General features: G+C 50.8%; 1 protein-coding gene and 1 long non-coding RNA gene across 8 annotated transcripts; one reads left to right on the top strand and one right to left on the bottom strand.

The window, feature by feature from the left end:
* Positions 1-5,190: 5,190 nt before the first annotated feature.
* Positions 5,191-93,874, top strand: PTPRU (protein tyrosine phosphatase receptor type U). Of its 7 annotated transcripts, none has more exons than XM_037990367.2 (31): positions 5,191-5,403; positions 23,543-23,674; positions 26,844-27,115; positions 27,603-27,684; positions 27,790-27,905; positions 28,206-28,380; positions 28,955-29,248; positions 43,150-43,458; positions 46,191-46,300; positions 46,635-46,836; positions 47,220-47,322; positions 49,853-50,126; positions 51,101-51,137; positions 51,893-52,031; positions 56,868-56,897; positions 59,052-59,209; positions 70,918-71,108; positions 71,842-71,917; positions 72,418-72,494; positions 77,791-77,827; positions 78,500-78,597; positions 78,687-78,803; positions 79,586-79,740; positions 82,306-82,495; positions 82,990-83,139; positions 84,719-84,892; positions 87,657-87,797; positions 90,379-90,504; positions 90,638-90,795; positions 92,258-92,393; positions 92,670-93,874. In XM_037990367.2, the coding sequence occupies exons 1-31, from the start codon at positions 5,331-5,333 to the stop codon at positions 92,730-92,732; spliced, it is 4,395 nt and encodes a 1,464-aa protein (XP_037846295.2). In that variant the 5' UTR covers positions 5,191-5,330; the 3' UTR covers positions 92,733-93,874. The 7 variants fall into 7 exon arrangements, with proteins under 7 accessions (XP_037846295.2, XP_007977900.2, XP_007977903.2 ...); XM_007979709.3 differs by having other exon boundaries at positions 5,208-5,403; positions 82,360-82,495; XM_073007583.1 differs by having other exon boundaries at positions 5,216-5,403; positions 78,500-78,588.
* A 2,796-nt stretch (positions 93,875-96,670) lies between these two features.
* On the bottom strand, positions 96,671-117,236 carry LOC140709387 (uncharacterized). Its single transcript, XR_012089892.1, has 3 exons — positions 116,169-117,236; positions 100,239-100,381; positions 96,671-98,270 (listed from the first exon to the last, which is right to left on the bottom strand). It is a non-coding gene; the product is annotated as an uncharacterized lncRNA (long non-coding RNA).
* Positions 117,237-121,147: the final 3,911 nt, after the last annotated feature.

The raw sequence follows: 121,147 nt of genomic DNA, 5'->3' as shown, positions 1-121,147 counted from the left end.
TTACTCTCCCTGGCCTCAGTTTACCCTTCTCCACATAATATATTGAGTGCTCACCGAGCCAGGCTCTTTAAGGTATTATCTAATTTAGTCTCCACTACCATGTAACGGCATAGGGAGGCAAAGCTTACTTCCCTACACTGAGGAGAGTACAGGAAAGCTGCTGTAGAGGCAGGAGTACGGGGCTTGGAGTTAGAAAACTTAGGATCAAATCCTAGCCCTGCCACTTCCTAGCTTGGCCACCATGGGCAAGTGAAACTCTGAACGCATTGTAAAAAACTCTGTTCAGATATAAGACAAGAATCACAAGGAGAAGGGCCGCCTCTCAGAATGCTCACAGTGTAGAAAGGGACTAAGTGGAACACTGGAAATGCTTGTAAAAAGGTGTAGCTCCATGAAGGATCTAGTCTTATTTTTGGTTTAGGGAAGACATGAACATTACTAAAACCCCAGATGAGCTGTGGCTCGTGCCAGAGTGCAATGCTGTAGTCTGAAGAGAGGTGCTCTGGGATGGAGTGGGGTGAGGTGGGGGCTCTTGGAGGAGGTGCTGTTGGAGCCAGCCCTGTGATTCAAAATCTTCTGTGTGCATAAAAATAATCCGAGGTCCCATCTTAGACCTACTGAATTAGAATCTGGCGGATGGGGGTTCCAGGAATCTACATCCTTACAAGCTCCCAAGAATATTCTGATGCAGGTGTCCCAGGAAACAGGTTTTAAGATACTGAGCCAGGGCTTTGAAGGATAAGGAAGAGTTCCTTTCTCTGGATTTTATTGACTTGAAGCTTGCCATCTCCAAGCCTTTCCTCTGAGGAAGAGAGCACAGCAAAGTGCTGTGAGCTAGATTCGGACAAACCTGGCTTTGTGTCCTAGCTCTGTCATTTTCCAGTCATTTGATTTCGGACAAGTCACCAGGCCTCTCTGTGTCTTCATTTTCTTATTCTTAAAATGGAAGGAATACTAGTTATCTGTTTCAAGATAGTTGTGAGGGTCAAGTGAGATATTATCCACTTGAAGCATTTCGTACAATGCTTGGCACATGGAAGCATTTGATAAATATTATCGGGGGTTATTGTGATTAAATGAGAAATATCACACATAAAACTCTCAGACTAGGGTCTGGCTCATAATTTGTGCTCACTAAATGTCTGTACTTGTTTTGATTATTAGAGAAAGTTGGTGTCCCATTGTGGGGGAAAGGCTTGGCCCCACGTTTATGGGAACACACACGATGACCAGTCCTGCTTATCCTTTTCCCCAGTGACACATAGGCCTATTTGAGCTGGGAAGTACAACATAACTTTCTGTTGCAAGACTCCCTAGGTGACATTGAGATGTTGACATTCTCTTCTTCACCAAACTGGCTCCTCTGAATTTCTGGGGAGCCCAGTCAGGAAGCCTGAAGAGTCATCCAGCAAGTCCTCCTCCTTGGGGCTGGACTGTAGCCTCCTATGCATCCCGATAGCCCTCACTTTTAGTCTAGGCCATCTGGGTTCTTGCAGGGGCATAGTTTGAGGACTATTGACTGAGGGGTTCAAGTCCAATTTCCTGGCCTTGCATTCAAGATTCTTTGCACTGTGACTCCCACGCTGTGTTTCCAGCTTCATCTTCTCCTGCTGGACCGTTCATAGCCTGTGATCCAGCTGTATTTGATACCCATCTTCCCCAGTGTGTCTTGTGCCTTTTTTCAGGCCACTCCTTCTGCCTGAAATGCTCTTCGCTGCCTCGAAAACTCCAGGTTCAGATGTCATTTCTTTGATGTTTCACAACTCCCTAGGTCATCTGCTGCTGCCTTTGTGTTTTCTCTGGAGCTGTGTTATGGCCTTTAGTACATCGTCTCTTATTTATTCCCTGCTCCAGGCAAGAGTGGAGCCATGTTTGGTTTATCTCTATGATACCAGCACCCGATATGAGCCTGGCACAGGGTAGGTGTCATAAATATTCCATGAATTGCAGGTAATAGAATTTCCTCATGGCCTAGAACTGTCTGTAGTGCCATCTCCTTTTCCTTAGATTTGGGCTGGTCACTCTGGGCCAGGAATTTCCTTCTTTCAAGGATTATAGAAGTTTGTGGGTTTTTATTTTTTATTTTTGAGACAAGAGTTTCACTCTTGTCGCCCAGGCTGGAGTATGGTGGGATGATCTTGGCTCACCGCAACCTCCGCCTCCCAGGTTCAAGCAGTTCTCCTGCCTCAGCCTCCGGAGTAGCTGGGATTACAGGTGCCCGCAAGTACGTCCAGTTAATTTTTGTATTTATTTATTTATTTTTTAGTAGAGACAGGGTTTCACCATGTTAGTCAGGCTGGTCTCAAACTCCTGACCTCGCCTCTGCCTCCCAAAATGCTGGGATTACAGGCATGAGCCACTGTGCCTGGCCGAAGTTTGTGGTCTTTTAAAAGTAAAGCAGAGTGTCCTTTTCTCATCTGTCTACCTGTTGCTTGTGTTCTCTTTCTCCCTCCATTATAGTCTCTGCCGTTTTCCCCTGCGCAAAGAGCAAAGGAATGTGGAATCAGTCAGCTCTGGGTTCAAACCTGGGGCCCACCCTCCTTTTACTAGCTGTGTGATCTTGGGCAAGTGTCATATGCTCTCTGAACCTCAGTTTCCACACCTGTAAAATGGGATCACTGGTAAAACTCCTGTTATGAGGCTCCCTCCAGAGTCCTCTGCAAACAGCACCCTTGGTTGTTTCTTCTGTTCACTGGTTTTCTCTCCTTGAGTTTCCTTTTCTGGATGGGCCCCTCTGGCTCCTCTCTGCTCCAGCATCTTTATATCTTAGTTTCTTCCCTAAGGTTTCCCCTTGATTTCTTCTTGCTTCTGCCTCCCTCTCCCTATTTAATTATCTGTGTCCGATTCTTGCCTGCTCTGTGTCTTTTGGTCCCTTTCCTAATTCAGCGTGGAGCTCATCAGCTCTCACAAGAGAGGAGACTAAGAGCCCAGGAACTCTCAGCTCAACTCTACCTCCTCCAGCCCCAGGGCAGCTTCAAGGTGTGCCCATCTCAGCATGAAGCCAGCTAGGAGAGGGGGCAGGGCACAGGGAGGGCATACATATACCTTGAACTCCTACGCTCTGTTCAGTGTCACTGCCCAGGGGTCAGACCCATCTGCCCATGACTTTCCCTACTTCAGCAGTCTTTCTAGCTGAAGCTGTTAAAACAAAACAAAGCAAAACAAAACAAAACAAAACCCAGAGATCAGAACTTATTACTCCTTATTACTCTTCTGCTTAATTACTCCACTTCAGTGGCCACTCATTGCTCTTAGGGTTGAACCTCAAGCCCCTTCCTTGCTCATAGTTTCTTGCCTGACCTACAGACCCTGCTGACTTATTCAGCTGCACCTGGCTCCCTTCTGCCACCGACTCACTCCATGCCAGCTGCCTGGCTTCCTTGCAGCTGCTTGTACCCACCAGCTCCTGCCTTTGCACAGGCCCCTCTGACTGCAATGTTCCTCCCCACTGATTTGCATGAGGTTATCTCCTTCTCATACTTCAGGTCTCAGTTCAAATGGCACCATGTCACTTCTACAGCAAAGCTCTCTTGGACCACTTATTTAAAGGAGATGCCCCTTCCCTATCTCTTTATCAGTATACTCCCTCGTTTCCTTTAGCATGCATATATTAGATGGTAATGATATATTTATGTACATGTTTGCTGTTGGGCTTTCCCACTAGAATGTAAGCTTCATGAAGGCTAGGACCGTTTGCTTTTCATTCATTCCATCCATTCAGTATTTACTGAGCATCAGTTACATGCCAGAGGCTGGGCGCAGTGGCACATGCCTGTAATCCTAGCACTTTGGGAGGCGGAGGCAGGTGGATCACCTGAGGTCAGGAGTTCCAGACCAGCCTGGCCAACATGGTGAAACCCTGTCGCTACTAAAAATACAAAAATTAGCCAGGCGTGGTGGTGGCTGCCTGTAATCCCAGTTACTTGCGAGGCTGAGGCAGGAGAATCATTTGAGTCTGGGAGACGGAGGTTGCAGTGAGCCAAGACCGCGCCATTGCACTCCAGCCTGGGCAACAAGAGTGAAACTCCACCTCGAAATAAAATAAAATAAAATAAAATTAAGAAAATGCCAGATACTGGGCACTGAAGTACAAGATGAGTCTTTTTCCAAGGGAGCTTATTTCTAGAGGTGGAGACAGAAAATGTATTCATCATATAGCCCATGCTCTGTTTGAGATTGCAACCATTCCCCTTCCCTTCCCTGTCCCCCCACCACCCTCAAATTTCCTGGTATGAGACCGCGATAAGGGACATACACCAGAGGGTTTGCTTTTTTTTTTTTTTTTTAGTTGTTTACTCCTCTTGTTTTCCCACTGGAATGTAAGATCCATGAGAGTAGGGAATTTTTGTCTCTTTTATATCTCTACCGTAGCCTATAGTAATTGTAGAATAAATGAATAGACCCCAGTAAATATTCGTTGAATGAATAGGTGTCTGGATGGGAGGCAGGTCTCAGCCCCTATTTAATTCAAACCAAACAACCTTGATTCAAATCTTGGTGCTGTCAAATACTGTTGCATAACAGTATCTATGCAATATAATTGTTGCATACCTAATATATGATGATTAAATGAGTCCACGTGGGTAAAACACATAGAAGGTACCTGGTCTTACATAGTAACGAGCAACGAGTTTGCAGATCATAGTGCAAGGGCTTGTTCTGGGTAGAGGCCCAAATATATTTAACCTGTGTAGCCTGAGGATAGAGTAGGACCAGTGAGGGTTAGTGAGGGTGGTAGACTTGCACGTCTTGAAACGATAAACTTTCTAAAAGCCGGCGTTTCCAAAGCCCCAACCACCGCTCTTGGCAGGTGATGAGCGCCCTGTTCCTGGAGGTATGTAGAACACGCATTTGAAGGCGCCAAGGTAGAAGGGATTCAGGCATCGGATGAGACAGAGGCCGGGTGTCCCTGGGTCACTGTCCCTGAGAGCGCTGTACGGGAGCTAGGCGTGGGCCATGAGCGTGCTCGCCTGGCAGTGTTGGTGCCCGGTCCGTGGAGAGGTCCGTGGGCATCCAGGCCCAGCCGCGGGGCCTCATGGCGGGGAGGATGCCGGAGCGGGGGAGGGGCGCGCCGGGGCTAGCGGGCGGCCGGACCCGCCTGCAGCACCCGCCGCGGCCAGCAGGGAGCGCCGCGAGACCGCCGAACCCGCGGCCGGGCCTGACGTCAGCGCCCCGCTTGCTCCGGCTCCCGCTCTGGACTCGGCGCCAGTCCCGCTCCGCGCCGCGCCGCTCCGCTCCAGCTAGGGCTCCGGCTCGCCTCTGGCTGGGCTCGGGCTCCGGCGGCGGCGTTCCCCGCGCCGGGCCCCGGGACGGGCGGCGGCGCTCCAACCATGGCCAGTGCCCAGGCGCTCGTGCTGGCGCTCACCTTCCAGCTCTGCGCGCCGGAGACCGAGACTCCGGCAGGTAAGCGCGCGGCGGCCGGACCGAGCCTGCCCCGCCGAGCCTCGGGGCCCGTGGCGTAGCTCAGAAGAAAGTGTGAGTGTTGAGTGACCGGGCGTTACAAGCGTGCTCCCTGTGTGTGTCTGAGCGTAGGATGGGCGATTGTGTGCCCGGGGTGTTGCGTGACTGCGAATGTTGTGTGTCCGTGAGTTCTGTGCGCAAGAAAAGGTGATGTGTGTCTGCGAGTATGTTGGGGGTGAATGTTGTGTGACATCGAGGCATTGGGTGTGCGCTGAGTGTCTTGTGGGTCTGCCAGTGTGTAGTGTTTGTGTGGCCAAGTGGGTTGTGTGTGTATCTGAGTTTGGTTGTGTTGCGGGAGTTGTATCTGCTAATGTGTTGCATTTGTTTGTATTTTGCATGCAGTGGCTGGGAGTGCTGTTTGTTTTGTGTCTGAGAATAGGTTTGTGTGTTTGTGTTATGCCTGTGGCTGGGGTTGCTCTCTGGATCCCGCCTGAGTGTGGATCCGGGAACCCGTGTGTGGCGTGTGTGCTTTTGAGATCCGTGTACATGTGTGAAGGCGTGGGAACGGGTCCGGAACGTGTGTGTCCGTGCGCTGTGTACGTGCGGGGAGTGCCTGGGGTATGTGGTGTGTGCCGCCGGGGGCCGCGTGGGTCCGAGTGAATGCCAAGTGTGCCGGGAATGCGTGTGTGGGAGCGAGTCTGGAGCGGATGTGAGTGTGTGCGAATGTGTTCGTGTGTGCTGGCTGCGCGTCCAGGAATGTTGCGAGTGTGGAGCGCGCCTGGGCCGCGGCTGCGAGTGTGCCCTGGGCCCGGGGCCGCCCGAGGGGGCGGTGGCAGGACGTGTGTGCGCGCGTGTGCGTGTGCGCGTGTGTGGCGCGCTGGGCCGGAACAAGTTGTCGCGGCGGCGCCCCCTGGGCAGCCCGGGTCGGGCAGGGCCCGAGGCTCAGGGGAGGACCGGGCCCCGCAGCCGCCGCCTCGGGCATGTCGGACTGTTTGTTGTTTCGCAAGTTCCGAGCGGCGCTGGCGGGCTGCTGATCCGAGGCGGCGCCTGGGCTGCGGGGCGCCCGGGCTAGCGGGGGCCCGGCGAGGGGCCGGCGGGCGGAGAGGGGAGGGCCGGGCCGGCGGGCGCTCCTGCGGTGGCCGGGCCGCGGCTGCGCCCCAGGCGGCCGGGCAGGGGCTGTCCCCGGGCTGGGCTGCGACGTCGGGGCGCGGGCAGGGCCTGGCTCGCTGCCGGGGGACGGCGCCCCCTCCCTTGGCGCGCAGGACGCGCGGGGGACGCCCGGGCCTCCCAGGACACTCCCTCGGTGGAGCCCGCAACTTTGGGCGGCCTCCCGGCCGGCCGGGACCGCCAGGTGTGTGCGTGAGTGAGTGTGAGTGTGAGCGTGTGGCTCCGCGCTTGTCTGCTGTGTGGTCGCGTTCTCCGGGTGTGTTTCGGAGTCTGGTGTCTTTTGGTGTGCGTGCGCGTGTGTTATCGCAGCTGAATGTCCGTGTGCTCGTCGGACGTGGACGGTGTGTCGGGTGTGTGTGCGTGCGCGTGTCCCACATCCCACCCTGAGGCCTGGGATCCTAGACCACGGCCCTTTCCCGCGGAGTTTCGGGGCCCTGCTCCCGGTGACCTCCCCAACCCTCGCCACCGGCGGGGCTGCTCCGCGGGCTGCGGGTAGCCGGGAGACGCCCGGGGCGGGATCCGAGCCGAGACACGTGCCGGAGCGGAGCCGCCTCCTCGCGGTCGCCAGCCGCAGACAACTGACCTCCCCGGGATCGCGTTCGCGGCCCTACTGCCGCCTCCGGTGTCTTGGGCCGGAACTCCAGTGGCTGCCGCGTAGTGGCCAGCGCTTGGGCCTCGCCCTGCAGCTCTCCGGGGCCATAGGGCAAAGCTATAGCTTTGACCTCCCCCGTGCCAGAAAGGACGCCCAAGGCGACCTCCCTCCCCATCCTCCCCAACTTCTCTCCCTGTCCTGCAGCAACTTTGCCTCCCCCTCCCACCGTGAGATCAAACCCAAAGGGTACTGTATGCGCCCCACCCCCGCTCCTACCACCATCGCTTTGGTTTCAAGAACACTCACAAGCCCCAAGCCCTGCCAACAGGAGGACTGTCAGGAACTGAAGTTTGGGAGTGAGGCCTAGAGCAGGTTACTCCCATTCTTGATGCCTCAGTTTCCTTCTCTGCTTCATAGCCATCATGATAATGGTGTATGGCACTTTTGGTAGATAGCAAGTACCTTGTAAAGTAAGGCTATGTCTGTGAGTGCCAGGGAACAAAAAATGGATTTGAGAGTTGTTATAAAGCCCCAGAGGCTGTGATTTAAAGCTGGGGGATCTGGGGTTCAAATTCTGCCTCTGCTGCTTGCTGTCCATGTGACCTCTGGCAAATCACTTCATTTCTAAAGTTCCTGGCCCCCTTTGTTACTCTTAGAGATGAACTCAGAAGCCCAAGTAGAATAGATGTGATATCCCCTTGTCTCCAGTCTGGACAGAGTCAGCCCAGCTCCCTGAATACCGGAGGAGCTTCCGGGTAGGGGTGGTGTGTCATGCCTTCTCAGCCTTGCAAACCTGGTAGTTATTTATTCTGCTGTGTTCTTGCTATTTTGTCCTTTTGGTCGCAGGAGTTGTGGACGGCAGGAATGAGGGAGCGGCTGCCCAGTGGTTTCAGGTTAGGCAATAAAGGCTTGTCTGGGCATTCCTCCATTTTACCTGGGGCTGGGGGAGGGGACTTAGCAGGAAGCAGTGACAGTGGCCAGGGTGGGGACGCTGAGCTCCTGGACAGCCTGCTGCCCAGCTCTGGTGTCAGAAAAAACCCTAGGACAAGCATCATGCTTGATGGAGACAGGCCACCATCCTTCCATGATTTTCATCAGCTAAGCTGGGGGTGTGGGGTGGCCTTCCCCATGCAGGGCTGGGTTAGCCAGAGTTGCAGGGGGTGCCTTATGCTCCTCTTTCCTCCCGCTGCCCCCTTTTCTCCTCCTTGTCGCCCTCCTGCATACTGGAACGTCCTGTTTGCCCTCTCAGAGACTCTTTAATCTGTCTCCTCCTGTCCATCCTCAGCTATCTTTCACCTGCAGGAAGGCTCCAGCCTCCTCCTTCCCTCCTTCCCTCATGGTGCCAGGGATCTTCGTACAACACATTTTAACTCAAAGGGTTTAAAACCCTTTGAAGGCTCCCCATTGCCTTCAGGGTGAAGTCCTTATCCCTTGGCCCTGTTGCTGACTCTAGCACCTGCCCGCCTGTCCAGCTGCATCTTGTTTTGTGTCACTTCCCCTTGCATCCTATGATCTGGCCAGCCTGACCTTCTTCCCAAAGACTCAAATGCCCACAGCCTGCCGTCTCCTCTCTGGGCCTTTGGGCAAGCTGTGCTTTCTCTGCAGAGCTTTCTAACTCCAGCTCTTCACTGGTGAACTCCTGCAACCTGATCGACTCTCAGCTCTAATCATCATCCACTCCCTGAAGCCTTCCTTGGTGATGCCCTGTCCTAGCCTAGGAAGTGGGGGGTGGGGGTCAGTAGGATTTTTACATAGCATTGTAATTATTGTAATTACAGTTTATTAGTGCTGTCTCCCTTACCAGACCGAGAGCTGAGGACAGAGACTAGGTTTTTAGTTTACTTCTGAATCCTCAGTGCCAGGTACAAGGCCTGGCCCACCGGGTCTGAATAAATATATATGGCCTGAAAGAATAGTTTAAGGGAGTCAAGTTCAGAGGTGGAGATGCCAGATGGGGGCGCACTGATTCCACTGAAGGTAGAGATTGAAGAACGAGGTTTTCCCTCCAGGAATCTGGAAAATTCCTGGAGGGTGGGGGATGGTGTTATGTTGTGAAAAGGCCATGTTGAGAGTGTCATCTGGGAGCTTTGAGTTGGGGAGGTTAAGTCCCTGGCAAGAGACTGAAGGGAATGGGCCTCTTGCCTGCCAGCCCCTCCCCCAGGCTCTAGCCCCACCCCTGGCAGCTGGCAGGGCCCTTCCAGCCCCCAGTCTCAGCCTTTTGTGAGGGGACCTGGCAGTTGGTGAGGCATTGAGTCTCAACGGTCTGTGTGAGTGGCTGGAGAGGAGGGAGGGACCCCGCAGGGCCCTGTGTTAGGAGTGGGAGGGAAGCTTCCTGGAAGACCCTCCCTCAGTCCTCAGTCCTCAGTCCTAGATCTTAGGGTGGGCAGGTGGTGTCACAGCCTCTGTTCTGACCGCTTGTGCACTGGAGGGAAGGGAGAACTGGGTCCTGTGGTGGCCCTGGCAGATGGGGTTGGGGAGGCTGGCTGAGGTGTGTGCAGATGTGATTCAGCATCTGGGCAGTCAGCGTAGGTAGTGTGTAGGGATTGTAGCTAGGGGCATGGACACATGTGACCTGTTAGGGTGTCTAGCCGTCTGGTTATCGTGGTGTGGCAGGATCTGAGTTTGGAGGAGGGAGGTAACCAGCTGCTTTGACCCCTGGGGAGCCTGGTGCTAAGGGTGTTTGGCTATTCAAGTATCACATTCCTGGAGTTGGGTGCAGAGCCATTTGGATGGGTGGTGTCTTGGTATCTAGGTGTGGACATCCCAGTACCCTGGTGTGGGAGGATCAGGGTGTGCAGACAGAGGCTATCCCAGCATCCCTGGGTCTGGAGGTGGGTGTATCCATGTGTCTGGGAGTCCTCAGGTTAGTGGGTATTTAAGTGGGGAGTGTCTCTGTGTTGTGTCCAGCTATGGGGCTGGCCAAGTGCCTGAGTGTCCAGTTTTAGGGCTCCCCAAGTATCCGGGTATCTGAGGGTGGGGGTGTCTGTGTATGAAACAACAGGGATCCAGTCATTGAAGTATCAAGGTGTTAGTCTGGGTGTGGGGTGCCATGTGTCTATTTTTTTTTTTTCTTCTTCTTCTTTTTTCTTTTTTTTTGTGATGGAGTCTCGCTTTGTCACCCAGGCTGGAGTGCAATGGCACGATCTTGGCTCACTGCAACCTTTGCCTCCTGGATTCAAGGGATTCTCCTGCCTCAGCCTCCGGAGTAGCTGGGATTACAGGCACCTGCCACCATGCCTGGCTAAATTTTGTATTTTTAGTAGACATGGGGTTTCACCATGTTGGCCAGGCTGGTCTCGAACTCCTGACTTCAGGTGATCCACCTCCTTCGGCTTCCCAAAGTGCTGGGATTACAGGTGTGAGCCACTGCGCCTGGCCTCATGCATCTATTTGTATGTTTAGTTGTGGAGGTGCCCTTGTGACCTGTGGTGGTGTCTGTGTATCCAGGATGTGTCCATGAGGGGTGTGGATGTGTTGGGTGGGGATGTCCTGGTGGCTGTACCCAGCTCAACCTCTGGTGGCCCCTTCCCTGGGACTTGCGCTCTGATCGCTCTTCAGACTCCAAAGCCACAAGCCTCAGAAGGGGCCCCGATAGTTCTGTTTTTCAGCAGTCAGCCTAGAGCTGCATTATCCAATAGAACTTTCTGTGGTGATGGAAATTGTCCTCTACCTGTATTCTCCAATACAGTGGCTCCTGAGTCATGTATGGCTATTATATTTAAATTAATTAAAACAAAAATTCAGTCCCTCAGTTGCACTAGTCAGATTTCAAGTCCTCAGGAGTCACATGTTGCTAGTGGCTCTCATTGTACTGGTTAATGCAGGCAGAGGACATTTGCGTTCTCTCAGAAAGTTCTGCAGACAGCGCTGGTCTAGAGGCGTGAGGCGGCCTGCAGCACCTTTAGTGAGGCCTGGGCATCTCTGGGAAGGGAATTGGTCTGGATGGACCATGATTCAGTGGCTGTTGACGAAGGTTTTGTTCAATCCAGGCTCCTTCTCTGTAGCCTTATTAGATCTTGCCTGGACTATTGCAGTAGCCTGGTAGCCTTCTTGGCCTCTACTCTGCCTGCCATCACGCTCTCGGTTTCTTTTTTTTTTTGAGATGGAGTCTCACTCTGTCACCCAGGCTGGAGTGCAGTGGCACCATCTTGGCGCACTGCAACCTCCGCCTCCTGGGTTCAAGCAAGTCTCCAGACTCAGCCTCCCAAGTAGCTGGGACTACAGGCACGTGCCACCATGCCAGGCTAATTTTTTGTATTTTTAGTAGAGACAGGGTTTCACTGTGTTAGCCAGGATGGTCTCGATCTCCTGACCTCGTGGCCCACCTGCCTCAGCCTCCCAAAGTGCTGGGATTATAGGCATGAGCCACCACGCCCGGCCCAGCCTTTCGGTTTCTAATGCTTCCACCACCCTGTGGCCAGAATAAGCTTCTAAGGCAGACATAGGATGCTGTCACTCCTTTGTCTCAAGCTGAAGGCTCCCCAGAACTCGGGACAAAACCCAAACGCTAGCATAGCAGATGATGCCCTGCGTGACCAGCCGTTTCTTTCTGAAGCAGCTTCACATGATGCCTTTCTTCCCTGACCCCACTCCTGCCTATCCGCTGTCTGCTCCAAATCACCAGGTGAATTGCTGATCCAGGAGCCTGCCATGCCAGTTCATACCTCTTTACCTTTGCACACACTGTGCTCTTCCCCACTTCTCACCTCGTGGTGGGGGTGGGGGATCTACCAACTTGTTCAGCCTTCACAGTCCAGCTCCATTGCCACTGATGCAGTGAAGCCTTCCCAGCCCTCTCCCGGTGCAGTTGGTCTAATTTCTCCCATACTGGACGTCTGACAATGTGCTGCCGTTTTCCATCTCCTTTTTCCCCCTAGGCTGGGATGCCCTGGGGGCTGAGCTGTGTCTTGGTCATCTGTGGTCCCCAGGGCCTATACATGGCAGATGCACACTAAGTGACTGCATCTCGATGCCTCTGAGTGCACAGGGAAGACTTGGAGGGGTGAAGGCAGGAGCTGGGGTTCTGCAGCACAGCCTCCTCCTCTGGCTCTGGGTTGGGGGCTGCCATTGCCTGCAGAATGACTGTGGGAGGACCCCTGAGTGGGACAGCTCAGAAGATGCTGCTTCCAGATAACGCAGGAGGTCTTGGGCAGATTCCCAGGATGCAAACCACAGGACCTTGTGATGACTCAGAAGGGACAAGGAGAAAGGGGGCTTGGAGGACCGCTGAGGTTTGGGAGTTTGAGGGCAGGAGCTGGGGAGGAAGATTGAGATGGGGCTGTTAGGAAGGGGCGGTGCTGAGGATATTTAACAAGGCAAGATTAAAGCTGGGGCTGGGTGACAGCTGGGGCCTGGGGGACCACTGGGGGATAGAAGATAACTGGTGGGCAAGATATACCTGGGGGATGGGACAGCTGACAGTGAAGGGACAGGCAGTATTGGGGGAACAAGTGAGGGTTGGGGGACAGGTGGATGATAGAACAGGGAGATGTGGGACAGCTGGGATAAGAGGTGACACCTGGGAGGTATCAGAAACCTAGTGGATAGGACAGGTGAGTCTCAGCTGAGAGTGGGAAATGCGTTGCTCAGAATGTGTATGTATGTGTGTTTACATGAGCGTACGTGTGGGCTTGCAGCTGTACATGTGCGGCTGTGCATGTGGCGTGTCAATATGTGTTTGTCTAGCGTGTGGTGGTTAAGAGCATAGGTTCAGGGCCCAGACCATCTGGGTTCTAATCCTGGGCCCACCACCTCTAGCTGTGTGATACTTTGGCAAGTTACTGACCTCTCTGGGCCCTTAGTGTTCTCATTTGTGGAATGGGGATAGTAATAGAACACACTGCATGCGTTTGTCATGAGGATATGTTTTATGGTTATGATTATGTGGGTTAGAACAGGTCCTGCACATAGTAAGCACTGTGTGAGTGTTCACTGTTATGATGTATGTATGTGCATGCGTGCGGGCATCCTGTGTGCCCAGAAAAGTCTGTTCTTGGTTTCTGATGAAGTCCAGGCCTGGGAGGGAGTAATAGAGGTGGGGATGGGGGTGGTGATTGGGGAGTGACTAGCCGGGTTGATTGATTCTGGCTCTTCTCTGACATCCTAACCTCTTGTTGGTCCTACTTCCTGCCCACCCTGTCCCAGGGCCTAATCCCATAGGTCTTTCTTTCTATTTCTCCTCTGTGGTGCCCTGGGCTGGGGGCCAGGGGCTGTACTTTAATTGTCCGAAAGCTTTACCAGCAGAATTTGAATTCATTGTTTTCCTGCTAGCATGCTGGGGCTCTGCTTAGTTATAATACCTGGACAATGTGCTTGATTCTAGATGGCCTATCCTGTGGTTGGCAGTGGCTTCATCCTTTACCCTTGGAGAGTCACTGGGGTGGAAGATGTTGGAGGGAGGAGGACAAGCCAGATGAGATTTTGGCCCCCAACTTGTGGGGTGAGCCAGCGTGGCCGGGCAGAGCTGTAGGTAGAGGGTTTTCCAGGGATCTGAGCTCCCCTCTCTGCATCACAACCCTCCCACCAACACTGTTGTGGTGTGTCAGGCTCTGGACTGCTCTGGATATGTGTTATCTGGGGTTCCTGGGTCCAGCCTCCTCGCATTGCCCTGTGTCTCAGCCCTCCACTTCACTGGGATTGCTGCATTGCATCGAGGGTGTGGGTTCTCCTGAGTTTCTGCATGCTCTGCATTGTCCCATTGGATTGTGCCTCCATGTTGCCGTGGTCCTGCCGTGTGTGTGTCTTTCCTGCTCTCTTGCATACTGTGTCACTCTGCTGGATGTCAGTGTTGCATTGGGAAGGTGGATTCTTCTGAGTTTCTGGGTGGAGCCCCTCACACTGCACCACTGTCTGAGATCAACACGTGGTTTTCTGTGGCCAGATTGCATATTTGTATCATAGAGCATTTATATTTTGTACCTCAGTACCTCACTGGTGCTTGGGCATGTGGACTCTTTTGGGGTTTGGGCATAGCTCCTCACATTGCAGCACTGCACCGTGCCAACAGATGGCATGCTACCACAACATTGCTTCTTGGCATCACACGGCATCTCTGTACTGCACTGCACTATTGCATGGATGTCAGTATTGCATCAGGACTGTGAACTTTTCCTGAGTTTCTAGGCACCGCCCCTTTGCATTCCACGGTTGCATTGTACCAACAGTGCACTTCGCCCCACGTAGCACTTCTGTGCATGTGCACTGCTTTGCTGCACTGGATATGTGCTTCAGGGCCCAACCCTTGCACTGCACCACTGCTGCTGAAACGCTGCCCCTGTGTTGTCCCGGCCTTGCACTGTCCTACCACCAAGGTATCTGTAGGCTGGTGTCCTTTTCCGGGTTTTTGTTGTCAGCCCTCGGTGAACAACATCTTTGCATTGAGTGTCCTCACTGCCCCGCGTTGCACATGACTCAGGGAGTCTATACCTATAGTACAGCTTGGGACCGCTTTCTTGGGCTTCAGGACTGGCGTGGGTTTGCACAGGCAGCACCACTGCACAGTATCTGACATTGCATTTGTGCACTGCACAGGATTACTGCCCAGGGCCTCTATCTACCCTGCAATGAACCTGTTCACTGTTGGGTTGTGTGCACTCTACCGGACTGTAGGACCCAGAGCCCTTGCGTTGAATCCATTGGTTCCACACAGCATCTTTTTTTTTTTTTTTTTTTTTTTTTTAAGATGGAGTCTCACTCTGTTGCTCAGGCTGGAGTGCAATGGAGCCATCTGGGCTCACTGCCACCTCCACCCCCGGGGTTCAAGTGATTCTCCTGCCTCCACCTCCCGAGTAGCTGGGATTACAGGCATGCGCCACCACACCCAGCTCATTTTTGTATTTTTACTAGAGACGAAGTTTCACCGTGTCGGCCAGGCTGGTCTCAAACTCCTGACCTCAAGTGATCCACCTGCCTTGGCCTCTCAAAGTGCTGGGATTACAGGCATGAGCCACTGTGCCCAGCTTCACACACTATCTTAATTGTACTCCATTTTGTGCCACTTCCTAACCCTGCCTCGAGTCTGCACCTACTCTGTTCCTCGGGACTGTATTTATTGGGCTTATATTCTAGGCTGGGTTGCCGCACCCAGCAGTTTCTTCTGCACTCACTGCCCCTTTCCCATCCCTGTATCTCTCTGTTGTTCTGTGTGCCTGTGCTGCATGTCTATGCAGGGCACACACCCTTCCCATGAGAATGCATGAAGCTTGAACTAGTAAGGCTTAAACTTACCATGCTGGCATTCCTCCATACACCTGTTGTGTAGCACTGAGTGCCAGCCCAGTGTACCACTAAATGCACTGCAGTGGCACAGTGTGCCTTGTGTAGCTCTGGGTCATACCCATGATGGATGTGGCACCTCTGTGCTGCCTCATGGCCCTGGCCAGTTCTGCCATGCTGTACCAGATGTCTGTAATGAGGCCTGCGCACACTGTATGCTCTGCTCCCTGCATTGTGTAACTGTATTCTGTCTCTACACCACGAAGTTGCTGCACTGCACCCTCAACACCTTGCACTGTGGCACTGCAGAGGCCTCTCTCCATGGACCTTTATCCAGTACAGATCTTCACACTGCTTGGGTTTGTGCACAGCCCCTTGCCCCTCTACTCTGCAGTCTGTCTTCATATGACGCAGGGTGTCTGCAGGACAGATCTGTGAACTCTTTGCCCGCTGTGCCACTGCACAACATAGTCCTCCATTCGGCCCTTTTCCTCTGTCTGTCTGGCATCCAGCCCTGGCCTGTGCCTTCCCCTCATACTGTCAGTGTGGCAGCTCTACTGCTAACTCTGGGATTTGCAGCACATATTGATCAGGGAGATGGGGAGTGGGCCTGGCATAAGATCCCCTGCTGTACTTGGTTTCCTTCCATTCTCAGTGGAGATGGCAAGATGTTGGCATAGTCAGGCTGTGTGTTGGCTCTGTGGGTGGTGCTAGCTCAACTTTCCCTGTGGCCCAGCCCTGGGCAATCTTTCTGGTTGCAGCTATGGTGACTCCTGGGTGATTAGAAAATGGGCATACTGCTCCCAGCCCTGACTACAGTTAATGACCCATCGGTTCATCAGGGCTCTTCGGGCAGCTCTGGGAGCCTCGGCCTAGGTCTAGATGAGTTGACTTGGGCAAGGAGAGTAGCAAGGTGGGCTGGGCCAGGCCTCTGGGCTGGTGCCATGGTTCTAGAGCTGGGTGTGGTTGGTGAAGGTCAGACTAGCTGGGATCATGGGGTCAATAAGTCCAGGCACTGTTGGCTATACACAGGACTTGGGATGGGGTTCAAACGCATGAGAGACGGTCCTTGACCTCAGGCAGGGAGGAGGTAGGGATTAGACAGGCCTGAGATGAAGATGTAGTTGGGGTGGAGAACCCAGAATGGGGCTGGGTTAGGCAAGAAAGTCAGGGGTGAGGCCAGTGTTGGTTCCAGGCTTGGGTTGGGCTGCTGAGAATAAGGGTACAACCTTGGATGATGAAATAGTCCACTGTTGTTGTTGGGGTTGTATTTGAGTTCCCCCACCCACAACTGGGTGTGTACCTGGGCTCGGGTGAAATCCCAGCCCCTAAATTTGCAATCTGTTGGGAGAAGTTTTGCTTCTCCCGGGACCACTCTTGGGAATTGGATGTTCTATGGACAAACCAAAGGGCATAAGAGTCTCTGTTTGCCAGGGGTCTTCAGAAAATACTGGTTGCAGCTGCAGCCGCATTGGGCATGGAGTACTGTTTCCTGTCTGGTGTGAGGCAAGTCTGGTGTGCAGTGCTTGTGGTGTTCACACTCACACACCCACACGTATGCACAACTCCCGTCTACCTTACTGCACACGCCCACCTCCCCCTTAGGTGCAAGCTTACCACTAAATATGCCCTTGTACTTTTGCTTGTAAGTGCACATCTGTATACCCGCGGCTTCACAGCGCCTGCCCGGGAGACCTCCCCTTTCTGACACCCATGCTCACCCTCACGCACCTCTGCCCCCGGATGACTCTTGCTCACGTGCACACTCACGCAACTGCAATCTGTCATCTGACCTTAGCAGTCCTATTCTCATTTTACAGGTGAGGAGGTAAGGATTCAGAGAGGGCAAGTCACCTGCCCAAGGTCACAGAGGGACTTAGAGGCTCAGCAGGAGTAAGATCCAGGTCTCCCGCCTGCCATTTGAATCCTTGAAAGTACCAGGCTGTCCTGTCATCTCACAGCCATGAGTGCATGTGTACACACACATACACACACGCACACCTGCACATGCACACCTGCATGTGGAAACATGCGTGTGGAGATGTAGAGCCCCTCCTACCAGGGAGACCCCTCCCACACTCTTCCAGAGGCCGCTCTGCCCCTTACATCACCCCATCCCGAGCCCAGCCGGATGTGGCTAAACCATCCCCCTGCCTTCCCAAATTGTGGCTGACGGTTGCTCAGGCAACCGCCTGCCAGATTGGGGAGATTAGCTGAGGAATGTAGCTGGGCCAGTTTGAGCTGAGGCTGGGGGAGCCCTTGGGGGTCTTGAGTTGATTCAATTCACCCTCTCAGGGAGGCCTCCGTAGATATGGGGTGCCCGGGGACAGGCTTTCTCCCTGTTCCCAGTCTAACTGAGACCGCATCCCCAGACTTGGCCCAGGCTGCAGAAAGGGAGTGTGTGTGAACACTGAGTGTGGGGCTCTGGGCGTATGTGCGTTGTGTGCTCTGCACCTCTCTGAGTGTGATTGGAGGGTGTGCTGTTTGCATCCTGGAAGGGGACTCAAGGCCCCTGTCCTCACCAGTTTCTGACATCTGACTCTGGACCCCTTGGTGGCTTGTTCCCAAGCTACCTCTGGATCCTGCTGTGCTCTCTGGAGACACCACCTGCCCTACTCATGGCTTATAGGATATATCGTTTATCTCATCTGAATCCAGGCACTTTCCTACTCAGACACCTTCTGTGGCTCCTCAATGCAAAATGAGGCCCAGCTCCTCACCCTGGTGTTTAGGGTCCTCCATGATTTGGCCTCAACCTCCCCTCCCTCCAGTCATAGCTCTCATGGCTTTAGCCAACTTGGGCTCCTCTCTGTGCCCTGGACAAACTGTGTTTATTCACTGCCTTGCTTTGCTCCCCCGGGCCCTTTGCCATAAATGCCTTCCACCCATCTCTACCCATCCTTCCTGGCTCTGCTTAGATGCCGCCTCTTCCAGGAGGCCTTCCCCCTCGACCTGGCTCCCTCCCTGGACCCCCTCTTGTGACCTTGAACCTTCTCTTATTCCCTCATTCCCTCTTCCTCACCCTCAGTGGGACTAGGAGATCCCTGAGGGCAGGGCGGAGTCTTCATCATCCTTGTACCTCTAATAGTGCCAGCCTGGGACCTGCTTTGTACTGGCGGGGAACAAATCCCCTGTGAATGAAGCTGAATTAACACTTCCGGCCAGCAGAAGGGCAGGCCTTGTTTTGTTTTGTTTGTGCCCAGTCTCCTGGAATAAAGATAGAGGGTTTAAGTCTGAGCTTCTGCACGTCGTAGTTGTGTGGTCTTGCACAGCTGTATCACTCTGAGTCTGTTTTAATCTGTAAATTAGGAATAATAATAGTCCCTAATAAACTAACAATAAGACAAAAATAAGACTACCTACCTTCTGAGTTGCTAAGAGGATTCACCGGCACTGGTGGTCGTGGTGGTAATTCACAGCCCCCTCGTAGAGGTATTGATGTGTATATGTGCATGTCTGTGCCCGTGTTTGTGTCAGTGGAGTCCGGAAGGATTCCTTGCTACCATTCTTGCTCTGAACTCAAAGTCAGATTTAGTGGCCTCCAGTAGGGGTTGGGTCTCTAGCAGAACTGGGACTTGGCTTTGGGGCTCTTGGCTCCTAGCTGACCGTTCCCATCTCAGGGGACGAGGGGAAGGGGTAAGGTTGGGATGCTTCTTGGGGAGCCTGGCTCCAGAGATGTTACCCACTATGGGCTGGAGCTAGAACTGGGCCTGGCCCAGAGACACAGGTCTAGAGATGGACACGAGTCAGGGAGACAGAGTCAATCCGGTTAAGGAATTACCCTGAGGCTGGGCGCAGTGGCTCATGCCTGTAATCCCAGCACTTTGGGAGGCCAAGGTGGGGGCATCGTTTGAGGCCAGGAGTTTGAGAGCAGCCTGGCCAGCATGGCAACACCCCGTCTCTACTAAAAATACAAAAATTAGCTGGGTATGGTGGCGCGTGCCTATAATTCCAGCTACTTTGGAGGCTGAGGCACGAGAATAGCTTGAACCTGGGAGCTGGAGGTTGCAGTGAGCTGAGATCACGCTACTGCACTCTAGCCTGGGTGACAGAACGAGACTCTATCTCAAAAAAAAAAAAAAGAATCACTCTGGATGGGGTCAATCAGTCAGCCCATCTAGAGTGACTCCTTGGAGGTCACCCTGGCCGGGGTCAGTTGTAGGGGTCATTTGGCAGAGGTCAGGGGTCATTGTGGCTGGGGTGGGCAGGTCTAGGGTCAGTCAGTCAGTCTGGTGGTGATTCTGGCTGAAGTGAGATAGTCTGGGGTCATCTGTATGAGGCTGAGGCCACTTTCAACAGGGACAGTCAGCTGGGAGCCAGGCTGGCTGAAGTCAGTCTATTTGGGGTCACCAACTTGGGTCAGTCTGTCTGGGGATCACAGGACTGGTGTCAGTCTATCTGGGGGCTCCTCTGACTGAGTTCAGGTGGTCTGGGTGTCATTCTGACCAGGTTAGTCAGTCTGGGAGTCCTGGCAGTTCGTGTGACCTGGCTCAGGATGAATAAGAGGAAGCCAAGGAGCTGGCACTCCCAGGCTCTCCCCAGGGCGGTGGGTGAGACATCGGGGCAGCGGCCTTGTTACTTGTGAAGGAACAGGAAAGGCCTGAACCCCAGCCAGGGCTTTAGATCCTGGGCTTCCTTTTATGGCAACCCCTCTATCTCAAGGAGGCCTTGGCTAAGAGCCTTAGGGCAGGCCCAACTCAAGCTGAAGTTAGCTGGCCTCCTCCTCCAGGAAGTCCTCCCTGACCACTATGCTCTCTCTCTATACTTGCCATGTTCTCTCTCTCTGCTGCACTGTGGGTCTTTTTCTAGACGGGAAGCTGAGGCCCTCCAGGCACAGATGGGGTTAAAACCACCTCCCACAGTCAACAAGGCATGATGCTGACCACGGCTTTTCAAACAAAGAGCCAAAGAGCTCAGCCAAGGTCCTGCCCCAGCTCTGGAAAGAGTATTCTGTTACTTCATCCCATCTGCTTGGTGCCATCCTCACACCTACATCTCACCATTGCAGGAGAAGACAGGGAGCCCCCAGCAGCGAGGAGCCCTTTGTGCCTGGCTCTTCTGGGTGTGTTTTTCTTTTTTCTTTCTTTTTCTTTCTTTTCTTTTTTTTTTTTTTTTTGAGACAGAGTCATGCTGTGTCACCCTGACTGGAGTGCAGTGGCACCATCTCAGCTCACTGCAACCTCTGCCTCCCAGGTTCAAGCGATTCTCCTACCTCTGCCTTCCAAGTAGCTGGGACTGCAGGCAAGCGCCACCACACCCAGCTAATTTTTTTATTTTTAGTAGAGACGGGGTTTCACCATGTTGGCCAGGCTGGTCTCGAACTCCTGACCTCAGGCGATCTGCCCACCTGGGCCTCCCAAAGTGTTGGGATTACAGGCGTGAGCCACTGCGCCTGGCCTGGGTGTGTTTTTCATGTGCTACTTCACATCATCTGCATCGCAACCTAGAGGAGTTGCAGCTGCAGATGAAACAGTAGAGCCTCCTAAGTGAAGTTGCTTGCTGCGTGTGAAGATGCCTGTAGCACTGTGCCTGTGACATGGCACTCACCCCCCAAGTGCTGTTGTTTGGGAAAAGCTTCCTCAAGTGTCATGTGGCACTCACTCCCCAAGTACTGTTGTTAGAGAAAACCTCCCTCAAATGGTGTTTTTCCTCTGCCCTCACACCACCACAGCAGCAGCCATCAACACAGGAGACCTCTGTGACCAAATGTGTGGGGGCTTCTCCCCACTACCAAGCAAGCAATTAATTCTGTAGCAGACACCAGCTGGGTGTCCTCCAATTCAGTTCCAGCATATGGATCAGATTCCATGGGTTGAGGGCTCAGTCCCCATGACTGCCTCCTCCTCCAGACACCAGTTGCAAGTCTGGGCCTCCAGAACTTCAACGACCAGCTGCAAGTTGGGGTTCCCACGACCCCCTCTTTGGGTTTAATTTGCTGGGGCAGCTCACAGAACTCAGAAACATATTAACTGGTTAATCATAAAGGATATTGCAAAGGATACAGATGAAGAGATGCATAGGGTGAGGTATGGGGGAAGGCACATGGAGCTTCCTTGCCCTCTCTGGACCCACCACCCTCCAAGAAGCTCCATGTGTTCCGCTGTCTGGAAGCTCTCCAAACCCTGTCCTTTTGGGTATTTACAGAGGTTTCCTTACGTAAGCATGATTGACAAATGTGATTGCACATAAAGCGCCTGATCTAAACCCAGCAAGGCCTGTCTGCTTAAACTTGTCTTGGCCTTTCCGTGGCATTCCTTCCTCTAGGGTATCGGGCAGGACCCTCTCTGGAATGACCGTGATTGGATTAGAGCCCTGCCTTGGACAGGTGAAAGGAGGACAGGAGCAGGTCAGAGAGAAATTTAGTTTCCTGAGGCCTGTTTCTGAGGCCTAAAGTGTCCCAACGTTATAAGACTGTACAAAGGCTTTTGTATATATAAATAAATATATGTTAGGTTGTGCAAAAGTAATTGCTGTTTTTTCCATTGCCTAAAAAAAAAAAAAAAAAAAAAAATGGCAAAAACTGCAATTACTTTTGCACCAGCTAAATATATGTAAATATCACAACTATCTATACCTCTCCCTCTTCTTCTTGAGATTGGGAAGCAGCTCAGGTCTGCTCCTTCTGGTATCGAAACCCCTTTTTGTGGGAAGCCGGGACTTTGTCATCTGACCCACATGGGTTCAAATCCCACCTCTGTTCCTTATGTAGACTTGCATGGTACATATAAGAGCTGCTATTTCCTAAGTGCTTACGTATGCTAGGCGTTGTGCTAAGTGGCCCACTACATCAAATCCTCAACCAGCCTATGTGCAGATAGGGAAACACAGGCTCAGAAAGAGAAGCCACCTGCTCCTGGTCACAGGGGTTGGCAAATTGCAGTCAAGATCTGATCCCAAGTCTTTGATGCCGAAGCCCACTCATTGATCCACCACGTGGTGCGGTGGACAAATCCCTTCATTCCTCAGAACCTCAGTCACGTCATCTGTCAAATCGGGAGGAGTACCAGTGACTGGCAGGCATCCAGGACAGGGTCTGGCATGGCTTGCGCCTGCTTCCTCGCCACTTGCTTGGGCATTTTCCTGTGTTTCTGGTGCCTCAGGCTCCTGTTGGGACTCCAGAACATTAAGGTTTTGGAGTGAGTGGCAGGGAGAAGCTTTCAGTTCCTTTCTGAACCAATGGTGTTCTCAGGTTTATTAGGCAACCAGCTTAGGCCTTTGATGAACTCACTGAGATATACAGACCTCATTACCAACCAAAGGACTCACATCTATTTCAATCCCCACTTCCTCCCCCTTTTTCATTTAAACTGTTAGTACTGGTTGCAAATCATGGGAAGTTGCTTCATCTAGTCATATATGTGCCTCGTCCACACATGACTATGCTTTTGCATGTCACATTCCCGCAGGCAGAGACCTAACTTGACTGACGCTGGGCAATGTCTGAATCCCATCGACATCTGTCAAGTAGGAAAAATAGTGGTGCCTAACTCAGAATGCGTGGCCTGAATGAGGCTCTGTACGTCCACCATGTAGCATTGTGCCCGGCTTGAGTGGATTGGTAGCAATTGTTATTTTTAAAGGAGATCTCATTGGGCTGGATTATGACACGCATGGTCCTGCCAGGCCCAGGGCCCACTGTCTGTCCTCTATGGGAAGATAGAGGGGCAGGGGACAGAACACTGGGTAACAATCAGGAGATCTCAGTTTAAACCCCATCTCCATCGCCAGTGAGCTGTGTGACCCTAATGAAGTCACTCAGACTTTTGGGGTCTCAGTTTCCTTATCCACAAAGTGGAGGTAATTCTATTCCTGATCTTATGGGTTGTTGTGAAGTTCCAATAATATAGCAATCCTGATAAGTAGTTTTTATTGACGAGGGTCTTTGATGGATGGTGGTGATGGTGGTGCCAGTGGTGGTGGTGGTGGGGTGGGGGGCGGTCCTGGGAAGTACTGGGGGAGTAGGCATGTAGGGACATCTTGGTATTGGGAGGGGACAGTGAGGGGGACCATGGTAGAGGGAGAGGGTGGAGGAGGGAGAATTTTGCTAGAGGGAGGGAGCAGTGTGGGGAAGGGCCTGAAGAAAGGGAGGAGGGTGGGGGCTACCCTCCAGGAACCCTGCTGGCCAGTAGCCCTGCCTTAGCCTGGGCTAACCAGACCCTGCTCTCACAGCTGGCTGCACCTTTGAGGAGGCAAGTGACCCAGCAGTGCCCTGCGAGTACAGCCAGGCCCAGTACGATGACTTCCAGTGGGAGCAAGTGCGAATCCACCCTGGCACCCGGGCCCCTGCGGACCTGCCCCATGGTAAGTCTACTCTCCATCGCCATTACCCCTTCTTCTCCTTCCAGAGGCACTTCTACCCACCTACTGTGTGACCTTGGGTACATTACTTAACCTCTCTGGGTGCCATCTGCATTTGCATCTTTAATGTCATATGTGACACTGAATGTGGCTTTCTCTCGACACTGTCTAATTATGCATGTCAGGTAGTTTCGTGTGTGAAATGAGTGCAGGTTCAAGCCATTAAAGGCCCTCATGGCTGTGAGTTAAAACTCACTTCCAATTACTTCCCTTGCTGCCTAGCTCAGGATCCAGCCCACTCCCACTCTCAGTTCTTCCTAAATCCTCCACCTTTGGGAGGCTGTCTTCAGAGATTCTTTTCTCCCAAAAAGCCCCTGAATCCTGATCTCTCCAGGACTTGGAGATGCTGAAAGAGCAGTAACATTGGGACTAGATGTGTTGAAAACCTTCCTTCCTCTGCCCTCTTCCTCCTGGAAGTCCCAGATCCTTCTCAACTTCTATCTTGCTCTGTTACTGTTTCAAGAGGGGGCAGCTTTGTCATCCTGAGCTCTGGATTGGGAGGTAGGAGACTAATAATATGGATTCTAGTACTGACTTCCTGCTTTCATCATGGCCCCTAGAGCACTCATTCCAGAGTCATGAAGACCTGGGCTCAAACCCTGGCTCCATCACTTTACCAGCAGTGTGACCTTGGGCAAGTCACTTAACGTCTGTGAGCCTCCATTGTCTTCACTGCAAAATGAGGCAAACAGGACTCCATTTCAGAGGTTCATGAGATGACGCATATAAAGTACAGAGCACAAGAGTGGCATGCAGGAGTCAGTTATTTAGTTGCTATTGTTGAGGGTCTTTGGGGAAGACCTTTGGGGAAGAGGAGTTGTACAACTAGTACTCCTCTTCACGGGATGCAGAATCAACTGGGAATTAAAAAAGAATGAGACAAATAAAGGCCAAATTGTCAACTTTATTACTGATAAGGGCTGTGTTAGAGGACATAAATAGTGTGGGTATCAAATGGGCTTTCTGAGTGAATCCCCATATTCCACAGCCTGAAGCCCCCTCCCTTTGCCCCATCACACTAGTGCCCAGGGTCTTTACTGCCCAGCTCACAGCATGGCTGAGATTGCATCTGTTGTCAGGGAGGGGCAGCGAAGATTCTCAGTGGTGGGGCCAGGACTTGAAGCCACTAGGAGAGAAGACCTTCATGACCTGGCACAGGTACCTCCTGCAGACTCTCACAGCTTGCCCTGCCCCTCCCCTTCTGTGCATTCGCTCACACTGTGCCCTTCCTGGGGCACTTATCTCTGCCTCTGCAAGTGTTAGTGGGTATCACAGTTTGACTTCTCTGAAAATAATCTGTAAAGGTACCCACCATGGCAGGGACCTCGTGGGGGCCTCTCCATATTCCCAGGGCCCAGCCTCAGTCTGATACATGGTTGGCACTCAGGTACAAAGCAGCTGATTGGAATTCACCTCTGACAGTCCCGACCACCCTGAGTGTGCTCTACCTCTCTTGTCACGTACGAGCAGAGATATACCCAGTGAGAAAGGGGAGAGGGGAATTTAGCAATTAGTGTGAGCCTTGTGCTCGGTCTTGAGGATGTGGTGGTGAGCCAGATGGACAGTCTTTGTCCTCCTGGTTCTCACATTCTAGGAAATGGAGCTGGGGGTGGAGGGAGAAGAAAGGAGGGAGATTCACACTCAGAGATGGAGAGCAGGAGAGAAGAGAAGCAAGAGCGACAGGGATAAAGGGAGTAAATGAAAGAGAAGGGGAGGGATGCAGTGAGCGGAGGGAGAGGCAGAGGGAGCAGAAGGAGGAGGAAAGAACAAAGTGTCAGATTGAAAGAGAGAGAAAGATGCACACAGCTGCTTGCGGGGAGAGAAGAGAGAAGTAGCATGAGTGGGCCAAGAGGGAGTGTGTTGGGGGTTGGGAAGTGCCCCTTCCTGGATGGGGATGGGAACTTGAGTTTAGTTTACCACTGCCCTGCCGGGACTGATCCAGGAACCGCCTCCATAGGCCTTCTAGCTTACAGAGATGAATGTGATCCCCTCCAGCAGAGTCCCCAGGGAGCCCTCCTGAAGCAGGGATCTGAATGAGCTTGTGTTGGCTGGCAGCCAAGCCCGGGAGGAGGCAGCACTGGGTGGTTTCAGGTGCCCTTTGGGAAGCCCAAATCCTCCAGCCAGGTCCTGAGTCAGCCTAGTCCACTTCTACTCCCCCAATACCCAGGCTGGGTCTCTGGGGAAGGGACAGGCTGCCTTTCTCCAGGTTGGAAGTCAAGGGGATTTGTATCCCAGGAATTTAGACTCAGGGATGGGGTCTGGAAGGGAAATTGGAATCCTTTCATTCAATCTGTATTCTACCTATTGATTCAGCTTGCGTCCTGAGACCTCACAGGCTAGTGGGAGACAGACAGGCACTTTAATAATGACCCAGGGGCCAGGAGAGAAGCCCTTGGTGGGAGGCGGAGGGAGGGCTTTGGAAGGGGTGGCCTTTGAGGGACTGTCGTGTGCCAAGATCTTGACTCCAGGGGTGAATGACCTAGTCCCTGCCTCCAGGGATGGCTCAGAACATGGGGAAAGCTGTGGTGAGGCCAGGCATGGGCTTTGTGACCTGTAGATTGGAAGGAGCCCTTTTTTTTTTTTTTTTTTTTTTTTGAGACTGAGTTTTGCTCTGTCACCCAGGCTGGAGTGTAGTGGCGTGATCTTGGCTCACTGCATCCTCTGCCTCCCAGGTTCAAGCAATTGTCCTGTTTCAGCCTCCTGAGTAGCTGGGACTATAGGCGCATGCCACCACACCCGGCTAATTTTTGTTTTTTTTAGTAGAGACAGGGTTTCACCATATTGGTCAGGCTGGTCTCGAACTCCTGACCTCAGGTGATCCACCCACCTCAGCCTCTCAAAGCATTGGGATTACAGGCGAGAGCCACCTCGCCCAGCCTTTAAATGGTTTTGACAAAGTCAGGTTTGTGTGTTTTTTACTGCTCCAGGTCTCCTATGGGAAACAGATGCTAGGAAGTGAAGGGACTCACCCAGGAAGGTGGAGCTGGGGCCAGAACTCAGAATCCCTGACTCCTGGTGGGTTCCGATGCCTGGAGTCCTTCTCAGTGTCCCCCTGGCCCTGGCCCTCCCCTGAGGTCTCCTCAGCTCCTGCCTCTTCCTCCTCTCTTTCCAGGCTCCTACTTGATGGTCAACACTTCCCAGCATGCCCCAGGCCAGCGAGCCCATGTCATCTTCCAGAGCCTGAGCGAGAATGACACCCACTGTGTGCAGTTCAGCTACTTCCTGTACAGCCGGGACGGGCACAGCCCGGGCACCCTGGGTGTCTACGTGCGCGTTAATGGGGGCCCCCTGGGCAGTGCTGTCTGGAATATGACTGGATCCCATGGCCGTCAGTGGCACCAGGCTGAGCTGGCTGTCAGCACTTTCTGGCCCAATGAATATCAGGTGGGCTGGGCTCAGTCAGCGGTCAGCCTGTGCCTGGAGGTGGGGCAGATGGATGTCAGCTTGACGTCGGAGTGGATGAGTGGCTGAAGTTAGAATGTGTCTGCATTCAGCATCAGAGGCAACCTCTGGTCAAGGCCAGGGGTCAGTCTGGGGCCAGTCTGGGTTTAGCATCTGAGGTCATTGTTCCTAGGAAGAGCCTCTGGGCCCAGGTCAAGGGTGAGTTGGAACAGTGCTGACCTGGAAACCCTGTGTGATTGCTTCAGGGTAACTGTCCAGGATTTGGATGGAAACTCTGGCCTCCACCTTATTCACTATGGGCGCTGGGATCCCACTCCCAACTAGCTGGCTTGGGAGGGAGCGTCAGTGTGAGCGGGTCTGACCTCTGCTAGTTGAGGCAGAGGAAGCTGAGGCCAAGCTGAAAGTGGGCACCTCCCCAGGCAAGGCTGGAGGGAGAACAGTATGACAGGGGCCCTCCCGCCTCCCCCAGGTGCTGTTTGAGGCCCTCATCTCCCCAGACCGCAGGGGCTACATGGGCCTAGACGACATCCTGCTTCTCAGCTACCCCTGCGGTGAGTCCTGGCCCACTGGGGGCGCAGGGGTAAGGGGTGTGGGCGGCCGCGGCTCCTGCCTGCAGGGGGCGCAGGCCCAGCTCACGACGCGCTGTAACCCCGCAGCAAAGGCCCCACACTTCTCCCGCCTGGGCGACGTGGAGGTCAACGCGGGCCAGAACGCGTCGTTCCAGTGCATGGCGGCGGGCAGAGCAGCCGAGGCCGAACGCTTCCTCCTGCAGGTGAGTGGGAGCGGTGACCTTGGCTGGGGGCGGGGTGGGGGGGTTGGTGGCTGCTTCTGGCACTGACTCCCTGCAGGATGCTGAGTCCCTGCTTCGTACTCCAGCACCGCGCACAGCGTCCCAGCCCTCCCCTAGCTCCGCTCTGCACTCTCTTGGGCCCCCATTCCCCAGGTCAGAGTGCGGCTCCAGGAACCTATGTTGCGCTGTGTAGTAGGGACGGCTACATGGGGCCCGGGTCAGAGCGAGATCGGGACACCTCGCTTCAAGGCCCCCTTGACCCTCTCACTCTCTTCCCTGCAGCGGCAGAGCGGGGCGCTGGTGCCGGCGGCGGGCGTGCGGCACATCAGCCACCGGCGCTTCCTGGCCACTTTCCCGCTGGCTGCTGTGAGCCGCGCGGAGCAGGACCTGTACCGCTGTGTGTCCCAGGCCCCGCGCGGAGCGGGCGTCTCCAACTTCGCGGAGCTCATCGTCAAGGGTCAGCTGGCGGACGCCGGGGAGCGCGGGGAGCGCCGGGACCCCCACCCTCGAGGGGCGGGGCCGGCGGCGGGGCGGGGTCTGCCCGGGGGCGTGGTCGTGGGGGGTGGGGCCGGCAGGGTGTCGCTGGGGTGCGATCTGAAGGTGGGCCTGTGTAGATGGCAGTGGTCCAACCGGGATGAGATCTGATCTAGGGGTCGAGGCTGACGTCGAGGGGGACGGATAGGGTCAAGGTAAGAGCCTAGAGGGGGTGGGGGTCTGGCTGTGTGACCACTGTGTTGATCCTAGCTGGCCTGCGGTCAGCTCCAGGAGACGAGGATTTGGGGGATTAGGAGGGGCCTGAGAGAGGAGTTGTGGGCTGATGGGCGAGGGCGGGGCCAGCCTTTGGAACCAGGTGCCCCTTAGGGCCTGGGGATTTAGTAGGGGTAGGAGAGCAGGTCTGGTTGAGGGCTTAGTAGCAGCGTGAGAGGCCCTGGGAGGATGGGGAGGGATTTGGGTGTGGTGGGACGCAGAGTTGGGTGCTGGGGTCTCACAGCAGCATCGGTCCGCCCCGCCTCTCCCCCATCTCCTCGCAGAGCCCCCCACTCCCATCGCGCCCCCACAGCTGCTGCGTGCTGGTCCCACCTACCTCATCATCCAGCTCAACACCAACTCCATTATTGGCGACGGGCCGATCGTGCGCAAGGAGATTGAGTACCGCATGGCGCGCGGGCCCTGGGCCGAAGTGCATGCCGTCAGCCTGCAGACCTACAAGCTGTGGCACCTCGACCCCGACACAGAGTATGAAATCAGCGTGCTGCTCACGCGTCCCGGAGACGGCGGCACTGGCCGCCCGGGGCCACCCCTCATCAGCCGCACCAAATGCGCAGGTGGGTGCAGCCGCTACTCCTGACCTCAGTCCCTGGTGTGGGACACCTGGGTATGGGCCCAGGGCTATGGAGGGGCGCATTCGAGAGGAAGCGTGGCCTGGATCTGTGCTTGTAAACCTTTCTAAAACATTGCGATTTTTCCTTAACCCTTGTTTTGTCAAAGATGATGATAGCTAATACTTTACTTTGTGTCAGGCACTTAAACATATCTGTGTGTAGACACACACACAAACCCATATTTATAGATTTAAAACTTACAACAACACCACGATGAAGGTGCTCTTGTCATACCCATTTTACAGATGTGATTGAGGTACAGAGATGTTAAGTGACTGGCCCAAGAGCACACAACTATTAAGTGGCAGAGATGGGACTGGAACTCTTAACTGGCTGGCTCCAGAATCTATGTTTGTAATTCTACATCTAGATAAAATAAGCAACTAAACACCATCAAATACAAGTGTGTTATATATTCTAGCTGGTTTCTCTTATCTGGGCATTGAGCCTGAGGTCTGCTCTTCCTTGTTAAAAAGGGCAAAGCAGCTGTTGGAGGATGGTACACTTGTGCCAGATGAGGGTCTTTTTTGTTTAATCAGAAGAGGAATTGAGAACACAACAGGTTTTTCTTTTTGTGACTTTAGTGTTGTTGTTGTTGTTATTATTATTTTTCCTTTTGAGACAGAGTTTTGCTCTGTCACTCAGGCTGGAGTGCAGTGACACGATCTTGGTTCACTGCAACCTCCGCCTCCTGGGTTCAAGCGATTCTCCCACCTCAGCCTCCCAAGTAGCTAGGATTACAGGCATGTGCCATGATGCCTGGCTAATTTTTGTATTTTTATTGGAGACAGGGTTTCACCACATTGGCCAGGCTGGTCTCAAACTCCTGACCTCAGGTGATCCACCTGCCTCGGCCTTCCAAAGTGCTAGGATTACAGGCGTGAGCCACCGTGCCTGGCCTAGTGTGTTTTTTTAATGGACTTATTAAGATAAATGTGGATTCACATGCAGTTGTAAAAAAAATACAGAAAGATTCTCTGTGCATTTCACCCTATTTTCTGCCGTGATAACATGCTGCAAAACTATAGTATATCACAATCAAGATATTCATATTGATAAAAACCTCAGATCTTATTCAGACTTTTCTGGTTTTGCTTGTACTTGTTTGTGTGTGTGCATGTGTGTATGTAGTTCTGCACAGTTTATCACATGTGTAGGTTTGTGTATTCACCACTACAGTCAAAATACTGAATAGTTCAATCCCCTTAAGGACTCTTTTATAACCGCATTCACCTCCCTTTCTTCCTCTACTCCCCAACTTTTGGTAGTCACTAATCTGTTCTAAAATTTTGTTGTTTCAAAAATATTATATGAATGAAATCAGAGTATATAACCTCTGGAATTGGCTTTTTTTGGGTAACAGCTTTATTGCAATATAATCCACATCTCATACAATTCAATCCTTAAAATGTACAGTTCAGTGGTTTTCAGTATACAGTAGTCCCCGTGTACCTGAGGTTTCTCCTTCTATGGTTTTAGTTACCTGTGGTCAAGTTGAGGCTTGAAAAGGTGAGTACTGTACAATAAGATATTTTGAGAGAGAGATCACATTTGTATAACTTTTATTATAGTGTGGTGTTGCAATTGTTCTATTTTATTATTATTGTTGTGAATCTCTTACTGTGCCTAATGTAGAAATTAAACTTTATCATAGGTGTGTATGTATAGGAAAAACATAGTTTATCTAGGGTTCGGAACTCTCTGTGGTTTAAGGCATCCACTAGGGTCTTGGAATGTGCCCCCTGCAGATACGGGGGGGACTACTGTATTGACAGAGTTACACAACCATTAACACAATCAATTCTGGAACATTTTCATCACCTCAGAAGGAAATTTTGTACTCTTTAGCAGTCATCCCCATTTCACCTGAACACCTCTAGCCCTAGGCAACCACTAATTTCCTTTCTGTCCCTATGGATTTGCCTCTCTGTGGACATTTCACATAAATGGAATCATACAATATATAGTCTTTTGTGACTGGCTTCTTCCATTTATTTTATTATTTATTTATTTATTATTTTTTAAGATGGAGTCTTGCTCTGTCGCCAGGCTGGAGTGCAGTGGCGTGATCTCGGCTTACTGCAACCTCCACCTCCTGGGTTAAAGGGATTCTCCTGCCTCAGCCTCCCGAGTAGCTGAGACTACAGGCACCTGCCACCACGCCTGGCTAATTTTGGTATTTTTAGTAGAGATGGAGTTTGGCCATGTTGGCCAGGCTGGTCTCGAATTCCTGACCTCAGGTGATCTGCCTGCCTTGGCCTCCCAAAGTGCTGGGATTACAGGCGTGAGCCACCACCACACCTGACCCTTCTTCCATGTAGCATGATGTTTTCAAGGTCTATCCTCATTGTAGCATGTATCAATATTCCATTCTTTTTTATTGTTTAATAATATTCCATTATATGAATATATCACAGTTTTTTTGTCATTCATCAGTTGATGGAAATTGGGGTTGTTTATACTTTTTGGCTCTTATGAACAGTATGACTATATTTGTGTACAGGTGTTTATATTGATATATGTTTTCATTTTTCTTGAATATGTACCATATATATCATAAGATATCTCTGTGTTTGTTCATTGAGGAACTGCTGGACTGTTTTCCAAAGCAGCTGTACCACTTTAAATTCCCACTACTAGTCTATGAGAGTTCTAGTTTCTCTGCATCCTTGTCACCACTTGTTATTATCTGTCTTATTATAAGCACTCTAGTGTATATGAAATGGTATCTCATTGTGATTTTGATTTGCATTACCCTGATGGCTAATGATATCGAGCATTTTTTCATGTGCTTATTGACCATTTTGATATCTTCTTCTTTGTAGAGATGTCTATTCACAGTATTAAAAATGACCAATTTTTATTTTTATTTTATTTTATTTTATTTTTTTTGAGACGGAGTCTCGCTCTGTCGCCCAGGCTGGAGTGCAGTGGTGTGATCTCAGCTCACTGCAAGCTCCGCCTCCCGGGTTTACGCCATTCTCCTGCCTCAGCCACCTGAGTAGCTGGGACTACAGGTGCCCGCCACCTTGCCTGGCTAGTTTTTTGTATTTTTTAGTAGAGACGGGGTTTCACTGTGTTAGCCAGGATGGTCTCGATTTCCTGACCTCGTGATCCTCCCGTCTCGGCCTCCCAAAGTGCTGGGATTACAGGCTTGAGCCACTGCGCCCAGTCATGACCAATTTTTAAATTGGGTTGTCTTTTTATTATTGAGTTGTAATTACTTATATATTCTGAGTAGGCCCGGCACGGTGGTGGCTCAGGCCTGTAATCCCAGCACTTTGGGAGACTGAGGAGGGCAGATCACTTGAGGCCAGGAGTTCGAGACCAGCCTAGTCAACATGGTGAAACGCAGTCTCTACTAAAAATACAAAAATTAGCCAGGTGTGATGGTGGGTGCCTGTTGTCCCAGCTACTCGGGAGGCTGAGGCACAAGAATCACTTGAACCCAGGAGGTGGAGGTTGCAGTGAGCTGAGATGGTGTCACTGCACTCCAGCCTGGGTGACAGAGACTCTGTCTCAAAAAAAAAAAAAAAAAGTTATTTATATATTGTGGACACTAGATGCTTATCAGATGTTAATGTTTGCGAATACTTTCTCCCATTCTGTGGATTATATTTTCTTTTTCTTGATAGTTTTTTTTTAAAGCATGGAAGTTTTTAATTTATCTATCTTTTTCTTTTGTTGTTTGTGCTTTTGATGTCATACCTAAGAAACCATTGCCTAATCCACAGTCATGAAGATTTACTCCTGTGTTTTTTTTCTAATAGTTTTATAGTTTCAGCTATTACATTCAGGTCTTTGATCCACTTTGAGTTAATTTTTCAAACGTGGTGTGAGGTAGGGATCCAACTTCATTCTTTTTTTTTTTTTTTTTGAGATGGAGTTTCACTCTCGTGTTTTTTCTACCAAAAATTTCTACCAAATTTCTCTACCAAAATTGTGAACAGGGTTTCACAATGTTGGCCAGGCTGGTCTCGAACACCTGACCTCAGGTGATCCACCTGTTTCAGCCTCCCAAAGTGCTAAGATTATAGGCGTGCGTGGCCAACTTCATTCTTTTGTATGTAGATCTTTATTACCATTTGTTGAAAAGTCTATTCTTTCCTTATTGAATTATCTTGGCACTGGGATTGATTTCTTTCATTCAGCATAGTTTCCTTCATCCAAGTTGTGTATATCATTAGTTTACTACTTTTTATTGCATGGTGTGGAAATGCCAGATTGTTTAACCATTCACCTGTTGAATGACATCTGGGCTGGTTCCACTTTTTCATTATTACAAGTAAAGCTTCTGTGAGCATTCACACACAGGTTTTTGCATGAACATAACTTTTCATTTTTTCTAGGATAAATGCTCAAGAGTACAATCAATGAGTCATATGGTGATTGCATGTTTAGTTTTATCAGAAACTGCCAGAGTGGCTGTGTGGTTTTATATTCTCACCAACAATGTATGAGTGATCCAGTTTTCTGCATCCTTGCCAACATTTAGTGTTGTCACTGTTTTTTATTTTGGACTTCCTGAGAGGTGTGTAGTGATAGCCCATCATGGTCTTAATTTGCATTTCTTCAGCATCTAGTGATGTCGAACATCTTTTCTTTTCTTTTTTTTTTTGAGATGGAGTCTCACTGTGTCGCCCAGGCTGGAGTGCAGCAGCATGATCTCAGCTCACTGCAACCTCCAGCTCCCAGGTACAAGCAATTCTTGTGCCTCAGCCTCCCAAGCAGCTGGGATTATAGGCGCATGCCACCACACCTGGCTAATTTTTGTATTTTTAGGACAGATGGGGTTTCGGCATATTGGCCAGGCTGGTCTTGAATTCCTGACCTCAAGTGTTCTGCCTGCCTCAGCCTCCCAAAATGCTGGGATTACAAACATGAGCCACGGCACTTGGACGAACATCTTTTCGTGTGCTGTTTGCCGTCTGTATATCCTCTTTGGTGCATTGTCTGTTCATGTCTTTGAATGTTTTCTGATTGGATTATTCTTTTGTCTTTTTTTGCTGTTAAGTGTTGAGAATTTTTTGTACATTCTAGGTACCAGTCCTTTGTTAAATGTGGAGTTTGTAAATATTTCCTCCCAGTTTGTAGCTTGTCCTTCACCCTCTTTGTATGGACTTTCACAGAACTATTTTCAGTTTTGATGAGGTTCAGTTTATAAAATTTCCCTTTTATGAATTGTGGTTTTGGTATCAAGTCTGAGAACTCCTTGCCTATCCCTGTCTCCCAAAGATTTTCTCCTTTTTTTCTTTTCTTTTTTTAATGGAGAGTTTTTCCCTTGTTGTCCAGGTTGGGGTACAATGGCATGATCTCAGCTTACTGCAGCTTCCGCCTCCCGGGTTCAAGTGATTCTTCTGCCTCAGCCTCCTGAGTAGCTGGGATTACAGGCATGTGCCACCACGCCCAGCTAATTTTGTATTTTTAGTGGAGGCGGAGTTTCTCCTCATTGGTCAGGCTGGTCTTGAACTCCCGACCTTAGGTGACCCGGCCTCCCAAAGTTCTGGGATTACAGGCATGAGCCACCGCGCCCGGCCTCCTGTTTTTTTTTTCTAAAAGTGTTATAGTTTTACATTTTATGTTTAAGTTCATGATCTATTTTAGGTAAGGTGTGAGGTTTAGGTCAGTGTTATTTGTTGCTAATCGATATTTGTGTTTTAAAAAGCCGATCTGTGAATTATCTAAAATCCAGTTTAAAGCCACACTTTGGGAACTCCTTGGGTGGTAGGTCTAAAATCTGGTTTAATGTCACACTTTGGGAGACTCTTGAGTGGTAGGCCGGAGTATTTCAGTGCGAATTGCTTTCTAGCGAAGGGGTCTGGGTCAGGTTACTTAACCTTTCTGAGCTTCGGTTCCCCTGTTTTACAAAATGGGAATAATAACATTTATCATATAGGGTTAGTTTGAAGATTTATTCAACAAATTCTTATTGAGTGCCTATTACGTGCGAGGTGCTGTTGTGGTTCTTAGGGATATATGACTATAACCAAGACAGACAAAGGCCACCAACATGTGAGTTCTTCATGGAACTGACATTTTGGCAAGAGGAGATAGATAATAGATGAGTAAACAAGTGAAGTATACAGTTGACCTTTGAACATCACAGGTTTGAATTGGGCAGGTCCACTTACATAGATTTTTTTTCACTCACACATGCATCAAAAATACGGTATTTGTGGGCTGGGCATGGTGGGTTATACCTGTTATCGCAGTGCTTTGGAAGGCTGAGATGGGAGGAATGCTTGAGGCAAGGAGTTTGAGACCAGCCTGGACAACATAGCAAGACCCTGTCTCTACAACAGAACAGCAACAATAATTAGCTGAATGTGGTGGCATGTGCCTGTAGTCGCAGCTACTCAGGAGGCTGCGGCAGGAGGATTGCTAGAGCCCCGGAGATCAAGGTTGCAGTGAGCTAAGATTTCACACTGCACTCCAGCCTGGATGGCAGAGTAAGATCTTATCTAGAGACAAACAAACCAACAATACAAAAAACTCCAGTGTTTCTAGGGCCTGCATATATGAAGGGCCAACTGTGGGACTTGAATATGTGTGAATTCGGTTATATGTAGGGGTCCTAGAACCAATCCCTGGCATATACCGAGGGAGGACTGTATAGCCTGTCACATGGTGATAAGTGCCGTGAAGAAGAAAAGCAGGGAGTGGGGACTGGAAGGTTGTTATTTTTAAAAGTCTCAAGGAAGGTGACATTCGAGCAGAGATCTGAAGGAGGTGAGGGACTGAGCCATGCAGAGAGCTGGGGACTTGCTGGGGGAAGCAAGCACCAGGCCAACTGAGCAGCCAGCGCAGAGGCCTGCAGCCTGGAGCATGCTTGGCACGTGCGAGGGCCATCCAGGAGACCAGTGTCACTGCATCAGTGACTGAGCGGGAGATGACAGGAGAAGAGGCTGAAGTTGAGCTGCAGATGTGGGACTTAGAGCCGTTGTATGCAGAGAGAGCTGGGGAGCCACTGAAGGGTTTGGAGAGCAGGAGTGAGCATCATCTACTTTTGTTTAAAAGGATCCCTCTGGCCCTTTTGTGGAGAACATTCTTCAGGAGGGCAAAGGTGCCACGGTAGACCAGGGAGAAGGCTACTGCAACGATCTGCTTGAGAGGTGGTAATGGCTGGGAGCCGAGTGGAAGTGGTGGTGGTGGGGAGAAGTGGTCAGATTCTGGGTTTATTTTGAAGGCAGAGCTAACTGCATTTGCTGATGGATTGAATATGGGATGAGAGAAAGGGAAATAGAAGTCAAGGATGGCTCCAAGGCATTTTGCTAGAGCAGCAGGAACGATGGAGCTGTCGTTTCGTGCGAAGGAGCAGACTGTGGTGGGAGCTGATTTGACGTGGGTGTCATAGATCAGGAGTTCTGTGTTGGAAATGTTGACTTGGAGATACCTATTAGACATTCAAGTGGAGATACCCATCAGCAGATGGATACATGAGTGTGGAGTTCAGGGAAGAGGTTCGGGCTGCAGATATAAATTTGAACGTCATCAGTGTGGAGATAGTATAGATGGCATCTAAAGCCCTGAGGTTGGATGGGATCTTTTACGCTAATGATTCTCAACTAGGGGCAATTTTGTCTCCCCGGAGACATTTGGCAGTGACTGAGAACATACTGGTTGTCACAACTGGGTGGTGGCAATGGGGTGTTACTGGCATCTAAAGGGATAGAGGCCAGGGAAGCTGTTCAACATCCTACAATACACAGACAGCCACTGAAAACAAATAATTATCTGGTCTAAAATGTTCATAGTACTGAGGTTGAGAATCCCCGATTTAGTCCTTAGATTTTTAGGGAATAAATGCAGATGGAAGAAAGAGGAAAGCCTGAACCTTGGAGCCTCCAGTGTTTTGGGTTAAATGCAGACAATTGCATGAAAATGCATTAAGTGTATGTGAAGTATAGCACTTAACACACAGTAAGCACCCAGTAAATGATGGTATTTTTAATCTTTCAAAGGCAGTTCTGATTTGCCACTTAGGATAAAAGGAATCATAGCGCAGGGTTCCATAGAGGATCTCTATTGCACTCCCCTTAGTGTACAGATGGGGAAGCTGAAACCAGAGAGGGGAAGAGACTTGGCTGTGATCAGACAGTGGGTCAAGAACCCAGGTTTCGTGATGATGGCTGTTGATTATTCCCATTTTACAGAGGAATAAACTTAGATTTAGAGATTTAGCCACTTGTACAAATCTACACAGCGAGTCCATGGCAGAGCTAGAATCAAAGTTTGAATCTCTTGATTTCTCATCCAATGTTTTGTTTTATTTTTTTGTTTCATTTTGTTTTTAGAGACAGGGTCTCACCCTGTCACCTGGGCTAGAGTGCAGTGGCATGATCATAGCTCACTGCATGCAGCCTCGAACTCCTGGGCTCACGTGATTCTCCTGCCTCAGCCTCCTAAGCAGCTGAGGCTACAGGCTCGCACCACCATGCACAGATGATCTATCTATCTCTGTCTGTCTGTCTGTCTGTCTGTCTATCTATCTATCTATCTATCTATCTATCTATCTATCTATCTATCTACCTATCTATTATTTTTTTTTGTAGAAACAGGGTATCACTGTGTTGCCCAGGCTGATCTTAAACTCCTGGCTTCAAGGGATCCTCCTGTTTCAGCCTCCCAAAGTGCTGGGATTACAGACAGGAGCCAGTGTGTCCAGCCTAATCCAGTGTTTTTAACAGCAGCAGCAACAGCAGCAGCTGCCGCCATCATGGGCTGAATGCCCACTTTGTGCTGGGCACTGCGGGACACTTTTCATAGGCTGGCCAGGACGGAAGCTGGGGCAGGGGCCTGGCAGACAGGGTGCAAACACACCCGCCCCCCACCCTTCTGAATTACTCGCTTCTCTTTGTTGACATCGTGGGCCCTCCCTGCTTAGGCGCGTTGGCCGGCAGTTGTTTTGCTGTTGGCCAGCTGTGTTGTCATCTCCTCCATCCCCATGAAACTCCCCTCACACTGTATTATTTACTGTAAAAACAATAATATAGCATCAGGCGAAGGCGTTTTTTAAAAATAAGCACTCCAAAGCTCATCATCCTAGCCCAACAGCTGTTTTAATTTTTCTGACTTTTTCACATCTCTGCCCATATGCCTGCAGTAGACATTTTTCCACCCTTGCATTGGGATGTAGAAAGCATTCTGTATGCTGCTTCATTTGCTTGGTGGTGTTACATGTGTTATGTTGTTTATAATTATGTTTATTGACTCTAGAAGTCCATTGAATGTCCCCATTTGGCTCGACTGTTTCCCTCCAGACCTCTATAATGATAAATAATACTATATTAAGAAATCTAGCACTTATAGTTCTTCCCTTCTCCCCCCACCCCGAGTTATTTCTTTAGGATAAAGAGTCAGGAGTGGTTGAAAAAAGGGATTTTAAATATATTGCTTTAAAAAATGGTCGTGCTAATTTATACCGCTACTGGCATCTCATGTTAATTTACACATGTTTATTAATTACGATAGGCTGGTAATGACTGTAGGCTGCGCAATTTGACTCATATCATCTCGTGTAACTCTCACACTTGCTCTTTAGGCGTTATAATTTACGTTTTTGTTTCTTTTTTTTGACAGAGTCTCACTCTGGAGTGCAGGCTGGAGTGCAGTGGCATGATCTTGGCTCACCGCTTCCTCTATCCCCCGGGCTCAAGCTATCCACCCACCTTAGCCTCCCAAGTAGCTGGGACTACAGGCATGCACCACCATGCTTGGCTCTAATTTTTATATTTTTGTAGAGAGATGAGGTCTCACTACTATGTTGCCCATGCTGGTGTCGAACTCCTGAGCTCAAGCGATCCTCTTGCCTCGGCTTCCCAAAATGCTGAGATTACAGGCATGAGCTATTGCACCCAGCCATAATTCCATTTTTTAGTGGAGGAACCTGACATCCACATTCAAAGGGGATTAAGTAACTTGCCTGAAGCCACAGAAGTATGGCCAGGTGCCATGGCTCACACCTGTAATTCCAGAACTTTGGGAGGCTGAGGTACGTGGATCACTTGAGCTCAGGAGTTTGAGACCAGCCTGGGGCAACATGGTGAAACCCCGTCTCTACAGAAAATACAGAAAATTAACCGGGGGCATGACGTTATGTGCCTGTGGTCCCGGCTACTCAGGAAGGTAAGGTGGGAGGATTGTTTGAGACTGCAGTGAGCCAGTAATAGCACCACTGCCCTCCAGCCTGGGTGACAGTGAGACTCTGTCTCAAAAAAAAAAAACAAACACAAACAAATAAACAAAGAATAAAAATAACTAATGAGGGGTGGAGATAGGATGTGAACTTGGGTGTACCAGATCCCAGTCCAAAGCTCCTCCTGTGAAAAAAAGTTGAACATTTCAGGGTTATTGCATCTTGTTTAGCCTTATTAAAGTCAACACATGGTGGCCTAATTCAACAGCTGTTAAATGTTATCCTCATTGTTTTAATGTGCATTTTGACCTCTGATCTCTGAGCGACCTGTAGCCCTGTGTAATTTAGAGGGATGGGGCTTTGAGGTCCCCAGATTCTGTTTTGTCAATGTGTGTTGACAGTTGAAGAGAGTGTGTCTGGGTGCCAGATGGTTTTTAGAAACATGGAGAAACTCATGGATTCACACCCCTCAATCAACATACCAGTCTGTAGGCAACAAACTATTTGAGCTCCCTGGATCTGTCCAGATATGATCAGGGTAGGGAGGAAGAAAAAAGAGAAGCGGACCTTCTTTTCAAAGAGCCCTCAGTCTACCTGGGTAGATGGGAGGTAGCACAGTTGTTGAAGAATGAGATGCCTAAGTCTGAAGTTGGGAGTTTCATCCTCCACAGTTGCTATCTTGGACCCTGTAAGGTGATTTTTAAGAAGCTTGAGTAGGTTGCCAGTATTTAAAAATCTGGAGATTTCACATGAAAATCGGAATTTCTGGCTCCTCTTGAAAAATGGGAGGATCTGGCAACCGTGGACCTGTAGTCCTGCTTGGCAGCAGTCATCTAGAGGTGAGCAGTAGCTGCCACTTTTGGATGGGACATCTACTGTCCTGTTTGCCATGGTCTTCACCCAGCATAGGTCTGCCGTTTACATGGAACTTCTCCTGCCCTTCTGTAAATGCTGCAGGAGGTCTAGGAAGCAGAGTGCTTCTGCCAAGCCCTAGAGGCTGGAAAGGAATGTAGGGCTGCATTCCAGGGGGTGGGGATGGTGTGAGCCGAGCTGCAGGGAACAGAGAGCCACTCCCAGTACTGCAAATAAAGCAGTGGTACGTTGGCTCTTGTAGACTCCCAGGACAGTGCACACAGGGCAGCCAGGACCACAGCCAGAGAGTCGGAGAATAACGCGAGGACCTCTGGGAAAGATGGCAAGTGAGCACACCCCAGATCTGACCCTCTGGTGCAAACGTAGAAGAATGATGGCTTAAAACAAAACTACATTAAAAAAATCAGAAAAATCTCTATGGGCCAGGAATGGGAGAGAAAACCTAAGTGTGGTGAATGGGCTTGCAGCCTACAGTACCCAGGATACAGGGAGCAGTGGCAGCCAGCCCCTCAGTGTCCATATGGGATGGGATTTGGGTGGGCCCTGCTTGTGGGGAGAAGGGAGCCAGTCAGGAGGCAGGCTTTGTTCCTAGTGAGTGCTGAAATCTCTCTTGGATGGCTCCATATATAACTGGAGACATGCTGCTTGTGTGCATTCCAGGGAAGAAAGGAAACCTTCTGGGTGGAAACAGAAACTTGTTATTGTGCTGTACTTGGGGCCAGAGTTGGAAACTGTGTTACCGGTGCACTCCCAAGATAGGAGCAGCCTGGGCAAATGCTTCCCTTTGTATCTTCTTCATAAGGGGAATTCTGAACAAATTAATCACACAAAAAATGCCACGAGGGGCTGGGCGTGGTGGCTCAAGCCTGTAATCCCAGTACTTTGGGAGGCAGAGACAGGAGGATCAGTTGAGCCCAGGAGTTTGAGATGAGCCTGGGCATCTCAGCAAGACCCCATCTCTACAAAAAATATACCAATTAGCTGGGCTTGGTGGCACGTGCCTGTAGTGCCAGTTACTTGGGGGACTGAGGCAGGAGGATCACTTGAGCCAGGGAGATCAAGGCTGCAGTGAGCCGTGATCCTGCTACTGCACTCCAGCTTGGGTGACAGAGCAAGACCTTGTCTCAAAAAAAAAAAAAAAAAAAAAAAAAAAAAAAGGCTCCTTGGGGTTGTACTTATTCTTCTTCAGAGATTTTGTAGCGGTGCTTTCTCACCTGTTCATTAAGGGATGCTGAGGTCCCTCTAGCTGGGGACACTTTGCAGGCCCTCACAGAACTTGAGAGTAGTGAAACTACACTTGACGGAATCAGGGTGCAAGAGAGAAAAGGATCATTTGGCACAATCTTGGTGTCTTCCCTCATTTTACTGATCCAGAGATTGAGACCCAGAGATTTGCCCAAGATCACACAGCTGGTCAATGCAGGTGCAGGACTATGGGCTGAGCCCGGAGCTCCATCTGGCATTTGCTTCAGAAGCCTTGGCTTGGCTTTTCTTTCCTTTTCTTTCTTTTTTTTTTTTTTTGAGACAGGGTCTCACTGTGTCACTCAGACTGGAGTGCAGTGGTGCGATCATGGCTCACTGCAGCCTCAACCTCCCAGGCTCAAGCAATACTGCCTCAGCCTCCTGAGTAGCTGGGCACATGTATGTGCCAGCATGCTCAGCTAATTTTTGTGTTTTTAGTAGAGATGAGGTTTCTGCATCTTGACCAGGCTGGTCTCAAACTCCTAACCTCAGGTGGTCTACCTGCCTCCGCTTTCCAAACTGCTGGGATTACAGGCGTGAGCCACCATGCCCAGGCTATTATTATTATCATTATATAATAGATTGTGCTTCCGTTTTTGCTTTGACAGCCAGGGAACCCACCACTGAATTTGAACCTTATCTTTAGACCTCCACATAGGACCTAATGTCATGTATTTCTTTTCTGTTTCCCTGTCATTCCCTGGCTTTATTTAACTATTTGGCTCTCATTCCCCTCATTACCCTGATTTCTGTATGTTATTATATTATATGTATTACTATACATTGTTTCAGAACAAATTTGGAATTAATACCTTAAGAAAAATGTATCAACAGTTTGATTCAGACTGGCCTGTTGTATGTAGTCCAGGGTGATCTTGAATAAGGAGGTGAACTATGCTATTAAAAATGAATTAATGGCCAGGTGCGGTGGTTCACGCCTGTAACCCAAGCACTTTGGGAGGCTGAGGTGGGCGGATCACTTGAGGAGTTCAAGACCAGCCTGGCCAACATGGTGAAACCCTGTCTCTACCAAAAATAAAAAATTAGCCAGGTGTGGTGGTGTACGCCTGTAATCCCAGCTACTTGGGAGTCTGAGGTGGAAGGATTGCTCGAACCTGGGAGGTGGAGGTTGCAGTGAGCCTAGATCGTGCCATTGCATTCCATCCTGGGTGACAGAGTAAGCCTCTGTCTCAAAAAAAAAAAAAAAAAAAAGCAAATATTTTTGAGAGCTTATTGTATATTAGCCATTGTCATGCATCCTTTGTGTGTATTTCCTTAAACCTTACAATGATCCTATGAGGCAGGGCCTATTATCTTTCCATTTTGTAGTTGAGGAATCTAAGGATCAGAGGGGTGAAGTGATGTAGCCAGCAGTTGCCAGCTGCAAGTGGCAGAGCCAGGATTCAAATGTAGGCCACCTGACTCCAGAGCACACACTTACTTCCTGTTTGATGTTCTTTGGGAGGGGCCCCCTGAGCTCTTGGGGGCAATGAAGGGATGATTTCAGGCAGCTGACTCATGCTTTTTCTCCCTGTTCTTCCTCTTCTCTTCCCATTTCTTCTAACCTCTTCTCTCTGCTTCCTGTGTTCTCCAGAGCCCATGAGGGCCCCCAAAGGCCTGGCTTTTGCTGAGATCCAGGCCCGCCAGCTGACCCTGCAGTGGGAACCACTGGGCTACAACGTGACGCGTTGCCACACCTATACCGTGTCGCTGTGCTATCACTACATCCTGGGTAGCAGCCACAACCAGACCATCCGAGAGTGTGTGAAGACAGAGCAAGGTGTCAGCCGCTACACCATCAAGAACCTGCTGCCCTATCGGAACGTTCATGTGAGGCTTGTCCTCACTAACCCTGAGGGGCGCAAAGAGGGCAAGGAGGTCACCTTTCAGACGGATGAGGATGGTAAGAGTCTCAGCCCCAATTCCCAAGGCCCTGTGTGCCTTCCATAGATACGCCATGTCTGAGACTGAAATTTACTGAGGGTATTTTTTTTTTTTTTTTGCTTAGGATTAAACCAACTGTATAACACCAAAGTAATGATAGCTCCTGTTTATTCTCTGGAAGACTTTGGGTTAGATTGGTCTACTTTCTTTCCTTAAGTGTTTGAAAGAATTCAGCAGTGAAGAAGCCATTTGGGCATAGAGTTTTCTTTGTGGCAAGATTTTTAGTAAATTTTAATTTTTAAAATGGATACTGGGATATTCAGATTTTTTATTCTTGTATCGGTTTAGATGGACTGTGGTTTTTTTTTTTTTTTTTTTGAGATGGAGTCTCACTCTGTTGCCCAGGCTGGAGTGCAGTGGCACTATCTTGGCTCACTGCAAGCTCCGCCTCCCGGGTTCACACCATTCTGCTGCCTCAGCCTCCCGAGTAGCTGGGACTACAGGCACCTGCCACCATGCCTGGCTAATTTTTTGTACTTTTAGTAGAGATGGGGTTTCACTGTATTAGTCAGGATGGTCTTGATCTCCTGACCTCATGATCAGCCCGCCTTGGCCTCCCAAAGTGCTGGGATTATAGGTGTGAGCCACTGCGCCTGGCCCGATGGACTGTGTTTTTTAAAGCAATTTGTTCATTACACCTAAATTGTCAAATTTCTTGAGATAAAGTTGTTTATAATATTTATTTATTTAGAGACAGAGTCTTGCTCTATTGCCCAGGCTGGAGTGCAGTGACACCATCTTCTTTGACTTAAGAGTTACTTAGATTTATGTTGCTTAATTTCTAAGCAATTGGGACTTTTCTTTTTTGTTTGTTTTTGAGACACAGTTTCACTCTGTCACCCAGGCTGGAGTGCAGTGGCGCAATCTTGGCTCACTGCAAACTCTGCCTTCTGGGTTCAAGCGATTCTTGTGCCTCAGCCTCCTGAGTAGCTGGGATTACAGGCGCCTGCCAGCACGCCTGGCTAACTTTTGTATTTTTAGTAGAGACAGGGTTTTGCCATGTTGGCCAGGCTGGTCTCGAACTCCTGACCTCAGGTGATCTGCCCACCTTGGCCCTGCAAAGTGCTGGGATTATAGGCATGAGCCACCACACCTGGCCAGCAATTGGGACTTTTCTAATTGTCTTTTTATTATTGATTTCTCGGTTACTTCCACTGTACTCAGAGTATATACTCTAAATTTTATCTTTTGAAATTTGATCCTTACTTTATGGCCCAACATATCGTTTAATTTTGGTAAACATTCCATGTGTATTTGAAAAGAACATGTATTCTGTTGCTGTTGAATGCAGTGTTCTACATATGTCAAACTAATATTTAGCCCTTAGTACATGTCAAGCACCATTCTAAATGGTTTTAATATATTACTGCATTTAATAGCCATGACAACCCTATGTGGTAGGTTACTGTTTCCATTCCCATTTTATAGAAGAGGTCACATGACTAGTAGAGAGGTAGCAGAGCTGGCTTTCTAACCTGGCCATCTGGCTTCACAGTTGTCTTTTTTTTTTTTTTTTTTTTTTTTTTTGAGACTGAGTCGTGTTCTGTTGCCCAGGCTAGAATGCAGTGGTACAATCTCAGCTCACTGCAACCTCTGCCTCCTTGGTTCCAGCGATTCTCCCACCTCAGCCTCTTGAGTAACTGGGATTATAGGCGCCTACCACTATGCCAGGCTGATTTTTTGTATTTTTGGTGGAGACGGGGTTTCAGCATGTTGGCCAGGCTGTTCTCGAACTTCTGACCTCAAGTGATCCGCCTGCCTCGGCCTCCTAAAGGTGCTGGGATTACAGGCGTGAGCCACTGCGCCAACAAGTTGTCATTCTTAAGAGCTACACTCGAATACTAGCACAGGTCCTAAGCCTTCCCCTGGGTTCCTACAGATCCCAGGTACCCCCAAGCTCCTTGGCTTTGTCTTGCTGCTGCACGTGCATAGTTTTCTGTTCTGCACAGCATTGGCCTAGACGAAAAATTCAGCTCCTTCCTTAGTTTCTGCTTTTCTCTTCCTTAGGACTTCAGCTTCCCCGTAGTGGTTTATCAAGGTGTTTTCCCAAGCAAAGACCATTCTCTTCCTAAATGACACTCCTGTGCCTGGCATTAACAGTATACCTTTACACAAAAGCAAAGCAAAACAAAGCCATGCCTGCAAGTGTTAATGCTGAAATGTTAACAGTATCTCTGGGTGATACAATTGTAGATGCCATTAATTTTCTTTAAGCTTATTTTGGTTTTCTACATTGAACATGTCATTTATGTAATTAGAAATTTTTAGACAAGAAAATATCTCCACCCATAATCCCAATACCCCAGTGCAATTGCTGTTTTCATTTCTCTGGCACACGTGCATATTTTCTGAAAACTACCCAACTGGAACAAAATTGGAACCTTCAAACGTATTTCTCTCCTGAATGCAACCTACACAGTAATGAAAATGCCAGCTATCCATTTTGAGTACTAATAGGTTGAACCATATGCAATTGCTGATGTTTGCCTTGGGGCTTTATGTACATCACATCATTGAGTCTTGGCTTGAGAGGGGTTATATCATCCCCACTTCACAGCTGAGTTAAGTAAGGTGCAGAGAGGCTAAGTAGTCTGTGAGAACCAGATGGGAAGTGGCAAGCCTGGAATTTAAACCCAGGTGTCTGGCACCAAAGCCTACTTTCCCTTGACCCCTGCCACCTTTCCCTTGCAGTGCCCGGTGGGATTGCAGCCGAGTCCCTGACCTTCACTCCACTGGAGGACATGATCTTCCTCAAGTGGGAGGAACCCCAGGAGCCCAATGGTCTCATCACTCAGTATGAGGTGGGTTTGGGACCCTATTACAGTGGGGGACCCTGGTGGAAGGTGAGAGGTGACCCTCTTTCTCTCTGCTGCTACAGTAGGAGGTACATGGGAGGACAGATGTAATTGTCATAGTTTCTTCAACTATGGCCAGGTCTGTGCCCTGTGAATTCTAGAGAAGGGTCCTGAAGGCAGGAGGGAGAGGCGAAGATGACTAGAAGCCTGGCTTGATGGCATCCACTGTCTCCTTTGCTTAGCCTTATCTCTCACTTCCCTGGAACATGGTGGGTGGAGGCTGCTGGTCAGGGATGCTCTGCCCTTCCTGTGCCCACCTGCCTGCCGATCCTGCCCCCAGATCAGCTACCAGAGCATTGAGTCATCAGACCCGGCGGTGAACGTGCCGGGCCCACGACGTACCATCTCCAAGCTCCGCAACGAGACCTACCACGTCTTCTCCAACCTGCACCCCGGCACCACCTACCTATTCTCCGTGCGGGCCCGCACAGGCAAAGGCTTCGGACAGGCAGCACTCACTGAGATAACCACCAACATCTCTGGTAAGCCCCACAGACCCGGCCCAGCCTCTTTGGAGGTGACCCAGAATCCCAGGGTTCCATAGGCAGAGGGGAAATGGGGGGCATGGCAGGGGTAGTTACAGAGGGCCCCTGCTGAGAAGAATATGCTGTTTAAGAGTTAAAGTCAGGCTCAGGAAGGATGAAGTCAGAGGAGTCAGGAGACTGTGGTCAGTGGAATCAGAAGGTTGAGGTTGGGGCTGGTGCCTGAGGTCAGAGGCCAGGGTAGCTCAGGTCATGTCAGCAGGAACAAAGAGGCTAAGGTTAAAGTAGGGGAGATCTGAGGACTGTGGTCAAGGAGGCTGGAAGCCTGGTCTTCCTGGTCCAGTGGCCAAGCTCCATGCTTATGATCCTGTCTCCTTTCCCAGCTCCCAGCTTTGATTATGCCGACATGCCGTCTCCCCTGGGCGAGTCTGAGAACACCATCACCGTGCTGCTGAGGCCGGCACAGGGCCGCGGTGCACCCATCAGGTGGGAAAGCGGGGACGGAGGGATGGGAGGCCAGGGCCATGGGGAAGAGTCCCCTCCTCTGACCCAGAGCCCCAACCCAGGCCAGCTCACCCTTTTCCTCCCTCAGTCTCCCGTGCAGGGCTCGGAGTGTCTGGAGGAGGATGTTCTGTGATGCTTGGCAGGCGAGAAGCCTGCAGTCTCTCCCCTCTGAGGCCATGGGTCTTAGATGGTAACTGTCAGGAGGACCCTGGATAGGTCCAGCCTGGAGAGGGGACTGTCCAGGTCTGTCCAGGGGGCCTTTCCTCAGACACCTTGGAGAAGTGAAACTCTGGGGACCTTATATCATCCCAGCCTTTTCCTGGAAGCCCATAGAGATGGGCTTTCTAGACGGCTAGGGCAGCCAGCCAGACAGGGCCATCTCTCTGGAATGGCTAGGGGCTTGGCTTCTCCCCCTCATCTCCCCAGAGGAAGCTGGGCTTGCTGGTGCCGTGGTGACTGCCTCTGCTAGGGAGAGTGTGTTGGAGACAAGACTGTGTGTGTTTGTGTGTGTGTGTGTGTGTGTGTACATGGGATGGGAACCTGGGTGTGTCTTTATGATAAAGACATGGGATGTGTGGTGTGTGAGAAGTACGTGTGGGAGACATAAGTGTGCATGTGTGAGAGCATGAGGGCGTTTGTGCAAGTGTGTGCACGTACTGTTAGACCCTGTGCTAGGGGCTTTATCTGCATGAAGCCATTTATGCTCATGGCAGTCCCATGGAATGGGTTTTATTACCTTCATTTTACGTATCAGGAAACTGACTCAGAGAGCCTAAATCACTTGCCCCCAAGGCCACACTGCTAGTCAGTGGTGGAGCTGGGATTTGGAAGCCAGGTCTGTCTGCTGTGCCTGTACCTTTTCTAGAAGTTATAGAGCCTCCCTGCCCTTCTGGTCCACTCCTTCTTTCCACGAAGGTACATGTTCTGGGAAAGGGTGACAGCCTTTAGGTGGGGGAGGGGGGTGTGAGGATCCTAGTCAGTTCACCAGGAAGAGAGTGGGCTGCCCGGGTGACCGTGGCAGTCCCTCACCTCCTCACCCCCCACCACTGGATCCTCTCCTCTTCTGCTTTCTCTTTCCTGTATTTGCCACTGCAAATCCTGCCCTGGGCTGATTCCCAGACCCTCAAGGAAGACCCGGGAAAAAGTCACGGTGTCTGCAGGGTCTTTTGCCTTTTGCTGGAGCCTCAGGGCCCTTGTGCCGCTGAGTCTGGGAGGGGTTGAGAACCCTTCCTTCCTTGTCCTCCTGAGGGATCCTGTGAGCAGCACTGGTCAGGGTCTCTCAGGATGATGATTTCAAGGCTAGGTGGGGGCAGGGGATGGGACTTGGTGGGAGGGGAGCGGCAAGATGGCTGCGTGACCCTGGGCATATCCCGTTACCTTCCTGAGCCTCCGTTTCTTTATCTGCACAATGAGGATTATTCTAGATTAAGATGCACTTTGTTCCTGTTTAATGTTAATGATTACCTCCCAGTGGGACTTAGGGCTAGGAGAGGGCTGACCTTAGCCTGGGGTAATAGAGGCTGAGAGGGGCTTGGACTGGTGTTTATAATGGGCTAGTGACAAGCCATGGGCTGGTGTCCAACACTCTGGGATGATTCCCCACAACCTGGACGCTCAAAAGAAACATCTGGTGAACAAGGAAAAGGCATTTCTGCTTCCCTGAGCAGAGGCTGTCAGTATGGGATGTCACACACCAAGATGTGACCGAGACTGTAACTGGAAATATTTAAATTTGTCAGCATTCACGTATTTACTCTCCAGTTTGTTCTGCAGAGGATTTGGAGGAGCTCATAGCAGAAACCTACTTAGTAAAGAGAGAAAACAGACACACAGTCCAGGACCAGGGAGCATGAACCAGAGTGGGTAGTCAGGATCCTGAGACAGCAAGGCTCTGGTTTGCTGATCAGAGGCTGCCTCAGCATTGAGAGGGTGCTAGAGACATAGTGTTGGGAGTCCTTGTTTGCTAAATGACTGTCTCTCACTAGAGGTCAGTTTTAGGAAGCCCGGATGCCTAGTGTCTAGCACAGGGCTCATCATCTGAGCTTGGTCAACTCTGAATGAATGAATGAATGAATGAATGAATCTGGCTAACCCTGTCATTTACTGAGTCCCAGAAGGGAGCTGTCAGTCGCTTTGGTTTCCCAGGTCTTATGTCACACAGGAGGACTCATGGAGGAAGCAGGATGGGGCCTTATGGCTTCGTTCTATTGAGCAGGGTCCACAATCCTCTTAGCCTGGATTAGTAACAGGAATAACCGCTGACATGCGCTGGCTGCTTGCTTAACTTGCCTATTCTTCCCATCTACCTTCTGGAACAGTCTCACAATCACTAGCATTTTATGAAGGAGGAAACCGAGGCCCAGGGAGGTTAGGGGATTTGCCCAGCTAGTAAGAGGCAGTGTGGAAGTTAGTCCCCAGGCTTTGACCACAAAGCCCATGCCTTTAACTGCCAGCTGGCTCTCCCAGTGCTCTGGCCGCCTGTGATCCCCTGTACGCTCTCCTCCCTGTTCAGTGTGTACCAGGTGATTGTGGAGGAGGAGCGGGCGCGGAGGCTGCGGCGGGAGCCAGGTGGACAGGACTGCTTCCCAGTGCCACTGACCTTTGAGGTGGCGCTGGCCCGAGGCCTGGTGCACTACTTCGGGGCCGAACTGGCGGCCAGCAGTCTACCTGAGGCCATGCCCTTTACCGTGGGTGACAACCAGACCTACCGAGGCTTCTGGAACCCACCGCTTGAGCCTAGGAAGGCCTATCTCATCTACTTCCAGGCAGCAAGCCACCTGAAGGGGGTGAGGGACCGGCCAGGGTCATGGTGGGCGTGGTTGGGTGTGGGGGATGGCAGACAGGGGATACCTTGCAGCAGGCCCAGCACAGACTCCACGCCCAGCCCTTCCCTTAGCCCCACCTCCCATAGCCCCACCTTCCATAGCCCCACCTTCCATAGCTCCTCCTCCCATAGGCCACCCCCATGGCCTTACCTCCCGTAGCCCCACCTTCCATAGCCCTGCCCCCACAGCTCCTCCCCCATAACCTTGCCCCTCCCATAGCCCTGTCTCCTTTTGCCCACCTCCCATTGCCCCACCTCCAATAGCCTTACCTTCCGTAGAGCCACCCCCACAGCCCTGCCTCTCACAGCCCCTCTCCCATAGCCCTCCTTCCCATAGCCCCTCCCCCATGGTCCCACCCCTCCCATAGCCAACCTTCCAGACCCCAGGCTCCTTCTCACAGAACACTATCCACTTCCTGAGCTTTCTTTCCCAGGCTCCTCCTTTCTATCCAGGTCCCCAGGCTAGTCTCTGCCCCTTCCTGAGGCCCTGCCTTCTATCTTAGATACTTCTTTTCCTGGAGGAGTCCATCTCAGGTTCCCGAGTTCCTGTGTTAAGGCCTAGGACCTGCTCCTCCCTGAAGCCCCGCCCTATCTTCCAGGCTCCTCTCTCTGTTTCTTGCCTGTTTTCTCACTTCCTAGCTGGACTTCTGGCCCTAGGCCTTGCCCCGTTGTCCGAGGCCCCGCCCATTTCCCCATGACGTTTGTTTCTCTTTTGCCTCCGATCTCATCCCCCTTTCCTAAGGCACTGCAGGTGGCTCCCCTCTAGGCCCCGCTCTCAAGGGTCCCCCCAGGCCTGCCTTCGGGTGGGGTGTCCCTTGATGCCATCAACGCCAGACAAAGCCCTGAACAGGCCCAAGAAAGCTGTCTGAGGTTCCCACCCTGGGGAGGGAGAGGTCGGGGCTTCAGCAGCGCTGAGACCCCCATCTGTGCCTCCAGGAGACCCGGCTGAATTGCATCCGCATTGCCAGGAAAGGTAAGTCCGCTGGGTTCCTGCAGCCCTTCAGCGTCAGGTTTCTCACCTGCCCAGCGCTGGGGAGGTGGATCCTGAGAACCTAGGGCTGTGGGAGTAGAGGAGGGTGGTTGGGCAGGCTGGGGCCAGGAAGGGCTTCTCTGCTGGGTTTCCATGTGCCTTATCTCAAGGGCGCCAGCTCCCAGGCTGACAGCAGGGGCCTGGAGCAGGCTTGTGGAGAGGAGCCATTACAGTTGTGCCCTGGGGGCGATGGGTACTGGGTGCTGGTTCTGGGTTACATATCTGCCCGGCTTTCCTGTGGTGGGGGAGAAGGTGAGGTCAGCATGGGCCCTGTGCTGTAGGTGTCTTTCATGCTTTCACACAGGGAATGTGGTTGGTTTCCCATCCTGAGATGGACTAACCATGCCCTAGGTACACAATTCCTAATCCCTGTTACCTCCCAGGAGGGCAAGAGGGTGGGGCTGAAGGCCCAGGTGTCTGCTCTCCCCTATCTACTGAGAGCTGAGAGGATCTGAGAAAGTGGGGAGTGACGGAAGCTATTCCTGGCAAAGGAGCCATGTCAGTGAGGACTGTGGCGTGGAAGTGCAGGAGGTGTCAGGGATGGTGAGGAGGTAGATTTGCTGGAAAGGCAGGACATGTGTTGAGGATGTGGGGTGGTTTGTGCAGCCCAGTTTGTTCCTTGGGCACAGACACCTACAGGAGGGGCTCGATGGTCCCTGTCTCTCCTCTGATCCCTTGTTCTGCTTTGTTCTCCCCAGCTGCCTGCAAGGAAAGCAAGCGGCCCCTGGAGGTGTCCCAGAGATCGGAGGAGATGGGGCTTATCCTGGGCATCTGTGCAGGGGGGCTTGCTGTCCTCATCCTTCTCCTGGGTGCCATCATTGTCATCATCCGCAAAGGGTGAGTGAGGCCAGTGCCCTGTCCCACCAGTGGCTTCTACCCCTTAGAGGCCTGGTGGCATAGAGGAGTAGTGGCTAAGAGCTGGTAGGACGGCTGTCCTGCAGGTGTGTGGAGGGCTGCCAGCCTGGGCATCAGCTCTGCAGACGGATCTGAGCTGGGTGGTGGGAAGCCAGAGACTGGGCAGATGGGGCTGCCCCGGAGTGGCATGGCTGGAGTAAGGTCTGGCTGGTGCCAGGTGCTGCTGTTCAGGAAGGGGCGCTCAGTGCCTGGTGCCAAGGAGCTATGCCTGCTGGGACTCTTTCAATAGGGACGGCATGGAGGTGACCTGGCTTTGAACCCCTACCCCTCTGCAGACCTTCAGCCAAGCTGTCTGCCCTGCTCATGGATTGTGCAGTTGACCTGAGCAGGGGATGGAGCTCACTCCTCTTTAACCCAAGGGCCCTGAGCCATGTCTCTTCCTGGGACCCACCTTCTCTCAGGCTCAAATTGCCCTGGACCCTGTTACTGTGGATCCTTGAGGAACCCTCCTGGACCTGTGACTGAGAAAACTCTCCACCTGCTTCCCCTACTGTCCCTCAGGTCTCAAAGGTCCAGCCTTGTGTTTGCACGAAATGTGTTTCCTAGCAGATTTGCAGAGGGCAGCATAAATCCCAGGACATTGTAGAATCCAGAACCTAGGATCTTGCAGTTTCAGAAATGTAGGATTTAGGACTCTAGGAATCTTAGGCTTTAGAATTGTAGAGGCTCAGAGCCCCAGAACGTAAGAGCTGCCGGATAGTTCAAGGCCATCTAGTCTAGTGGTTTTCAAATCTTTTTAAAGAAACAGAACCTGCCTTCAAAACACCAGAAAACCCTTCCCTGGGAGCCTAGTACATGGAGCAGATGAAGGCTGAGCAGCAGTGCTGGTCGGAGGCTGGGTGGGGGCTTCTGGGACCTTTCTGCTTGCCAGCTCTGCCCCACCATGTTCCCCACCAGGCAGCTGTGGGACACTGTGGTCCAAGCACCTTAAATGAGGGATGGGGATGCTGAGGCCTAGAGGGGATGCAGGGCTGCCCAAGGCCACCCAGAGAGCCAGAGGCAGAGCCAGCTCCACCCTTCCCCACCTGGGCTCTGGCTTCTATAGCCCCTACTGCTGCCAGGCTGGGTATACGTGGATGAGTTGGCTATATCTCTGGGCTGCCGGGAGCAGATAATAGGATCCAGGAAGATGAGAGAGAGCTGGCTGGGGCTACCTTGCCTGAGGCCAGACACCAGCAACAGAGAGAGAGTCTAGGGGTGGAGTGTGCAGTGGAGTGGAGGAGATGTGGGGGGATGGCCCAGTCAGGGCGATACTCTCTGATTTTTCCTCTCATTGTTCCTGCACAGCTTTAAGAGAGACTATTTTAAAGTATCATTTAATGAGGAATTACACATCATCCAGGAGTACATTAGTTATTAGACACCTACTGTGTACCAGGCACTCGGGATGTGTCAGAGAACATTTCCTTCTTGGATCTTGACTGACTCCCTTTTTTCTGGATGAAGAAATTGTAATGAAAGCATTCGCCCAGGCCACTTGGCTGATGGGCAGTAGGGCCTGACTTCAACTCAGGCTCGCCTACAAATGTGAAGGCGTCACCCAGTCTGGTACATAGGCGGTGCCCCCAAAGTGGCAAGCCCCTGACTTCTCCCCAGCAGGGGGGCCTGAGAATTGACTCTAAGTAGGGCTGGGGCTGGAGAGGCCTATAATGGAGGAGGCAGATTTCAGTTTCAGGTGGTATTTGAGGTTCTAGAAATCTACCCTCAATGAGAAGAGGATTGGCAGAGTAGGGGGTGTCACCCACCCCTGCAAAGAGAGCACTGGGCCCAGGACAGGGTGGATCAGAAATGTTGTCAGGGCCTCACTAGGAGACCTTCCATTATGTATTTGCTACCCTGTAAACCCAGGTTATCCCAGATGCCTCCAGGAACCCCTCATCCCCCATCACCCCGGACCTCCTTACTTCCTCTAAAAGCCATTCAGTCTCACTGTGTAGCACCTACTGCATCCCCCTGGATCTGAGCCTGGCCTTCAAGGCCCTCCGTGTTCCCCAAGGCTCTTGCAGTCTGCATTGTGGGTATCATGGGATGCAGCAGCCCTGGCAGGGATGGGGGTATTCAGATCAACTTGGGGTACCAACATAAGTAACAAGAGTAGGAGGTTGCTGAGGAGGGCAGTTACTACACCCCCGTGGAGCCTTATTGGAGGCAGGAGGGAGACCCAGGGGGATTATGGGAAATGGAGGCCAGCTGGGAGGAGATTTCAGATTCTCCATCCTGCCCTGCCTCTGTGGACGATCAGACTGGATGCATCTGCTGTAGGGGAATTCCAGGGCCTGGAAGGGAGGCTGGTGACCCCAGGCCAGGTCAGATCCCCCGGCTCTGCTTTCAGAAGTCCCCATACCCCACCCTTCTCCATGGCAGCACTTCCTTCTCCCTGCACTTTGTCATTTACTTACTTGTAGTGTTTTGCTCAATGTTTGTCTTCCCTCCTGGGTTAACAGCTCCATGAGGGCAGAGAAAGCCCTGTCTTGTCTGTGTATACCCACGATCTAGCCCAGGGGAGTCAGGTCTCCCCACTCTGAGGTGTAGGGAGGAGTGGTTTGTGGGCACTGCTGGGTGCTTCCTGGTGCTGGGGCCTCACAGCAGTCCCTGTGGGAGATTATTATTAACCTCACTATGTATGTATGTATGTGTTTTTTTTTCTTTTTTTTCTTTTTGAGACGGAGTCTAGCTCTGTTGCCCAGGTTGGAGTGTAATGGCATGATCTCGGCTCACTGCAAGCTCTGCCTCCCGGGTTCCCGCCATTCTCCTGCCTCAGCCTCCTGAGTAGCTGGGACTACAGGTGCGCACCACCACGCCTGGCTAATTTTTTTTTTTTTTTGGTGTTTTTAGTAGAGATGGTGTTTCACCATGTTAGCCAGGATGGGTATGTATGTATTTTTTGAGACAGAGTTTTGCTCTTGTTGCCCAGGCTGGAGTGCAGTGGTGTGATCTTGGCTCACTGCAACCTCCGCCTCCTGGGTTCAAGTGATTCTCCTGCCTCAGCCTCCTGAGTAGCTGGGATTACAGGCACCCGCCACCACACCTGGCTAATTTTTTGTATTTTTAGTAGAGACGGGGTTTCATCATGTTGGTCAGGCTGGTCTCGAACTCCTGACCTCAGGTGATCTATCCGCCTTGGCCTCCCAAAGTGCAAGGATTATAGGTGTGAGCCACCACGCCCACCTTAACCTCACTTTTTAAAGAAGAAAGTGGAATCGCATGGAGGTGAAGTTCTTTTATTTATTTTTACTCATTTATTGATTACTCCATTCAACAAAATATTTATTGCGGGATTGTAATGTGTGGGGCCCTGGGGAAACCGAGGGAGACAAAAAGACAAGGATTCTGTCCTCCTGTACTTTGTAGCCAGTGGAGAGCCTGGCATGAAATTAGAAAAAAGCACAAATGGATGAGATAATTACAAATTGTGAAAAGAACAAGGTGCTGGGTGTTGGGGGCAAAGAGAATATAGGAGACATCATGTAGCTGGCACTCATGGGAGAGTGGTCCGGGAAGGCCCTTTTGAAGGCACAATGTGTCAACTGAGGCCAGAAAAATGCCATTTCTTCAGCCGTGGCCTCCCTCTTGGGGCCTCTGCAATAGCTCCAGCGCCCTAGACCCTGCCTTCTCTCCCTGGGATGGAGGAGATGTGCTCTGTGACCTGGGGCCTAGCGGCTGCCTTTGCTGGTCCGTCTTCCACTCTCCTCCCCTTCATCTGCAGGATTTCCTGTGGAAGGTCATTCTTTGGGGTCCCTGCTGACAGGGTGATGTAGGGGCAAGTGAATGGAGACCTCTGGAGAGCCTGGGAGGGGAGCACAAAGGAGGTTCCAGGGCCAGGGTCCTGGGGCAGGTGTTTGCTCTGGACTCTTCCACTGACTCCCAGAGAGGCCCAGGCAGCCCATGCTCCCTGACTCAGCTTCCCCGCCTGTGAAATGGGAATCCAACCTGCTTTACACTGTGGGTGCTTTGTGGTAAGGTAGGGGTTTTGACCGAAGTTGTACCCCAGGTGCTCCCGGAGGGGATGACCTGGCTCCCCTTTAGTGGATCCCACACCCAGGGGCCTGCAGGGTGGGTGAGGGCAGGCCCTAGGTGTATCCTGGGCATCCATCTAGAGTCCTCTCCACTCTGCCCCCTTTCTGTCCCCACCCAGGTGGAGGTGCAGGCAAAATGCTGACCCCTTAGGGGCAGAGGGCCGTGCAGGGAGGGAGGGTGGGGTGCTGTCTGCAGGGACGAGAACAGCCCTGGTAAGTGCAGTTAGCCTGGAGAGTATGAGTCCGTGTGTGTCAGGGATGTCTAGTGTGTGTGTGTGTGTGTGTGTGTGTGTGTGAATATATGTCTAAGTGTGTGTCAGTGTGTTTGAATACATGTGTATACCTGTCTGCACCTGTGTCTGCATTTGTGTGTGTTGATGTGTGTTTCTCCGTGTATGAGTGTATGTGAGCATATATCTACATGTGTGTGTGAGTGTGCATATGTGTATGACTGTGTGTGAAAGCTCTGTGGCCCCCCAGGCCCTTTTCCCACCTCCTCCTCACTCCTGCAGTAGGCTTGGGGAAGGTTCCAGAAGGGCCTTGGGTCCTGGTCATTAATATCTGAGCCTGACCAGCTCTTGGGACCAAGAAGGTCCTTCTGACCTGTCCAGTACCTGGCCAGCCCCCTCCCCAGCCTGGGAAGCACTCAGGCCCCACCCTGCTGCGTGGGCATTGCCTCAGCCTGGCCTTGGTGGCTGGACCTTGGACACGACTGTGCTGTTCTCTCTTTGCATGCTGCCAGGAGAGACCACTATGCCTACTCCTACTACCCGTAAGTAGCTCCACCTTGCCTGGGAGTCCCCGGCCCTGCCTATGGGGAGATCCCCTGCCCCCGCCCTCTCTGGCTGGGCTTAGTCTCACTGCACCCAGTGTGGCCTGGTGTCCACCCCATTCTTTGTGGTCACCTCGGCCTCTGACTTTCTCTCCTCTGCTCTGTCCCTCCCCTCTGCATCTTCTCCTCAAGTCATGGTCACAAGTGCTGGTTCTGCCCCTCAGAGGCATGGGTTCAGAGCTGGCCCTGCTGAGTTACCCCCGGCAAGTCCCTGAACCTCAATGTCCCCTTCACCACCAGAGCAGCCCCTTACGTTTACTGTTCCGTGTTAGAAGGATGTCCTGACCTCCAACCAAATCCACATTCAGGACACGCTCTGGAGCCTACGTCCATGTGCCTGTGTGTGCTTGTGTGCATGTGGGTGGGGCCTACCTGTTTTGAGACTGGCAGCACCTCCCACAGCACAGGCAACTCTCAGGCCCCCACAGATCCCTTCTCCAGCCAGGCAGCCCCGGCTCTGCAGACCCACCACTTCCTGGGAGCCTCCTCTGGGCCAAGCCCTGTGCTCAGTTCTTGACAGAGTCCTCAAAACAGCTCTGAGAAATAGGAGCTCTTATCACTCCCACTTTACTGATGAGGAAACTGAGGCTTAGACCCAGGGACTTGTGGGAGGTTGCAGAACGCGCCGGAGCTGGGATACAACCCAGGCCCCTGCTGACACCACAGCCTGCCTATGCTACTCTGTCTTCTGTCTCTGTCTTCTACTCTGCAAGCCTTCCAGAACATTCTTCCCGCACCTGTGCTGGTTTTCCCTCGAAGAGCAGGCCCAGAGAGTGCCAGGCCAGCCTTGAGGACAGTGGGTCTCTCACCTTTTCCTCCCTGGATGGCTCCTTACCTTGCTGTTTCCTGACATGAGCTTTTCCAGCAACTCAATACCCAGCGACTCGAGCTGAGCCCCCAGCTCGGCTCCTGTAGGGGCTGTCAACAGACAGCTCTCCCTCCCTGCTGCTTGTGCAGTTAGTTTTCAAAACCAAATGCAAAACTTTTCAAAGAATCTGTATTAAATTCCCTCTGCTTAATCTCGCATTGAGCTCAGCTGGACGCCAACAGCGTTAGGTGTCCCTCCCGGTTTCCATCTTCTGGGGATCGGGTTGGTTTGTTTCTGTAGCTCTTCTTCCAGGTAGGCCAAGAGTCCTGGGCTGGGAACAGAATCTGTGGCACACCACAGGAGACCGCCCTCTAGGCCAGCATCCGCTCACTGACGGGTCCTCTCTGGGCTCCATGTTCAGCCAGGCTGGCCGGCTGTCCTCTGTCCACAGCCCTGTCTCCCCACCTCCTTTTCTCCCTCCCACTTTCCTCCAAGTTCCTTTGAAGCCACAAACTGCCATCCTCATCCATGAAGCTGGGCCTGGAGGGAGAGGAGGTCTCTGTTTCTCTTCCCTTCTGCTCTGAGCAGCAGGACGGACTGGTGGGCAGTGGTGGGAATCTGGACCTTCTGTGGGTTTCTTTACAAGTCTGTGGTGGTCTATGCTGGGACCATCCTGGGTGCTACTGGGAGTAGGGAGAAGCCAAGGGCAGAGTTCATTGTGTGCATAGGGGAAGCCCCCGAGCCCTGGCTGAGCACGAGCCAGACCCTCTGCGGGGAAGGAGGGGTTGTAGTCCCTCCTTCCTGCAGGAGAAAGAGGAGTCTGGAGAGCGGTGCCTGTTTAACACAGGGAGAAGAGAGAGAGGTGGGGACATGCTGGGCCGGGAGCTGGACTAGCCATATTCCTAGTTTGGGGTGCAGTGGGGGTGAGGGGAGCTGTCTGCTGTAATACCACATTAGCTCTGGAGTGACTTTCTTTCCCATTTCCTAAGCCCAGGGGGCCAGTGAAACTTAGGAGTGGGATCCCAGCCTGGGGCCACTGCTGCTCCACCCCTTTCCCTTAGCAGAGGTCCCTAGGACGGGCTCTCCCAAGCCCTTTTCAGGGAAGCAGCAGCTCTGGGTCTAGTGAATGAAGGATGGAGGCAGAGCCCTCAGCATCCAGAGATGCTTCTAGGACAGCTGCTGGCTCCTGGCCTTGAGGCCCCCTTACTCCAGGGCCTCCCCACCCACCTCTGGGTGCTGTCCAGCCCCACACAGTGCCTGTGTCTCCCCTCAACCCCCCTCTCCAGGAAGCCGGTGAACATGACCAAGGCCACCGTCAACTACCGCCAGGAGAAGACACACATGATGAGTGCTGTGGACCGCAGCTTCACAGACCAGAGCACCCTGCAGGAGGACGAGCGGCTGGGCCTGTCCTTCATGGACACCCATGGCTACAGCACCCGGGGTGAGTGCCCGGCCCTCCTACCCCTTCCTCATGGCTCTGGGGCTCCCGACCTGAGACAATAGGGTCCCCACATCAGATGAGTTCTGTAACACCTGCAACCAAAAGTGAAGCATCTATGGTGCTCCTGCTGGATACCTACTGGGTACAGAGCCAGCACAGGTGGCATTTTTGCATCGTGTACTGGAGGAGTCTTGCAAGGAATTCTGCTAGCATGAGAGGAATGCAAGGTCCGTTGTGACAATTGTCAAGAGGAGGTGCTGCTGTAGGAACAGAGGGATCGGAGTGGCCTCACCCCTTATTGAGCACCTGTTATGTGAGAGGTGGGGATACAGTGGCTGAGAGAGACCGATACAGAGTCGGACCTGGGCTTGCCTCTCCCTTTCTTAGCTGTGTGACCTGGGGCAAGTTGCTTAAGCCCTCTGGATGTCTGTTTCCTCATGTATAAGATGGGAATGCAGATCGCCTCTGCTGGTAGGGCTGATGTGAAGACTAAATGAGATAATGTGTGCAAAATCACTTAGGGCTGTGCTTGTATTCACAGAATATAGTGAGTCAGCTGTCATGTACTAGGTCTGTGTCATAACTTGCTTTATCCCACATGTTTTTATTCTGTTTAGTGTTGATTTGTACAGAAGAGAATATGTAATGTTTATGAAAGTCATAAAATCATAACAATACAACAAACAGCAATGAACTTCATTGGTGAATTAGAACATTATCCTGGTACACCTCCCTAGCTATATCCCCTACCTCTTTCTTATATGTAAATATTCCCTTGAAATTGTTGTGGGTTTTTTTTTCTTTCTTTTTTTTTTTTAGATGGAGTCTCACTCTATTGCCCAGGCTGGAGTGCAGTGGCATGATCTCGGCTCACTGTAGCCTCTGCCTCCCAGGTGCAAACGATTTTCCTGCCTCAACCTCCCAGATAGCTGGGATTACAGGCACCTGCCACCATACCCGGCTAATTTTTTTGTTTTTTTGAGACGGAGTCTCACTCTGTTGCCCAGGCTGGAGTGCAGTGGCGTGATCCTGGCTTACTGTAACCTCTGCTTCCTGGGATGGAGCAATTCTTCTGTCTCAGCCTCCTGAGTAGCTGGGATTACAGGTGTGTGCCACCACACCCAGCTAATTTTTGTATTTTTAGTAGAGACAGGGTTTCACCATGTTGGCCAGGCTGGTCTTGAACTCCTGACCTCAGGTGATCCACCCACCTTGGCCTCCCAGAGTGCTGGGATTACAGGCATGAGCCACTGCACCCAGCCAGTTTTTGTATTTTTAGTAGAGACAGGGTTTCACCATGTTAGCCACACTGGTCTCGAACTCCTGACGTCAAGTGATCTGCCCACCTTGGCCTCCCAAAGTGTTGGGATTACTGGCGTGAGTCACTGTGCCCAGCCTCCCTTGAAATTTGTGTTTATAATTTTCCTGCCTCTTTTGGGGGTAGTTTTTTGTTTGTTTGTTTGTTTTTTTGATGGAGTCTCGCTCTGTCACCCAGGCTGGAGTGCAGTGGCACGATCTCCACTCACTGCAAGCTTCGCCTCCCAGGTTCACACCATTCTCCTGCCTCAGCCTCCTTAGTAGCTGGGACTACAGGCGCCCGCCACTGCGCCCGGCTAATTTTTTGTATTTTTAGTAGAGATGGGGTTTCATCATCTTAGCCATGATGGTCTCGATCTCCTGACCTGGTGATCCACCCGCCTCGGCCTCTCAAAGTGCTGGGATTATAGGCATGACCCACCGCGCCCAGCCTTTTGGGGGTTAGTTTTACCATGTGTACATATATCCCCAAACAATGCATTGTATAGTTTTGCTCATTTTCAGGCTTTATAAAAATGAAATCACACACTACTTCTTAACTTAACATCATATTTCTAAAATTTACCCATGTGGATATTTTGCTGCAGTTCATTTACTTTACAAATGCGTAGTTTCCCATTGTATGGCTGTATCACAATTGACTTCTTCATTCTGCCATCCATGGGCATTCGATTGGTTTTTAGTTTTCTTGTTATCACAAATGAGACTGCTATGAATATTCTGATGTGGATCTCTAGATGCACCTGCACACAAGGTTCTAGAAATAGAATCGCTGGATTATGGAGTACATGCATCTTCAGCTTAATAAGAGTGCCAAGTTGCTTTCCAAAGCAACTCTGCCTGTTTTCTTTCCTAGCAGCAGTAAGAGTTTCTGTTGCTCTACATCAAGATCAAAATTTGCCAGCCTTCTTCACTTCTGCCACATTGGTTTGTATAAAATGGTAATTCTCTATAGTCTTAATTTGCATTTCACTGATGACTAATGAGGTTGAACAGATTTTCAAGTCATCATTGGCCATTCAGGTCTGTTTTTCTATGAAATGCCTGTTCATGTCTTTCACCTAATTTTCTATTGGGTTTTCTGTTGCTTTGTTAGTGGTTTTTAGGAGTTCTTTATATTTTTAGGATAATAATCATTTGTCACTTATGAATTGCAAATATCTTCTCCCAATTTGTGGCTCATCTTCCTAGGTTATTTATAGTGTCTTTGGATGAACAGAAGATTTTTATTTTCACGTACTTAAATTCATCAGTCTTTTTCTTTGTGATTTCTGCTTTTTGTGTTTTTTAAAGAAGTTTTCCCTACCCAAAGTTATCAAGTATTTTTTTTTGTGCTTTTTTTTCTAGAACTTATAACATTTTACATTTTATATTTAAATCTTTATCCATCTGGAATTGATTTTTGTGTGTGGTGGTATAAATTAAGGATTTTATTTTTTCCATGGCGATAAGCCACTGTCCCAGCATCATTTATTATAGTTCACGCTTTCCCTGCTGATTTGTGGTGCCATCCTTCTTGCACACCACATTTCTACAGATACATGGATCATTTTTCAGTTCCCTGTTTTTTCATTGGTCGTTTTCGTTGATTCCCAACCACATGGTCTAATTATCGATGCTATTTAAGTCTTGATATCTGAAACATGAAGCCGTGCCAACTTTGTGCTTCATCAAGGATGTCTTGCCTATTTTTGTTTTCATTCTGTCTCTCTTTCTTAATGAGATAGAGTCTAGCTCTGTCACCCAGGCTGGAGTGCAGTGGCACAATCTGGGCTCACTGCAACCTTCACCTTCCGGGCTCAAGCGATCTCCCACCCCAACCTCCCAAGGAGCTGGGACTACAGGGGCACACCACTATGCACAGCTAATCTTTGCCTTTTTTTTTTTTTTGGTAGAGATGGGATTTCACTATGTTACTTCAGGCTGGTCTGAAACTCCTGGGCTCCAGTGATCTGCCCGCCTCAGCCTCCCAAAGTGTTGGGATTACAGGCATGAGCCATCACGCCTGGCTAATTCTCTTTGTTATAAATTTTAGAGTCATCCCTTTAAGTTTCTTGAAAAACTTTGTCGGATGGATTTGTATTGAATTTATAGATCAATTTGGGAAGAACCGACATCTTATGAAATTGTCTTTCTACCCATGAAAGTGACGTATATTGCCCCATTTATTTAGGTCTTGAATGTCTTTCAATAATTTTCTCCATAAAATCTTGTACATCTTTTTTTAGATAGATGTCCCTAGGTTCTTTATTTTTGACTTCTATTGCAAATGGTACACTTTTCAAATATTACGTTTCTATTTCTTATATAGAGAAATGCAGTTTATTTTTGATTGTATATTGATCTTATACTTCTTTTTTTTTTTTTCTTTGAGAGGGAGTCTTACTCTGTCACCTAGGCTGGAGTGCAGTGGCGCAATCTCGTCTCACTCCAACCTCTGCCTCCCTGGTTCAAGTGATTCTCCTGCCTCAGCCTCCCAAGTAGCTGAGATTACAGACATGCGCCACCACGCCCAGCTAATTTGTATCTTTTTAGTAGAGATGGGGTTTCACTATGCTGACCAGGTTAGTCTTGCACTCCCGACCTCAGGTGATCACCCACCTTGGCCTCTCAAAGTGCTAAGATTACAGGCGTGAGCCACCGTGCCCAGCCTTATATTCATATTTCTTGATATGCTTTCTTATTCTCATTTGTCTGTAGAATGTTTCAGGCTTTCTAAGCAGTTAAAGGATCTGTGAATATCCTTTGCAGAAGAAATAGTTGTTTCTTCTTTCCCATTTCTTATTATTTTTTTCCCATATTTTTCTGGCTGGGACCTTCAGTACTGTATTGAATAGAGTGGTTGTAGCGGGAATCATTGTCTTCTTTTCCTGATTTTAAAAGTAATGTTTCTAACATTTAAACACAGAATGAAGATTGCTTTGGGGTTTTGGTAGAAATGCTTTTATCAGGCTAACCAAGTTCCCTTTAGTTTTTAGTTTGCTGAGAGGTTTTAAGTGGGCATTAAACTTACCAAATATTTTTTTCTGTAATCATTGTGATAATTATTTTTTTCCCCTTTTGTCTGCTAATGGGATTAGTGACATTTTTAGGTTTTTAAAAAAATTATCTTAAATTCAGGGGATAAATTCAACTCGGTCATGATGATTATGATGTTTCTTTTCTTTAGTTTTTTTTTTTTTTTTTTTTAGATGGAGTCTCGCTCTGTTGCCAGGCTGGAGTGCAGTGGCGCAATCTCGGCTCACTGCAACCTCCACCTCCCGGGTTCAAGCAATTCTTCTGCCTCAGCCTCCCAAGTAGCTGGGACTACAGGTGCCCGCCACCACGCCCGGCTAATTTTTGTACTTTTACTAGAGACGGAGTTTCACCATTTTGGCCAGAATGGTCTCGATCTCTTGACCTCATGATCTGCCCGCCTTGGCCTCCCAAAGTGCTGGGATTACAGGTGTGAGCCACCGTGCCTGGCCGATGTTTCTTTTCTTTCTTTCTTTTTTTTTCTTTGAGATAGCGTCTCACTCTGTTGCCCAGGCTGGACTACAGTGGTGTGATCATGGTTCACTGCAACCTCAACCTCCTGGGCTCAAGTGGTCCTGCCACCTCAGCCTCCTGAATAGCTGGCACTACAGGTGCCCACTGCCATGCCACGCTTTTTTTTCTGTATTTTTTTGTAGAGACAGGGTTTTGTCATGTTGTCTAAGTTGGTCTCGAACCCCTGGGCCCAAGTGATTTACCTGTCTTTGCCTCTCAAAGTGGTGGGATTACAGGTGTGAGCCACTGTGTCTGGCCAGATTTTAAACTTCTAATTTGATATATTTAAAGGACTAAACAACTATTCAGGCTTTCTATTTTTTTTTAAATAGAAAGTTATATTTTTGATAATTATATTTGTCTAGGTATTTGGTCATTTTATTTATGTTTTTAAACTCAGTGTTATGCACTTATTAATCATATTATTTTTGTCATCTCTCTCATTAAATTTTCACCATTTTATACCATTTTACCCTGCTTAGTAGCTGTTTTTTTGTTTTGTTTTGTTTTTTGTTTTTTGTTTTGAAATGGGGTCTCACTCTGTTGCCCAGGCTGGAGTGCAGTGCTGCGATCCCGGCTCACTGCAACCCTCTGCCTCCCGGGTTCAAGTGATTCTCCTGCCTCAGCCTCCCTAGTAGCTGGGATTACAGGCACCCACCACCACGCCTGGCTAATTTTTGTATTTTTTGTAGAGACAGGGTTGCAGCATGTTGGCCAGGCTGGTCTCAAACTCCTGACCTCAAGTGATCCGTCCACCTCAGCCTCCCAAGGTGTTGGGATTACAGACGTGAGCCACCGTGCCTGCCTGCTTAGTAGCTGTTATTAACTCTTCAACTTACAAATGAGGAAATAGAGGCTTGGAGAGGGGAAGTCACTTGTCCAGGTTAAACAGCCAGAAAGTGGCAGAGTCAGGACTTAAATGCAAATCTTTCTGAATTGCAAACTTGTTTCTACTGCATCATGCTGCACCTTGAAGGATGAGTAGGATTCAGACCGCAGAGATGGGAAGGAAAGGGCATGTGTAGAGGAGGCACAGTATGTGCAAATGTGTGATGATGGGCACAGGAGGAGACAGGGAGAGGTGCGACTGCACTGAATCCTCCAGTGTGTGCTAGAGAGAGCAGAAGATCAGGGTGGTGTGGGCTCATGCCTAGCCGCTGAGTCTTGTTGAGAGATAGAGGCAGGAAACATGGGCTCTGCTCCTGGGATTCACTGATGAGATGGGGAGTCAGGACTGACCCAGGGAAGTTGGGACCAGGCTAATTGCTATGTGGGATAGTGGGGACAATCAGTGCTGTCAGTTTTGAGAAAATATGCCCTTGGGCAGGAATGGTCAGCATTTTGGTGAGATGGGTACGGTTGACTGATGGTGAGGAGGAAGGGGCACTGAGCTTGGGCAGAGGTGATGGTTGGAAACTCCAAATGTGTCCAGGTGCTAGGCGCAGTGGTTCACGCCTGTAATCCCAGCACTTTAGGAGGCAGAGGCAGGCAGATCGCTTGAGGTTAGGAGTTCAAGAGCAGCCTGGTTAACATGGTGAAAACCCGTCTCTACTAAAAATACAAAAATTAGCCAGGCATGGTGGCAGGCGCCTGAAATCCCAGCTACTTGGGAGGCTGAGGCACAGGAATTGCTTGAACCTAGGAGGCAGAGGTTGCAGTGAGCTGAGATCACTCCACCGTACTCCAGCCTGGGAGACAGAGAAAGACTCTGTCTCAAAAAAGAAAAAAAAAAATGTGTCCAGGAGATGAGCTGAGCTGAGCCTCAGCACCTTCTCTCTCTTTCTTCTCTGCCTTCCACATGCTGGTCTGGCTTCCACTTCCTTCTTTTCCAAACAGTGGAGGCTAGGTTTTTTGGTTTAGAATGGAAAGCCGTGTTGATTTTAGTGTATCCTTCTGTGCAAATTTTAAATGAAGGACTTATGACCGTGGGTAACTGATGGCGGGGCTGGTGTGAAGAAGCCAGCTGGAACCTTCCCAAGGTGTTGGAGTGAGCCCCGTTGTCTGTGAAGTCCTGCCTGCGAAAACCCTCAGATCCTCCTGGGCCTTGTCTGTCTGGAGCTATTGACTCCTGTGGGTGCCAGTCGGTGTTGGCCAAATTGTTTGTCAAATAAGTGCCAGTTTTTTTTCATGCCCATCAATGCGCCTTAATCAGGGAAGCAGAGAGAGCAGTGGGGACAGCAGGGTCTCAGAGTCAGGTGAATTCAAGCCTGGGTTTGAATCCTAGTGCTGCCATTTAATGAGTGAGTAGCTTAACTCTTCTGAGCCTCAGTTTTCTCATTTGCACAAGAGGAACAATGATAGTGCTCCGCCATAGGGGTATTCTAGGGAATAAGTGACTTAAGAATTGTGCAGGGCACTCAATATGTTAGATATGGCTAGCTCTTATTACAGGCTGTGCTTCTTTAGGAAAGAAACTTACTTGCTAATTGCAAACAGTGGAGGAAAAGTTTGGGGTGCTACCAAATGGTATAACTGGGGGCCTCTCTTCATCTGAGGGTGGTGGGAATCAGGGGAAGTGCCCATCGCCGAGGGAGGGCTGAGGATTTTCATTTCCAGATGAGGAGACTGAGACCCAGAGAGGTCAAGGAACTTGAGCCAGAATTTGAATTCAGGTCTCTCTGACTCCAAACCTAGTGTTCTTTTTTTTGGGCCTCAGCCCTCCCCATAAAACATCAGCTGTCCAGTGGTTACTCACAGAAGATGTTCCACAGTCACGATGGAGCCAGGAAGGGCCTGGGGGAGCCCTGGGGTGGAGACTTTGAAGGTGGGCCTCTGGGCAAACTGGTCCTTAGGGGTAGGGGATGGGGTGGGGTGGGAAGTGTGTCTCAAGTCCCACAGGGGAACTCATAGGCAAGGAGAGTAGGGACCGGTCCTCTCTGGGTCCAGAAATTGGAGGGTCCTCTTGGGAGCATCATCATCCTGTCCTTTCCCGGTGGTCTTATTTGTAGAACATCTTGTGGTGTTCTTAGGCTCAGCTGTCAGCTGCCCAGATGTGGCTCTGGCTTTCCAGGTGGGACTTTTTGCTTGTTCTCAGCCATTGTGCACTGATTGCACGCCTCCTTGTGGGGCTGTGCCAGGGCTGCCAGCCCTTCAGGATCTCTGGGATAAACTCTTTGGTTCTCTGCCACCCTCGTTTGCTCCTTTCTCTGCCAGGAGAGCTCTCTGTGGAGCTGTCGGCCCACTTTCCACAAAGAGCACGAGGGCTTCTCCATCTCGCCAGTTTCTTCTCTGAGTTCTTTGAGCCAACAGAAGTCCCTCTTCTTGAAACTGTTGCACTTGTCTTGTATGTGTGTTATGGACGCTCCTTGGAATCATCTTTCCAAGTTGCCTTTTAGGTTCCAGACCCAAGATCTTACAGCAGAGAAGGACCAAGACTCTTGTCAGCCAGCTGCCCTGGCTTTCTGGCACTTAGGAGCTTCCTTCCTTTCCTGGAAATGACTAGTAATGTCAACAGCTGCCCTTGCAGGTGTGCACTGTGTGCCAGGCACTGGGCTGTGTGCTTTATATACATTATTATATTTAATATTTACATCATTATATTGGATTGCAACAATTTTTACCTTCACTTGACATGTGAGAATGGAAGTTTGGAGAGAGTAAGTAACATCCTCATGGTCACATACAGAGCTGGGAACTGATCTGAAGTCTGACTCCAGAGCCCATCTCTCAGAGTCTACATTGCATTGTGTTCCCCTGAGGATGTTTCATGAAACAAACAAGAAAAGCCCTCCGTGGCGAAAGATGTTTGTGAAACATTGCTGTTTCCACTCCTCTCTTGAAGATTTAAAATGCACACAAACACACCAAAAGCCCCGAGAGGTCTTGCAGGGAAGAAACCTGTTTGTTTTTGTTTAAACTAGAATTTCACAGACTCCTTTAAAACACAGAATTCCTCTTCCTCCTCTTGCTCTTCTTTTTAATGGGATACCACTTAATGATCTCGCATCCCTACTATTTTCTGAAACACTCTGGCAACCACCATATTAGGCCAGTCTGTTCTCTTTGGACCTCAATTTCCCCATCTGTAAAATTAAGGGTTTGGGCATCCCACCACAATGGCATAACTGGTACTTGATTTGCCATCCAGCTGTAAGCAACCAGAAATCCAGCTAAAATATAGGAATCAGTTGCTTTCAGACATTGAACTATAGACAGCTCAAGACTGTGGTTCCTGAGAGCAGAGAAACAAATGAGGTGAGGCCATCTTCAAACCATGGCACAGGAAGGTGGAACCCAAGCACAATGGGGCACTGACCTGGTTGGAGTTTGGGGAAGTTGGGCTCATCAGGGGGTCTCCTGGTGATCCTGCATTCAGTCTGCCAGTTAGTTGTTGAGTAGGAATTCTAGGCCAGGCACTGGAGAGGGTTCTTGCAGGGAGGGTCATTTCAGCCAAGAGTTGAAGGATGAGTATGAGTTTATCAGGCAAGAAAAGTAGGGGGAGGAGGGATTTTGGAGGGAGAAGGATAACATATATGAAGGCACAGGGAGTAGGGGCAGATATCTAAGCCCCACTGACAGTCCTCCACTGGACCCTGCCAGCTTAGACCTGGGCAGAGATTGGCTCGAAAATGGGAGGGCTGGACTTGAGTAAGCCCCTTGCAGCCTCATCCAGGGCAGGAGGAGGGACATGAGTACAGTCATGCACCGCATAATGAAGTTTTGATCAACAATGGACCGCATATACCATGGTGGTCCTATAAGATTATAACGGAGTTGAAAAACTCCTATGACTTAGTGACATTGTAGCCGTCATAATGTCGGCGTGCAATGCATTACTCACTGGTTTGTGGTGATGCTGGAATAAACCTACTGCATTGCCAGTTGTAAAAAAGTTTAGCACATATAGTTATGTGCAGTACGTAATAGTTAATAATGATGATGACTGTATTACTGGTTTACGCATTTAATATACTATACTTTTAATCATTATTTTAGAGTGTACTTATTTTTTAAAAAGTTAACTGTAAAACAGCCTCTGGCAGGTACTTCAGGAAGTGTCCCAGAAGAAGGCACCGTTTTCATAGGCGATGACAGCTACATGTGTGTTATTGCCCCTAAAGACCTCCCAGTGGGACAAGATCCGTGGAGGTGGGAGATGGCGATACTGATGATCCTGACCCTGTGCAGGCCTAGGCTAGTGTGTGTGTGTGTGTGTGTGTGTGTGTGTGTGTGTCTTAGTTTTTAACAAAAAATTTTAAAAAACCAAAAAAAAATTTTTAATAGAAAAAAGTGTATAGAATAAAGATAGAAAATATTTTTGTGCAGCTGTACTATGTGCATGTGTCATTATAAAAGTCAAAAAATTCAAATTAAAACATTTCAGTAAGCTAAGGTTAATTTATTATTGAAGAAAGAAAACTTTTTAAATAAATGTATTGTAGCCTAAACATACAGTATTTATAAAGCTCATGGTAGTGTACAGGAATATTCTAGGCCTTCATATTCACTTACCAGTCACTCAGTGACTCACCCAGGGCAGCTTCCAGTCTTGCAGCTTCATTCATGGTAAATTGCCTTATACAGGTGTACCATTTATTATTATTATTATTATTATTTTTCTTTTGAGACGGAGTCTCGCAAAAGACTTCGTCGCCTGGGCTGGAGTGCAGTGGCGCAATCTCGGCTCACTGCAACCTCTGCCTCCAAGGTTCAAGTGATTCTCCTGCCTCAGCCTCCCAGGTAGATGGGATTACAGGCTCATGCCAACACACCCAGCTAACTTTTTGTATTTTTAGTAGAGACAGGGTTTTACCATGTTGTCCAGGTTGGTCTCGAACTCCTGACCTCGTGATTCTCCTGCCTCGGCCTCCCAAAGTGCTGGGATTACAGGTTTGAGCCACCGCACCCGGCCCATTTATTATGTTTTATAGCATATTTTTACCGTGCATTTTCTGTGTTTAGATACGTAAATACTTACCATTGTGTTATAATTGCCTACAGTATTCAGTATAGGTTTGTAGCGTAGGAGCAATAGGCTATGCTGTGCAGCCCAGGTCTGTGGAGTAGGCTGTACCATCTGGGTTTGTGTAAATACATTCTGTGGTGTTCTCACAAAGACCGAATCACCTAACAATGCATTTTTCAGAACATATCCCTGTTGTTAAGCAATGCATGAGTATTAAGTGAGTGAGTGGAAGTGTGTGTCCCAAGGCAGGTGTGGCTGTTTTCTCAGTTCCGGGACCTGATCTCCAAGACCAGAGTGGGACGTCCTTGGGAATGCTGAGCAGAACAACCAAGGACAGGGTGGTCCTGGGGGCTGCAGGGAGGGTGGTTTCCCAGGGTGTGTGAGGAGCTACGCACCTCTCCACCCACTCCCCCATTGGTTGCGGCCCTGCACTGGCTGACAGTGGAACTGCCTGCACAGGAGACAGGCTCCTATTCAGGTGCCTCGCATTAATCTGCAGAGGGGTTGGCAGTAGCTGCTAATTTCCAATTTGCTTATCTTTGAATGGGCGTAATTGCTGGGAGTTGCCAGTGTTCCAGGTTGTTCTCTGGAAGAAGGGGAGGAAGAAAGGGCTGTCTGTCGTGGGCTCTGCGGAGCGCTGCCTTCTGCAGGGAGTGCGGTGAAGGCTCATGGGGTGGAGTGAGGGGATAATGGAATCATAGCCAGGCAGGGCCACAAGGGCCCTCGGAGACCACCTGATCTGACCTGCTCATTCTACAGGTGGAACTGAGATTCAGAGGGAGGGGATGTGCCCAGGACCACACAGGGTGGGCCTGACTAGGTGCTTGGCTCCAGCCAACAACCCAGCCATCCTTGGCATTGGCTGTGCCTCCCTTCCCCCATAGCCCCCCAGTCTCTCCAGGGCCCCCAAGGCTGGGACGTGTGTGTCAAGAACTGCTTTGTCTTTCTCTGACTGCAGGAGACCAGCGCAGTGGTGGGGTCACTGAGGCCAGCAGCCTCCTGGGGGGCTCCCCGAGGCGTCCCTGTGGTCGGAAGGGCTCTCCGTACCACACAGGGCAGCTGCACCCTGCAGTGCGTGTGGCAGACCTTCTACAGCACATCAACCAGATGAAGACGGCTGAGGGTTACGGCTTCAAGCAGGAGTACGAGGTGCACGCCGGCCCCGGGCCAGCAGGACCCCTGCGGAGGCCTCACCTGGTTCTTACTCTCTGTGGACTCTGACCCTGGCAACCCTCAGCCTAGCCCTGGTTGGACCCCTGCTCTGACAGTTCCCAACTCAACCTTTTTGACCTTGACTCTGACCCTCATCCGAATTTTAGATTGATATGGTTTTTCACTGTCATGCTAACCCTGATTTGAAATCTGACCTTGAATCTCGTCTCCATCTCTATGTGGATTGTGATCGGGATCCTTATTCTGTCCCTAATCTGAACCTGCCCACGGACACTGACCTTGACCTAATCCCAGCCTGACATTGATCCTGAATGTCATCCTAAGCTCCATTTGAACTCTGGATCTCATCTCACCTCTGTCTGAACTCCGACATCGCCCTTATCCTAATCTAAATCTGACCCCCGCCTTTACCTTCTTTCTAATCCTTATTCTAAGCCTGACCCTTATTCCAAAATGTCTTTGAACCCTGACCCTCTTTTCCTCTTTTCTCATTTCTCTTCCCCCCACACGCCTTGGTTTTGACCCTGGTCCCTGGCTTTATGATAAAAGGACCCACAGTGACAGCGACTTTATCTCAGGCCCAAGTTCAGCTTGAACCTGGCCCTTATTGTCCCACTCCCATCCTGCCTACATCATCCCCATTGAGGGGAAGGGGCCCTATGAGTGAGGGTCCCTCTCTCCCACTGACCACCACTTCCCCTTCTGGTAGAGCTTCTTTGAAGGCTGGGACGCCACAAAGAAGAAAGACAAGGTCAAGGGCAGCCGGCAGGAGCCAATGCCTGCCTGTGAGTCCTGGGGAAGGGCCTGGGGTCCAGGGCAGTGGGCGGGAGGGCATCAGGAAGGGGAGCACAGCCAGGGTGAGCTGGGGCAGCCTCAGAGATGATAGTAGCATTGGCCACCTTTTATTGAGAGCCTGCCACATGCCACGCCCTTGCTTGTTTCATTTATTCCTGTCAATTCCCCTGTGAAGCGGGAAATACTATAATCCGCGTTTTACAGATAAGGAAACTGAGGCTTGGGAGATTAAGATTCCTGCTCAAGGTCTCAGAGCTAGTAATTGCCTGAGCAGCATACACTCTTGGGCCTCTTTGACTCCATAGCCCAGACTCTACCCCCTGGTGTGTCCTGCCTCCCATGGTGCCCAGAGACTACTGGTAAGCCCTGAGACTCTAGGTTCCCTGGTGGCCCTGCCTGTGCCCTATCCCCAGCCTCCAGGAATCCCTCCCTGACTGCCTAGCTCTGGGCTCCCCAGTTCAGCCCCTGCCCACCTGCTCTGTGTTTACAGATGATCGGCACCGAGTGAAACTGCACCCGATGCTGGGAGACCCCAATGCTGACTACATTAATGCCAACTACATAGATGTGAGTGCCTTGCCCTGTCATTTCTGCAGACCTGGCCCTGCCCACTCCAGGCTTACTATCCAGGCAGGGCAGAAACCTGTTGGGATAAATGGGGGTTCAAGTGGCTGAGTTTGGAGTGCCCCCATCTCTGCAGTCAGTGCCAGGGTGCTCAGAGGAGGGAGGACAGTGGGCAGCAGATTCTGGAAGGCTTTCTGTAGGCTGGAGTTGGCCTGAGAGATGAGGTGCTTTAGGGAAGCAGAGCAAAGGGAAGAGGCAGACAGCTAGGCCAAGAGGTGAGGAAGGCGGGAGGCATGGAGAATGGGATTCTCACCGTGTACCATGAGGCTGAAGAGGTAGGCAGGGGCTGGACTGTGAAGACCTCAAATGGCAGGCTCAGGAGTGGGGGCTGTTTCCTAGGAGCACCAGGGAGTTGTTAAAGTGTTTTGACCATAATCAGAGTGGTCCTTTAAGAATAACAACACACGTTTATCCAGTATGTACTGGGTGCCAAGCACTGTGCTAAGTACTTTACACCCAAGATCTCCTTTTCTGTAATTCCTCCACCCACCCTCCGAGGCACTTAGCACCATGACCTCACTTTACAGGTGAGGAAACCGGGGCTCAGAGACGCGAAGTGACTTGTCCCGGGTTGCACAGCTAGTGAGTGGTAAAGAAAGGACTCAAATCTCAGCCTGTCTTTGTCTCTAAAGCCTTTGCTGCTGTGAGGCTGTCCTGCCCCCTGCTGCAGCCGCAGGACTTGGATGGATGGGAGGGTGGGGCCAGAGACAGAGTAGGCAGCCAGGAGGCTTGGGCTTGGGTGTCAAGGAGAGGTGATGAGTCTACTCCCTAGGTGTGGAAGAGGGGTGAGACGGCACAGGGCCCCTAACCCCTACAGCAAACCAAGTTTGGGAGAGCATCATTTAATCACGTATGAAATAAATTTTAAGCACCTCCTTTGTGCCACGCGTTGTGCTGGGCACCAGGGATACAGATGTGAACAAGACAGTCATGACCTCTGCTTTCCTTGAACGTGTCTATTCGAGTGGGTGAGACAGACATTTCTACAAATCAAAATAACTTCAGATGAGATGAGCAAGCGCAGGCCAGGAGAGAGATCACACAGACTGAGTGGTACACAGCAGGCTAGTGGCAGAGCCAGGGCTGGTGTGGCGAGCTTTGTGGAGGAAGCAGGGCTTGAGCTGCCTCTGGGTGGCTGGAGAGGAGAGGGAAGAGTGTCCCGGGTGGGGAGCTGCCTAAGCAAAGGCCTGGGGGGCCAGGCGGAGCAAGGCACAGGTCTGGGAGCCGAGCTAGTCAGGGCCTCTGGAGGTGGCCTCTCCTCTCCCTCTTCTCCTCCTCCTCCTGGAGCCAGATGTGCCATGCCATGTTTCCCAGAATCCCTTGCTGCCTCCCCCACTCATCCTATCCCTTGGTTGGAGTCAGGGCCAGGCCTGGCTTCGCAGACTTGGGCAGCTTTGGTGACAGTGGGCCTCTCCTTGGTCTTGTCAAGGTCCCAGTTGGCTTCTCTTGGGCCCTGGCAGGGACACACCACTCCCCACTCTGTGGCTCAGCCCAGCCCAGCCTGCCCGTCTCCGCTCTGCCTGCCCTGCTCACATCGCCCATTCTGGCCACTCCTGTGCTCCGTCCACCTCCATCTGCCCCTGGCCTAATATCTGTCTCTTTTGCTTTGTACTGTTCCCTCACTGGAATCATTAAGATTCGGATAAACCGAGAAGTAAGTATCTCTCTCCCCTTCTCCTCCTCCTCCTCTTCCTCCTGTCTGTCTGACTGGCTGTATCTCAGGCTCTCTCACAGTCTCTCGCTGTCTCTTTCTTTCTCTGTCTCTGTCCTTCCTTTCTACTTATGTGCCCAGCACCAACCGTCCATTTCAGCAGCCTGGCCAGGGGCCGCCCAGGGCTGAAGATTCGAGAGTGTTCCTATTGTAAGCAGTTCCCTCCCATCCTCCACTGCCTTGAGCAGGGGCAGCAGTGTTGGGGGTGCTTCCCCTGCCCCATTCTGCACTGGTCACCACTGTCTGTCACCTTCCTTCCCTGGCCCCGCCATTCCCCAGGAGTCCTTCCTAGCTGCACCTTCTACAGGACCCTTTGGAGGGTGCAGGGGAAGCTGCCCTGGAGGGCCCTGTTTCTGCTGCTTGAGGGTCAAGATCTTGGACAGCCCCAGGTCAGCCTCCTAAAACTACTTTCCCTAGTGTTCAAATACCTTCGTGATCAGTTTGCCTGAAACTCAACCCTGACCATTTCCCCCTCAATTTAGCCTTAATTTGAATGTTTTTTGGAGGGAGCAGTTTAGATATTCTGTTTTAAAATTATGCATTTTTTTTTTTTTCTTTTTGAGACGGAGTTTCACTTTTGTTGCCCAGGCTGGAGTGTAGTGGCACGATCTTGGCTCACTGCAACCTCTGCCTTCCCGGTTCAAGTGATTCTCCTGCCTCAGCCTCCCAAGTAATTGGGATTATAGGCATGCACCACAACACCCGGCTAATTTTTGTATTTTTACTACAGATGGTGTTTCACCATGTTAGGCTGGTCTCAAACTCCTGACCTTAGGTGATCCACCTGCCTTGGCCTCCCAAAGTGCTGGGATTACAGGCATGAGCCACCACACCTGGCCCATTTTTTAGCCTTTTAAAATTAAAAAAAAAAAACTACCATAATTCATCTAGCTATTCTCTGATTGATTTCTTTTTTCTTTTTTTTTTGAGACAGGTTCTTGCTCTGTCACCCAGGCTGGAGGGCAGGGGTGTGATAATGGCTCACTGCAGCCTTCAACTCGTATGCACAAGCAATCCTCCTACCTTAGCCTACTGAGTAGCTGGGACTACAGGCGTGTGCTGCCATGCCTGGCTAATTTTTTTCATTTTTTTTTTTTTTAAGAGATGGGGTCTTCCCAGCACTTTGGGAGGCCAAGGAAGGCAGATTGCTGGAGTCCAGGAGTTCGAGACCAGCATGGGCAACATAGTGAGATTGTCTCTACAAAAAATACAAAAATTAGCTGGGTGTGGCGGCTCATGCCTGTAGTCCCAGATACTGGGGAGGCTGAAGTGGGAGGATCGCTTAAGCCCGGGAGGCAGAAGTTGCAGTGAGCCGAGATCGTGCCATTGCACTCCAGACTGAGCAACAGAGCCAGTCCCTGACTCAAAAAAAAAAAAGAGACAGAGAGATGGGGCCTCACTATGTTGCCTAGGCTGGGGGTTTTTAATACATATATACTGTTTTCATAATATTTAATGATTGATATGATTATTTGCTATTTTGTGGGTGCTTTTTCCATATTGTCTCCTTTTTCCTTTAAAAAATATATTTCTTGGCTGGGTGCAGTGGCTCACACCTGTAATGTCAGTACTTGGGGAGGCTGAGGCAGGAGGATTGCTTGAGCTCAGGAGTTAGACCAGCCTATGTAACATAGTGAGACCCTGTTTCTACAAGCAAACCAACAAACAAAAATTAGTTGGATGTAGTGGCCTGTGCCTGTAGTCCCAGCTACTTGGGAGGCTGACGTGGGAGGATTGCTTGAGCACTGGAGTTTGAGGCTGCAGTGGAGACAGTGGCATAGAGTGACAGCAGGAGGGAATTGAGCTAGACATGAAGTTCCAGTGCTGTGGGCTGGGAGACACTGGGAGACTTTTCATCATTAGTCACTTTGACTGTGTTTTGGTCATTTTCATGGGAACAGTGAGCAGGTATCCAACAGAATCTCTGAGTGTTTGTCTTGCTGTTTTCCTCATATTGCAGAGGAGAACAAAGGCTTAGAGAGGTTGAGAGCCTGGCTACTCAGAGGATGTTTTGAGGCCAGCAATATGGACACCCCCTGGGAACTGGTGATGCAAAATCCTGGGCCCCACCCCAGACCTTTGAATCTGAATCTGCCTTTTAACAAGATCCCCGGGAGATTTATACGCTCAAGAAAGACTGAGAAGCACCTTCTCAGCGCTCAGAGTTACACAGCTACTACTGCATAGCTGTGGCAGGGACCCAGGTCCATTCAGCTCCAAGACTCGGATTCTTCACCCCATAGTCAATCACCTTCTGCCCCAGCAATTCATGACTTCCATTTGATCCACTTGATGCATTTGTATCTTCAAGGATACTGCTTCAGCTTTAAAATAGTAGCAGTAGTAATAATAATGGCTGTTACTGATTAAGTACTGACTTTATGCTAGACCCAGTGCCAGGCATTTAACATACTACTTTATTTGCTCCTCACAACAGCCCCTCAGAGGTAAATGCTGTAATTGTTCCATTTTATACACACGAAAATGGAGACATAGAGAAATGAAGGGGTTTTTGCTCAAAGGCACACAGCTAGTGAGAGGTAGAGCTGGGATTTGAACCTTGGCAGTCTGTCCCCCGGGCTCCTCAGGCCTGGGAAGTTCACGAGACCAGAGTTGTTGCTGGGAGCTGTGTTGAGAGTGTAAACTTGAGGTAGGGGCCTGGGCTAGTTTTCTCATTGCCAGCCCTGCAGTACTAATTCCCCTTTCCGCGTTGCCCACGTTGATGCCCTTGGTATCTGGTGAATTCTTTCGCTTAGAAAGATGAGGCCTTATGGCAGGACCTCATGGGTGGCTGTGGCCCTGGGGTGGCTTGTGGGAGGGCAGGTTTCTCTCCTCAGCTTGGGGGCTCTGGGGATGGCGGATGAAGTAGCTCTTGGCCTCTCTCTTGTGGGAGGTGGTACAGGTAAAGTGCTTAGCACAGTACGTGACCATAACAGGGTCATTATTATTGATCTTAAAGTTTTTAACATTTTATCTAAGGGCCGTGAGTAATGCCTGTGCCCATATACTTCCATCCTGAAGCCCTCATTTAGGCCCACCATGCTCTGAGTGACCGAGGAGTAGGGGGGAGGGGTACTGTCCATGCTGGTTATCCCGAGGGGGCTAGGATAACTGACAAACTCTGGTTACCCCACATGTGGGATCTGGGTTGTTGCTTCTGGAACCCTGGGAACAGGCAGGGCCATTGGGGACTCTGTCTCCCAACGACAGCCTGGCGGAAAGCAGATGCCTCTCTCCACTTTATGGGCGGGGGGTCCCTCTAGGCACATAAAGGAGTCATGTCCTCTCTGGGGTTGCACAGCCCAGGTTGGATTAAGTCCACAACTCTGGTGTCCCAGCTGCATTTCCCCACTTCCTCAGGGACTAGCGGGGATGCAAAGTCACCCTGGGTAGGAGGCCCTAGGGACGTGAGGGCACAGTTCCCTGGTGGGGTAGGGGTTCTGCCGCTGGGAGGGGAGGGCAGAGGGGGTGTGAGGGAGTGAGGGGCTGCTCCCTGGGGTCTAACCGCTCCCTCTCCTCCTGTTCCAGGGTTACCACAGGTCAAACCACTTCATAGCCACTCAAGGTACCTGGCACCTCTGCCCACATGCACCTTCCTGTGTGCCTCCTGGCATGCTGGAATGCCCTCAGCTTGCCTTTCTGCCTCCCCTGCTGATCCATTTGGATTCCTGAATGTCCCCCAACCCTCGCCACATTCTGGCTCCCTGCTTGTTCATCTGTTCCCTATTCTGCTGCGTCTCTTGGAATCTGGCCGACTGCCTTTGTCCCCTCTTTGTGTTTGTGTCTCCCTGATGTGCTTGGTCCATCTGCAGTTGCTAGTCCACCTGCCTGTCTCCAAAATGGTGTTTGCAAAAGGCCTAGCCGGGCTTAGGCCTCATGGGTGTGGGTTGGGCCTCTCGGTCTGGTGGCTGCCTGGGTTCTTCTGTTTGCATCTCTTTCCGCGACTGTCCATCTGTCTGTCCCTCCTGGACACTCATGCCATTGCCAAACCATCTGGCCCTCCTCCAGGGTCCCATTCAGGATGAGCGGGCTCTTTAGCCAGGCCCTCTCCTGATGCAGTGCAGCCTCAGGGCCCTACAGGCAGGCGTCAGCTGCAAGCTGGGTGTTGTGGGCGGCATGAAGCCCCTGTTGGGGCTCAGGAGGCCTCTTGGCTTAGGGCGTGGTGCTGGATGGTGCTGGGTGTGCTGACCTGGGGTGGAGACCTTGTCTCAGGGACAGGCATCCTCTGCACCCCCAGGGCCGAAGCCTGAGATGGTCTATGACTTCTGGCGCATGGTGTGGCAGGAGCACTGTTCCAGCATCGTCATGATCACCAAGCTGGTCGAGGTGGGCAGGGTAAGCCGGGCTGTGGGGTGAGCTGGGGCGCATGGCAGGCCAAGGGGGCAGCGACGAGCCCACTGAGTCCCGTCCTGTGGGGCCTTCAGGTGAAATGCTCACGGTATTGGCCAGAGGACTCAGACACCTACGGGGACATCAAGATCACGCTGGTGAAGACGGAGACCCTGGCTGAGTATGTCGTGCGCACTTTTGCCCTGGAGCGGGTGAGTCTCCCTGCCGCCTGTTCCCTGCAGAGGGGGCCTGAGCAGGGATCAGAGTCCACTCCCACTTCCCCCAACTCTGGGAGCAGGAGGGTGAGGAGCACACCACTGCCCATCCCAGCAAGGAGGCTACTTGGTCACTGTTTGCTGGGAGCACTCTGGAAGGGCAGGAAGGTAACTGCCTTTGTTGGTGCCCGTAAGAGGAAGCCGAGACAATGAAGGGGATGACAGTATCTGCCAGGTGCTGGCTCCTACTCTGTGCTGAGCCTGTTACACATATTGTTTCAGTCCTGGAAAGCTCTATGGGATTAGCCCAGATACGGAAAGTGAGGCTCAGAGGGCTTACGCCAGGCAGGAGAGGCCACATAGTCAGTGACTGGCTGGCGAGTCCTGTCCACGATCCCATTTGATCTGCTCTGTAAAGTCTTCAGAGGATAGTTTTTTTTCCTTTAAATTAAGACCCTGAGAGTCAAAATGATCTGTGTTTACACAACAACCTGGTGGCAGAGGTGAGTATTTCATAACCCAGGTTTAGGCATCAGGCAGACCATTGTCCAAATCCTGCGTGTTGTCGGTTTCTCTAACCTTGGGAAAGTGGCTTTTCCTCTTTGAGCCTTAGTTTTCTTGTTTGTACGATGGGACATTAATACCTACTTCATCAATAAATTGATCATTGGGATTAGTTGAGATTATACAATGAGACGCTCACCACGGTGCCTGGCACACAGCAGGTGTCTAATAGATGCTGCCAGGGACTCTGACTGTTATTCCCATTGTCTCCCCAGAGAGGCTACTCTGCCCGGCACGAGGTCCGCCAGTTCCACTTCACAGCGTGGCCAGAGCATGGCGTCCCCTACCACGCCACGGGGCTGCTGGCTTTCATCCGGCGCGTGAAGGCCTCCACCCCACCTGATGCCGGGCCCATTGTCATCCACTGCAGGTGGGGGCACCGGGAATCCCAAGGAGAAAAGGGGCCCACTGGGAAGTTGGGCTTGGAGTTGGGTTGGTTTAGGATCCGTAGTGGAGACCAGGCCTGGGTTCTCCTGCTTAGAGACAAAGTGCAGGAGGGAGCAACCCCCAAAGGCCTGTCCCCTTTGAGCTTTGGCTCTGAAGTTGGCACCTTCATGTGCTCCCCAAGACCTGTGAAGCACCTTGACCCAGTTGCTGAGGAGGCACTGGAGATAGGGAAGGGCCTAGGGGCTGGTGAGACACCACACGATTGAGTTCTGCCTGCTTTCAGTAAGCAGCTTTTCGTTGTACACCTGCTGCGTGCTAGGCCTGGCCTGGGGGTGGGAAGGACTTCAGTTCTTTCCACCAAACCCAGTGGGCCTTGCCCACCCACTGGCCTTCACACCTTCTGCAGACCCTGACTGGCTCCCGTGACCCCAGCTGCCCCTCCTCTCTCTGCTTCCTCCCTGGCTCCACATCTTTCTCTTGCTTCTTAAACGGGGACCCAGCACGCTGTCCTGGTCTGCCCTCTGTCTTCTCCTGGAGAGCCTAACCCCCAACCTTTGTGGCTTTGTCCATGGCCTCTGGGTCTCATTGTGGTTCCTCTACTGTGTTCTTATCAGCTCCCCAAATGCCACATGGTAGAGTCGTCCTCCCTGCCCTGCCGCCTAAACCAGCTTCTCTATGATTTCTTTAGGCCTCTTTAAGATGCCATCTTTTAAAAACAAAACTTTATTGATATATAATACACTTAAAGCAAAGTGCAGAAATATGTTTAAAAATATGAATTTTCATAAACTGGGCACACCTGTGAAATAACCAGCTCTACTCAGATTAAGAAACAGAATATTGGCTGGGCACAGGGGCTCATACCTATAATCTCAGCACTTTGGGAAGCCAAGGTGGGAGGATCATTTGAGGCCAACAGTTCGAGACCAGCCTGGGCAACATAATGAGACCTCATTGCTACAAAAATAAAAAAAATTAGTGGGGCGTGGTGGCACAAGCCTGTAGTCCCAGCTACCTGTGAGGCTGAGGCGGGAGGTTTGTTTGAGTATGGGAGTTCCAGGTTACAGTAAACTAATTGCACCACTGTACTCCAGCCTGGGCAACAGAGCGAGACTGCCTCTAAAAAAAATTTTTTTTAAAGAAAGGAACAGAACATGAACAGTTCCCAGAAGCCCCCTTGAGCCTGTTTCTGGCCTGAATTCCCCCATCCCCAGTCCCAGAGAAATCACTGTTCTGACTTCTACAGCAAAGTTAGTTTCGCATGTTTTTGGACTTGTCATAAATGGAATCATACAGCATGTACTGTTTGCTGTTTGTCTTCTTTCCCTCAGCCTTAGGTTTGTGAGGTTCGTCCACAGTGGATCATCTTCCATCGAGTGAATAAATGACAGTGTGTTTGTCCATTCTGCCATGATAGGCATTTGGGTTGTTTCCAGTCTTGAGCTATTATGAGTAGTGCTGCTAAGGACATTCGATCATTTGTCTTTTGGCCAAGAAATGTATTTCTTTCTGTGTGGTATGCATGTAGGAGTAGAACTGTTATCTGTGTGAACGTTCAGTTTTAGGAGATATTGCTGAGCAGTCTTCCAAGGGGGTTGTGCTAAGTTAAGCCCCACCAGGGATATACAGGATATTCAGTTGCTATATGTCCTTGCCAGCACGTGGATGCCACCATTTTGAAACCTGAAATCTTGCTGTCATCTTTGTCCACTCTCCTTCCCCTTCAACTCTGCGCAACCTTGTGTGAGGACAAGGATCTTGATGTGCCCTCAGTCAAATTAGGGAGATAGCCATGTAAACAATGACTTTGTAGCAGGAAGAGTGTTTTATTGAATTAATTATTTTTTTTGAGACAGGATCTTGTTCTGTCATCCAGGCTGGAGTGCAGTGATGTAGTCTCGGCTCACTGCAACCTCCACCTCCTGGGTTCAAGCGATTCTTCTGCCTCAGCCTCCTGAGTAGCTGGGATTATAGGCACATGCCACCACACCCGACTAATTTTTGTATTTTTTGGTAGAGACAGGATTTCACTATGTTGGCCAGGCTGGTCTCAAACTCCTGACCTCAAGTGATCCATCCACCTCAGCCTCCCAGAGTGCTGGGGTTAGCCACCGTGCGTGGCCATGAAGAGTGTTTTAATAAAAACCTGCCCACATTGCTTTGGGACCTCAAAAGAATGACATCATCCTGGAAGGGTCAGGGATGCTCCAGCTATGTGAATGGGTATGAGTGTGTGGGCTTTTCAAGGATGTGTAGGAGATTTGGTGGTTTTCAGGAGGAAAGAACATTCTTGAATTAGCTCCGAGGGTCTCCTCTCCTAATCTAAGTTGCTAGGTTGAGCCAGTGTCACCTTTGCATTCTCCCCACCCTCTCTCCTCTCCTTCCCCAAGGCCCATCCCATCTCTGTCCTCTAGCACATTTCACCAGCGCTCTTCCATCCAGCAGCCTGTGCCCTGGCTCCTTACTTGGGGAGGGGCAATCATCTCTGTGTCCCTGTCCCCTGTATGGCGTAGACATGGCCAGTGCCCTCCTCTCTTCTTCTCCTTAGTCCCGGGCTTCCTCCCCAAAGCTCTGACGTGGCCTGGGGCTGCTCTCTCTCCAGCGCGGGCACCGGCCGCACAGGTTGCTACATCGTCCTGGATGTGATGCTGGACATGGCAGAGTGTGAGGGCGTCGTGGACATTTACAACTGTGTGAAGACTCTCTGCTCCCGCCGCGTCAACATGATCCAGACTGAGGTGCGGGGACCTGGCCCTGTCCCCACCCTTACTTCTAGGACTGGAGTTTCTCGGGAAGGAACCTGGAGCCGGCGGAGCATGCCCAAAGGGTGTCCTGAGGCTCTTCCCTTCCCTCAGATCATCCCTGACCTTGAGCCGCCAACCACATAGCGTCATCCTGGACTGCTCCCCTGTGTTCTGTTGGGTGGGGTCAGACAACGGGTCCTGTAGCTGACATACCTGGGATTGCATCCTCACTGGATGTGTGATCGTGGGCTGTCCCCCACCTCTCAGAGCACCTCACGGGGTTGTTATAGGGGATAGGGATGAAATAGGAGATAAAGGGGCATGTCCATGGAGGTTGTTTCAGGTAGGCTTGGTCCAGCCTGTAGTAACACACGGTTGGCCTCTACCTCAGAGCACCCTGCCTCAACCTTGAACTTGCTGAAGCCCCATCACCACAGATCTCCAGCTTCTAGGCCCCTCCTCGGCTTCATTCTCGTCTCCTGTTCCAGGAGCAGTACATCTTCATTCATGATGCAATCTTGGAGGCCTGCCTGTGTGGGGAGACCACCATCCCTGTCAGTGAGTTCAAGGCCACCTACAAGGAGATGATCCGCATTGATCCTCAGAGTAATTCCTCCCAGCTGCGGGAAGAGTTCCAGGTGGGGGACAAGTGCACGTGTATAGGGGTGTGTGTGTGTTGGGGCATCCTTAGTATTGCAGGAGTCATTGAAGGCCGAGAAGCAGGGACCAGCCTGAGGCCACAGCTGGAGGGACAGAGCTGAGCTACTAGGAAGGACTTTGGGACAGCGGAAGAGGGAGTGCATCAAAGCAGTTAAGAGCCCAGGCTTTGAAGTCAGATAAACCCAGGTTCAAATCCTGGCTTACCTAGTTAAGAGCTGTGAGAATCCTTGAACAAGTCCCTTTACCTCTCTGAGCCTCAGTTTTGTTACCCAGAGAAGAAAAGTGTGAATATGTCCCTTGGAGTGTTTGTATTCATTGGGATTCTTTTGGTTGTGAGTGATAAAAATCCAGCTTTTGTAACTGAAAAGCCTGAGCATTGTGCAGCTTCAGTTGTGGCTGGATCCAGGGGCTCAGATGATGATGCCAACACGTGGTTTCTCTCTGCCTTGGTTCTGCTCTCCTGTTTTGGCTTCATTCTCAGACCTGCACCTGGCCCCCAGCAGTGCTGGGCTCCTGTCATCTCTGTTGTCCAGTGACTTTGGAAAAAGGCACTTGCTCCCAGCATCCCCCCAAAAGTCCTAGATCAGACTCTCATGTTCCCATCCCTGGACCAGTCACAGGTCAGAGAGATGGAGCTCGCTGATTGCCCCTGGCTCTGGTCACGTACCCAAGGCCTGGCTCTTGGGGCAGGACCAGGGTCACCATATCACATGGCTGAGATGGGAAAAGCCTGGTTCTCCAGAGAAGCCTGAGAGTGATCACTGGGTGGGCAGAGACCTCAGTAGTCCTCTCCACTCCAGGGTTCCTGCAGTGGCTCAGCAGGATGGCACGTGCTGGGGACCTGGCCCTTCTCACAGGAGGTGCAGGATTCCAGGAGGAGGGTGTCAGGCTTTGGGGATCATGATAGGCTGCATTCCCTGTGAGGGATCTCCAAGAACAAGAGAAAGAAACAGAGCCCCTGGGTCTGGCTGCGTGAGGCGTGAAGGCACGGGGGTGGAGGAGATGCTCCAGAGATCCGGGTGTGATTCAGTGCCCGGTGCTTAGGACTTCATTCTGTTCAGACAGGGCTGTGACCAAGGAAGGTGACCCCCTCTCCAAGTGCCTGGAGTCCGCTTTGTGGAGGGCATGGGGTTTCAGGGGTTGCCTCAGTGAAGGCACTGATGAGCTAGTAGAGATCCTCACTGTGCCCGTCTGTGTGTGCCGAGCCCAGCCCAATGCTTGTCATGATCTCACTTTGGCCTCCCAAGAGCCCCATGAAGTAGGCATATTACTTCCCTATTTCACAGTTGAGGAAACTGAGGTAGAGAGATGCAGTAGCTTGTCTGAGGTTATGTGGGTGGCAAGGAGGTAGACTCTGGTCTCTAGAGCTCTGTCCAGGCCCTATAATGGCCTAGAGACCGGGAGTCTGGGTCCCTGCCCTGTACCCTTCTCTCTGGACCTCAGTTTCTCCATCCATAAAATGCAGTTAGTAACTCAGTCCAGCCTCCTTCATGGGGATGTGAGGAGGCCCAGCAAGCTCTGGACATAACTCTCTGTCCCCACCCCCGCTCCCTGTAGACGCTGAACTCGGTCACCCCGCCGCTGGACGTGGAGGAGTGCAGCATCGCCCTGTTGCCCCGAAACCGCGACAAGAACCGCAGCATGGACGTCCTGCCGCCCGACCGCTGCCTGCCCTTCCTCATCTCCACTGATGGGGACCCCAACAACTACATTAATGCGGCTCTGACTGATGTGAGAGCTCGGGGTGGAGTGGGCTCTGGGGCTCCCCCTCCCGGCAGCATCAGGGAAGGTCCACGGGCCAAGGGAACAGAGCTGAAGGCTCTGGTTGGGGGAACCCCTGCCCATTCTGGGGAACAGGATCCTGCGTGACCCTCCTACCCCTAGGGATCTTCCATTCAGGGTATTCAAGCCAGTGTCCCCAACACTCTGCCTGAGTGGGGTCTGTTTGTGGAGTTCAGGCAGGGCTGTCTCCAGGAGCAGGCCCAGCAGAGCCTGGGGTAGGATGAGTGATTCAGGGGGCTTTGGCTGGGGAGACCTCGAGGGTTTGGGGATGGAACTTGAGACCTGATGTCTGGAGCCAGGGGAGCTTGTCCTGGGGAGAATGAGCTGGAGTCTGCTTCAGGACCAGGCCTGGGACAGTGATCTCTGGCCCCATTCTTCTCTGGGTGGGCGTGGGCCCTCTGAGGGCTCAGGAGCCGTTTAGAAGTCTCTTTCCCTGCTCCCAGCTCAGAGGCTCTGCTGCCTTTACTGAGAGTTGCAAGCAGCGCAGGAGATGGGTGCTGGCATTTTAGGCCCCTGATAAATGGCTCCAAGATGCTGCTGTCTGAGGCGGGAAGGGTCTAGGATTATTATCCCTATTCCTCTGTGACACTGGAACCAGTTCATACATAGACACAGGAGACACACGGGTGGAGATCAAATGTTATAGATAAAACTGGAGATGGAATTTGAGATGTGTGACCAATGGGTGGGCCACTTCTTTGCCTCTCCCCAGTATAGCTGTGTAACCGCAGGCCACCCCTCCCTCTCAGGGACTGGCCGTTACTGGCAGGGGGCAGGAGCAGTTGGCTGCATGCTTTCTGAGGGTAGGCTGGCCTGGAAAAAGAGGGAGTGGAGCCAAGCAGCCTCGCTTATGGGAGGAGTGAGTGAAGGGTGGGTCAGGGTCAGGTGTGTCACCGCTGCGTCTCTCCACACAGAAATGAGGGATGCCGACAGGGAAGGTTCTCCCACAGCGGGTAAGTGGGAGATGGACTTTTTATGGCCTGATGCCTGGCCAGGAACCCCTTGGCAGGACAGTGCAGGGGACAGCAGGGTTTCTTTAAAGAGGGTGACCTCCCAGGGGGCTTCTGGGCATCAGCTGAAGGAGAGGGGAAGAGCAGCCCTAGCCACTGATGAGAGAGATGTGAGGGGCCCACCGGTCACTGTCACTCAGCTTAGTGGATGGAATGTGTGCTCACATGCTTGCCTGGGGACATCTGGCCTGCCTGAGGGGTCAGGGGTCCTGGAGGAGTGGTGTAGTGCTGGGAAGATCTTTGAACTAAACTTAGAAAGCTGTAGCCTCGTGCCCAGCCCCCTCCTTGACCTTAGGGTGCCCATGTGCACACTGGAGGCCTGGAAGGGAGACTGTCTGAGGGTCCTGAGCTGGGGTTCCCTGGCCCTGATGGGTGGGTTATCACATGGAGAAGTTCTGGGACAGCCCTGTCCCATCCTGAGGTCCTTGATGCCTCTGACGTCTGACCCCAGCCATGCGGGTCCTATTGGCTCAGGAGCCAGGAGGCCCCATTTCTCAGTCAGGCCCTGAACTCGTCAGTGAGGGGCCAGCTGGAGTCTTTTTGTGGTGGTCAAGTCTGTAAGGAGCCCCGTTGGGCACCCAGGACTGAGTTTTGGAGTCTGGCTGGGCCTGGCCTTGAGGAGTTGTTAATCAAGAGCCTTCAGAGAGTCCTGGAGAGGGACCACTGGGGGACCAGGGTGCTCCTTGTTTCTCTGTACTGCAACTTGCAAGATTACAAAGGGCAGATCAAGATTTGGTCAGGGCCCAAGTCTGGGTCAAGGCCAGAAGAAGCCAGACAAAGACCAGGGTCATGGGAGCCTGTGCCAGCCCCTAGGTCGGGAGGAAGACGGGGGGTCAGGAGAAGAGCTCAGGAAAGAGAGGGGGACATGGCACAGGGTGGGGCAGGGCAGGTCGCCAGGGGAGCCTGGGAGCCAGATCTCTGATGGGAGAAGGCCGGGTGCCAGCTCCCCTGGCAGGACGAGGGAGTAGTGAGCAGCGTCAGGGCCTGTCACTGCCTGGGGAGCCTGGGGTCCCAGACCCTTCACTGATGGAGTTGGGAGGGACCTAGAGATTTATTTATTCAAAATATTTACTGAGCCCCTCCAGGGCTCTGGGCGGAGACCACACCCTGGAAGCTCTGCTCTCCTGAACCTTGCTTTTAGGAGATGGAGTGGGATAGCTAGGAAGTAAATATACAATGAAATGTCATCAACTGGAAATTTCTACAAAAACAGCCAGGCAGAGTGTTTAATGTGGATTTGGGGTGTTGGCGGGGGGCTATTTTTGATGAGGTGGTAGGGGAGGGCTTCTCTGAGGAGGTGATAAGCAAAGACCAGAAGTGAGGGAGAGAGCCATATAGACATTTGGGAAATTTGGCCTAGGCAGCCAAAATAGCAGATGCCGAAGCGCAGAGGCAGGGAGTAAGCTTGGCCAGCCTCTGCCGTGAGCTCAGCCTCATGCCCAAGCTCCTCTCACCATACTTTTGGAAACTTTTGCTGTTTAGTTCTGGGGGGTCCTGGGCCCACCCTGTCAACCCAGGGCCTCCGTGTGCTGACCAACATCAGAAATGGCCCACTGGAGGCAGCCTGGTCCTGTGGGGCACAACCGCCCAACTCAGGGTGGGCAGTGTGGGAAGACAGTCTGGGGCAGAGGCTCAGCCCAGGCCAGGGGCCGGGAACAGGGCCCCGCTGAGTCCCGGTTTCCCTGGTCCCGGTTTCCCTGCAGAGCTACACACGGAGCGCGGCCTTCATCGTGACCCTGCACCCGCTGCAGAGCACCACGCCTGACTTCTGGCGACTGGTTTACGACTACGGGTGCACCTCCATCGTCATGCTCAACCAACTGAACCAGTCCAACTCCGCCTGGGTGAGGCCTCCACTGGCCAGGTGACGGGCCACCTGCTGCCCAGGTCCTCTGTGTATTCAGTGGCATGGTCCCCAAAGCCAAGAGTTGGGTCCCAGTTCTGCCATCTATATTGTGTGATGAGTCATACACCTTCTTAGAGCCTCAGTTTCCTCATCTGTAAAACAAGGGTGTCAGATGGGAGATCACTAGTTGCTCTTTTTCTTTTCTTTTTTTGAGACAAGGTCTCACTCTTTTGCCCAGGCTGGAGTGCAGTAGCGGGATCATAGCTCACTGCGTTGCGCAGCCTTGACCTCCTGGGCCCAAGCCACCCTTCCACCTCAGCCTATCGAGTAGCTGGGACTACAGGCTGCATCACCACAGCTGGCTGATTTTTTTTTTTTTTTTTTTTTTTTTTTTTTTTTTAATAGAACCACAGTCTCACTATGTCGCCTGGGCTGGTCTTGAACACCTGGCCTCAAGTGATCCTCCCACCTTGGCCTCCCAAAGTACTGGGATTACAGGCATGAGCCATTGCATCTGTCCACAGTTGCTCTTTATTGGCCCCCTGCTAAGCCAGGGACTGCTTTGCACTCATGGTCTTATTTAGAATCTATAATGACCTTGGAGGGAAGGCTTCAGTGAGAAAATTAAGACCCAAAGACATACAGTGCTTTCTCCATGGCCACGTGGCTGGGGAGGGGCAGAGCTGCGCTCCCCGGCCTCGGCTGCCTCATTCCAGAGCTTCTGCTCTTTTAGTCACTCCACTAAAGTGCCCTTCACGGGGGCCTCCGAGGTAGAGTACAACTCAAGCCTCCTACTTTCTGATGTTTGATCTAGGGTAAGTTGATGGACCTCTTTGAGTTTCACTTTCCTTCTCTGTAAAATGGGGGCCATCATAGGACCTGTTCTTAAGGGGTTACTGTGAGGACCAGGTCAGGGGTGCATAGGATGCATGGCACTGCTGTGTCTGGTGCACAGTAGGCATGTGGTACGTGTAGGCAGTAGGCAGGGACAAAGATGATGAGTGTGACAGTTGCATTTGAGATTGGCCCAGACACTGGTTCAGTGACCTCAGCCTGGGGGCAACCCCACTAACTCCCCCATTTCCCTTTGGAGCTCCCAAGAAGTACAGATACCCAGCCTTCCAGCCCTGCCTGACCAAGTGCTGTAGGTCTCTGGACCCCTTCCCACTCCGGCTTTCTGCTGGGCTCGGGGCTAGGAAGATTTGCTGTAAAATGAGTACAACAGCTTCTTAATGGCCTCCTGGAGAATATTTCATTAACTGGGCTCTTTATGCATCAGGCACTTTGTGAAAATGACCCAGGACTACAGGGTAATGGGCCTCAGCCCTGGGTGTAGCAGGAACCATCCTTGCTCGGGTAGAGGGGAGAGGCCCAGAGGGAGGCTCACACAGACATCATTCACTGGGCACTGATTTGCTCATCTGCTCAACCAACTTTGCCCATGAACTGCTCCCTGCAGTGGGCAGGGAGGAGACAGAGGCAGAAGAGACACCGCCCCTCCCAGATCTCCTGGTCCAGGAGGAAACAGGTAGAAAAACTGATAGTGACAGCACACAGGGAAAAGGGCTTTCAAAGAGCTGGCACAGGGACAGAGAAACCCAGGGGACCATGTATCAGCGACGGCTTCCTGGAGGAGGTAGTGTCTGACTGGAGGTATGTGGGAAGGGCAGAGTTGACTAGCTGAGGAGGTGGAGGAAGAGTGACCCATGGAGAGGGAGCAGCCTGTGCAGAGTTCTGAATGCACAGCGTTGCCAGGACCTGAGGCAAAACGGGGAAGGTGGTGTCCTCCTGTCATGGGCTGTGGTCAGAGGGGACTGATGAGTATGGTGTCTTTTTGGAAGAGGTTGGGAGGCATTTTACAGATGGAGAAACTGGGGCCAAGAGAAAGGAAGAGCCTTTCGTGGGCTTCAGGCAGAGCTAAGACTAGAAACTGAGGCTCAGGATACTTAGCCTGGAGGATGTATATGCGCGTGTGTGTGTGCACGTGTGTGTGTATATGTACGTGTGTGTGTGTATGAGGTCAGAGGGCTGTACCTCCTCTGTCCCTCCACAGTCTGGAGTCTGGGAGGGGGTTGTATTTAGGACCCTGACTCCATGGAGGGGTCCTGGGGCAGAAGTGGGAGTACTGGACTGTGTTGCAGCATCAGGGACACCCCACCTATGGGAGCTGGTGCTGAAGGGCAGAGGCAGTGAGAGAGAAGGCTGGGGGAGGTTCTGGGGTGGGTGGGAGTGATCCAGGCCTATTCCTGGAAGCAGGCAGCCTCATGTAGGAGCGTGTGAACCGGTTAAGGTGTAGCTTTCTAGCTGCACAGCAGTAGGCATCAGTGCACTGTTTGTGAAGGGTTCGTCTTGGCTGATCTGAACGTGTCAGTGCAGAACGTATTGGGACAGGTGGGCCTTGCAGCCTGTGGGTGATTGGTGGTGACTGGAGGGCCGCTGAAGGTGAGTCTGGAGTGAGTGGGTGGGCCAGGGTGCGTGGGAGCTACAGGGCAAATGTGGAGCCCTGGGAGTGGGCATGGCTATGGGGTGAGCCCCGGCCAGGCTCTAGTCAGCTCTCCCCTCTCCGTGCCCATGCCCAGCCCTGCCTGCAGTACTGGCCAGAGCCAGGTCGGCAGCAGTATGGCCTCATGGAGGTGGAGTTTATGTCGGGCACAGCAGATGAAGACTTAGTGGCCCGAGTCTTCCGGGTGCAGAACATCTCTCGGGTGAGTGGTCTGAGGAGCCCCAGGGAAAGACCCTGGGTGGTGGCTGGGGCAGCTTTTAGTGACCTTCCGGGTCATCAGGGGCCCCTGGGACTCTGGTGCTCATGTCCCCGTGGCTGGCTGCCCCTGTCTCCAGCTGCAGGAGGGGCACCTGCTGGTGCGGCACTTCCAGTTCCTGCGCTGGTCTGCATACCGGGACACGCCTGACTCCAAGAAGGCCTTCCTGCACCTGCTGGCTGAGGTGGACAAGTGGCAGGCCGAGAGTGGGGATGGGCGCACCATCGTGCACTGCCTGTGAGTACCTGCCCTGTAGGAGGGCGGGTGGAGGGGCCGGGGAGCCAGGGGCAGAGGTCCAGTCTGAAAGGGTGCCAGCTTTGGCTGGACTGCAAAGCTGGCACCGAAACCCCTGGGCTCTCAGATGGCTGTGGCCTGGATGCTGCCCAACCAGCCAAGGCTGGCCCTGGAGGAATGCAGTCAGTTTCCAGGCTATAGACTCAGCCCTGAACAATTGCCTAGTACCCTCTGTGTAATGTCTGACTTCGCCAATTTGAGAGTCCTTTGTCAGAATTTTTTCCCCCATGAGATTGTGGCACACACTTTTTATGCCAACAGAACACTAGCCTTTGTTCATGCATGCACACATGCGACTTTCCATCCATCCATCCATCCATCCATCCATCCATCCATCCACCCACCCACCCATCCACATACCCCATTCATAAGTTCATGTATTCACTCATGTCTGGGTGCAGTCACTCCCTTGCTCCCCACTTTTTCATGCTTTCAGCACTTACCGAGCCTCTCGAGTGGCAGGCTGGGCCTACTGGAAGCTGGTGGGGAGCTGAGTCAGTCCGGGCCTGGCCCCCAGGGATTTTGGTTCTTCTGGTGGGAAAGACCCCTGAGAAGAGGAGTGAGGGCCGCCTCAGTCTGCCATCCCCCAGGAGGCACCCCACACATGGAGTCACAGGGAAGGAGGGAGAGGCACACAGGGGGTGGAGCTCTGTGGGAGGCTGTAGGCTTGACTTGGGGTGTGGGTACGTTTGTGCCTGTGTGCCCACGTTGCCAGGTGGTGACTGGTCTTCTCAGCGTTCCTGTTCCACCTTGCTCTCTGGGTACGCGCTTGCTGCTACCCGGCCGTTCTTTGTCACTGCCTTTGTCTCCGGGTGTTTCTCTTGGAGTGTGTCTGGCCTCCTTTCTCTCAGAATCTGCAGTCTGTTTCGCCTTGAGAACATGTCTTCTGAGATGCCCTAGCCTCTGATCCTCCTTAACCTGGTCCTGCTGGTCACCTCTGGGCCCTCTCCTCCTCTGTCTGGGTTCCCTAGCCCCACCCCTTACCTCAGGGTCCTCTGCCCCGCCCTTCTGAGTTCCCTAGTTCTGCCCCTCACCTTGGGCTCTTTGGCCCTCCTTAGTTTCCTTGCCCTGCCCCTCACTTTTGGACTCTTTGGCCCCTCCTTTCTGGGTTTCCTAGCTCTGCCTCTCATTTCCGGGCTCTTTGGCCTCTTCCTTCTGGGTTCCCTAGCTCCGCCCCTCTCCTCTAGGCTCTCTGGCCCCTCCTTTCTGTGTTCTCTAACTCCGCCCCTCACCTCTGGGCTCTCTGCCCCACCCGTGTAGATTCCCTAGCTCCGCCCCGCTCCTCTAGGCTCTCTGCCCCTCCTTCGTGGTTCCCTGACCCTTTCCTTACCTTCAGGTTCCAAGGCCCCACCCCTCACCTTTGACTCCTGAGCCCCGCCCCAAACCTTTTGCATCTCTCATTCAGAAATGGGGGAGGACGCAGCGGCACCTTCTGCGCCTGCTCTACCGTCCTGGAAATGATACGCTGCCACAACTTGGTGGACGTTTTCTTTGCTGCCAAAACCCTCCGGAACTACAAACCCAACATGGTGGAGACCATGGTGAGGGGCTGTGTCCCGTGCCCAGCCACTTCTACCTTCCTGGTCCATGCCAGGCCAGGTTCCTTAGCAACCACTCTCCCATATCTGGGCCCCACCATTGGGCCTTGGTTCTAGCCCTGTGGTCCTAAAACATTACCCCCATTTCCGCCTTCTCCCCGAGGACGGGCCTGGGCTCATGCTTGCCCTCTCGCTCCCTGTTCCCTCCCCCACGCCCCCCGCCACAATACTGGAGTCGGGGTCAGGCTCATGATTTCCTCCCTCTCTTTCTCTCCCCAGGATCAGTACCACTTTTGCTACGATGTGGCCCTGGAATACTTGGAGGGGCTGGAGTCAAGATAGCGGGGCCCTGGCCTGGGGCACCCACTGCACACTCAGGGCCAGACCCACCATCCTGGACTGGCGAGGAAGATCAGTGCCTCCTGCTCTGCCCAAACACACCCCTGTGGGGCAAGCATTGGAGTGGATGCTGGGCCATCTTGCTGCCCCTTCCACTGTGGGCAGGGTCTTTCACTTTGTCCCATGGGCAGGTCGTAGGCCAAGGAGGAGCTTAGCAAGTCTGCAGCCCAGCCCCACCTCCATAGGGTCCTGCAGGCCTGTGCTGAGAGGCCTGGCACTGCCTGGCAGAGTAACAAGGGCTCAGGACGGCCGGCTCTGGGGTACTCAAGCCAAGCCCCTTGGCACCATCCTGGCCTTTGGCAGGGTTGAGTGAGGCCCTGCAGAGAGTATCCCAGGCCAAGATTCCCACTCAGCCTGCTCCCTCTGCATGTGGGTAGAGGGTGTACTGGGGCTTGGCATCTAGGATTCCATCTGGCACAGCCTCTGAGGGTCCTGGGGAGGCAGGACTCTGTTCTGAACAGCCAGTGGGGCACACTGACTGTCCTCCCCAGGGGAACTGCAGTGCCCTCCTCCCCACTGCTCCCTGCAGCCCCTGGGATATTTTGCTCACTCTCCCTCCCCACTTCTGCTTCCCTGATATGTGCTCTGAGCTTCCCTGAACCAGGATCTGCCGATTCCTGCTGTGCCCCACGGTACACGATTCCTTCCCTGCGTGACCCACTATTGCAGAATGAAGTCACCTTGCCCCCCTCTTCCTTTAATCTTCAGGCCTCACTGGCCTGTCCTGCTCAGCTTGGGCCAGTGACAATCTGCAAGGCTGAACAACAGCCCCTGGGGTTGAGGCCCCTGTGGCTCCTGGTCAGGCTGCCCATTGTGGGGAGGGGCAGTGTTAGAGCAGGGCTGGTCATACCCTCTGGAGTTCAGAGGAAGGAGGACCCGTGCTTTTTTGTTTCTTTTGTTATTTTTGGATGGGTGGTTGGGAAGGTCTCTTTAACATGGGGCAGGCCACACCCCCATTCTGTGCCTCAATTTCCCCATCTGTAAACTGTAGATATGACTACTGACCTACCTCGCAGGGGGCTGTGGGGAGGCATAAGCTGATGTTTGTAAAGCGCTTTGTAAATAAACGTGCTCTCTGAATGCCACAGAGCAGCCCTGTGTGTGTCTCACCAGCCTGATAGGGCCTGCTCACCTGCCCCCAGCCTCCAGTGCAGTGGGAGGGCCCTGGAGAAGCCTGGGTTCTGATCCAGTCCTGGTTTTTCTATTTGTAAAATGGTGGGAGTGTGGACCAGGACATCACTCAGGGTCCTTCCACTTTCAGAGTTGGTTCCAAGGGACCCTGGCCATTGCTGCCCCTACCCAGGCCTCTGAAGCAGTTCCTCAGGTAGGGTATATCAACCTGAGACCCCTGAGGGCCACAGAGCTGCCTCTCACCCCACTGGGGGCCCTGGATCAGGTTGAGCTCTTTCTAGGGCAGCATGGGAGGCTCAGGCTGTGGTGTCAGGCAGATGGGCCCAGCAGCTGCGAGACCCTGGGTGAGTTAGTGCCCTCTCTGGGGCCTACTTTATCATCTGTAAAGTGGGGACAGTCCTGTTTGGATCAGATGAGGTAATGATTAAGTGCCTTATGCAGTGCCAGGTGCATCGAAAGGGCTCACTTTACAAACATGGCAGAGATGGGGGCAGAGGAGACATAGCCCTGCTGAGGATGACTGTCCCATTGCCCCAGCCCAGGCCATTCCCAGCCCCAGCCTCCTCATGGGGTAGAGAGGGAGGAGGAGCGGGCTGGCTGGTAGGGACCTGGGTCACTCCTGGCTCTGTGACAGACTTGCTGCCTGACCTTGGACAAGACAATTCCTGTTTCTGGGCCTCAGTTTCTTCATATGAAGGCTGACTCTATGATGTACTCATTCTATTTGCACACTGGCTGACCCTGTGTGCCTCAGTTTCTCCACTGGTCAGAGGATACAACCCATTCCGATGACCTCACAATTCAGCATATACTTTAATCTGAGTTAAAAACTAATTGGCCAGTTAGGATCACACTTGACTAGGGCACAGACTGACTCCCTCATCCTCATTCTGAGCTGACCTCTGAGCCTTATGTGATGGATCACAAATGTGTGTCACGGGTACTGGCCCAGTGATAGAAAATGACTTGCTTTGCCCAATAGCATGGGGCAGAAGTGACGGCAAGTGAGTTCTGGATCCCAGGTCTCATGAGGCCTTGCAGTTTTTGCTTTCACTCTTCTGGAACTCTGCTGTACAAGGGAACCTGTCTCACCTACCGGATGATTTGAGGGCACACAGAGGAGAACCAGCACATGCCGTGAACAGTCAGTATCAACTCCCAGGCTGTGAGTGAGGCTGTCTTGGACCTTCTAGTCTAGCTGACCTGTCAGGTAAGTATAGCCCCATGGCTAAGCTTAGAAGATACTGCCCAATGAGCCCCTAGAACTGGGAGAGATGATAAATGGTTCTTTCTCTGAAGACGGTCTGTTGGAATCCCTTGTTACGTACACAGTTAGCTTTCGCTGATACACATGCGTGTGGAGCAGTCTGGATGCGGCTCGGCCCTTTGCTCTGTTCGGTGCTGGCTCCTCAAGGGCAGGGAGTGTTTCTGTGCCGTCTTGTGTCCATTGCCCAGTAAGGGGCTTGTCTTGGAGCTAGTGCCCTGGAAATGTTGGCACGATGGAGGGAAGGAAGGAGAGGTTGGACTTGCCTGCCCGACTGACCAGGGGCTTCTGGCCTCTCAGAGGAGCTGGGGAGGTGGGCTGTGTATTAGAAGGAGCACCAGCTCCAGAACCCGCAGGACAAGGTACCAACCCCAGCTCCATACCCCACAGTCGGGTGACCTTGCATAATCCCCTAACAACCCTGCAATAAACACAACAGCACCTATCTGCAGGATTGGTTGTGAGGTCTAGGGACAACATATTTAAAAGGAGCCAGTGTAGTCCTTAGTGACATAATTGGCCCTCAATAAAAGGCATCTCATACCATAATACTGAAGCCCCTGGATAATGAAAATGGTGACGGTCACCTTTCATTTAGTGCCTATTCCTGTGTTGTGTGCCCTACACCCTTTATCTCTCCCTCACTCCATACAGCAGCTCTTTAAAGTGGGGATTCCTACCCCTTCAGTTTAGAGATGAGACACGGAGGCTCAGGGAAGTGAGTTTACTCACCCAAGGTCACCTGGCCAACATATGGCAGAGCAGGGACTTGAACCCGTGTTTAGGCTGACTCCACACCTGGGCCTTTATCTGCTCTGCTCTGTGGCTTCCCTGGGGTCAACAGCCCAAGGATCCCCTCAGTGCAATGCCAGATGTGTAATTTGTGGCCTAAGCACTGTTTTCCAAATGCTGTGAAATGTGTCAGAGGTGGTGGCCTCTTGGACAAGGTGGCCTGGAGCACAGGAAGATGAATGGTCCAGCCGGGTTCTGTCCAGGGCTCTGGCTGAGAAGGTGTGGGTAGAAACCTCCACCCATCCAGGCCCCAGCAAATACGATTTCTACAAGTGCAGATAGGCCGGCTGCCTGTTACTGCCAGAAGCTAAGTTGTTCTTTATGCCATAATAAATCTGGCTGTAGGAGTCAGCGAAAGCAATGATTACTTCTATGACCTCTCTGCTGGTCCCTGATTGGGACGCATTATATATTCCAGGCACCCAGGAGATGGAGCCGTGTCACTGATGGATGCCAAGGCCATTTGCAAGGCCCTCATTGGGAGTGGGGCCTGGCCACTCTCTCTCCCTGGGCTCCAGGGACCTCCCCCTGCTGACTTCTGATGGACAGGAGTTTAATGAGCTTTGGCCTCAACACCCCCATGGCTCTAAGGGCAGTGCAGAAATAATGGAGTCATTGCATAGGCAGGATCAACAGGTTCAAGTCAGGCAATGAATAGCCAGTTGGTAGAGGATGAGGGCTTTGGATGTGGGGATGTGAAAAAGCAAAGCTTTATTTGGCACTGAAATGCACACTGCTCAGTGCTCTCCGTAGACTGTCATATGTCAGTCTCCAGTTCCACCTGTGAGGTGGGTACTGTGATCATTGCCATTTTACAGATGAGGAGACTGAGGCTTAGAGAGCTTAAGCAACTTGCCCCAGGTCAGAGAGACAACAAGGTCACACAAACAACAGCAACCAGTGTGATCCTTTGAAAAAACAGGGCAGATCCCGTCACTCACCTACTCAAACCCTCCAGTACCTCCTGTTGCTGTGTGCATGAGCTCTGCACTCCTGACCATGACCTCTTGAGGCCCACATGTCCTGGCTCCACCCTCTCTGTCCACGTCCCTTCTGCATGCTCCTGCTCACTCCAGGCTCTTGTTCCCCCATCGTTCTGAGCTCTTTGCATGGACACATTTCTCCAGTCCTGCATACCTGGCTCCTGCCTGGTGTCCAGTCCCCAGATCAGATGTCCCCTTCCTGAGATGCCCTCCCTGAATACCCTGAGTGGCCCTCCAGCACCCAGTATCCCTTCTCTTTCAGGGCCCATCCTCCGTCTGCCCCTCATTGCTTTCTCACAGTGGGTGATGAGCTTGTTCATTCACTGGGTATTTGTTCCCACCAGACTGTGAGCAGCGAGAGGCTAGGGCCATGGAGGTCTTGTCCTCCTGTGTCCCTTGCACTAGGCATGGTGCCTGGCACATGACAAGAACTCAATGAGTATTTGTTGAATGAATGAAAGTTGCAGAGCTGGGGCTGGAGTTCAGGTCTGTCTGGCTCCAAAGCCTATACTCTTAAGCACATCATTTTTAGTCCTTGGATGACCACATGGCTTGATGTCATGAGGCTAGATTCCAATGCTGGCTCAGCTGCCACCATGCTGTGTGGCATTGAGCAAACAGCTGGGGCTCAGTCTCCTGATGTGTCCATGAGGAGGCAGAACTAGGTGCTTTCTAGGAGCTCATTCTAAGTAGGACAGCATCAGGTTCAACATCCCTCAGACAATGGGGCTGACACTGCTCAGGGGGGCTCAGGCCATTGGCCTAAGCATCTGGTTTCTGAGGCTGGTGGCTTTACGCTGACTTTAGTCTGACGGGCCTGCACCCCAACCCTGGCTGGTCCTGGTGATCATGATAGTGACTGCTGTGCATTGTACCTAATACAGACATTGTTCCTAATCTCCCCAGCATCCTGAGAGTTGGGTATCACCAAGCCCATTTAGCAGGCAAGAAAGCCGAAGCTCAGAGAACTGAGGGCAGAGCTCTCAATGTCAGAGCTAGAAAAGATTCAGTCTCTGGACTAGAACTTGGGACTGACTCCAAAGCCAGTGCTCATGCAAACTCAGCAACAACAGCCAGTCTATGCCTGCACCACACCAGCTGTTTGAGGCTGCTCTCAACCCTTAGCCAGGCTGTTCTCCCAAGTCTGATCTAGCTGGGCTCACCTCCACTGAACCTCACCATCACCAGCCTCTCCAGGCCCAGGGCTGGCAGGTGGCGGGCCGGCTTGAAACACTGCCGGATCATCCTAGTCTGCTGAATTCTCATGGTGAGGGTGGCCTGAGTCAGTGGGAGCGCAGGAGCTGAGAACTCCTTTCAAGAAAAAGGAAACTCATCTAAGCTCACCTCCTACTCTCTCCCTGGGGTGGGAAGAGGGACCCTGACCAGAAATGTCATTTTCTGCTGATTTCAAAGTGAATAATGTGGCTTTCTTGGGCTGTGTTTATTCTCTTAATGCATCCCTGTTTGAAGAGCACTGGGCTCAACATCCCTCAGAGACAATAGGGCTGGCATTGCTCATTAGTGCCCAGGCTACTGGCCTAAGTATCTGCTTTCTGAGCCTGATGAAACCTTGGGTATAGTCTGAGCTTTGGTCTGATGGGCCTCTGTACCTACTTTGGCAGGTCCTTGCATTATACCTAATGTGGACGTTGTCTCTAATCTTCCCAGAAATCCTGAGAGATAGATGTTACCAAAACCATTTGATATACAAGGAAACAGACTCAGAGAGGTGAGGTGAATTGCTTAAGGCTACACAGCTAGAAAAGAGCCAAGACAGGGTTAGAAGCCATGTCGCTTGACTCCAAACCATTGCTCTTGTAATCACTGGAGAAATACTGGCAGATCTAAACCTGAAACACATTGTCTGCTGGAAGTTTCTCTTGTCCACAAACCAGTCTGCCCTCTCAACACTCACTCAAGCTAGGCTCAGCCACAGCCACAAACAGGCTTAGCTGAGGCCCACAGTCAAACAGGGCTCAAGGCTGGGCATCTAGTAGGCCTGCAGTAAAAGCCAGCGACTGGACAATTTAATGTCTTGAATCTACAGAGGGTGGAGGTGGCCTGAGTCAGCAGGAGCTCAGAAAGCCTTTTCAAGAAAAATGAAATGTATCTCAACCCACTCCCTACTTACTCCCAGGAGTGGGAAGAGGGAACCTGTCCAGGAATTTTATTTTCTATTGGTTTGAAAGTGGAACAATGTAGCTTTCTTGAGCTGTGTTTATTCTGTGACTGCATTCTCTCTTTGAAGAGGGCTGGGATTGCTCCCCAGGGCTCCAACCCATGCATGCTCCTTTCCCTAAAAAAGGCATAGAAACTCTTCCCCTTCTAGCCTCTTACCTAATCAACCCTTTGCTCCCTTCCGTGTCTGCCTCTCTCCCTCATGACAGTTATTAATTTATTGTCTCTGAGCTCCAAATACATCCTTCATTGCCCTGATTTGTAATACTGGAGCTGGACCCTGTGAACGGTTCTCTTGTGCCAGCTGGAAGTATATCAGGCTTTGTCAGGAGAGGGCGCTAGAGGGACACTGTAAGGTGATAGCAACGGGAAGGCACTTCCCTTCCAAGTTCTGGTCCTCCTTCCATATTTTTGTTTCCTCAGCACAGGAACCAAGGCCCAGTGCTATTACCTCAGTGGCCTGTGTGGACCAGCTCCAAACGTCTTTTCTGTATAACAGAAAAGAACCGTCAGGCTTTACTCTCTCCACTTGGACGTCGATTCTATAGACCAGCCCTACTCAAACTTCACACCAGCCTGCACCTATGTGGGATCAGGTTCCCACAAAGACGGCCATGTCCACCGACTGAGCCTGCTTACTTTCCCTGGCAGGTTTCTTAGCCACTGGAGGCTGCTTGTTCTCGTGGTCATCACTCCCTCATAGAGGAAGTCTGTTGGGGGGAGGACCTTCTGAGGCCCTAATTCCTTGATTATTCACTTTCCCTCAGCCTAGACACAGTAGCTACTTTTTTGCATTTGCTGCTTCTGGGTCTCATAGAGTGTTCTTTTACCCTTTTTAGTAATTAACTATCCTTTGTTAGATAATAATTCTTTATATTAAAATTTCCATGTTCAGATTATGGGTGTGAGCTCTGTCTCTTGACTGGATCCTAATTGATAAGGAATCCAGAGCAGGAATGGTCCCAGGTGACAGACCCGCAAAGATGAGATTTTGGTAGGTTTCATTGTGCCTTTGGGCTTGAGCACAATGCTGAGTTCCTTGCCAGTGGGAGTGGGATGCTCGTAATCTACAGCATAATGGTATCATAACGATGCTATCACCTGTGGTGGATTTTGGTGCAATGCCAACTGGAGCAAGTGTCTTGGGAACTCAAGTGACTCCTGCACCTGGCCATGATTACACCAGTAATGATGCCCACAAGGACTGTGGTATGGGATGAATCTTGCATGCACTGGAGCACTTACTAGAAAAAAAAAGGCAAGTCGAGGTTATTTAATTCTCAGCTGAAATCATAGTTTGAGGACCACAGAGTTTCCATGTCATCCGTAAAAGAATCTCATATTTCATGTAGCCACAGGGCTGATGTTGCTGAAAACCAAACATAAAATTTAATTGTGTGGGTGGCAGAATTTAAATGTCAGTTAAATTTATAGCATCACAAGTTTTTCATGTGAAAGTTTGGGTATAAATTAGGGAAGAATGTGATCTTGAAACTTGGAATAGGGACATCTGGTTGGACTCAGATGAAATGGAGAATCCTGATTCCCTGAGGCCCTCTGAGCCTCCCTTGCCAATGGAAATATCTTCCCCTCTTGCATCTGGGGAGGTTAGTTTTCCTTTGTTTGAAAACGTGGTGATAACCTCATATGGGGCAGATGCCTTGAGACAGCATGACCATTATCCTCAGGAGATGCCACAAGCACCGTTTGTTACCACTAGATCCATAACCAGGGTCAAATCTCAGCATGCTCCAAGGGGACAGGTACTCACTGTGATGCAGAAGGAGGCAATGCAACGGAAGAAAGGCAAGATTTTGCTAATGGCAAGATTTTACATAATTCAGGGAATATATATGAGAGCTGATTCTAAGGGTGGAAGATAATAATTCTGAATTCATGGATGTGGATTTGGTATTTAATGTGTTAAGTTGTGCAGCTGAAGTTGGCTCTAACAGTTTACTCAGTTGGTTGACTGAAACTTGGGACTTGAAGGTGGCTTACATTTAATGAAGTTGAAATGCCAGAGGTTCCATGGCATAATGTGGAAGAGGGAATCCAAAGGCTTAAGGAGAGAGGATGTTGGAGTGAATTTATCATGTGTGGCCTGCATAACCACTCCCCCAAACTATCTTCCATGAAAATTCTCAGAAGACACCTTCTTAACTAAGGCACTGAGAAATATATTATTGAAAGGTGAACTTTCATCCTTAAGAAACTCTGTGGATGTTCACCTTCATAGTCCAGTTATTACCATAGATTATGCTATCATTCCTATGAGCTTCTTGATTTCACGGGTACGACAGCCTCCTGGAGCAGCAGAGGCGAAGTGGGATTGCTTAATAGCCAAAGACAATATGGGTGATGTACCATAAAGGGCAGCAGGAATGTACCTGTAATTAGAATGCCTTGGCCCATAGGGATCTTTGGTGGTGACTAATTGACCACTTTGTCCCCAGAAAGGAAATGGACAGATAGCCTACTAAAGCACTGCTTGATCTGTATAACAGAAAAACAAATGAACAAACAAAACTCTTAGCACTGGTGCCCAAAACCTGACTTGAATGACTATGTTGGAGTTATGGTTTCTCATCCAGTTTCTAGACCTAAAGCAATTCACAGATCAGAGCTTTTGATTTAAGAGGATGCCAGATCCTTTGAAGAAGATTCTTGCAGTAGTGCTGTAAGAATATACCATAAATCTTCCTCCAAGCCTCCTTTATTCTAAGTGAAGTAACTCAGGTATGGAAAACCAAATATTGTATGTTCTCACTTATAAGTGGGAGCTAAGCTATGAGGATACAAAGGCGCAAGAATGATATAATGGACTTTGGGGACTCAGTGGGGGAAGGTTTGGGGGGTGCAAGGGATGAAAGACTACATAGTGGGTATGTGTGCACTACTTGGGTGAGGGGGTGCACTAAAATCTCAGAAATCACCACTAAGGAACTTATCCATGTAACCAAAAACTACTTGTGCCCCCAAAACATTTGAAATAAAAAGAATTAAAAAAAACTTCCTCAAAGCCTTCTTCAAGGGAACCTGTGGCCACTTACTAGAATGACTGCATTTGGGGAAAGAAAGTACCCAGACCTTTGGGGGATTACTAGACATTGAATCTGAATTTATGATAATTCCTGGGGATGCAAAATGCCACTGGGGTCCACCATTCAAAGTCTTGACTTAGATCATCAGATGATAGATATTTAGTCCAAATGTGTTCAGTTGGTCATTCCCCCAGTTTCTGAATGTGTAAGTGAAATTGGCAGACTCTCACTGGAAGAGAACCCATTTTGGGTCTTTGACTTATGGAATGAGGTTCATCATGGAAGAAAGCACCTAAATAGAAGTTTCTGGAACTTCCTCTCTGCCATGATAGCAAACTGGAAGCACTTCCATATCCCTGGGGAAATTTCAGAGATTAATGAAGCCTTGAAATATGCAGGGGTGGTGATTCCTATCTCATCACCATTTAAATTGCCTATTTGACCTATGCAGAGGTTGGAAGGGTTTTGGAGAATGACTATATTATTGTATATTTCATTAGGTGTTAACTCCAGTTGCAGCTGCTGCCTCAGATAGAGCATCTTTACTGGGGCAACTCAGTATACCACTTTGGTATGTAGCTGTTGACCCATCTACTGAATTTTTCTCTGTACCAATTAGTGAGGACCATCAAAAACAGTTTGCTTTTACCTGGAAGGGCCAACAGTACACATTCACAGTCTTGCCTCAGAGCCAAGTCAATTTCTCTTGCTTTCTCCTATTATTTAGACTACAGATAATATGATCATTTTGACATTCTACAAAGCATTGCACTGGTGTACTACATTGATGATGAGCTGATTATACCTGATGAACAGGAAGTAGCAAGTACAACATATGTGAATGACAGAGTGGGAAATAAATCCCACAGAATTTCAGAGGTCTGCCGTCTCGGTAGTTTCTGAGGTTCAGTGGTCTGGAACATGTTGAGATGTCTCTCCAAGGTGAAAGTCAAGTTGCTGCACATTATCTACTGCTAAAAAAGAGGCATAGCACTTGGTAGGCATTTCGGATTTTAGAGGCAACATATGTCACATTTGAGTGTGTAACTTTGACTCATGAGCAAAAATCTCCATCAGGCTTCCAGTCTTGAGTCAAGGAGGTTCTGCAGCAAATTAAGGCTTCAGAAAAAGGTTTTCTACAACGTGGATGATCCAGTAGAATCCAGTGATTCTCAAATTGTCCATAGCAGGTAGGGATGCTGTATGGAATCACAGTTAAGCCCCTAAAGGGGAATCACAATGCAAACTTTCAGGATTCTAAAGTAAATCTATTCCTGTTTATTCAGACACAACTTCCCCCCCGCCCCCCACCCCGAGAAACAGGTTCTAACTTGCTACTGGACTGTGGTAGAGACTGGATGCCTAACTGGGACATCAAGTGACCATGCAGCCTAAGACTGCTAATTAAGATTCTATTGACAACTAGCTATAAGGTTAGCTTTGTGTGGCAGCAATCTATCATCTCATGAGAATGATATTAAAGAGACCTCACTTGGGCAAGTCTGGAAGGTGTGAGTAAGTTGGATAAATTAGTAGTTCAAACTCCTCTAACATCAACTCCTGCTTCATTGCCTTGTCCCCCTCAAATCATGCCTATGGCTTCTTGGGGAGCTCCTTATGACTAGTTGCTGAACAATGAAAACTCAAAGCTGGTTTACAGATGGTGCTGTCTGATACACCACCCAAAACGGAAGACTGAGGTTTCACAGCCCCATTAGGGTGACCTTGAAATACAGTGGTGGGGGAAAATCTTTTAAGCAGTATATTTGGTTGTCCATTCTGGAATAAGAGATGACCAGAAGTATGGCTCTACACTGATTTATGAGCAGTTGTTAATGGTATGATTTGGCTGGATGGTCAGAGACTTGGAAGAAACAGGATTGGAAGATTGATGAAGGGGAATTCTTCAGAACAGTCATGTGGATGGGCTTCTCAGAATGGGCATAGACTGTGAAGATTTGTGTCCCATGGGAATGTTTGCTAAGGGGCATCCACTGCAGTGGAGGCTTTCAGTAAGTAGGTGAGCAATATGACATGCTTTGTGATGATCAGTTAACCTCTTTATTCCTCAGTCCCTATGCTTGTTCAGTGGGTCCATGAGTAAAGTGGCTGTAGTGGCAGGGATGGAAGATATACCTGGGCTTAAGAACATGAACATTCCCTTCCTGAAGACTTCTTTGGACACTGCCACTGCTGGGTGCTCAGTCTTCCGACAGAAGAGACCAACATGAGCCCACAAGATGGCACCGTTCCCTGGATAGACTGGTCATCTACCAGGTTTCATCTTGATTTCATTGTACCTCTCCCATCATGTAGGGGGCATAGATTCCTCCTTATTGAAATAGAATCATTATCTGGGGATAGATTTTATGTCCCTGCCTGTGATTCTTTTGTCCCTGCCACCATCTGTGTACTCATAGAATGTCTCACCCACCATCATAGTATAGTACACAGAATTGCCTCTTCCCAGTGAACTCACTTTACAACAAAGGAAATACAGAAGTGGGCTCATTCCCATGGAATTAACTGGTCTTACCACATCACTCATCACCTGGAAGTGAATGGTCTAATTAAAAGATGGAATGGCTTACTGAAGTCTTAGGTGTGGCACCACTCGGGAGACATTCCCTGAAAGGATGCGATATGTGCTTTGAATCAGACACCATTGTATAGTGCTACCTCCCTCATTGTTAGAATACATGGGTCCATTAATCAGGGGTGGAAGTGGGAGTGGTTCTATGTCAGTCAATTTTCAATCAAGATACAGAAAACATATGAAATTAACTGAGGGGGAATGAAAGAGAACTCTAAAGAATACCACTAAGATGAAGGAGAATGTACAAGGCCCAAAACTTAGAAGGAAGAGAGGATCCTCTCCACAGCAGAGATTCAGGCCCTTGAGGAAGGTACAGTTGCAGCCTATTGGATGGCAGACAATTTCACTGGAATTTCAGTCCAGAGATGGTCTCATGGTGGGCCAAGGTTAGTGGACACGGCTGCTGAGATGCTGATGAAATTCAGAAGCTGCCTGTGAGGGTTTCTGTTGAACTTGCTGGGAAGCCAGCTGGAGCACTGGCTGCCAAGAACTTTCTCAGAGTATTTGGGGTGGGAGGATAGGAAACCAGTTTTGGGAAGATAAGTGGAAGTCAGCTGGGGCTTCTATAGATCCTGCCTTTGGGAACTCAGATATGGGAGGGCTGCTGCTGTCACCAGCGGTGTGCTCTACCGAGTGTCCTGCACACCACCGAATGCAAGAAGAAGCCAAGTACTCTGGAATCAGAGTGTCCAACATCCTGTCAGTGCCATCTATTGACAGAATCAACACCATGCTAGCTTGCAAGAGAAAATGTTCTAGTTTCACAAGCAGGCCATGAGGGTTGGATTTGGAACTCAGAAGCAATAAATGAAAACTGGTACAGGCTCCTCCCGTTATTATTCTTAATCACCCACTTGGAGAATGTTTGCTTCTTGTCTTTGTAAATTTGAGCTCTGCTGGCTCAGATATCTTTGTTCCTAAGGCAAGGATGGGGGGAATCCCAGAGGACACAACACTGGTTCCAGTGAATGGAAGGATGAGACTGCCTCTAGCCATTTGGGGTCCTTACATCACCTATCAAACGGGCGGATAAAAGGGTTACTCTATTGGATGGAATGATTGATCCTGGTTTCCAAGGAAAAATTTGATTGCTTCTACACAATGGGGACAGGCGGGCTATGTCTGGAACTCAGGGGATTCTGCGGCGGTGCCTCTTAGCACTTCCATGCCCAACTGTAAAGGTTAATGGGAAACTTCAGCAATCCAAAAAAGGCAGGATAATTGAGGGCTCATATCATTCAAGAATGATGTTTTGACTCACTCTTCCCGGTAAAAAAACCCCAACTAGCTGAGGTTCTGGTTGAGGGTAGTGGAAATTCGGAATGAGTAGCGGATATAAATTATGGCCTTGTGGTCAGTTACAGAAATGAGGACTAGAGTAGCTTTGCATATTTTCTCATTTCTTGTTACATGTATACATTTATGACTATGTTAATTGTTTCCTTCTCCTTCTTCCTGTTGGTATTATTATTTTTCTTTTTCTTTCTTTTTTTTTTTTTTTTTTGAGACAGAGTCTTGCTCTGTCACCCAGGCTGGAGTGCAATGGCACAATCTCGGCTCTCTACAACCTCTGCCTCCCAGGTTCAAGTGATTCTCCAGCCTCAGCCTCCCGAGTAGCTGGGACTACAGGCACCCGCCACCACGCCTGGCTAATTTTTTGTATTTTTAGTAGAGACAGGCTTTCACTGTGTTAGCCAGGATGGTCTCGATCTCCTGACCTTGTGATCCACCCACCTTGGCCTCCCAAAGTGCTGGGATTACAGGTGTGAGCCACCGCACCCAGCCTATTTTTCTTTCCAACCATTATTTCCGGTTCAGGGGATACATGCGCAGGTTTGTTACATGGGTAAATTGTGTGTGGCAGGGATTTGCTGTACAGATTATTTTGTCACCCAGGTAATAAGCATGGTACCCAATAGGTAGTTTTTTTGGTCCTTACCCTCCTCCCAGCCTCCAACCTCAAGCAGGCCTGGGTGTCTGTTGTTCCCTTCTTTGTGTCCATGTGTTCTCCCCATTGTTATTTATGTACCAGTTATTGGAGGTTAACTTTACCGTATGGCCTTTAGGAAACAGAATATTCAGTGTGACTGTGCTGATTTTGAGGAGTAGTTCATACAGCTAGCAAGGGGTAAATGATGTTGGAACTATGTATCTCCTTATTTTGAGGCAAGGGTGGGAACTTCCTTATGTGTACAAGGGACAACTGCATTTCCTTAGGTGGAAACACAGAGTTGCCTTGTTGTGAATGGAAGTTTAAAAGTGTGTAGAAGATATATATGGAAGCTGATTAGTCAAAGGCAAGGACTGTGATGGTTCCACCGATTGTTTCTCAAGTTCACCCTTCTGTGTCCTGCTTTGTGTTACTGGAGCTGGATCCTATAAACATTTGTTTGCAGGCTGGTGCAATGTTAATCTCTGTCAATAGAGGGCAGTGGAGGGGTATTGCAAGGCAATAGAAACGGATGGTATTTCTTTGTTTTGTTTCGTTTTTTGAGATGGAGTCTCTCTCTGTTGCCCAGGATGGAATGCAGTGGCGTGATCTTGGCTCACTGCAACCTCTGCCTCTCAGGTTCAAGCAATTCTCCTGTCTCTGCCTCCCCAGTAGCTGGGACCACAGGCGCGCACCACCACGCCCAGCTAATTTTTGTATTTTTAGTAGAGATGGGGTTTCACCATATTGGTCAGACTGGTCTTGAACTTCTGACCTCAGGTGATCCACCCGCCTCAGTCTCCCAAAGTGTTGGGATTACAGGCGTGAGCCACTGTGCCCGGCCGAATGACATTTCTTTTCTGGTGTTGGACCTCCCTCTGTTTTGTTCGGTGTGGGAACTGCCCAGTGGCACTCCCCTCAGCAGCCATCAGGGACCAGCTCTGCTGCACTCCCAGGCTAGGCTCTCCTCAACTGGCAGCCACTTTTACAGACCACAGCCACACCCATAGTCATTGCCAGAAGTAGTAAAATTCCCGTCTCCTTGTCGTTTCTGTGTTCGAGAGTCCTTTTTTATCCCTGTTAGTAGTTTACCCCCTTTGACTAATGAACCTTTTATATTTTGTTTTGTTTTGTTTTGTTTTTGACATGGAGTCTCGCTCTGTCGTCCAGGCTAGAGTGCAGTGGTGCGATCTTGGGTTACTGTAACCTCCGCCTCCCCAGTTCAGGTGATTTTTCTGCCTCAGCCTCCTGAGTAGCTGGGACTATGGGTGCACACTGCCACGCCCAGCTAATTTCTGTATTTTTTGGTGGAAATGGGGTTTCATCATGTTGGCCAGGCTGGTCTTGTACTCCTGACCTCAAGTGATCTGCCTGCCTCGGCCTCCCAAAGTGCTGGGATTACAGGTGTGAGCAACCACGCCTGGCCTCATGAACAGTTCTTTACATAACATTTTCCATGTTCAGGTTACTGGTGTGGTCTCTGTCTCCTGAATAGTCCCTATTCACATGCTCTCCACCCTGGCATTTGGCCTTCTTGCTGCCTCCATCTCAATCAGATTTGAGATGAAGATTTGGCCTCCCCCTTGTTCTCCTCTTGGCCTTTCTCTTCACCTCTGCCTCTTTCAGATCCGTCTTGGAAAGTCTCAGTTTCTGTGCGAAGATGGCGAAGATGAGGATGTGGCATCCTCCCAGCATGCCTTGCGGAAAGGCCAAAGCCTGGAGCTGGGAATCAGGATGCCTGGGTTCTAGGTCCAGCTCAGCTTCTAACCTATGTCCTTTACAGGCGGGGAAAGTGAAGAGAGCTTGTGTCAGATGTCTGCTTACATCCAGGCTGCTGTAATGGGCTGCAAAGGCTTTCTCCCCACCTCAATTTCCATGATGTTCTGTGATCCTCATGACAACCCTTCTTCTTGTGGGTTGGCTGGATAGATCTTATCATTATTATTCCACTTACATTATTATTCCAATTATATTATTGTTATTCTGATTAATACAGTGCTTAGTGGGGGCAATTTTGCTTCCCAGGGGCCATTTGGTTACCACAATATGGTTATGCTACTGGCATCTAGTGGGTAGAGGCCAGCAATGCTGCTAAATATCCTATAATGCATGGGACAGCCCCCCCTGCCCCCAACAAGAAATTGTCCGGCTTGCAACGTCAGTAGTGCTGAGGATGAGAAGACCTGAGTTAATAGGTGTAGAAAGAGGTCCCACAAGGGGAGGTGGCTTGCCTAGGGTCACACAGAAAGGGAACAGCAGAGCTTGGATGAGAGCCCAGGCACTGAAACCCCCAGCCCTGGTCTTTTCAACCCTTCCCCATTCTTCTCCCAGGTCCCAGGGTAGGAAGGCAATGGGAAGCCAGTGAAACCTCCCCCAAGGAATTCTGTGCCTGCAGGTGGCTGACATTCTCCTCTCGCCTACCTGCCTTACCAACCCCCAGCCACTTGCCAATGCAACCATCTGCTTTCTCAACTCCTGTTCTGAGCTGCCGGGAAGCTGCTGAGAAAACTGCTCTCAGTGAGTACTGGCAACATCGCCAAGGGGTGATTGCCAATGTTGGCGGGCTCCAGCATCACCATCGTTTCTGCCACCTCCCTGTCATCTGCTCCGACCTCCCTTCCCTTCAAGGACTATTCAGATCCTCCACCTTTCTTAAGCTCTCCCCTAGTCCCACCATCAACTCCTTCACTCCCAATAGTGACCTGACTTCCTCAAATACTCCCTTCTCTCCTGAACCTGTTCTCAGCCAACTCGGGAAGAGGACTCTTAACCTTATCTCAGAACAGACTCTCTCCTCCTCTAGTTGAGAGCCAATCTGTTTCATTTCTTTCATTTCTTCCCCTCCCATCCACATACTGCTTGTACTGCCCAGATGAGCCACTCACCCTGCTCACTCCAGCTGCAAACCTCCTACTCACCTTCAAACCCAGCTCAGATGTCAGCTTTCCTAAGATGCTGTAACAGATGTGGTTGGTGTCCCCCTCACCTTGGCTCCCTGAGTTCTGCGGCTACAGACTGTTCTGAGCATGCTGAGAGCTTCCCACCTCAAATGCCTGTATCTCTTTCTCTCTTTCTCTGGCACCTGGAGAACTTGCTTGTCTGTGTAGCAGGTGTCAGCTAGGAGTACAGGGGACAGGAGGAGTTAATGCCCGAGAGGCGGTGAACAGGGCCCACTGCCCCTTAAGTCATGAGAGTGGACTCTGGGACGTCTTCCACGCAGGCCTCAGAGGCTCCCCAGCAGGACTGAGCCCCAAAGCTGCCATCGCTGTAACCCACTGCTTAGTTCACACTTCACTGACTTTTCTCTTTTCCCAGCTTAGTCACTCTGTTTCCACATTTTATCTGAGAGGGATTCCCTTTCAGATAAACTATCAGCACTGGGCCCTTGACTCAGGGCAAGCTGTTGAAATGACCATTTCCTGGGGTTGCTCACATTGGAAGCAGCAGGCGGTTCTTCCATGTGCTTCAAAAAGAGCACCCTTTGTGGCAGCCACCCTGAGACACACCCCTGTCCCCCTAACCCTGGAGGGAGTTAACTGCTCCCTCCTCCTGTTCCCTGATGTCTGTTATTGTTACTTGACGCAGAGTTTCTGTGTCTTGTTCCAGACTATCAGTCCCTGAGATAAAGGCAAGCTCTTCCCCACCTCTGTGTCCCCTTAACCTGGCACGTCACCCCGGCACATCAGTGGCCAAGAAATGTTTGCTGAGTGAGTGAGGAAGGGAATGGGTGAAGGGGACAGGAGTCTCCAGGGCCACCCATGGTGGGTGAGTGGCCCTGTGAAGCAAATTGTCCCATGGATGTGGTCCTCTGAATCCCGCCTTCTCCTCTCTGTCAAGGGGGCCTATCCCTGCCCGCCCCTGCCTCACCCTGCCGTTGACCCCCGTCCTACCTGCTATGATGCAGTCTGCCTAGTGCAGGCCAGGAAAAGTCTCCAGACAGGGGAGTGGGCGTCTCAGCAGATTCTGGCTCTGGCTAAATGAAGGTCACAGGAACCAAGTGAAATGCTGTTATAATGCGACATAATTCAGTGCTGCCTTCCAGGAGATGTTGCTTTGGAGGGATGGATTTGTCCCAGCTGGACTCTGGGGCGCTTTCTGAAGCACACGGAAGAACCACCTGCTGCTTCCAATGTGAACAGCCTCAGGAAATAGTAATGTAGACAGATCAACTTATTCAGGCCAAACGCATGGACCCAGTTTCCAGCAGGAGGAATTAAAATCCTGGCTGAGGAAGTGAAGCAGCTGCTGCGGAACCAAGTGGCCATGCAGGCCACATCCAGCCCTGAAGCCCCTGGGGAATGGGATGCTCCGAGCACAGATTGCTGGGGAGTCAAACTCTGCCCTGGTCCCGTGAAAGACCATTTTACAGATGAGAAAATAGGCCTGTGGCAAACTGAGGCAAAGGAGCCTCAGTGCCCAAAGTCACACACATTGAGCCAGTGGCAGAGCTGGGGCCCTGAACTGAATCCAGACAGCTCTGGCCCCACCCTCCCCCACGGCTGTGAAGATCAGGCAGTGAGACTCGTGCTGAAATAAAAACTAAAACAACCGACATCGTGACCAACTCACAGGTTGGGCCTGCCCTTTTGTTACAGACACTGGCCTGGGAATGAGAGACTCTGGGATCTGATGCTGGTTCTGCTCTTACCTTCCTGTGTGACCTGAGTTTCCCCATTCAGAGGGCATAATGCTCTGCTTCCCAGGATGCTGTGAGATCACATGAGGTCCAGAAGAAACTCTTTGGCACACTGTGAAAGTAAACCTGGGAACAGCGTTGTCGTCACCCACACACCTGCAGCGATGGGATGCTGAGGACAGGGATGGTCCCTCCACTGAGCTGCTAGAAGTGAAGGAGAAACCAACGCGTCTTTTTCTAGGCACACAGCTCCGAGCCAGGGGAGGGGCCTCAGGGTGGGTTGTAAGTCTGGAGGTCTTGGCCTGCCTTCCTCCCATAATGTAGGGATGTCTCTGAAGCCATATTCCCCTTGCTGTCCCAGCAGGTGACATGGAATCTCAGCTCTTAAACATCCTGGCTGCAGAGGTTTGGCAGTGCTGGGCTGGGGGCAAATATCTGGGGAAGAGAAAGAGAAAAAGAAGAGGTTTACAGAGGAATGGGGAGGAAGAAGAGGAGGGTGAGAAGAAAAGAAGGCGGCGGGAGAGGATGAGGAAGAAGAGAAGGACAAAGAGAAGGAGACAATGGAACATTTGGAGGAGGACTGTTTCCATTCTATGGTACAAAATGCAAGCAGAAATTGTGGGCTCTAGAATCAGAAAAATCTAAAATCAAAGACTGGCTCCACCACTCAGTATTTGGGGGACTTTGGGCTAATCATTCAACTGTTCTAAACTTCAGTTTTCACATCTGTAAAATGGGGATAAGAATGGTGCCCATTTCTTAGAGAGAATCTTGGCAAAGCATTCAGTACTATGCCTGGCCAAGAGCAAGTCCTCAATATGCAGTAGCTAGAGCGGCAGCAGAAGTGGAAAAAGGAGCTGTAAATCTACAAATGTGTGTGTTCTGGGAGAGGCTGGAAAATCCATCCCACTGGAAGATAAGAGGGCTTGTTCATACAGATGAGCAGATGGATTTGTCCGAGTTGAGAGAAGTCTGAAGAGGCACAGAAGCCCAAATCACACAAGCAAAGGAATGTAGCTAACAAATTTTACTGTGAGGACAACAGTTTATGTACCAATGGTGGCTAAATTGATAAATATATAAGAAGCTGAGGCCGGGCGCTGTGGCTCACACCTGTAATCCCGGTACTTTGGGAGGCCGAGGTGGGTGGATCACCTGAGATCAGGAGTTCAAGACCAGCCTGGCCAGCATGGTGAAACCCCGTCTCTACTAAAAATACAAAAATTAGCCAGGCGTGGTGGTGGGCACCTGGAATTCCAGCTACTCAGGAGGCTGAGGCAGGAGAATCACTTGAACCCGGGAAGCAGAGGTTGCAGTGAGCCGAGATCATACCGTAACTGGACTCCAGCCAGGGGAATAGAGTGAGACTCTGTCTCAAAAAAAAAAAAAAAAAAAAAAAAAAGAAGCAGCTGAAGGCCAATTTCATGTCAATAGATCACTCAGGAAGAAATGTACATGAGCAAATGACTGTCATGTCTCCTGTTAGGGAGACGGAGAGGGCAATCCACAGTGAGGGAGCACTGACTGTGTGGCAGCCACACTGGGGCACTCACTGGGGTCAACAGCAAATGAGGTGCAGCAGTTGAAACAACATGAACTCAGTCCCACAATGGGTGAGTAGTGGAGCCTACACTCCAGCCCAGCTCTGCCTGCAGCCAAGGTTCTGAGTTGGCCAACACTATGTCTGAAGGCTGGATGTTCCCAGGCCTGTAAGGCCCAGCAAGACTGGAGAATAGAGCAGCCCAAGATGGATGGGTATAGACACTACGGGTGCAGGGCCCTTCCCTTTAGTCATGATGGGCCAGACAAGAAGTTTAGCTAGAGACCATGTCTGCAAGCCCAAGTTGGCTGTGCTGAGCGGCAGGCTTTCCATCTCCTTGGAACTGTGAAATGCTTGCAGGCTTTCCCCTCAGCCCCCACCAAGACAGGCACCCCCACCCCTGCACATGGAGACTGGAGCTTTCTCGTCTTAGCAGATGCTACCTGGGTGGTTGTGACTACAGGGCTGTGGGTGGAGATGAGACAACTCAGGATGTACACATTTTTGAATTGGGATAAAATACCAGCTAAATATTTGTCCTAGATTTTTCCTCTTGAGGAATTGAATTATGAGATGCCAGTTGTTTTAATATGAGCTGTGTATCATCACACACAGAGTCTATTACATGCATAGTGAGCCGCACACATGCATACAGAAGCAACTACACACACAGATACACACCCACACACACAAAGAGGAGATCCTGGAACTATTTTCCTAAGGGACCATTTTCAGGGCTCACTTCAAGAACACTGAATGGTTCTTAGGAAGCAGAGAAAGTCTCCAAACTCAAGAAAATGTTTTTCCTAGGACCTGTGAATGCTACACATGATAATTGTCCTAATCTTGTTCCTCTAGGTCCTCTCTCTACTCTCCAGCCCTACCTTGCCCTGAGGATTATTACTTCCTTAGCCCTTGGGGTGTTCAGCTTCCTGGGGTCTCCCTGAGCCACCCTCCTTCATCTAGCTTCCAGAAGGTGAAGACAGAATAGAAACTTTAAGGTCAGAGCTCATCTGTGGAAATGGAGTAATCCAGTTTTAGCACCATGGACAGCCCCCGCCATCCCCCAATTTCTTCCCTCCCAGTATTGGAGGAGGCTGAGGTTCCATTCTGATAAATTTGGGAAGGAGAAACTGGGAGCTTCCTGCTAATAGCATTAGGACATGGGGACATCCGGGTTACTGAGAGGTCTGCATCCAGACAGGGCTTCATCTCCTCCAGCCACAGGCTCATAGGTTCTTTGAATTCTCCAATCTAATATTTCAAAGCCATGCATATTTTGCCCTCTGTGATATATCCATGATTGTTTTAATATAAAATATAAAATAATGGGCATTTTCCACACAGAGGGATGATGTCCTGTACCCATGTTATGGCTTCATGTATCTCTGGGCACACTGCCAAAATTCCTCTGGGGTGTGTGGTGTGAGGTACACTGCCCACTGAGTGAAGGCCAAGATCCTTGACTTGGAATTCAACATTTTATGTTCTGGCTCTTAACTTTTCCTGATCATCATCCACCACTTCCTCATTTTCCTCCTCTATTTTCATCCCTGCCCACCCTCACATGTCATACAAGATTTACTCTCCCCTCACAAACTCCCTACACATACAACAGGGTCGCTTTGAGCCACTGACTCACCTCCAGCTCTCTTTAGACTGAACCCTCTCCCCATGGGAGAAAGTGGGTCTTTCCACCCCTGCCTTCTCTGCTCCTGCCTGTGAATACAGACACACAGGTCCTCATCCTCTGAGCAATCTGAGGTTCAGCCCATGCCACCCAATAGGGCAGAGGAGTGGCTCTGCTGTTGTTAAGGAATAAACATTAGCTGAACCCCATGGATTTGTTTCTTTTTTTTTCTTTTTTTGAGACAGAGTTTAACCCTGTCACCCAGGCTGAAGTACAGTGGCACAATCTCAGCTCACTGCAACTTCTGCCTCCCAGGTTCAAACAATTCTCCTGCCTCAGCCTCCTGAGTAGCTGGGATTACAGGCACCTGCCACCATGTGCAGCTAATTTTTGTATTTTTAGTAGAGATGGGGTTTCACCATGTTGGGCAGGCTGGTCTTGAACCCCTGACCTCATGATCCTCCCGCCTTGGCCTCCCGAAGTGCTGGGATTACAGGCATGAGCCACCATGCCCAGCCCATTTTTCTTTTTTTTTTTCCTTCCTTCTTTCCTTCCTTCCTTCCTTCCTTCCTTCCTTCCTTCCTTCCTTCCTTCCTTCCTTCTCTCTCTTTCCTTCTTTTTTCTCGTTTTCTCCCCTCCCTCCCTCCCTCCCTCCCTTCCTACCTTCCTTCCTCCCTCCCTCCCTCCCCTCCCCCTTCTCTCTCTCTTCTCTTTCTCTCTTTCTTTTTTTGACAGGGTCTCCCTCTGTCTTCCAGGCTGGAGTGCAGTGGCATGATCTCGGCTCACTGTAACCTTTGCCTCCTAGGTTCAAGTGATTCGCCTGCCTCAGCCTCCAGAGTAGCTGGGACTACAGGTGCTCACCACCACGTCTGGCTAATTTTTGTATTTTTAGTAGAGACAGGGTTTTGCCATGTTGGCCAGGCTGGTCTCGAACTCCTTACCTCAAGTGACCTGCCTGCATTGGCCTCCTAAAGTGCTGGGACTACAGGTGTGAGCCACTATGCCCAGCCTCATTTCTCTTTTTGATTTTTGTCTTGTAACATGGGCTCCTCATCATTGCTCTTCCTCCCTCAGCCCTGCCACAGACACCAATGAACTAAGAGTTTCAAATCTTGCCCAGGTCAGCTGCAGCCGGAGAGTAAAGGGTTGAGCCTTTGGAGAATTTTCCTCACCCTATAGTCTAATTGTGGCTCAGTGAACCTTCAACAGAGATAGAGGCTGTGTGCGAACTGAGGCCTCTGCCTCAAAGCCTCCATGTGAAATCTCTTCCTGTGAGATTTCCTGCTGCTCTAGCATCGGGCCAGGGCCTCCAGGAGGCTGTTGGGGTGGACAGAAGGAATTGCAGCTGTCCCTGTCGGCATCATGAATGGCCCTGATCCTGGGAGGTTAGAGCAGGAAGGTGCCACTCCCACACTGTTCAACAGCCCCATGGACACCTGCTGTATGCCAGGCCTGTCCTGGGCTTGGGGGCCACATGTGTAGGTTGGACATTGCCCTTTCCCTCGGGGAGTTCACAATCTATGGGCTGGTGGATGAATCACAAATTTGGCCCAGAGAGTGGACGTAACTCAGCCCAGGTCCCACAGCCAGACAGCAGACAGGGTTGGGACAGAGCCCAGGGTTCCTGACACCCGGGCTGCCCGACCAGGACTTACTGTGCAGGTGCCAGGCCAGCAAGAGGGGTCGGGAGATGTTTTCCAGGGCAAGACCCTGACTTGTGATAAGCGTACACAGAGACAGAATCAGAAGTAAAGGGACCGGACCCACAGAAGTGCTTGCACCTGCTGGCGGCTCCCTATCTCCAACTCTTATCCAATTCTGTACTTGAAAAATGGCACCGCATCAGTTAGGACCTGAAAACACCAACAAACGGGCTTAGGCAAATTTGGTAAGTCAGCGGCACAGCCGACTGAGAACTCCAGAGCTGGTGCTCCCCAGTTGCCCTTTGATCCTGCGTTCAGGTTCGGGCTCCATCTCTCTGGCAATCTCTCCTCTCTCCTTCTCGACTATTGCCCATCCTTGCTGGCCCATCACACCCTCACTCTGCAGCGATCAGAAAAGAGCCAGTCGCTTCCGGGAGCTCACTCTGAAGAAAGGGACAGCTCCTGTTTCCCAGAAACCCCAGCAAACATCTCCTCGCCTTTCATTGGTCTGAACTGGGTCATGTGTCATTGCCAGAACCAATCACTGTATCCAGCAAGATAGGCTAGACCAACCGGCTTAGGCCAATCAGAATCCGGCCCTGAAGCTGAGGGTGGGTCATTCAGGGCTTGTGTTGAGAGGACAGGGTAGTTCCCTGAGGGAGGGTTTGTGTACTTGGTGGGAAGTGGTGACATGGGGGCTGGGGAGGCAACAAAGCCCTGAGCTAGATGCCATCGCCATTGCCTGAGATCATGAAAATGATCCAGTCAATCAGAACTCCCCCTGCTGCTCCAACCCTGTCTCCATGTCCTGCCTTATGGCCAAGCCCTCTGCTTAGTGGCATGGAGTCCCCCTTCCCCGTACTGGCTCATGACTCCATTCATTTGCCCTTGCTGTACCCTCCATCTGGGATTCTCAGCCCCCAGCCTTTACCCTCCTTATCTTTTAGATCCCAGGTCAAGCTTCACCTTTTGCAACTTTAAAATAAATAATCTCTGCCTAAAATAAATAATCTATCCCTTCCCACAGCACCTCGCTCCCACCACCATCATTTCCAACACCGTTATGGTCAGGTTTCCTAATGCATCCCCGCCTCTACTTTCCACCTGCTATCCACACAGAGCTGCCAGTTCCTTGAAGGTTTGGCTCTGTATAAGACTTAATTAATTTCTGTGTTCTCAGACTCTGGGTACTGCCTGGTTTAAAGAAAGAACTCAATAAATATTTGTTGAATTAATGAAAATAAGTTTGTGTTGGAGACATGACTTATTTGTAGGTGTTTGCATTTTAACAAATGGCAAAGCCTCAAGCCATAGGAATGGAGCTCCAGTGGTAGAATTTCAAGCACCAATAAGCTGGGGACAGAAGCTCCCTTTAGTGCTTGGGGGAGGAAATGGCTGTCTTGGAAAGTGGAATTTTCTATTCATGCCTTTTCAGTGCAAAGAACAATCACGTTGTCTCCTGAAAACAAATGTGTTTCCCTTTGGCTGTCTGGTGGGAGGAAACTTCTCTAGTCCTGTCAGCTTTCCTGCCCTGGTTCTGGTTGAGAGAATGTTCCTCCTGACATCCCTGTGAGTTATGTGGGTGATGCCCTGGTTGACCTTCTCAGCTCTCTGACCCCCTAGCCCCCAAGCCTTGCCCACCAGTCTATCTCTGTCTCGGTGGGGAGACCCCAACATTAGTTGGGAGTTTGAAGAAGCCTTGTTCTGCAGCTCAGGCATTTCCACATCAAGCCCATTGGCTTGACTGCTTCTCTCCAGCTCACCTGAGGCACATCCTGACCATTTGTGCCCTCCTTGGTCCTCTAGTCAAGCCCACCTCATGCCCCAGCTCCACACACTATGCATGCTCTCTGCCCTCAAGCTCATCCCCACCAGTCTAACCCAGAATTCTCCTCAGCAGCACAAAGCTGGCTGGGTCCCTCCCAGCTGGAAACCCTTCCCAGGCTCCCAGTGCCCTCAGCTCACAGCCCATGCAGAGGCACAGATATCAGCCAGATGCACATCATGAAGTACCTGTCCCTACTTTTGCCCCGGCCCTTCTCCCTGTCTAGATGCCCTCCCCTCTTCGTTGATCTGGTGAGCTGTTACTCATGCCTCAAGATCCAGCTCCAATATCCCCTTCTTAGTGAAGCCTTCCCTGCTTGGCCTATTTCTGTCTTGGCACACGTCCCCCGGTCTGTCTCCTCCACTAACCTGTGAGCATACCTGGGTCAGAGGCCAGAGTGATTTCTGTCTCCAGCATCAGACAGCAGAAGAGGTGTCAACTTGTGTTTGTAGAGGGTTAAATGAAGGATCAAACTTGCTACTGTTACAATAACAGCAACAATTGTATCTTTTATTTTGGAACATACACTGCACACCAGGCACTGTGCTAGGCAGTTTGCCTGCATTTGTCTGCTATGACTTTACAAGCCTTTCTGAGTTTGGTACCATTATTAGGTGCATTTTACAGATGAGACACAGTGTGCTCAGAGAGGTTAAGGGGCAGTCCAAGGTCACACCATGAAGGAGTGAAAGGGCTAGAACTTGAAATCATAGATGTCTGGCTCCACTTGCTTCATTTACTGGGGACCTACTATGTTCCAGGTGCTGTTCTGTGGTCTGGGGATACAGAATAGGCCAAGTCCCTGCCTTTATGGAGCTCATATTCTAGTGTATGGTGTAGGGAAGGGACGACAACAAATGAACATATAACAAATGCCAGGGGCTGATCAGTGCTAGATAGTGGGGACATATTACTTTGCTAGGGCTGCCATAACAACACCACAGACTAAGTGGCTTAAACGACAGAAATGTATTTTCTCATAGTTCTGGAGGCTGGAAGTCCAAGATCAAGGTGCTGGCGGGGTTAGTTTCTTTGGAGTCTCTCTCCTTGGCTAGTTACCTTTGTGCTGTGTCCTCAAGTGGTCTTTCCTTTGTGTACACTTTGATATCTGTGTGTCCTAATCTCTTAGGTCCTCATTTTTGCCTTAATCACCTTTCTAGAGACCCTATCTCTAAATGTAGTCACGTTCAGAGGTACTAGAAGTTATGGCTTCAACACGAGTATTTTGAGGGGACAAAAACAATTTAGGGAGTCAAAGAGTGATAGATGGGGGTTGGTGACACTTTAGGGGACATCTGAGCAGGGATGGGAATGAAGTGAAGGTCAAGCCCTGCTTACAGCTGAGGGAAGCATACTCCTGGGCAGGAGAAACAGCCTGTGCAAAGGCCCTGGGGAATAGCAGAAGGTCACTGTGGGCGGAGCTTTGTGCTGGGGAAAGGAGAGGGGATGAGGTCAGGGGGCAGTGGGAGCTGAGGGGGGCAGATGCATGCGTGTTCCCAGAACATCCTTACAGAACTTAATGGCTCAAATGGACTGACTCTTCCTACCCCTGGGAGTATGTAGTTCAACACCTGTGTTGTGCAGAAGGGGAAACTGAGGGCCAGAATGGGAAAGGATCTGTCCAGAGTCACACAGTGTGTTGATGTTGGACCTCCTGCCTAAAGACTCTGCCTTTAGCAGCCCTCTCTCTGGGGAGGTGTGGACGGGGCGGCAGCTGGTGCAGGCAAAGCTCTGCTGAGAGGACAGATTCAAGGATTGGGATTATCGTTATTGTTATTGTTATCCCTGTGCAGAAGTGACAGTGGATCCCACCAACAGCCAAGGGGAGAAGAGAAGCCCAAGTGTGAGGGGCTCAGGGCAGCTGCCCCCAGAGTGGGGAGAGTAATTTCTACCCAGGCAGTGTCCTCCTGCCTTCTCCTGATGTGCTTCCTTGTTGCCAGCTTATTAAGCAGTTTTCACCCCAACAAACATGGGTGCAGCCTCGACCACTGTGAACCCTATGCCAGGCTGGGGGAAGTCCCAGATCCTGTCACGACAATTACCATTGAACGAGCATGGTAGAGAAGGTGCCAGGAATGGTGCAGTCCCTCACCAGCACCATCTTGTCCATCCTCACACCTTACGGAACAGGAGGGCACAAAACCCATTTTAAAGATGAGGTGACTGGCCGGGCATGGTGGCTCACGCCTGTAAGCCCAGCACTTTGGGAGGCTGAGGCAGGCAGATCACTTGAGGTCAGGAGTTCGAGACCAGCCTGGCCAACATGGTGAAACCCTGTTTCTACTAAAAATACAAAAATTAGCTGGGTGTAGTGGCGCACATCTGTAGTTCCAGCTACTTGGGAGGCTGAGGCAGGGGGATCTCTTGAAAGTAGAGGTAGAGGTTGCGGTGAGCCACAATCACGCCATTGTGTTCCAGCCTGGGTGACAGAGGGAGACTCCATCTCAAAAAAAAAAAAAAAAAAAAAAAAAAAAAAAAAAAAAAAAAAAAAAAATGGTGAGGTGACTGAGTTCCAGAGAGGTCAGGCACCAGCTGGTGAGTGGCAGGGATGAGATTTGGAACTTATGTCCATGGGCCTCCAGAGAGGGCCAGCTCTAACCACCCCACCATCCTACACCTCACGATCTCCTGGGCACTGCCTACCCCCTGCCACCCTTGGGAGAGCCACTCTCCCTCCCTGGACCTCAGTTTTCTCATCTGGAAAATAGAAGGGACAACTCCTGACCCTTCTGCTTCCTGGAATGTTGTGGCGACTCCTTGTCTACGAGGTAAATGGACTCATAATGACATGGACGATAGCACGAACCCCCGCGCCACACACGTGAGCTCCTCAGGCCCGCTCTAAAGCCTATGGAGCAGGGAGCCTCAGCCTCATTTCTTGTGGAGAGAGCTGAGGCTCAAAGAGATTCGGAAGCCCGCTCAAGGCCACACAGGTAGAAAGGTTAGTGCTGGGACCGTTATCTGTTGGATCCCTTCCCCCATCCTTTAGGAGCTGAGCCTCCTTACACTGTGATCACTGGTGGCTGTAGGACAAAGTAAGGCTGAGTTTAAAGGGAACTTACAAAAGGGATCATGTCATCTCTCCCCATTTAATAGCCATACTCTGAACCAGCAGCTATGAAGCCTGCATGGCCCTGTCCAAATCCCCGCCCTCGCCTTCCCCTCC

This window comes from Chlorocebus sabaeus, chromosome 20 (genome assembly GCF_047675955.1).
Source record: "Chlorocebus sabaeus isolate Y175 chromosome 20, mChlSab1.0.hap1, whole genome shotgun sequence".
NCBI classification, from domain to species: Eukaryota; Metazoa; Chordata; class Mammalia; order Primates; family Cercopithecidae; genus Chlorocebus; species Chlorocebus sabaeus.
This window is presented reverse-complemented; position numbering and strand designations above follow the sequence as displayed.

What these genes read in the sequence shown, in the direction of transcription:
- PTPRU (XM_037990367.2), top strand. Translation starts at nt 5,331, where the DNA reads ATGGCCAGTGCCCAGGCGCTCGTGCTGGCGCTCACCTTCCAGCTCTGC. An exon ending in TCTGGCCCAATGAATATCAG is followed by an intron (nt 27,116 to 27,602) that starts GTGGGCTGGGCT and finishes CGCCTCCCCCAG; the next exon opens with GTGCTGTTTGAGGCCCTCAT. An exon ending in CGCGGAGCTCATCGTCAAGG is followed by an intron (nt 28,381 to 28,954) that starts GTCAGCTGGCGG and finishes ATCTCCTCGCAG; the next exon opens with AGCCCCCCACTCCCATCGCG.